General features: G+C 43.4%; 4 protein-coding genes across 14 annotated transcripts; 2 read left to right on the forward strand and 2 right to left on the reverse strand.

The window, feature by feature from the left end:
- Window positions 1–10,985: 10,985 nt before the first annotated feature.
- On the forward strand, window positions 10,986–15,522 carry LOC106574361 (transmembrane protease serine 3). Its single transcript, XM_082962409.1, has 5 exons — window positions 10,986–11,033; window positions 12,405–12,649; window positions 12,804–12,837; window positions 14,550–14,612; window positions 14,914–15,522. Exons 1-5 carry the CDS (start codon window positions 10,986–10,988, stop codon window positions 15,316–15,318), a joined length of 795 nt encoding a protein of 264 aa, XP_082818535.1. The 3' UTR covers window positions 15,319–15,522.
- A 429-nt stretch (window positions 15,523–15,951) lies between these two features.
- pknx1 (Homeobox protein PKNOX1) lies at window positions 15,952–28,453 on the reverse strand. 3 transcript variants are annotated; one of them, XM_014149902.3, is made up of 11 exons: window positions 28,362–28,453; window positions 27,333–27,443; window positions 24,124–24,257; window positions 23,733–23,904; window positions 23,049–23,222; window positions 22,717–22,834; window positions 18,579–18,676; window positions 18,292–18,426; window positions 17,272–17,348; window positions 17,003–17,175; window positions 15,952–16,671 (listed from the first exon to the last, which is right to left on the reverse strand). In XM_014149902.3, the coding sequence occupies exons 2-11, from the start codon at window positions 27,381–27,383 to the stop codon at window positions 16,493–16,495; spliced, it is 1,311 nt and encodes a 436-aa protein (XP_014005377.1). In that variant the 5' UTR covers window positions 27,384–27,443; window positions 28,362–28,453; the 3' UTR covers window positions 15,952–16,492. The 3 variants fall into 3 exon arrangements, with proteins under 3 accessions (XP_014005377.1, XP_014005375.1, NP_001133948.1); XM_014149900.3 differs by lacking the exon at window positions 28,362–28,453 and adding an exon at window positions 27,531–28,257 and having other exon boundaries at window positions 22,687–22,834; NM_001140476.1 differs by having other exon boundaries at window positions 15,955–16,671; window positions 22,687–22,834; window positions 28,362–28,399.
- A 7,927-nt stretch (window positions 28,454–36,380) lies between these two features.
- On the reverse strand, window positions 36,381–100,588 carry LOC106574310 (intersectin-1). 8 transcript variants are annotated; one of them, XM_014150134.3, is made up of 39 exons: window positions 100,420–100,588; window positions 78,155–78,224; window positions 77,293–77,388; window positions 76,560–76,623; window positions 76,065–76,219; window positions 75,231–75,392; window positions 74,923–74,998; window positions 71,797–71,909; window positions 71,638–71,701; window positions 71,149–71,286; window positions 70,673–70,785; window positions 70,004–70,266; window positions 69,464–69,613; window positions 69,213–69,353; window positions 63,694–63,781; window positions 62,748–62,887; window positions 57,567–57,688; window positions 57,198–57,400; window positions 56,671–56,792; window positions 56,447–56,461; window positions 55,135–55,463; window positions 54,789–54,963; window positions 53,914–54,119; window positions 53,229–53,311; window positions 52,557–52,723; window positions 51,978–52,145; window positions 51,441–51,639; window positions 50,578–50,772; window positions 46,911–47,032; window positions 46,658–46,764; window positions 46,171–46,354; window positions 45,667–45,765; window positions 43,323–43,490; window positions 42,880–43,092; window positions 41,448–41,569; window positions 41,253–41,335; window positions 39,896–39,979; window positions 39,185–39,358; window positions 36,381–38,932 (listed from the first exon to the last, which is right to left on the reverse strand). In XM_014150134.3, exons 2-39 carry the CDS (start codon window positions 78,180–78,182, stop codon window positions 38,784–38,786), a joined length of 5,280 nt encoding a protein of 1,759 aa, XP_014005609.1. In that variant the 5' UTR covers window positions 78,183–78,224; window positions 100,420–100,588; the 3' UTR covers window positions 36,381–38,783. The 8 variants fall into 8 exon arrangements, with proteins under 8 accessions (XP_014005609.1, XP_014005613.1, XP_014005610.1 ...); XM_014150138.3 differs by having other exon boundaries at window positions 51,516–51,639; window positions 56,671–56,795; XM_014150135.3 differs by having other exon boundaries at window positions 50,578–50,769; window positions 56,671–56,795.
- A 215-nt stretch (window positions 100,589–100,803) lies between these two features.
- Window positions 100,804–107,521, forward strand: LOC100196748 (ferry endosomal RAB5 effector complex subunit 4). 2 transcript variants are annotated; one of them, XM_014150142.3, is made up of 13 exons: window positions 100,804–101,163; window positions 101,284–101,361; window positions 101,652–101,724; window positions 101,860–101,904; window positions 102,107–102,175; window positions 102,316–102,449; window positions 102,635–102,746; window positions 103,123–103,143; window positions 103,265–103,363; window positions 103,593–103,705; window positions 105,700–105,805; window positions 105,987–106,032; window positions 106,643–107,521. In XM_014150142.3, exons 1-13 carry the CDS (start codon window positions 101,098–101,100, stop codon window positions 106,740–106,742), a joined length of 1,062 nt encoding a protein of 353 aa, XP_014005617.1. In that variant the 5' UTR covers window positions 100,804–101,097; the 3' UTR covers window positions 106,743–107,521. The 2 variants fall into 2 exon arrangements, with proteins under 2 accessions (XP_014005617.1, XP_014005618.1); XM_014150143.3 differs by lacking the exon at window positions 103,123–103,143 and having other exon boundaries at window positions 100,805–101,163.
- Window positions 107,522–120,777: the final 13,256 nt, after the last annotated feature.

Raw genomic sequence — 120,777 nt, forward strand, 5'->3', positions numbered from 1 at the left:
AGTAAAAGGAATGAATAGACCATTTAAGTTTTTACATAGAAATATGTTGCATTTGCAAAGTATTTCAAGAAACTGGAAAACGTATATCAAACAAGTATTATCAGATTAACTGTTTTGTACAAATAATTATGAGACTCAAGTTACAAATGCTGGTAAACACTCAAATACAAATACATTTAGTCAAAAATAAATCACAAAAGTAGTGCAATGGGCCTTTACTAGTCCTGTGTTAGCTGATGTCTGTAGCACGGGCCAAATTATTTTTGCAGCATGCCCACCCCCAAACTACTTACCGCAGCTATGCCCTACCCTAAACCCTAATCCTAACCTTCACCCTAACCTTAACCATAACCCTTACCTAACCCTAACCTTAACCCTTACCATAACCATTGTACATTTCAACTTCAATGGGGTAGGGACGTCCCAAGAATCCTGAATAACACGGATCTATACTTTATTGGCCATTTACATGGAAAGGCATTTCGTGACGTCAGCATACAAATACACAAACACAACACAATATATTACATGCAGCATGGAAAACTGGAAAGTTAGTACGCAAGTCACACATTTAGGCTACATTTTCACATATTCAAAGTCTCTGCGGCTGCATCATCCTATGTCCCACTGTTCAGCAGCCTGATGGCTGATGAAATTAAACTTGCCTCCTTCCTGTTCTTACTGAACAGTGGGACCCTCTTGGAGGGCAGCAGCTCAAAACATTGGGATTGTGTGTGGGGTCCTCTATGATGTGTGCTTGGCCTTGTCCCTTGTCGGTTTATCGTAGAGGCCCTGACACCACCTGCACGGCAGCCTGCAGAGCTTGGATCCCAGGTTATCTTTGTCGCGTTGTGAACATCCTCTATCAGAAATAATAGGGGAGATGGGGAATGGTGCTAATGTATAGGCTCTCTGAATGGTCACGCATACAAAATGATGTGAACATGGACTAGAGGGATTCAATGGAAGATGTATGGATATGAATGTACAGTAGGATATTGACAATGTGACACTGACTGGGTACAGAACAGTATAACCCCATCACTGGGAGATAATGGGACCTGTAGCAGCCTTCAGCTAATACACACACACACACACACACACACACATGCAATAGAGCCCACTGAATCAAGCCAAGCCAGACTCAACTGATGCACTCTTTTCACAGTGTGATAGGATTTTATGTAGGCTAGTCTAGACCACCTATAGACTGTCTAGCTGGAAAGGGATGATATTGAAAGAGAGAGAAAATATTTGACAGTATTTCTTCTCAATTAGACTTGGAATAATGGACAATTTTAACCTTGGGAATATCGAGCAGCAAATTACTTAGAGCACTAACCCAATCTACAGAGAGGAAGGTCAACAAGTTGACCAAGTAAAGACGAGGGTTGTTTCTCAATTTGTCACTCGCGATTCTTCGGCTCGTACTCCTCGCCGCTTTCTCGACCATATTGGAGGACAAGATCCAAGGTCTCTCAAATTCTTTCCAATTTGTTTTGAGGAGGCAAGGCGAGAAGATGTGAACAGACGTCACGATGCTTGCTTAGCCGTACTTCTTTTAAATTTCAGGCTATGGAGCAAGCGTCACAAATCCCCATCTGCAACACACTCACCCCCCAAACTGACTCCATAGCGACCTCAACTATCGCGTTAACCAATCACCATTATAACAGACATCATTATAATGGATGCATTTAAGCCGGATGGTTGTGGTTATTTTAGGTGTTCATTCTGACTGTGCTTGCTACTCAATTCGGGCTGCTGAGTCACACAGTCTTTATCTGCACAGTCGTGACTGAGAGTAGAGAGCTGAGAGGAGGAGGAAGAGGAGGGGATTAAAAGGGGAGCCTAACTTTGGCTTCGTGATATCACTGTACCCAAAACTGTGAAATTGAATCATAGCTGCCAAACTACCCAACACTGATTTAGCTTTTTCCTAGCTTTTAGTTAGCTGTCTTCATGGGAGATTGGGTTGCTCTGTATGAGCATGGTTCCCATAGTTTAACTGGAGCCTGGCTGTGTCACAGGCTGTGTGGACAATTCTACGTCCAGGTCTCTTTCTCAATTAATCTTTCCTCGATTCCTCGCAGCCTCTCTCCACGTCTCCTTCTTCAAAATCCATTGGAGGAGGGATCGTGGACCTTCTCCGTCAATACAGTTGAGAAGGAAGCTAGGAGATAGGATTCAAATGATTTTGACAAAGACACATTTAGATATAGCGAATAGAGAACCTTTAGCTGTAGAATTGAACAAAGAATAAGGTTCTGACATCTGCTGGTAAGATATTGCCATTACATCATAGTCCTCATTTATGAATTCCCTCTCATTCCTACACGTGTATGGCGAGTTGTTGAAAGAGAAAGACCATTCACATACACATGGCCAGTGGCGATCTGTCATTCAGTGCAGATGGGGCAGAGCATGTTATTTTGGCATTAAAACTTGTCACATATCAGTTTGCAAACAATATTAAAAAAATGTATTGAGTTGATAAAGCCACTTACAAACATGGTCTCTTTTTTGCTTTCTTGAGTAAGGCAGCTCCAACATTCAGTTGTTTCAGCCTAGCTCAGTGCTTTCTGTGATGAATTGGCTCATTCATCCCCATCCTCTCCCCTGTAACTATTCCCCAGGTCGTTGCTGTAAATGAAAACGTGTTCTCAGTCAATTTACCTAGTAAAATAAGGGTTAAATTAATTAATTAATTAAATGGAGGGGTAGCCAGTGGAAAATACAGAGCGTAGGGGTTGGTAAGGTTCTCTAGTTGCGCTGTGATTGGCTCAGTGTTCTGTCACTCATGGGGACACTACGTCACCGCAAAATCTACAGGGAACGCGAGAAAGTTCAAGCCCGGTTGGGTGCTGCCATATATTTACATTAGAAGTGCCCATCCAAGAAGGCTCAAGGTCATTGGCCACCGATAAAATGATGTCAAATCACGTTATATCTACCATAGCTTTGATTGGACTGATCAGGTCAACATCATACATTCAAAACCTTAGCTAGCAAGCTAGACAAGCAGTCATCATCATGAATCACGTCGACAATCATTGTCATATGAAGATACATTTTATCTACAGTACAATTTATCTGTGCTCATTGGCCATAAACATTACACAACAAGTTGGAAATCGCAAATTCAACAATGAGTGGTTTGGAAGGAATCAGTAGCTAACTGCAAGCGTTGCAAAGGAATCACTATTTTGCTTCCCCTGCTATTCGGTGGAGAGGATATGTGGTCCAAGTCTTGGTTTAAGGATTTAAAACATCTGTCTGAAAGGGTCTTTTTTCTAAGCTTAAAAGGATAAACATTCATATGTAACACTATGGGCCAAAAAAGGATGAATACATTGGCCATGCTGTCAATCCAGCAAGACTTCTGCCTCGTTCAAAACAACTAGAAACTCGGAACAGGGAAATCTCAGACTTCAGTGAGTTCAAGACAACTGGGAACTCAGAAGAAAACGAGCGCTGACTGGGCAAATACGTTTTCAACTGTCATCCAACTCAAAGTTCCAAGTCGGGAACTCTGACCTCTTTCTAGAGCTCTGACTTGAAGATCACTGACGTCATGATTCGACCAGTTGTCTTGAAAGCACCATAAATCCAGAGAATGCCAGATGACAAAATTTGCCCACAAGAAGGACCTTCGTGCCACCTTCCAGTTCAAGTGAACACAGCACAACGTGAGTCCAAAGATGCTGCTGCATAAATTATGCAATATGCCAGGAGATACAGTGCATTCAGAAAGTATTGAGACCCCTTGACTTTTTCCACATTTTGTTACATTACAGCCTTATTCTAAAATGTATTATATAGTTTTTTTCCCTCATCAATCTACACACAATACCCCATAATGACAAAGCAAAAGCAGGTTTTTAGAAATGTTTGCAAATGTATAAACATTTTTTTTTTTTTAAGTATTCAGACCCTTTACTCAGTACTTTGTTGGAGCACCTTTGGCATCGAGTACAGCCTCGAGTCTTCTTGGGTACACCTGTATTTAGGGAGTTTCTCCCATTCTTCTCTGCAGATCCTCTCGAGCTCTGTCAGGACGGATGGGGAGCGTCGCTGCACAGCTATTTTCAGGTCTCTCCAGAGATGTTTGATCGGGTTCAAGTTCGGGCTTGGCTGGGCCACTCTAGGACATTCAGAGACTTGTCCCGAAGCCACTGTTGCATTGTCTTGGATGTGTGCTTAGGGTTTTTGTCCTGTTGGAAGGTGAACTTTCACCCCAGTCTGAGGTCCTGAGCACTCTGGAGCAGGTTTTCATCAAGGATCTCTCTGTACTTTGCTCTGTTCATCTTTCCTTTGATCCTGACTAGTCTCCCAGTACCTGCCTCTGAAAAACATCCCCACAGCATGATGCTGCCACCTCCATGCTTCACCATAGGTATGGTGCCAGGTTTCCTCCAGACATGACGCTTGGCAATCAGGCCAAAAGAGTTCAATCTTGGTTTCATCAGAACATAGAATTTTGTTTCTCATGGTCTGAGAGTCCTTTAGGTGCCTTTTGACAAACTCCAAGCGGGCTGTCATGTGCCTTTTACTGGGGAGTCGCTGCAGAGATTGTTGTCCTTCTGGAAGGTTCTCCCATCTCCACAGAGGAACTTTGGAGTTCTGTCAGAGTGACCATCAGGTTCTTGGTCACCTCCCTAAAACTTCTAAACCTGTTTTCACTTTGTCATCATGGGATATTGTGTGAAGATTGATGAGAATACATATATATTTAATACATTTTTGAATAAGGCTGTAATGTAACAAAATGTGGAAAAAGTCAAGGGGTCTGAATACTTTCTGAATGTACTGTATGCTTACTGCAGCTAAGAAAGTAATAGTAAGTGTATGTTGTATCGTAAGCTGTTAGTAGCCCATGTGCCTCACCCTAATAATTTGGTCCCTTTCCCCCTCATAACCTAGCCTACTGTTCTGACTTGGGGTTGCACATGTAGCCCATAGTCTGTTTTATAGAAATGTCATCATCAAATATTGAAAGAGCTTTCAGTGTCTGCTTAAATGCCCCCTTTTATTTATCATACGGTTCTGACTTGGTGTACAGGGAGAATACTGTAAGAACGGCCCATGTTCTGAATTCTGTCACTGTACATTTCAAAGTGCTGAACAAATAGTTATTTTGACTACACCAGTATTACCTCGCTCATTAATGTCTTAATCGAAATGATGGATTGCCTCTTATCTGCTCATCGTTCCCTTATGCCATAGCTTGTACATCTCAATTGTCAATTAAAAACCACATTCGTTTAAGCAAGTCAGCCATATCAGCTATGTTTTTTAATAAGACAGTAAATGAGGCTCAATGAACTGTTTCGCTGCCAGACAAGGCTCCGCTGATAGCCAGGTGTAGCGGTGGTAAGGATTCACTCCATTGTGCTGGAAAGAAAGCTCTGCAGTTGGGACAGCTTTATGTAGGCCCTAACAGTTTGTGGGCACCGTTTGTCACCGTTATAGTGCAATTAATGTATTGTTTAATGTGTTGTGCTGTGTAGTGACTTTGCTGGCATGTTTTTTGTTGTTGTTGCCCCACCAAGATTTATATGCTAAAATCGCCACTGCACATGGCCATACACCACCCAAGGAAACTAGACACAGGAAGCAGAGAAAAAGGGTCAAACACTAAAGGGTTCTCCAGTAACCTCACTAGCTAATGACCTGTGATGTAATGGAACTCATCGTCCCTCCACTCCTTGGTGACACAGTACTGCTATTGGTGACGTTAGATCACTAGAAGCTCTGCTCACTACACAATTACTAGCGTATAGTTTTTTATATTAGTCATACACTTAGATTCAGATAAGTACGCATCAAAGATCTTAACTGTTGACAATAGAAAACTTCCTCATATACAGTGTGAGAAGAGAAGAGAAGAGAAGAGAAGAGAGAGAGAGAGAGACCAGTCACTGAGTTTGTCGGGCATTCGGATTACAAAGCTCAATTTGTCAGTTAGGGAATACAGTTTGCTAGGAAACTGGTCTGTGAGCAATATACAGGGAGTATGCTATCAGGTTATCCATTGGTGGTGGTCGGTCAGTCACTCAGCTAGGCAGTAGCATTATATCCTGGATGTTTGTCAGTGCAGTCCTTACTCTCCCATCGCTCCACCAGCGGTGGTCATCTTACTACCATGGGGCCAAGATGATTAGCTGGGTGAGGAGATATGGCCATGCCTGATAGTGACAAGACTGCTGCTGATGGATCAGCCGAAGAGAGGAAGGAGTGTAGTCAGACTGACCTCCCGAGGTCTGCGTGTTTTAACATCAACGCTGTTTAGATGAATGAACAACTGACAAGGAAGACTCATCCCCATCGCTTTTTCTTTCTATCTCTTTCTCTCTCTCCCTCTCTCTCTCACGCCATCCGTCTTCTCTCTCGCACGCACACCCTCCCTCCCTCCATTTCTCTCTGTCTCTCTATTTGTCTCTCTCTGTCGTACACACAGGTGTCTGGGGCAGAGGGAACGGACCGGGCCCGTATTGAGGTTGAGTCTGTGAGTAACGAGGACCTGCCAATCGTGGAGATCCCCACCACCTTCAATGTCAGCTCCCTCAGCAGCCAGACCAGCGGCTTCTTCTCACAGGACCTCCAGGACCCCCATGTACCCACCGCTCCGCCCCAGGAGCCTCCTGCCCCCATCCCAAAGAGCCAGGGCCTGCTCACCCCACCCAGTTACCTCCCTTCCAATGCTCTTCATCAAGGTCCGGCCCTTCATGCACGGTATGGAAGCCCCAGAGGACACAATGACTCCTTCATCTATGCGTCAAGTTTTTCGTGGTCTGGACACAGACTCAGGAAAACCCCCTTGCCCTATCTATGAGTGCCTTATATGTTGTGATGGGGCTAACCGTGGCTCTTCATGGTTTATGGCCTTGCTAGTGCCAGTGTTGCACTGTCCTCCATTGTTTAGATTCTCTCTCATGGTTCATTTCTGGTGCTTCGGATGGAGACTAAGACCCTATGCAACCAGCTCCTGGCACACTGGCTGCTGCTGGTGATTGTTGCATGTGGTCTACTGGCCCTGAGTCTAGTCCAAGGCATTGGGCTTGGAGGTAAGGGAACACTGTTTGTGGCTTTGTTATTACATAGTCATTATCAACCATATTATTGCAGAAAGATAATCTAACTATTGCAGTTATATCGACCCGTGTGTCGTTGAATTGAAATCAAGGACACGTGCACTTGACACTATGCGGCAGGATTATAAAGTGTTATCGATCTATTAGAACAGGCATTGTTGTGTGTTAGAATATAGTATCAAGTACTAGGATTAGGATATACAGTGTCTGAGTGGCTCGTAGTGTTATTGTAACCTGTACACACACTAATGACACACAGTATCTCAGTTGGGAACACCATATAGAAAGTCACTGACATGTCTGTCTCCCTATCTGTCAGTCTGTCTATCCCTCAAGTGCGTCTGAGTGGGAGGAGCCCTGTGCTGCAGATCAACAGTACGGGTGTATGGAAGACCGTGTGCTCCGCCAACTGGGATCACACGCTGGGTTATTCTGCCTGCAAACAGCTGGGATACTCCAGGTACACAGTTTGGAATTGAAATGAATTGAATTAGTTCTCTGTGACAGGGGTAAAAAGATAAGTGGAGGGTCAGAGGTTCACTGGGGCTGGCATGGTGGATGACTAGGGTGAGGGTAAGTGGAGCAATGTCAAGAGATACAGAGAATACAGATCATTCCACCATAGAGACCATTCTCCCACAGGGCCTGAGGAGAAAGAGCCTATTACATCGACATGACTCTGCAGTTTGTGATAAAACTCTCTCCCTCCTCATTGTAATACTCCCACATTTACTCAGCATTCAGAGAGAGGGCTTCCTAATGGGTGTCTGCATCCAAAGGTCCCATTAATTATTGCTAATCCCATTAAAATCAGCCTGGCATTAAATTAAGTGAAAAATCACCAGCCCAAACAGCCAACGCTCTAATTAGGTCAAGATTTTCAGTTATACCATCGGCAGTTTCTCACAACGGATCTGGCCACGTTCCCATTTTGGGGATCATTTTGGTAATGAGTCCTTTTATCTACTTCCCCAGACTCAGATGAACACGTGGTTACCATTTTTATATCTCTGCATGCAGTTTGAAGGAAGTTGCTAACTAGCGCTAGCGCAATTGCTAACTAGCATTAGCGTAATGACTGAAAGTCTATGGGTATCTGCTAGAATAATAGATACCCATAGACTTCCAGTCATTGTGCTAACGCTAGTTAGTATTGGCTCACAAAACTACCACTAACTTCCTTTAAACTGGACACAGAGACATAAAAATGGTATCCACAAGTTCATCAGACTCTGGGGAAGTAGATAAAGATGTAGTGCCAAAATCCCGAAGTATCCCTTTAAGATCTTCCTAGTTAATGTTAGGAGTATGTTTGGATTAATAATGAATTACTTTTATAAAATACAAATAAAGTTGACTCAGCCACATGAAATCAAAGACAAACATTCAAAATTATTGTGGATAAAGCACAATAATGTCACTTTTATACATGTATTGTACATGAATGGGTAGTACTGTCAGTGGATTTAGTTACAGAATGTCAGGATAATACCCTCTGAACATCCCAAACCCACCCACTGCCTCACCTCTCATATGCAGCCAATGAAAATTCACACTATTTGCCCCAATAAACTGTAAATGTCTGTGTGGTTCCTTCTTGTTCGCTCAGCTACGTCAGTGCCAGATCCCTGCCCCTCTCCTCGTCGAGCCGGCCTTCCAGGCTAACCTGGTTTCAGTCAACCTGATCGCCAGCAGACTGTCAAGATCCACAACGCCACCTTCCTCAGGTGAACCATTTGGCCATGACTTTCTGACAGAAAATAAAACTGTGCTCATTACCAGTCTGCCAGTCTTTTGTTAAAGTTCTAATGTACAGTTGCAGCAGCAAGTTCTTCTTCTAGCGTCTGCCCTTACAACCAAAGACCTTTTTACAAGCACTATTGAGTTAAGAACGCAAATTCTTGATTCTGCCATCAACCTACAGTATGCCACCACAAGGATGTAAAGTTGTCAACAGGGCTATGATGGTTGAATGTCTCCCCTTTCCTGCTAAAGGGACTGAAGCCTTTGAACTAACTGTCTGGAGGTATACCCCCAAAGTGGCACATGGTACAGTATTTGTCATGTGAAACAATGGAAAGTGCCAAGATGCCTCAGAAACGCATGTTGCTCGGCGGCACTAACCAAAGCATGTTTCATAAGCGCGTATTGATTGTTTATGTCTTGGCAGCAGGACAATAGGTGGCACAGCAGTGTCCGTTGCTCTGGTTCATAAGTCAAGTTGTGATCTCATGTTTCACTTCAGTCCATGTCATGTTTCTGAATTACATAAGGGCCTGACTGGGTTTGTACATGGTACAAATGAGAGCATACATCAAACTTTCCCATTGGTGTTATACAGAGAAGAACCTAATTTGAACCCGTTTACTGTGTAATTTCATTTTCTGAAGTTATTTCCAGCATGTTATATACAATTGGTTCTGTGCTCAGGTCCACAGACTGTCTGTGTGTGTGTTGGCAGTAAGTATAAGCCTTCATTCTCTGTTTTTCCAGTAAGACCCAGTGCAACTCAGAGAGTGTGACCGTACTCAAGTGCCTAGGTGAGTGAAAGAGGGACAGTGGAGTTAGGAAGTGTGTGTGCGTTGTGAGTGTATACCAGCAACATGATCATATCAATGGTTTTCCCCTGGATGCCACCCGCAGATTGTGGCTCCAGGCCCATGTTCAGGTCTCGTATTGAAAGATGAGTGGAATCTGTGTGGGTAGCTGGACAGGTAGGATGACTGACAGTGAAGTTGAACAGGTGGTCACGGGTCTGGTGACAGAGGAATGGATGAGACTGAGGCAGGAATTCCTTTAACCATAAAGTAGTATATTTACTGGGTAGTCTGTGCTGCATAACAAAGGAAACAGAATAACAGGTATCCAATCAAATTCATAATCACAAAGATCAAATCATAACAATCATTCATTATTAACATAATTTTGGGAATTCAACAATCCAGTTCATGAATAAGTCAATAGGAATCATCGGTGAGTAATTTAGGCTCGTAACTATTTATCATAAATCATGAAAGAATAATACGAACAGTGATCGGTTATTCAATCTATAATTGCCATTAGTTGATATCAGAGCCGATCAGTTCAACAAACAATGACTTTCTTATTTCACCCTTTCAAGTGTCTTCATGTGTACATGTAATTTCATTACATATTAACCATATCGATGGCATAATTGGCCTATTATGATCCGTAGAGCCGTGATCATTGTCCATTCACATTACATAATAGGTTTGAAGCGTGCGCTCTAAGCCGCGCGCCGCAGTAATAACTCTAAACAACAACTGATGGCCCACTATCCCGATCGCAAAAGATAGTTCAGATGAACGGTTCAGATGAAAGGTAACAGAGTCGGTGGATTTACGTGGATTCATGGACGCACAGAACTTCTGGATTAGACGGAGTTAAGGAAGAGAAAGCAGCACGATCAGGGGATGGCGATTTCCTCCTTTTATGGAGTGAAGATCTGTCGGACATTTCCACCTGACCTAATTAAAGCGCCCCTGGCCCAGCTGAGTAAGTGGCAATGAATTAAAGGATTATTCCACCAACTCCATGGGCCTTTTCTACAGCCACCCCGGAAATTTGTTAATTTCCACACTCCTCAAAAAAGGCTCATTGCTCCCCGTCCTCTGTCATCTCAGGGAGAGGAATTAGTCGGGCAACTGGCCGGATATATGTCTGGTTCTTTACCTGGATCTCCACTGATCTAACATGACCATCGGTCCCAGGCATGGTCTTAGTGATACGGCCCACCGGCCAGGAGGCTCGAGGCAGCTGAGGGTCCACCATCATTACGACTTGGCCAGTTTCCAGGCTGGCCATTTCTCTCCGCCATTTCCCTCTGTGCTGTAGACTTGGTAGGTAATCTCGAATGAATCGGGCCCGGAAATGGTCAATCAAGATCTGGCTGTGTCGCCACGGGCACCTGCCAACGAGGTTGGTATCAGCATACATGGCTTGAGGAAGTGACGCATCTCAGCGTCCCATCAAGAGCATATTCGGTGTAACCAGATCGGGGTCAGCGATGTCTGCAGAGAGATATCCCATGGGTTTGGAGTTCAGTATCCCTTCCACCTCTATCAGGACGGTCCGCAAGACAGTTTCCGTGACAGTTTGGTCCCCCAGGACGACTCGTAAGGCCGTCTTTACAGGTTTGATCTCTCACTCCCATGTTCCTCCAAAATGAGGAGCTCCTGGAGGGTTAAATTTGAATGAGATTTGTTGGTCCATCAGCTGATCCTGGAGGCTGGGTTCCATGGCTTGGAAGGCTTCCTCCAACCTGGCTTCTCCTGCCTTGAAGTTTGTGCCTCTGTCAGCCAGGATCTCGTAGGGTTTCCCCCGTCGGGAGATAAACCGCCGTAGGGCCATGAGGAAGGCTTCAGTATCCAAACTCTCCAGTAGGTCCAGGTGGACACATCTAGTGGTCAAACACTTGAATAGAATGCCCCAGTGCTTTTCCACACGACGACCTAGCTTGATCGTCAAGGGGCCAAAGCAATCGACTCCTGTTGACCAGAAGGGTGGTTTGAGGAGGCGCAAGCAAGCAGGGGGTAAATCTGCCATTTTGGGCACAGTGGCTCTGGCCTGCCATCTCTGACATTCCACGCAGGCGTATTGGTGCTCACGAATGGCTCCTCGTCCTCCAAGTATCCAGTACCTCCACCTCATCTCCCCATAGACTCTCTCTGGCCCTGGGTGAAGAAGCCTCTCATCATAACTCTTGATGAGGAGCCTGGTACTAGGGTGTCTGGAGTCAAGGATAATTGGGTGGATAGCATCAGGATCCAAAACTTCTGCTTGGCGCAGCCTCCCTCCGACTCTGATCACTCCAAGGATTTGATCATATTCTGGGGCAAGAGAGAGAAGACGGCTGTCCTTAGCTACCTCCCTACCGGCTTTCAGAGCTTTTAGCTCCTCAGGGAAGCTAACTGCTTGTGCATGCTGGAGGAGTAGTGTCTCTGCCGCGAGGGAGGTGGGTATGGAAGCCACCCCATCTGAGGTCTGGTTTGTGGCGGTGATCAGATCCGGCAGTGTTTGGGATTGTGTCAGGTCAGGGAGAGCTGTTGTTGGTTCCGTAGAGATGCTGTAGCATTGGGCGGACTTCCTTAACTCATGAGCTTCAGTTGGTTGAGGAGGGGCTGCACGCCTGGGGGCTGTCGGCCACTCGTTCTCTGGTTGGGACAAGAATGGTGGCCCCAAACTCCAGCGATGGGGTTGAGCCAGTTCCTTAAGGGTTTTACCACAAGTAACGTCATCAGCCGGATTGTTTACGCTGTCAACATACCTCCAGTCTTGGACTTCTGTTAGGTCTTGGATTTCCGCAATGCGAGTTCCGACGAACACCTTATACCTGCAGGACTCCGACTTGAGCCAGGTCAATACAGTGGTCGAATCACTCCATGGGCCTTTTCTACACGTATTGTGGGAGGAAACATCTCCGAACCAGGCCAGTTTCCCTGGCAGGCCAGCCTGCACGATCAGAACCAACACCTCTGTGGGGGCTCCATCATCTCACCACGCTGGATCGTGACAGCAGCACACTGTGTCTACGGGTGAGCCTCTCTCACAAACACAGGTGCACATGTGGGCACGCATGCACGTACGTACGCACGCAAACATTTATACTGTTCTGACCTTACATGAACACAGCATAACTTTTAAAAGTGATATGATTTTTCATTGGTTGACTGTCCATCCCTTCTCAAGGTTTGCAACAAACCCCATGCTGTGGGCAGTGCATGTGGGATTGACAGATCAGCCAGTCAATGGGGTGCTGTCTCGCTCTTTGGAGATGATGATCTACCATGCCAACTAACCAACCCAAGGGCTTAATCTACGACATCGCTCTATTGAAGCTTAAAAAACAAAAGAGTTCCAAACCTCTCTGCCAATAACAGCTAGTTTTCAGATTTCCCCTCCCACTCAGATCACTCCCAGACAGTCGAAGCAAAATTCTTGCGTGAACAACTGCTCTTTGCTAAGTTATTTCTGACACTTAATTCATAACCATCACAGTAAGGTACATAATTGTTACCCAGAAATGATTTGATATTGATATGGTACCAATATATACAATGAGGTCCAAAAGTATTGGGACTGAGACATTTTTGTTGTTGTTTTGGCTCTGTACTCCAGCACTTTGGATTTGAAATGATACAATATTTGCTTAAAGTGCAGGCTGTCAGGTTTAATTTTAGAGTATTTTCATCCATATTGGGTAAACCGTTAGGAGATGATAGCACTGTACATAGTCTCCCCATTTTAGAGGACCAAAAGTATTGGGACAAATTCCCTTATATCTATATTAAAGTAGTAAAAAGTGAAGTATTTGTTCCCATATTCATAGCATGCAATGAGTACAACACGCTTGTGACTCTACACATTTGTTGGATACATTTCCTGTTTGTTTTTGTTTGTGTTTCAGATAATTTTGTGCCCAATAGAAATTAATGGTAAATAATGTATTGTGTCATTTTGCAGTTGCTTTGATTGTAAATAAGAACATAATATGTTTATAAACACTTTACATTAATAAATCTTCTTATGGATCGGTGTCCCGTCGACGGGACAGTTGTTGCTCAATATGCATAATGTGACTAAAATGTAGTTTTAATGTGGACGCTACCATGATTTTTTTGCACACACTGTATATAGACTTTTTTTCTATTGTATTATTGACTGTATGTTTGTTTATACCATGTATAACTCTGTGTTGTTGTTTGTGTCACACTGCTTTGCTTCATCTTGGCCAGGTCGCAGTTGTAAATGAGAACTTGTTCTCAACTAGCCTACCTAGTTAAATAAAGGTGAAAAAAACCCAACATTTAAATCATTTTAAAAAATGATTATGGATAATCCTTAATAAATCTAGAATATTGATGAGAGGAAAAGTTACAGATGCACAAATATCATTTTTTTTCTAAACGGTTCAGCCGATATGGATGGAAATACCCTCATATTAAAGCTGACAGTCTACACTTTAACTTCATAGTCAAAACAACCCAAAAAATGTGTCACTTTCCCAATTCTGCCTGTGTCTGTCCTACTGACTGATAGGGATTTAGGGCTCTATTCAATATTCAAACTGTATCGCTGAGGCATTACAGACTGCGCAAAATAAATGTAAAGGTCATTTCTGATTGAGCTGACATGCAGTATGCAAGGTTTACCGTGAATGCAGGCTCCGCCAATGCAGGAACATTGCCTTTACATTTCAACTGGACTTTAGTGCTGAACCTCCGCGATACGGATTGAATAGAGCCCTTGGAGTAACTGCTCTTATTCACCTCAAATCTGAAGGAGCACAGACGGTTCATTGGCTAAGTCTTTTCCTCCAGGTCTGGTTGAGCCTATCTGCCTGCCGAACTATGGGGAGAGATTTGAGGAGGGGAAGATGTGCTGGATCTCTGGGTGGGGTGCCACAGTGGATGGAGGTGACCGAAAGTGTACCAGGGTGCCATCTCCCCTTGGATGGTCTGTGCAGGCTACCTAGAGGGGGGCAAAGACTCTTGCCAGGTATCTTTCAGAAGTGGACCTCCAGAGTTCCATGCACCATTTGTCTAAAGGACAAAGTGCAGACAAAAAGCACACAGCGAAGACAAACGGTTAAAAGCAGGGCGTGGCCACTGTGTTTGCGATCACAAAACAGTGGTGATTCAGCAAGTAGAATCTTCAGAAAATGACAACCGATTTCCTGTTCAAAGGACGGTCATCCGCTGCTTTTAACCGTTCGTTAGCACAGTGTGTTTTGTGTTATAAAGCTCACCTATTTGGAGTAAAATGCACTGCTTCTAATCCTGGTGTGTTTGGCGCCCAGGGGGATAGTGGAGGCCCTCTGGCCTGTGAGGACTCGTCAGTGTGGAAGCTGCCGGGGGCCACTAGCTGGGGCTATGGCTGTGCTGAGAGGAACAATCCTGCCGTGTACACTCTCATCCCCCACACTCTGACCTGGATCCACCAGCAGATGGAGGTGAATTCTACTGTTGATACTGTATACTGGTGCACTCATGAACTCTACTGGTGGCAGACAGTAATGCAAAAGGGTTACAGCTGCTATACGAAGGAGAGAGATACATGGTTTAAATGGACAGTTCACCTCAAAATCATAGTTTGTCAGATGTTTTCAGACATCCAAATGAATTTAGCCCTGGATTTACTAAGAGTTTTCACCAGTTGCAGAATGAACTGTTCCTTTAAGAGTGAAGTAGTCTTGGAAGTTTGAGACAGCCAGTGAAATCAATCAATGGAAAACCTTTTTTAGTTTATTAGTCAGCGATGAATGATTGATATATAAAAATCTGTTAGTCTATTTAACATCCAAATGACATACTCCCATTCTATGATATCTACCCCCAGAAAGAAGAGGCACTGAGCCCTTGATCCCCAAAGGATACAGTAGCTGACATAGAGTACTTTACTCAGAGACACTATTTATTTGTTCTTAAGCACCACAGTGAATGGACACAATCTGAGGCTGAGCAATAGCTCTATTTTAAAGGCACAAAAACAAGATGGAGGGAAGACTAGGGAGATGAACTAGGGCCAGGATTCAATTCGGACTGGGGAAATTCCGCGTTGTAGCAAGGTTGACATTAAAGGTTCATTTCCGATTAAGCTGACATCTGCAGCGTTTACTTTGAATAACTTGTGATTGAATAACTTGTGATCATAACTTGTGATCAGATTGAATCTTGTTCTCATTAGAATGTCGACATCTTTTATCTCTACACACACTATGCATGTAGACAAATGGAATAGTTGTAACATGTACTGTGTATAGTATACTTTGACATATCATTACATAGCAGATGTGTTCGTAGAGAAACATGGTACGAAGGACAAGTAAAAACCTGTATCATTTTTAAATACCATAAAAATATGTATTTATTTTTAGGAAAAAGCTTTTTCAAATTATTCCTTTTTGACGTTGCATTCATAAGCATGTGTGAATTTCTTGGTTCAGATGTCTTTGCACAACTATCAATACATCCTCCAACACATCTTTGTTCCTTGGTTCGATAACCTCCCCTTTAAATACTGCGTCTACACTGAAACAAGAAACAAAGATGAGGGAAATCTTTCTTGAACATTTTATTTTTAGAGAAATCCAACAAACCTTGAAAAGCAGGTCAGCCATATTGGACGTTCAATGTTCATACATAAATATTCTTTAAAAAAAGAACTACAAATAAAAACACTAAGCAAAAAAGCCAAATGAAAATAAACAGCCTTCATTCCAAACATTTTACATATAAAAATAGCATTTTTTTTCTCTGTTTCTAGTAGGACCTGAAAGGCCTAGTGTGGGTAGTCTTGGACACAGATGAGTGTTGAGTAATATTGTCAAACACAGGCATGCATGAGGGTGTGACATCACAACCCGCTGTAGTGGTATGTCACTCCAATCCGGCCATGTCACCCCCCTCCTCCTCTTCTTCCTCCTCCTCCTCCTCGCTCTCGCCCTCCTCCTCCTCGCTGTGTCCTCCCATCATCACCTGCTGCATGGCCAGTGTTGCACCGTCTGATGTCAGCGTCTGCAGCTCGTCTACACTCATGCCCATCGTCACCATGGTAACTGAGGGCACAGGGGAAAAAGATCAAGCTTCAGCCACATCCACTAACCAGTACGTAATTGGACAGTGTATATAGTCAATCAGAGTTGACCGGGGTTATTGTGGTAATGGAGACGGCTGGTATGTTAAGGACAAGATCAAGTCATACCAAGGTACAAAAGCTACATCATGACATTCCTCTCAGCCTGTAATAAGGACTGGGGATTTTTATTTTTTTAAATCATGTCTTCAACTCTGATATGTTCCTACTGTGATTTCTCACTTTAATAAATCACAACAGCAATATATCAGACTTGCAGACTTTTCATAAGATTTGTTTTTCTGGGCATTTACCGTCATCGTCCATGGCAGCCTCTTGCCCTACGCCGGCCGAGGCAATGTTGTTGGCCATGGGCCAGAAACGCTGGGTGGGCCGGCTCTGGGGAGTCCTCTTCCTGCTCTTGGGCGTGTCCGACGCACTGCTGTCCATCATGGGCTGGAGGATCCGCCTCCTAGCATTAATGAACCTGCAGAGGGAGAGACGGACAGGGGCTAAGCCAATCATCCAAAGCCACAATTCTACGCTTGGGTTTAGGGTGTGTGTGTGTGAAAGATTGACTCACCAGTTGTTGACCTGCAGCAGGGTCAGGTTGGTCTGTATGGCGAGCTGTTTCTTCTCGTCCTCTGTGGGATAGGGATGCTGAGAGAGAGCGATGCAAAGAGACAAGGGTAAAGAACACAAACAATCATTTACAGCAAATTATTGTTTGTGTTTAGCTCCCTATTAAGCCCAGTAGGTACTGGGAGAGACTGTGGATGGATGATGTAAGACTAAAGGTCAATTTGTATTGGAACAGCACAGGACGTTGATTAAGTAAAGTCGCTTCTATGTGAATACCTTTTTACCCAATTTCTCTGTTACTTGACCTGCTATCATGCAACGTTTGTGGGCACCACGGGGACAATTAATCACACCGGTATAAAATGCTAGTAGGCCATGTGGGGAGAAAATCTGAGGTATCGGGAGGTTGGGCTTTCGTCCCAAACCCGGATGCATTTAGATTCAACTTTAGGATGTACAGAGGCTTGAGGGCCAGAATTGGCAACTCAGGAGCAAGCAGAGAGGAACAAGCTGTAGTGAAGACGCTTCATCTCACAAAGGGCTAGCATTTTCTAACATCCTGCTGTTAGTTAACCGTCTCTTACGCACGCACACACACACACCCGCGCAGGCACACACAAACACACACTGACACCCACACGCGCACAAACACACACAGGGAACAAAGGGTCTCTGTGAGCTACCAGTCTGGTTAGCTTCGCCAGTGGGCCTGTGGGCTGTCCACTGATTAACCTCTGATTAGTATTTAGCCAGCCGACCATGGGCCAGTCATATGAGGGCCTAACACATCCGTCTCTGTCAACACAGCCGCTCCGAGCCATCATGGGACGCGCCATCGTGACGGGGGCCATCATTCTCTCTCAAATGCATGCACGTGCAGACTCACATGCACGCATGCACAGACACCCTTGGAATAACCTAGCAAAGATTTACTCTGGGTTACAATACATTTAGTTATAGTTGAAGTTATTCTAATCTTCTGTTGGTACGAGGTGCAAGGTATTCAGGTGTTTTCACCCACCCCTATGTGCTGGAAGAGCCAGGTACGCATGATGTTGGTGGCTGATTTGGGCAGGACGCCCCTCTTGTTGCTCTTGGATGAGCTGTCCTCCTGGGTGAAAAAACTGCTCAGGTCCTGATTGAGCTGCAACTGGAGCTGTACACACACACACAATTCACAGAACAGCCTGTAGTTTGTGTGACTGTGACCGTACGTCGGTCTTGTCGGGTGTGTGTGTGTGTGTGTGTGTGTGTGTGTGTGTGTGTGTGTGTGTGTGTGTGTGTGTGTGTGTGTGTCGTATTCCTCACCTGTGTGTTGTTGATGCGTATTGTCTGGGGTGAGATAGCTTGTCCAACCACTTGTCCCTGAGGAGTGACTACTGTGATGGGCTGGTAGACTGTACCACCTGCTCAAACACACACACAAATAAACAAGTTATGACACGTTTTTGGTAACACCTTGATCCAAGGACCCTCAGCACCTCACTATAATTTTTTTTGTAAATTTTTATTTCACCTTTATTTAACCAGGTAGGCCAGTTGAGAACAAGTTCTCATTTACAACTGCGACCTGGCCAAGATAAAGCAAAGTAGTGCGACAAAAACAACAACACAGAGTTACACATGGGATAAACAAACGTACAGCCAATAACACAATAGAAAATCTGTATACAATGTGTGCAAATGAAGTAAGGAGGTAAGGCAATAAATAGGTCATAGTGGCGCAGTAATAAAAATTTAGCAATTAACACTGGAGTGATAGATGTCCAGATGAGGATGTGCAAGTATAAATACTGGTGTGCAAAAGAGCAGAAAAAAACAAATATGGGGATGAGGTAGGGAGTTGGTTGGATGGGCTATTTACAGATGGGCTGTGTACAGCTGCAGTGATCGGTAAGCTGCTCTGACAGCCGATGCTTGAAGTTAGTGAGGGAGATATAAGTCTCCAACTTCAGTGATTTTTGCAATTCGTTCCAGTCATTGGCAGCAGAGAACTGGAAGGAAAGGCGGCCAAAGCAGGTGTTGGCTTTGGGGATGACCAGTGAAATATACCTGCTGGAGCGCATGCTACGAGTGGGTGTTGCTATGGTGACCAGTGAGCTGAGATAAGGCGGAGCTTTTCCAAGCAAAGACTTTTATAGACGACCTGGAGCCAGTAGGTTTGGCGACAAATATGTAGCGTGGACCAGCCAACGAGAGCATACAGGTCACAATGGTGGGTAGTATATGGGGCTTTAATCACAAAACGGATAGCACTGTTATAGACTGCATACAATTTGCTGAGTAGAGTGGTGGAGGCTATTTTGTAAATGACATCGCCGAAGTCAAGAATCGGTAGGATAGTCAGTTTTACGAAGGTATGTTTGGCAGCATTAATGAAGGAGGCTTTGTTGCGAAATAGGAAGCTGATTCTAGATTTAACTTTGGATTGGAGATGCTTAATGTGAGTCTGGAAGGAGAGTTTACAGTCTAACCAGACACCTAGGTATTTATAGTTGTCCACATATTCTAAGTCAGAACCGTCCAGAGTAGTGATGCTAGGCGGGCGGGTGCGGGCAGCAATCGGTTGAAGAGCATGAATTTAGTTTTACTAGCGTTTAAGAGCAGTTGGAGGCCACGGAAAAAGTGTTGTATGGCATTGGAGCTCGTTTAAAAGGTTTGTTAACACAGTGTCCAAAGAAGGGCCAGATGTATACAGAATGGAGTCATATGCATAGAGGTGGATCAGAGAATTACCCGCAGCAAGAGCAACATCATTGATATATACAGAGAAAAGAGTCGGCCCGAGAATTGAACCCTGTGGCACCCCCATAGAGCCTGCCAGAGGTCCAGACAACAGGCCCTCCGATTTGACACACAAGTAGTTAGTGAACAAGGCGAGGCAGTCATTAGTGAAACCAAGGCTGTTGAGTCTGCCGATAAGAATACGGTGATTGACAGAGTCGAAAGCCTTGGCCAGGTCGATGAAGACGGCTGCACAGTACTGTTTTTTATCGATGGTAGTTGTATTGTTTAGGACCTTGAGCGTGGCTGAGGTGCAGCTCGGAAACCGGATTGCATAGCGGAGAAGGTACGGTGGGATTCGAGATGGTCGATGATCTGTTTGTTCACTTGGCTTTCGAAGACTTTAGAAAGGCAGGGCAGGATGGATATAGGTCTGTAACAGTTTGGGTCTGGAGTGTCTCCCCCTTTGAAGAGGGGGATCACCGCGGCCGCTTTCGAATCTTTAGGAATCTCAGACGATATGAAAGAGAGGTTGAACCGACTAGTAATAGGGATTGCGACAATGGCGGCGGATAATTTTAGGAAGAGAGGGTCCAGATTGTCTTGCCCAGATGATTTGTAGGGATCCAGATTCTGCAGCTCTTTCAGGACATCAGCGGTCTGGATTTGGATGAAGGAGAAGCGGGGGGGGGGGGCTTGGGCCAGTAGCTGCGGGGGGGTGCAGCGCTGTTGGCCGGGGTTGGGGTAGCCAGGTGGAAAGCGTGGCCAGCCGTAAAGAAATGCTTATTTAAATTCTCGATTAACGTGGATTTATCGATGGTGACAGTGTTTCCTAGCCTAAGTGCAGTGAGCAGCTGAGAGGAGGTGCTCTTATTCTCCATGGACTTTAGTGTCCCAAAACTTTTTGGAGTTAGTGCTGCAGGATGCAAATTTCTGTTTGAAAAAGCTAGACTTTGCTTTCCTAACTGACTGTGTATATTGGTTCCTGACTTCACTGAAAAGTTGCATATCGCGGGGACTATTCGAAGCTAGTGCAGTGCGCCACAGGATGTTTTTGTGCTGGTCAAGGGCAGTCAAGTCTGGAGTGAACCAACTGCTATATCTGTTCTTAGTTCTACATTTTTTGAAAGGGGCATGCTTATTTAAGATGGTGAGGAAGGCACTTTTGAAAAACAACCAGGCATCCTCTACTGATGGGATTAGGTCAATATCATTCCAGGATACCCGGGCCAGGTCGATTAGAAAGGCCTGCTCGCAGAAGTGTTTTAGGGAGCGTTTGACAGTGACAAGGGGTGGTCGTTTGACCGCGGACCCATAACGAACGCAGGCAATGAGGCAGTGATCGCTGAGATCTTGGTTGAAAACAGTAGAGGTGTATTTAGAAGGCAAGTTGGTCAGGATGATATCTATGAGGGTGCCCATGTTTACGGATTTGGGGTTGTACCTGGTAGGTTTCATGATAATTTGTGTGAGATTGAGGGCATCTAGCTTAGATTGTAGGACGACCGGGGTGTTAAGCATATCCCAGTTTAGGTCACCTAACAGTACGAACTCTGAAGATAAATGGGGTGTAATCAATTCACATATGGTTTCCAGGGCACAGCTGGGAGCTGAGGGGGGTCTATAACAAGCGGCAACAGTGAGAGACTTAGTAGTAGGTCGAATTGTTTGGGCATAGACCTGGATAATAGGACAGAACTCTGCAGGCTAACTCTGCCCCCTTTAGGAGTTCTAATTTGATGTAAAATGTAAGTGGGGATGGAAATTTCAGATTTTTTTGTGGCCATCCTAAGCCAGGGTTGGCGGAGTGTGCTAAAGCAGTGAATAAAGCAAACTTAGGGAGGAGGCTTCTGATGTTAAAATGCATGAACCCAAGGCTTTTCCAGTTACAGAAGTCAACAAATGAGAGTGCCTGGGGACACACAGGGTCTGGGTTAACCTCTACATCACCAGAGGAACAGGGGAGGAGTAGGGTAAGGGTACGGCTAAAGGCTATAAGAACTGGCCGTCTCGTGCGTTCGGCACAGAGGGTAAAAGGAGCAGACTTCTGGGCGTGGTAGGACAGATTCAGGGCATAATGCACAGACAAGGGCATGGTAGGGTGCGAGTACAGTGGAGGTAAACCTAGGCATTGAGTGACGATGAGAGAGGCTGCATCTCTGGAAGCGCCAGTTAAACTACGGGCGGTCTCCGCATGTGTGGGGGGTGGGGCAAGGGAGCTAACCGAGGTATGTAGAGCAGGACTAGGGGCTCCGCAGTAAAACAAAACAATGAGAGCTACCCTAAACAACAGTATACAAGGCATATTGACATTAGAGGGAGGTATAAAGCAATCCCAAATGTTGATTGGGAGGGCTAAGACAACAACGGGTAAACAGCTAAGACAACAACAACGGGTAAATGGCGATGAATGGGCAGAGAGGGTCAGTTAGCTACACACAGGGCCTGAGTTCGAGGCTGGGACCGACAGATAAACAAAATGAAGTACCGTGTTATAATCTACTTTGAAATCAACTCTGAAAAAGAGGCAACATTCACGGATTCAAGGAAACTGACTAAAACACAGAGGGACTACCTGAACCTGATAACTAAGAAAATAATGTTTTGCTATGGTGTGCCATAATTTATATGACCCAGTATTGCTAGTAGCTGTCTTAACCGGGACACAGTAAGGCCGGAGCGGAGAGGGTACCTGTAGAGGTGGTATGCCACGGAGACATACCTGCTAACACTTGGCCAGCAGAATTGACTGTTGTCAGGGTAACGTTGCCCTGCTGCAGGGCCGAGGCTGACATCACAATGCCTTGAGGGCTGAGGGTTCCTGTCAGTGGGCTGGAGGTCTGTGGGTGAAACACACACAGAATTAGCCTAACTGCATTCACATTAAATTTGTGTTCATCTTGTATAATGTATACCTATAATGTGTGAATTGTACTATTATGTGCTTATCATTTAATCCCAATACAATAGCCAAAGTTCCCTCTGGGAAAGACACAAATAATATATGATGGGAAAATGTGTGTGTATAACCTGTGTGTGTGTGTGTGTGTGTACCTGTATCTGGACAGGGGAACAGGGGCTGTCAGTTTCTCCTCCACTCAGCAGGGTCTCACTGTTCATCTTGGTGCGCAGGCAGGCGATGTAGCGGCTACAGAAGTCCTTACACAAGTCGCTCACTTTCTCCAGCTCCAGGAGGTGGATACGCAGCACCTGGATGGCTTTCACCATCTGGGGTCAGAGGTCAGGGGTCAAAGGTCAGGTCATTAGAAGGCCATTAGTAGGCATGCTGCCAACCCATAACTCAAACCCTGACCCTAGCCAAGGGTTAAGCTTAACCATTAACAATTAGGTCATTCAACATCCGTTTGCTGATCAGTCATGTCTCTTCAGTTCTTCCCCAATTTATTTCTGTCTTTTTGATAAAACATTTACTATCACACATACACTATTTCAATTGCTCGATGTAAAGTGATGCAATTCAAGAGTGGTTTGTTGAAGGGCACAACAGCCGTGGAACTTCGTTATATTATCTCTTAACATCAAAGACAGACAATGACGTGTAAGAGCTGGGTCATGTTCATTAGGTATCAAAAGGAAGAAACGGACTAAAATAGGAAAGGACCAACTGGACATATCCAATAAGAAACAACTATTTTTGTTTTTCATTGCAGAACATTTCCAAATGTTTCCAGTTGGATGCCCAAATGAACAGGACCCTGGTAGTGCAGAGTTCCTCACCAGGTTGTCCACGTCTGGGTCGTCACAGAAGAAGCCCTTGCCCTCTTTCTTCTGGCTACGGACAAAGTTCTCAATGTCCACATTGAAGCTGGCAGAGCTGACGCAGTCCGAGCTCTGAGTCGACTGCTCACACTTCTCAAAGAGTAGGGCCAGCAGAGGGAACAGGGGGTGCCTACGATGCACAGGCGAACGCAAAGGATTAACGCTACAGTAGGCGCAGTTAATGAAAGTACACAAACACACAGTCATGCACCGATGCTCGCACATCCACAGAAGTTTACAGTCATAAACAGGACAAGGCAAGGAAAATGGAGGAGAAAAAAAAGTGAGGAACAAAGGGAAAGAGCTCTGATGAGGAGGACGGAGTGGAGGAGTACCATGACTCGCCTACCTGTAGATGGCCTGCTTGTCTGTGTCCATGGGCGTCTGGGGCTGCATGGCAGAGGGGCTGCCTGCTCCCCCCTCACTCAGACTCTGCTCTGGATCCCCCTCCACATCCGCTCCCACGCGCATCTGCACCAAGACCTTTACCCAGGAAAGAGACAAAGACGGTAAAAAGAAGATTGGGAAACAAGGCAGAGAAAATAGGAGAGTGGAGAAGAAGGGAGGGGAGAGGAGAGGAGAATGAAATCCAGTCAAGTTAGTCGGTGGTTGGTGAATGACTCCCCTCAGGGTGGTAATGGGGTGAGGAGTACACACACCAGCCCCAGGGAGAGGAGAGAGACTGGTCTGTCTCTTTCCACTCATAACACTGTCTCAATTCAGCAGCTTACAGAGACCGCATTAGCCATTTATCATTCACATTGAACCCTCATGAATACACTGTCTAACTTCTACACTCAGTTATAAGTTACTCATTATCCACTCTAGTCCTTCCCTGTTTCAACAGTTTCTTCCATTTGGTTTCTAGTGAACATGACCCCCTTCCTACAGTGCCTCAGGTCAGGCTCATTCCAACTATGACTAATTTTTCACTAGATCTGACATTGTTTTTTTAAAGTGGTCCTCTGTAGCGCAGTTGTTAGAGCATAGTGCTTGCAACAGCTGGATAGTGGGGTTGATTAATAGGAACACCCATACGTAAAAAATGTAATCAAGTGATTTTATACTGAACAAAAATATAAAATGCAACAATTTCAAAGATTTTACTGAGTTACAGTTTATATAAGGAAATCAGTCAATTGAAATAAATTCCTTAGGCCCTAATCTATGATTTTCACATGGCTGGGAATACTGATATGCATCTGTTGGTCACAGATACCTTTAAAAAAAAGGTAGGGGAGTGGATCAGAAAACCAGTCTGTATCTGGTGTGACCACCTCCTTTCATCAGCTGTCCAGTTGTCTGGTCTCAGATGATCCCGCAGGTGAATAAGCTGGATGTGGAGGTCCTGAGCTGGCGTGGTTACACGTGGTCTGCGGTTGTGAGACGTACTGCCAAATGACGTTGGAAGCGGCTTATGGTAGAGAAATTAACATTCAATTCTCTGGCAACAGCTCTGTTGGACATTCCTGTAGTCAGCATGCCAATTGCAAACTCCCTCAAAACTTGAGACATCCGTGGCATTGTGTTGTGTAACAAAACTGCACATTTAGAGTGGCTTTTTATTGTCCCCAGCACAAGGTGTACCTGTGTAATGATCATGCTGTTTAATCAGCTTCTTGATATGCCACAACTGTCAGGTGGATGGATTATCTTGGCAAAAGAGAAATGCTCACTAACAGGGATGTAAACAAATGAGTGCACACAATGAGAGAAATAAGCTTTTTGTGCATATGGAAAATGTCTGGGATCTTTTATTTCAGCTCATGAAACACGGGACCAAGACTTTATATTTTTGTTCAGTATAGATAAAAGTGTATGCTAAATAGCATATATTATATTAAAATGACATGCATGATGATGAATATTGCCTCTCTCCTACGTGCACACTGTAGATGTGTGGCTGTTACAGCATTTTAAAAACATTTCCCCACTCACGATCTCTGGATATGGATGGTCCTTGCCCTTGTGATTGCACGTGATGGCGCAACAATGACTGATTGAAAGGCAATGTGTTAAAATACACTTGGGTGTATTTTAGAGGATTAATTGACCTTTAAAGTGTGTAATATTCATTTTGACAGCAGCTCATTGTATTTGGGAATTCAGGACAGTAACACCCTTCTTCAGACAGTTATTTATTTACTAGTGAAATGTGGTCACATGTTTGGGGTATACACACAATTGAAGTCAGAAGTTTACATACACTTTAGCCAAATACATTTAGTTTTTCACAATTCTTGACATTTAATCCTAATAAACATTCCCCGTCTTAGGTCAGATAGGATCACCACTTTATTTTAAGAATGTGAAATGTCAGAATAACAGTAGAGAATTATTTATTTCAGCTTTTATTTCTTTCATCACATTCCCAGTGGGTCAAAAGTTTACATACACTCAATTAGTATTTGGTAGCATTGCCTTAAATTGTTTAACTTGGGTCAAACGTTTCAGGTAGCCTTCCACAAGCTTCCCACAATAAGTTGGGTGAATTTTGGCCCATTCCTCCTCACAGAGCTGGTGTAACTGAGTCAGGTTTGTAGGCCTCCTTGCTCGCACACGCTTTTACAGTTCTGCCCACAAATTTTCTATAGGATTTGAGGTCAGGGCTTGTGATGGCCACTCCAATACCTTTGTTGACTTTGTTGTCCTTAAGCCATTTTGCCACAACTTTGGAAGTATGCTTGGGGTCACTGTCCATTTGGAAGACCCATTTGCAACCAAGCTTTAACTTCCTGACTGATGTCTTGAGATGTTGCGTCAATATATCCACCTTTTAGGTTATGTCAATATAGGACTCATTTTACTGTGGATATAGATACATTTGTACCCGTTTCCTCCAGCATCTTCACAAGGTCCTTTGCTGTTGTTCTGGGATTGATTTGCACTTTTCACACCAAAGTACGTTCATCTCTAGGAGACAGAACGTGTCTCCTTCCTGAGGGGTATGACAGCTGCGTGGTCCCATGGTGTTTGTACTGATGAACGTGGTACCTTCAGGCGTTTGGAAATTGCTCCCAAGGATGAACCAGGCTTGTGGAGGTCTATAAATATTATTTTCTGAGGTCTTGGCTGATTTCTTTTGATTTTCCCATGATGTCAAGCAAAGAGGCAGAGTTTGAAGGTAGGCCTTGAAATACATCCACAGGTACACCTCCAATTGACGTCAATTAACCTAACAGAAGCTTCTAAAGCCATGACATCATTTTATGCAATTTTCCAAGCTTTTTAAAGGCACAATCAATTTAGTGTATGTAAACTTCTGACCCACTTGAATTGTGATACAGTGAATTATAAGTGAAATAATCTGTAAACAATTGTTGGAAAAATTACTTGTGTCATGCACAAAGTAGATGTCCTAACCAACTAGCCAAAACTATAGTTTGTTAACAAGAAATTTGTGGAGTGGTTGAAAAACGAGTTTTAATGACTCCAACCTAAGTGTATGTAAACTTCCGACTTCAACTGTATATCACAGCTCATTCATTGGAATATGGCCAGCCACTTTGTCATATGTTCAAACTTCACTCCTCCTCCTCCTCCTCATCAATCTCTTACCTCATCCACCTCCGGGTACTCATCTAGAGATGCCGAATGGGCTTCCATCATGGTCGCTGCCAATGATGCCAATACTCGGGCATTCCAGTCCAAGACCTGTGCCTACCAGTCCTACAGAGACACATGCATCAAACATGATGTTTAGATTAGGTTTTTGTTGTTGTCATAGATTAGATATAACCATTGCATGATACATACATAGCCAATGAAGAACGTAGAGTCAGGGTACTATGTCAACACAGGGCCTTGCATTCTGGGGTATGAGGATTCATGTTTTTTGGAGTGTAAATGCTTGGTCACTGTATGCGTGTATCAGAATGGAATGCTCACAGTGCAGTTATTAATTCACGCGCGCGCAGCTTGGGAGGTATGTTGTATAGTCAGTAGCCCTAACTTCCGGGCACATATTTTGATTAAATAATTCAACGCAGCAGTTGTGCATCTACAGTTCGTAATGTTCACCAAGCATCATCCTAAACTGTGACACTAGGCCCATGAATCTCTCCTTAGCAAGCCGTATTCATGTGCAAAAAATAAATAAGGGAATAAATCAAATGCGTTTCTAATAAACAAACGTGCATTCAATTTCGTGTCAATTTGATTACCGATTTATCCTACCCTCGCTGTCTAAATATCGTATAGCGGCTCAGGCTACATGTATCAGATAATATGGGTGCTTTCAAATGTTGAACAAATAAAACTTTCAACAGCACACATCCCATCGACGTTGCGGTCATCGATGGGTATCTCTCCTAATAACATTCGAATGTCCAGTAGTCTGTAGATTAGTCAACACACGCTTGGCCTTCTCATTCACCCTTTCCAATGCGCCTTTTCCAAATAAGCGGACATCTTTTTTTTCTCGCCACAACAGCTTGCCTTTATGTGTGATCAGTCTTTTGGCTCACTGTTCATTCTGCAAAGTGCACATTGGCTCATTCCATTGCGAGCCATTGCATTCGAGCATGTAGCGTCGATTGTTAGATTGATGGGCGACGAAAAAAAAGAGGAATTTGAGTGACAGCTTACCTTAGTGCCAATCTTCGTCACAGTGACAAGGGGCTGCTGCAATCCGGGCCCGCAGTTTTCGTGTGTCGTCACTACGTATAGGCTCGCAGACTATTTTCTCTCATTAATATTCAACATGTGGGAGGAGAAGCAATTCTGAACATGCCTTGTCCCGCCCATAGAGGCCGATACCCTGCCCCTTATGCTTAAATTATGATTAGGAATAAAAAATACATTTATATTACATCAAATGTATACACATTTCAAATTGTATGTAATGGACTAGGCCTACAAACTACAAAAACATTCATAATTGAAAAGTTATCCCTAATAATTGACATCATGCGTTTTATATTTCTGATGCAATGACTACTTTGTAAACAAAGAAGTGAATGAGACTACCCATACTAAAACATATCATTTATTAAAAATGGTTATTGGTCAGATTTAACAAACAAAAGAGAGTGACAGAGTGAAGATCATTTTGAGGACCAATCATCTAACTTGGGCTTTGAAAAGAGAAATAAAAGTGACACAGTACAATGTGAAATCTATGCTCCTAAATTAAGATATACATTCTGGATCTAAAGTGCATCACAGAGGATCAAAGGATAGTAGAACATGTGTCTAGACTGACCTGACTTTTTAAATGTAATTTAAACTTACAACCAAATTTGACCAAACGAAACAAAGGACTGATAATTATGAACACACAATTGACTCATCAGGGAACTTAAAATTCGGGGAACTCAGTGAGGTCACCGCAACCATACAACCACTGTAGTTTGGCCATCTCCTCAGACAGTGCTTTCTCATACTTAGGGCCTGCATCAACCAAGCCCCCAGAGGTTCTGATATGAGGAATATCAGAGGTTGGAAGATGGAAAGAAGTGATAAAAACATGGTGAGACATGAGTAATCAAAGAGACGGTGTAGAAAATCTACACCCCCTTTCAAAATTGTCACCTTTTGTTGACTTATAGCCTGGAATTAAAATGGCTTGAAATAGTTTATTATTCCATTGATCTATACATCCTACCCCACTTTAAAGTACTACTTAAGTCGTTATTTGGGGTATCTGTACTTTGCTATTTATATTTGACAACTTCTACTTTTACTTCACTACATTCCTAAAGAGAATAATTTACTTTTTACTCCATACATTTTCCCTGACACCCGAAAGTACTTGTTAAAAATGGTGCAATTCATGCACTTATTAAAAGAACATCCCTGGTCATCCCTACTGCCTCTGATCTGGCGGACTCACTAAACACAAATGCTTCATTTGTAAGTGTTGGAGTGTGCCCCTGGCTATCTGTAAATTAAAAAAAACAAGAAGATGGTGCTGTCTGGTTTTCTTAATATAAGGCATTTGAAATCCTTTTACTTTTGATACTTAAGTATATTTTAGCAATTATTTACTTTTGATACTGAAGTATACTTAAAACCAAATACTTTTATACTTTTACTCAAGTAGAATTTTACTTGGTGACTTTCACTTTTACTTGAGTAATTTTTTATTAAGCTATCTTCACTTTTACTCAATAATTGTCACGCGCTGACCTTAGAGAGCCTTTTTATTCTCTATTTTGGTTAGGTCAGGGTGTGACTATGGTGGGTACTCTAGTTTTTTATATTTCTATGTTGGCCTGGTATGGTTCCCAATCAGAGGCAGCTGTCTATCATTGTCTCTGATTGGGGATCATATTTAGGCAGCCTTTTCCCACCTGTTGTTTGTGGGATCTTGATTTTGTGTTGTAGCTTTTAGCCCTACAAAGCTGTATGTTTCATTGGTTACTCTTTATTGTTTTGTTGCCAGTTATCATAAATAAAAAATGATTAACCTACCACACGCTGCATCTTGGTCCGACCATCATTACAACGACGTTCGTTACATTAATGACAATTGGGTACTTTTCCATCTATGGCTATTCCGCCAAACTGGATGACAGAGCAAATAGGAGACTGATCAGAGAGGCTACCAAAAGTCCATTAGCAACTTTGAAAGAGCTACACGCTTTTACGGCCAAGACTGGTCAAAGTGTGCATGTGACAACTACAGTGCACTTGGAAAGTATTCAAACCCCTTGACTTTTTAGACATTTTGTTATGTTACAGCCTTATTCTAAAATGTATTAAATACATGTTTTCCCACATCAATCTACTCACAATACCCCATAACGATAAAGTGAAAATGTTTTTTTTAGAAATGTTTGCAAATGTATTAAAGATAAAAACAAATACCTTAACTTATTTAGATAAGTTTTCAGACCCTTTGCAAGAATTGAGCTCAGGTGCATCCTGTTTCTATTGATCATCATTGAGCTATTTCTACAAATTGATTGGAGTCCACCTGTGGTAAATTCAATTGATTGGACATGATTTGGAAAGGCACACACCTGTCTATATAATGTCCCACAGTTGACAGTGCATGTCAGAGTAAAAATAAAGCCATGAGGTTGAAGGAATTGTCCGTAGAGCTCCGAGACAGGATTGTGTCGAGGCACAGCTCTGGGGAAAGGTACCAAAAATGTCTGCAGCATTGAAGGTCCACAAGAACACGACAGGTAGCCTAGTGGTTAGAGTGTTGGGCCAGTAACTGAAAGGTTTCTAGATTGAATCCCAGAGCTGACAAGGTAAAAATCTGTCGTTCTGCCCTTGAACAAGGCAGTTAACTGTTCCTAGGCCGTCATTGTAAATAAGAATTTGTTCTTAACTGACTTGCCTAGTTAAATAATATACAAATATAGTTTTTTAAATAAATGTGCACATTTATCTAAAATCCTGTTTTTGCTTTGTCATTATGGGGTATTGTGTGTAGATTGATGAGGGGGGAAAAACGATTTAATCCATTTTAGAATAAGGCTGTAACGTAACAAAATATGAAAAAAAGTAAAGGGGTCTGAATACTTTCTGAATGCTCTGTATGTCCCAAGATCTCCACAAATCTGGCATGTAGGGTGGCAAGAAGGAAGCCCACCTTGAATCCCATTTGAAGTATGAAAAAAAAACACTTGGGAGACTGTAGCCATGTGGCAAAACGTTTTGGGGTCTGACGAAACAAAAATGAAACTTTTCGGCCTAAATGCAAAGTGTTACATTTGGCACAAACCCAACATGGCACATCACCCAAAGAACACAAATCCTTACTGGGAAGCTTGGTGGTGGCAGCATCATGTTATGGGGATTTTTCTCATCGTCAGGGACTTATCAGGATAGAAGGGAAAATGTATGGATCAATGTACAGAAAAGTCCTTGAGGAAAACCTGCTGCCCTCTATAAGAAAGACGAAACTTAGATGGGATTTCACCTTTCAGCATGACAATGACTCGAAGCACACAGCCGAAGTTACAGTGGAGTGGCTAAGGAATAAAAAGGTAAACGTCTGTGAGTGCCCCTGTCAGAGCCCTGACCTAAATCCAATTTGTGGCATGACTTGAAGATTGCTGTCCATCAACGCTCCCCAAGGAATGTGACCGAGCTTGAACAGTTTTGCAAAGAAGAATGATCTAGGTGTGCGAAGTTGGTAGAGACCTATCCCTATAGACTAGGGCCGACCCCAATTAGTCAACTGGTCGATTGTTTGGTCGTTAGGCTGTCCTCGTGCTCCTAGATCTTAGTGCTGCTTTTGATACCATCGATCACCACATTCTTTTGGAGAGATTGGAAACCCAAATTGGTCTACATGGACAAGTTCTGGCCTGGTTTAGGTCTTATCTGTCGGAAAGATATCAGTTTGTCTCTGTGAATGGTTTGTCCTCTGACAAATCAACTGTAAATTTTGGTGTTCCTCAAGGTTCCGTTTTAGGTCCACTATTGTTTTCACTATATATTTTACCTCTTGGGGATGTCATTCGAAAACATAATGTTAAATTTCACTGCTATGCGGATGACACACAGCTGTACATTTCAATGAAACATGGTGAAGCCCCAAAATTGCCCTCGCTAGAAGCCTGTGTCTCAGACATAAGGAAGTGGATGGCTGCAAACATTCTACTCTTAAACTCGGACAAAACAGAGATGCTTGTTCTAGGTCCCAAGAAACAAAGAGATCTTCTGTTGAATCTGACAATTAATCTGGATGGTTGTACAGTCGTCTCAAATAAAACTGTGAAGGACCTCGGCGTTACTCTGGACCCTGATCTCTCTTTTGAAGAACATATCAAGACTGTTTCAAGGACAGCTTTTTTCCATCTACGTAACATCGCAAAAATCAGAAACTTTCTGTCCAAAAATGACGCAGAAAAATTAATCCATGCCTTTGTTACTTCTAGGTTGGACTACTGCAATGCTCTACTTTCCGGCTACCCGGATAAAGCCCTAAATAAACTTCAGTTAGTACTAAATACGGCTGCTAGAATCCTGACTAGAACCAAAAAATGTTATCATATTACTCCAGTGCTAGCCTCCCTACACTGGCTTCCGGTTAAGGCAAGGGCTGATTTCAAGGTTTTACTGCTAACCTACAAAGCATTACATGGGCTTGCTCCTACCTATCTTTCCGATTTGGTCCTGCCGTACATACCTACACGTACGCTACGGTCACAAGACGCGGGCCTCCTAATTGTTCCTAGAATTTCTAAGCAAACAGCTGGAGGCAGGGCTTTCTCCTATAGAGCTCCATTTTTATGGAATAGTCTGCCTACCCATGTGAGAGACGCAGACTCAGTCTCAACCTTTAAGTCTTTACTGAAGACACATCTCTTCAGTAGGTCCTATGATTAAGTGTAGTCTGGCCCAGGGGTGTGAAGGTGAACGGAAAGGCTGGAGCAACGAACCGCCCTTGCTGTCTCTGCCTGGCCGGTTTCCCCTCTTTCCACTGGGATTCTCTTCCTCTACCCCTATTACGGGGGCTGAGTCACTGGCTTCTGGTGTTCTTCCATGCCGTCCCTGGGAGGGGTGCGTCACTTGAGTGGGTTGAGTCACTGACGTGGTCTTCCTGTCTGGGTTGGCGCCCCCCCTTGGGCTGTGCCGTGGCGGAGATCTTTGTGGGCTATACTCGGCCTTGTCCCGGGATGGTATGTTGGTGGTTGGAGATATCCCTCCAGTGGGGTGGAGGCTGTGCCTTGGCAAAGTGGGTGGGGTTATATCCTACCTGTTTGGCCCTGTCCGAGGGTTTCATCGGATGGGGCCACAGTGTCTCCTGACCCCTCCTGTCTCAGCCTCCAGTATTTATGCTGCAGTAGTTTATGTGTCGGGGGGCTAGGGTCAGTCTGTCACATCTGGAGTATTTCTCCTGTCTTTTCCGGTGTCCTGTGTGAATTTAAATATGCTCTCTCTAATTCTCTCTTTCTCTTTCTTTCTTTCTCTCTCTCGGGAGCCCTAGGACCATGCCTCAGGACTACCTGGCTTGATGACTCCTTGCTGTCCCCAGTTCACCTGGCCGTGCTGCTGCTCCAGTTCCAACTGCTCTGTCTGCAGCTATGGAACCCTGACCTGTTCGCCGGACGTGCTACCTGTCCCAGACCTGCTGTCCCAGACCTGCTGGAACCCTGACCTATTCACCGGATGTGCTACCTGTCCCAGACCTGCTGTTTTCAACTCTCTAGAGACAGCAGGAGCGGTAGAGATACTCTCAAAATCGGCTATGAAAAAGCCAACTGACACTTACTCTTGTGTTACTGACTTGTTGCACCCTCGACAACTACTATGATTATTATTATTTGACCATGCTGGTCATTTATGAACATTTGAACATCTAGGCCATGTGCTGTTATAATCTCCACCCGGCACAGCCAGAAGAGGACTGGCCACCCCTCATAGCCTGGTTCCTCTCTAGGTTTCTTCCTAGGTTTTGGCCTTTCTAGGGAGTTTTTCCTAGCCACCGTGCTTCTACACCTGCATTGCTTGCTGTTTGGGGTTTTAGGCTGGGTTTCTGTACTGCACTTTGAGATATCAGCTGATGTAAGAAGGGCTATATAAATAAATTTGATTTGATTTGATTTGTATAGCTCCGCATTGACATGATTGGTTGATGGTAGGTGGGGGCAGTACATCCTGTACAAACACAAACTCACTTCCTTGACAACAGCTCTGCACTGCCCTGCAAGAAATATGAATGCCCTGACTTCTGCTGAGGCCATATCGCCGTAAATGCTGAATGGCCAATGCAGACATCGGATTGACCATGCTTCCAGATGCACAATGCACTTCTCTCTCCAGAATCTGCGAAAGACAGCAGGGGCGGGAGGACAATAGTTGGGTCAGGTTAAGTTTTTTTCTTCTTCTGGTTATCTAGATCTGGCGCCCTCTTGAGGCATTTGTCTTATTTCATCAGACAAGCTCAATTCATCAGACAAGCTCAATGCATATAGTTGATTTTATTAAAACACATAAGGTTTGTATATATATAGAAAAATTCACATTTAAAAATGTCTACCAATTGATTGGTAGAAAGAACAGATGACTTTTGGTCGACCAAGATTTTTTTTGGGGTCGGGGACAGGCCTACAACAGACTCACAGCTGTAATTGCTGCCAAAGGTGCTTCTACTGGCTATTAACTCAGGGGGCTGGAGACTTATCCAATTATGATATTTCAGTTTTAAGGGGATTTTTTTTTGTGAGTGGGAAAAATATATACAGTACCAGTCAAAAGTTTGGACGCACCAACTCATGCCAGGGTTTTTCTTTATTTTACTATTTTCTACATTGTAGAATAATAGTGAAGACATCAACTATAAAATAACACATATGGAATCATGTAGTAAACAAAAAAGTGTTAAACAAATCAAAATATATTTTATATTTGACATTCTTCATGGTAGCCACCATTTGTCTTGAAGACAGCTTTGCACACTCTTGGCATTCTCTCAACCAGCTTCATGAAGTAGTCACCTGGAATGCATTTCAATTAACAGGTGTGCCTTGTTAATTTGTGGAATTTCTTTCCTTCTTAATACGTTTGAGCCAATCAGTTGTGTTGTGACAAATACAATTGGTTAAAGAAATATTTACTAAGTAAATTCAAGTTTTAAAAAATCAAGGTACATTTTGCTTTCGTTCAGTGTAGATAGCCAATATCAACAGCAATGTTGCTGCTGCACGATTCTGAATTAAGTGATAATGCCCAAGAAGACGGTATTTGGAGGATATATTGGCATGGGCTTTGTCTTGGAGACAGTAATGATTTGAAGGGACTGGTGTTTCAGCAGGGTGCAATGTTGTTATGCAAGGAATGTTTGGGGCAACAGTACTTCGCTGGATTTGGTGGAGTTTGACGTTTAAATAGCAATGTGTATTGTTTTTGTGTAGAACGAGCATATATTTCACATTGAAACTGAGAATGTCTTGATGTGTGACATTTTGGTCATTTCTTCTGAGTGAATAGGGTGGAACAAAATGTTTCTAATTTGTTTCCGTTAAGATGGCATTCTGTGCGCACAACAATGGAGGCGTCCTTCCTACGAATTGGACGTGATTGCTTATTCAACGTAGTAATGTAAACAAATATAATTGTTTGCTATGTTCTCCGTTTATTACCAAGTACTTCACCATATTTCAGTGTAAATCCGTTTGGCTTGATATCTAGCTTGCTACGGTTGTTAGCCTAGTAGTTTCTTTGGATGGGGCTGATTCTGGAAGCTGATTGGTTAACGTTCCACAAGTTACCACCGCCTAAAGCTATGACGTTGAAATTCCTATTTACTTTATTCCAGCTCACTGCCAATCCACTATCTCATCAGCCTCGCCAGACAATTTATAAACTTGAAATCCATCTGGACATTATCTCCCATTTATTTTAGACTAGCATTTGGGTTTTCTTTAGCGGATACTTTTATTAACCAAATGTCACTGACATTTGCAACATTGTTTCAATATTGAAAATTCGTCTCCGGCTTTAACATGAACGATACTTTCAATGTATAAACGTTTCAGGCACTGACTGAAGTGAACACTATCCATGAGACGCATATCATGGAAAAGTAATATGGTGGTAAATTCCTAATGCATAAAAATATTTTCATAAGTATTTACAATGTACAATTTACAAAGTATTTACAATGTTTGTAAATTAAGGCTACACACCAAACATACAAACTCATTGGTCCAATCGAATTTTATTTTCAACATTTAAGACAACACTTCTCATACATTGATAACAATACATTGTCATCAACATTCTTCTACAGTAGTTGTAATATATTACTTATACTCCTTTCAGATATTTCAACATATTCACATACTGTACTTTATCAGTTAAGACTTTGCTCATTAAAAAGAATAGAGAGCATCACTGGTTTGAGCGTGAACATTAAAAGAGCACTACTGTGGGGTAACCGGGAAGGAGTAGGGGTAGAGAGGTTGCACGCTATAAGGAAATGACTCGTCATAATCTAAGTCCTCCAACTTGAAGAGAGACCCCAGCACAAACCAAAGCACTCGAGAATAGTAAGTTACTGTTACACACTCACTCCTAGACATACACATGATAAGGAACACAGGCTCTGCAAAAGCTGTTTTCCTTGACCGCTCTCACTAACACGGCAGTGGAATTTCACTAGTATTTGTACATTATCTACACGGACACATTGCTGGTAACAACATACATTAAACTAACATTACACAAATGAAGATCTTACCCCTCCACTGTGTTATGCTAACATTGTCAGACTTAACAGACTCTGAAGTCAGTCGTCTGCTGCCTTCGGATATCCTTGTACCTCTCATTACGACAGAACCCAAGATAATGGGAGGGTCATCATAAAGAATAAAATAACAGATAAAAGACAATATGAAAGATTCAAATGGTCTCATACCACCTGGAGGCTGATATTTCCCTTTCATCGGAATTGTCTTTCTGAGCTTCTATAAATATGTAACACAGTGCCACACAACACTCAAAATAATCATTCTTGTTCTCTTACAAAGGAAATCAATTAATTTGAGACCCAAATTGAATGAACCTGAAATACCTCTTCACAAAGTTACAGCATTGGCCGAATATGTCTATCACAACAAAGCTTGACCTCAGTCTCCAAAACAAAACACCTACAAATGGCTTTCCAACACAAATATAGCACTCTATATTAAATGGTGCTTTTTTGGCATACGAAAAAATTTAATTAAAAACAACAAAAATATACATACGAAACATGAAGATATGAATGCGTTGAAAATAACAGAATTTTCCGGAACAAGTACAAAAACATTCCTGACATCACCGTATGATTCTTCTAACCATCGAAAAACAAATGATTTGTAGTACAACGGTACTCATTATCTTGGCCTATGCTGCAAATGTAACTATAAACCTTCACTCATTTATATATCATTTAGAAAACAGGAAATCTGCTCTTCAATTTCCCTCAAACCGTTCAACGATATATTTTGGGCTAAGCCAATTTGATAGACAATATATTAGTTTGTACATTCGTACAGTACTTCTGTAATGTCAAATACACACAAACATTTCTTTGGGTCTTTCATTTGAATTGCCAATCAAAAACACAACATGTGGAACGTATAAAGGACAGTATAAAGATGACTGATTAGCTTCATTTTCATTCTCAGCATACTGTAGTATACTAACATTAACAACAGTTCTTTCCTTTACTAACACATTTTTCCAGTGTCTCACCAAACCTTTGATGGTATATCTCAAAGTATCGCTCTCCTCACATTCACGTACGCACTGTACCTGCTTTTGTACCTTTGTCTCAGACGTACACATAAACTAATAAATAACTTGAAACGCCTGAATTAAAGAAATACAAGCTAAGATGTTCCAGCTAATACAACCAGGGGTTTTGAAATTGTGCGACCTGCAATGACATAATAGCCGTATAGCGGTTTGTTTATAAACATGAACACAGTGTCAAAGGTTATATGGGAGGTTACAGTCTGTTGTCACAGGGATGGCACAACAATAGTGTGGTCATCTGGGTGGTGTTCATTAGGCCACACAACAGAAGGTGTTTTAAAACATTTTGCAAAGGAAAATGAAAATTAACATTTCTTATTGGACAAGGTAGTATCGCCCGGTTTCAGTCTTCTTGCTGCCGCTTGTTAACTAATGAACACGCCCCGGGTGTTAATGCCAAGACATACAGTGCATAAGCAATGATCATATGTGTTGTTCAAACATTTTTCTACATACAGTATATCATGTCTCAAAAGGTTCATTGCGTTATAAGACGGCCTTTGAGATTTTAGATTAGCTGTGGAATGTTTCATAATTTTGTTCAACCAAATAATAGTGGAATCATGATATCATACATACACCATAATGATACAAATCATAAAGAGGAAAAAAAATACATAACTTATTAAGACCCCTTTGCAGAATATTCATTCACAGTCACACGTGCGCACGCACACACGCTGGGCCGTTGGGGATTGTCACTAGAGCTTGGTGAGACTTCGGGCAGGGGTAACGGGGGAGTGTACAGTATGGGTGTTAGGCTGGGTTAGGCTGAGCAGGGCTGGGTTGAACTGGGATTGGCTAGGGCTCCTCGAAGAGCTGCAGGTCCAGTCGTACGACAATCTCTCCTGTGGGCACCTCGTGGAGCAGCAGCCTCTTGGTGATGGGCCCTTTGGAGCCCTGGTCCTTTTTAATGTCCGCCAGACGGATCTCTGTCCTGCCTAGGAAATCTACACACAGTCAGACAGACAGAGGGAAGGATGATGAGTATACAAGTAAAGAGGGTTCAATATAAGGTTGCGTCACACCCTATACTGTGATAGAATATATCGCATGGCAGCACACTGAATCAAAAAGGCCTCTAGTCAATAAAAGGCTGTTTGTGTGTGTATGAGCTTGCGTATGCGCATAGTCTCCTAGTAGCCTTTTTAAACAGAGTGTTATTCTGGTATGTGTGTGTGTGTGTGCGCCCGCAGCCTCACCGTCAGGAGAGAATTGGTCCCTCTCAAACACAGTGACGCACAGCACGTCCTGCTCCAGGTCCTTGATGAAGAACTGACAGTTGGAGTTCCACTTGGGGTTGAGAGTGTCCTGCAGGGTCTTGGTGATGTGGCACTGGGAACCCATCGTCACCTCGCAGTACGGGTTGCTCTTACCTGAGAAGAGATCACAACTTAGGGTTGATCACAACTTTCCCCAAATCCCCTGGTTTGAAAGAAATCACGGTTGAAGAATTCCAAGTTGGGAGGATTCCCTCCATGCTTATTCCCTCCGGATTCCTAAATCCTCAAATTGGGATTTCTGGAACAAACTTTGTCAAGTTACCAGAATTTTACAACCCAATAACAGATTGGCAGTTGTACAGATGTTTAGAATACCAATATGGGTATTCCTCCACAAAAGAGTATTTTAAATCGTTCGCATACTTGTGCTCGATTAAGCTGGCCTGGTGAAATAGAACCAATGGAATAGTCCCAAAAGGGCAAACCCCACCCATCTGGCACTGCAGGCAGGCTCAAAATACTATTTGAACCCCTGCATGTACTGTTAACACTATCATTCTTCTCCTGTGTACTGAACAGCAATCGACACGTATTAAAGGGCTGTCACTCTCTCGTGTCAGTGACACAGAGATCAGTGTTGAGATCAACTTAAGGTCTGGGTGTGGCAGGGGGTCATCTCTAGGGACTTACCGTGGGAGCGGCAGGGCTTCAGCTCGATGCCCTCCACAATGTTCACCATCAGCCGGCCGATGCCCGTGGCCCTCTGTGAGCGAACTGCATCGAGACAGACACAAACGTAAGTGGTCAGAGGCAGACCTAAACAGAGGCAGACCTAAATGTAAGTGGTCAGAGGCAGACCTAAACAGAGGCAGACCTAAATGTAATGGTCAGAGGCAGACCTAAACGTAAATGGTCAGAGGCAGACCTAAACGTAAATGGTCAGAGGCAGACCTAAACGTAAATGGTCAGAGGCAGACCTAAACGTAAATGGTCAGAGGCAGACCTAAACGTAAATGGTCAGAGGCAGACCTAAACGTAAATGGTCAGAGGCAGACCTAAACGTAAATGGTCAGAGGCAGACCTAAACGTAAATGGTCAGAGGCAGACCTAAACGTAAATGGTCAGAGGCAGACCTAAACGTAAATGGTCAGAGGCAGACCTAAACGTAAATGGTCAGAGGCAGACCTAAACGTAAATGGTCAGAGGCAGACCTAAACGTAAATGGTCAGAGGCAGACCTAAACGTAAATGGTCAGAGGCAGACCTAAACGTAAATGGTCAGAGGCAGACCTAAACGTAAATGGTCAGAGGCAGACCTAAATGTAATGGTCAGAGGCAGACCTAAACGTAAATGGTCAGAGGCAGACCTAAACGTAAATGGTCAGAGGCAGACCTAAACGTAAATGGTCAGAGGCAGACCTAAACGTAAATGGTCAGAGGCAGACCTAAACGTAAATGGTCAGAGGCAGACCTAAACGTAAATGGTCAGAGGCAGACCTAAACGTAAATGGTCAGAGGCAGACCTAAACGTAAATGGTTAGAGACAAACACACAGAAAAGTCAGAGGAGACAAAGCCAGTATGAAAACACTCAGTTGTCATGAGAGATAGTTTGGTAACACTTTACATGAAGTTGCTATTATACCTGTGTACTAACACTGTACAGACATTAGAAACCAAATCATTGTTAGCCATTTCCTTGCTTCTTAGTGAAATTAGGCCATTTTTCTTAAAAGTGGAATAGTCACTATTCGTCATGTATAACACATAAATCGCTCAACTCCACAATTCCTACACTACTATGTAGCAACATTTTCATAAAAATGTTACTATCATAATTACATGGTTACAACGATAAGGGGGTAACTTCAAATAATAATACAAAGTACTTACATAGGGCTTTTCTGAAAGCCAAAGATGCTTAAAAAAGACACTCATATAAAGTGTTACCAACAGTGCTTTTAAGACCCTGGTCCGGGAGGGTAGGTGACAAAGCTGTCCCTCCCAGACAGTGGACCTACAGAGGAGCAGAGAGACAGAATGTTATACCCAGGTAGGCCTTCTCCCTCTTCTTCTTCTCTGTCTCGATGAAGAGCTCCGAAGCTGCCTTGATCTTCTGCACCCAAGCAGTCCTGCATGAGTCATCACAACAAGGTCAAAAGAAAGCCTTGGCTATGTATGCGTAAGAGAGAGAGTGTGCGTGTGTGTGTGTGTGTGACTGCATGCATACGTCTGTGTGTGTACCTCTCGTTGATGCTCTCTGCCCGTATGGTGTAGACCCTGTCGATGTGGGAGATGTGGAAGATGGGCTCGTCTCCCGAGGGATCTGTTGGCAGTTTCACCAACACCTCGTTCAGGAAGATGGGCTGTAGTGGGGGTTAAAGGTCAGAGGTCACAACAAGGTCAGAACTCCTGGGGTGCATCGCAATAATATCTTGTCTCATTCTTGAAGTGTGCACTCGTTTATTACATCCCACAAATCTAAAAGCATGGGATTGGTGCAGGTTTGGGGTAGAGGGAATTTCCACAATATTTCTTATACAGGTCATTTCCTTTCAAATCAGTGAAGAGAAGTGAACAAATGTACAGAAATGAGGGATAATTGGGATGTAGCCCTGGTCTTGCCACACTACTGTACGTGGGGATTTGTACGGCATGTCCAAGACCAAATCCCAATTATCTCTCCTTCCTCCCAAAGTGGTCCCATGGGCCCTGGTCAAAGGTAGTGCACTGTATTCCCTATAGCAGTGGTTCTCAAGTGATTTTGCCTTGGAACCCAAATTGAACCAGGTTCTCTCAGTCGCGACACAATAATCCATTGCGAAAATGAATGGAGAAAATACAATATGGAAAACATAATTTTTTTTTATTTTATTACATTTTATGTAATTTTAGCCCCTTTTTCTCCCCAATTTCATGATATCCAATTACGATCTTGTCTCATCGCTGCAACTCCCCAACGGCGCTCGGGAGAGGCGACGTTCGAGTCATGCGCTTCATTGATAGTAAATATAGCAATTACATGACATTCATATAAAGTGTTACCAACAGTGCTTTTGAGACCCTGGTCTCAAACAACCTGACGAAGATCCGTTTCAGATCGAAACGTTGTCAATAAAGTGGTGAATTGGGAGCTTTAACGGTGTGAGTGCCTTCTTGTTCTATACTAGTATACTTTATTAGCCCAGCACCTATGTTTTTAAGGATGTGCGTATGACCACAGACTTTTCTATAAAGGGAACAACATTCCCACCTCTTTCATTGTCAATAATACAATCTTGCCCATATTCTTGATGAAGAATGTTAATAAACTCACTGGCTTGAGACCACAAAATCATCCAAAATAGCGTTGCTAATAATTCTATATTGAAAATACTGTGATTGAAGAAACATTTTTACATTTAATCTCTGAACAATTTAAATTACTTATCCTTTCTACACACTTCCTACCTGGTTTAAGTTGTTTAAGTTCAGACTGGAGTATATATATATATATATATATATATATATTTATTTTTTTATACGTTACATTTTTTTCTACGCAGACACCCATGACCCACTCAAAACCTCACATGATCCAAATTTGGGTCACGACCCACAAGTTGAGAATTGCTTCCCTATAGGGTGCTATTTGGGACGCGTACAATGTGTAGGTTGGTGAGAGGAGAGTACTTACTGTCTTGTACATGCGGTACTGCAGGTGGGACTTGGCACTGAACACCTTGTCGCAGCCCGAGAAGCCCAGGGGCTTGATGATCTGAGTCAGGAGGAGGAAGTCGTTGAATAGGAAGCCATACAGCTCCTTGTTGCTCTTGGCCTTGTAGAGTTTGCCGCTGTGCAGGAACTTGCGCGGGCCCAGGCAGTTGGTCACCGAGTTGAACACGAGTTGCTTAAAGAAAGTCGTTAAAAGAAAAAGGGCCAAGTGAGTGAGTTGGGAGTGAGTCTGTTCACGGTGTGGAAATGTGTCAATTGTGTGTGTAATTTTGTGGAATCAAGTACATGTTCCTGTGCTTTTCATTGTGTTTTATTTTACCTTTATTTAACCAGGCAAGTCAGTTAAGATTTTTAAAATGTATTTTACAATGATTTGTGTTGTGTGTCCGTCTCGGTGTGTATTACCTCAGACAGCCCCTCACACTGGACGTGGGCCTGGATCCACTCCAGCCGGTCAGAGTTCTCCTTCTCCCTGACGCCCTCATTGACCTGGGAACACAGCTCCTCAGCCTTCTCCAGAGCCTGCTTCAGATGGCTATGGTCCGGGTGAGCCTCTGGAGTATTCTCTAGGATCTGCGCCGCATCACACATAGTTACAGATAGTCAATTCCAGGTGTGTGTGTGTGTGTGTGTGTGTGTGTATATGTATGTATCAGTTAAATCTTTTATTTATTCCTTATTTTACCGGGTAGGTTTAGTGAGAACACATTCTCATTTACAGCAACAACCTGGGGAATAGTTACAGGGGAGAGGAGGGGGTATGAATGAGCCAATTGGAAGCTGGGTATGATTACGTGGCCATAACGGTATGAGGGCCAGATTTGGAATTTAGCCAGGACACCGGGATTAACACAGGATTAAGATAAATGCCATGGGATCTTTAGTGACCACAGAGAGAGTCAGGACAGGCGTTTAACATCCTATCCATAAGACAGCACCCTACACAGGGCAATGTCCACAATCACTGCCCTGGGGCATTGGGATATATACACTGCTCAAAAAAATAAAGGGAACACTTAAACAACACAATGTAACTCCAAGTCAATCACACTTATGTGAAATCAAACTGTCCACTTAGGAAGCAACACTGATTGACAATAAATTTCACATGCTGTTGTGCAAATGGAATAGACAACAGGCGGAAATTATAGGCAATTAGCAAGACACCCCCAATAAAGGAGTGGTTCTGCAGGTGGGGACCACAGACCACTTCTCAGTTTCTATGCTTCCTGGCTGATGTTTTGGTCACTTTCGAATGCTGGCGGTGCTTTCACTCTAGTGGTAGCATGAGACGGAGTCTACAACCCACACAAGTGGTTCAGGTAGTGCAGCTCATCCAGGATGGCACATCAATGTGAGCTGTGGCAAGAAGGATTGCTGTGTCTGTCAGCGTAGTGTCCAGAGCATGGAGGCGCTACCAGGAGACAGGCCAGTACATCAGGAGACGTGGAGGAGGCTGTAGGAGAGCAACAACCCAGTAGCAGGACCGCTACCTCCGCTTTTGTGCAAGGAGGAGCAGGAGGAGCACTGCCAGAGCCCTGCAAAATGACCTCCAGCAGGCCACAAATGTGCATGTGTCTGCTCAAACGGTCAGAAACAGACTCCATGAGGGTGGTATGAGGGCCCGACGTCCACAGGTGGGGGTTGTGCTTACAGCCCAACACCGCGCAGGACGTTTGGCATTTGCCAGAGAACACCAAGATTGGCAAATTCGCCACTGGCGCGCTGTGCTCTTCACAGATGAAAGCAGGTTCACACTGAGCACGTGACAGACGTGACAGAGTCTGGAGATGCCGTGGAGAACGTTCTGCTGCCTGCAACATCCTCCAGCATGATCGGTTTGGCGGTGGGTCAGTCATGGTGTGGGGTGGCATTTCTTTGGGGGGCCGCACAGCCCTCCATGTGCTCGCCAGAGGTAGCCTGACTGCCATTAGGTACCGAGATGAGATCCTCAGACCCCTTGTGAGACCATATGCTGGTGCGGTTGGCCCTGGGTTCCTCCTAATGCAAGACAATGCTAGACCTCATGTGGCTGGAGTGTGTCAGCAGTTCCTGCAAGAGGAAGGCATTGATGCTATGGACTGGCCCGCCCGTTCCCCAGACCTGAATCCAATTGAGCACATCTGGGACATCATGTCTCGCTCAATCCACCAACGCCACGTTGCACCACAGACTGTCCAGGAGTTGGCGGATGCTTTAGTCCAGGTCTGGGAGGAGATCCCTCAGGAGACCATCCGCCACCTCATCAGGAGCATGCCCAGGCGTTGTAGGGAGGTCATACAGGCACGTGGAGGCCACACACACTACTGAGCCTCATTTTGACTTGTTTTAAGGACATTACATCAAAGTTGGATCAGCCTGTAGTGTGGTTTTCCACTTTAATTTTGAGTGTGACTCCAAATCCAGACCTCCATGGGTTGATAAATTGGATTTCCATTGATTATTTTTGTGTGATTTTGTTGTCAGCACATTCAACTATGTAAAGAAAAAAGTATTTAATAAGATTATTTATTTCATTCAGATCTAGGATGTGTTGTTTAAGTGTTCCCTTTATTTTTTTGAGCAGTATATATATTTTTAGACCAGAGGAAAGAGTGCCTCCTACTGGCCCTACAACACCATTTCAGCAGCATCTGGTCTAGCATCCACGGACTAACCAGGACCAACCCTGCTTAGCTTTAGGGGCTGTGGTCAGGCTTCTCAATCACATACACTTTATTCGAATGGTGGGAAGTGTGTGTGAACATACATTTTTGATGATGAGGGGGTAGCGCGTCACCCTTTGCATGGGTTTGAGGAGGAAGCTGGAGAGGGGCATTCCCTTACAACCTGGATCCATGGCCAGTCTCTGTAGGGGAGAGGAAATATTATCACTATCAGATATCAGCATAGAACCTAATAACACACACACACGAATCACATTGGATCAGTCCCAACCTAGTGCTGTGGCTCGGCTACCCATCAAATAAGAAAGTATACTGACGCTAGTATCTCAGTCTAGTCTTGCTGTGTCAGACATCACATGAAGAAACCAAGGACGGCTGGGATCAAGGCTATTCACAGCCAACCAAACAAGGTGCATGAACAAACTGAATGAGCACGAGACATTCAGCCACTCTAGAGGCCAATAAGAGTTCAATACAAAATAGTCAAACATAGGGCTCTGGTCAAAGGTTGTGCACTATATAGGGAATATGGTGCCATTTGGGATGGTGACGCATGCAACGCGTTCTTTGCGGCCTTTCTCCATTACCTTGACAAAGTCCTTGAACTCGGGCACCTCATCGGTCTTCTGCTGGATGAGCGTGGCCCCGTTGAGCTGGCAGCTGCAGAAGCGGATGTAGGGCTGCATGTGGGGCAGCTGGGCTGTCAGGATGTCTCCAATCATCTTCACCGGCATCCGCTCGCCTGACATCTTCTTCCTAACCCTCAGAGCCCTGGTGATGGGGGACAAGAGGAAGGGGGCAGAAGAGAATGGGACGATTGAGTCTGGTTCTAGTTTTAACCATGTTCTGAAGCTCTACAGTGTTTGTTTACAAGAATCAATGGCAATATATCATTACTTTAAACGTGTACAAATGGATGTACCTATCCCAGATTGCCCCTTTAAGCCACGAGTCATGAAGACCCACGTTTATTTATTTATTATTATTATTATTTTTTAAATCGGCTGCTATCCACCATACAGCCAGTTAAACTATAGTTAAGACAACAGGACCAGAGGTGGCTAGGGGGCGTACTTGAGCAGCTTGATGTTACACATGATGAGCTCCTTCCAGTTGACGAAGATCATGGCCACCTCTTTCTCTGTCAGCAGCTCCGACTCCAGCAGAGGCTTCTGAAAGACCTGGCGAGGAAGCGTTGATGCAATGTTGACGCAAACGTTCCGGAAACGTTTGCATGTAATGCTGATATGGCAGAGAGAGTGTATGCTTGGACTGCATGTGTGATCAATGTTACCATGGAGTGAATGTATGTATGTAGTGTGGCTACCTCGGTGACGAGCTGCAGGTCATTGACATAGTTCTCTTCGGTGACGATGAGCTCGTGCGTGTAGCCCTGTCTCTTCCTCTCAACGGGGGTCAGCATGTCCAGCAGGTGCAGGTCAGCGCACCCTGTGGAACAGGACAACAGCTTCGATCAGCTCCCCTCTGTCACTCAAATACTAAACAGCCAATCAGAACACAACCTCAATGTCCCATCTCTCAAACAAACTTCCACAGAAAGCCAATGGCTGGCCCTTTGGACTTTCCGTCTTGAGAGTTCTAGGCACGTAGACTGACATCTGAACAAGTCATTGAAATTAACACAATATAGCCTACAAAATACTTCCCTGGAAATGAATAAAAAATATATATTTAGAAGGTGTAGGGTAAAAGGGTCTTCCCCTAAAAAGCCAGCCTAACATCATACATAAAAATAAAACAAGTTGAAAGCGTAATTATTTAGACCCTTGTAATTTACATTTTTCTAGTTATCTACAAAAGGAATAAAAATAAAGCAAACATGCTTTGAAAAAAAAAATGGTGGTAAGTCTCTTGCTCAAGTAAACAAACCTTTTGGTTTTTAAATCAGTAAATAAAAACACAAGTCCACTGTTGCCATTGAGCTTTTTAATCATTATACACGTCATTTTCTATATTAAAGACGGCATGACACTTTTTATTAAAGCTGACTTGTTTGTATACATTTTTCAATTTATACATTCATTTCTGATAAAATGCTTCAGGAACCTAATGCAACGATTACATTTTGGATTTGTTGTTGATTCATAACAGACCAGAAGCAATTCAGTTTATAGTCATAGAGTATTGAATATACTGTATGAGTAGTTCGAATTTTTTTGTGCTTCTCAAACCCGAGTCAGTAACGGAGTACAAACCTCCTTGAAACTGATGGGTCTCAAAAGACACATTGGAAAGTCCAACAAACCAATCATAAAGCAGCAAACACCAATACTGTCACATAGTGGAACCAATAGGAACCAAACGGTTATATATATAAAAAAAAGGCTGCATACAGGAATTCCATCTTTGTGTTTTAGAATAACAATAAAATGACAATACTGTTGTGTGACAAATGCAAACAAGATTGATATGGTACCAGTACAATACTACTGTGTGCGTGTATATTGCTTTGAATGGATGATGCCATGCCTTTTCTTTTGTTTGAGAAGAATAATAGTTTAAGGCCATAGCTATATAGCCCTAGAACTTGGAATTCCACTGTAACATTGACTACAAAAAATACCATAGTCTTAGTTTTTCTTAGTTTTCATATGTAAACATTGTTAAAAAGGTATTATCAGGAGGGTATTATTTTCATATTTAGTATGTTCATATTCAGCTGAATCACAGTTCTTTTCAATGGGATTATCTTGACAAAATAACGGAGTAAAAGGTCAAACTAAATGGACATGTTGCTTCAGATTTTTACAAATGGCAACTGCATAAACTGGTAAAAACAACTTCAGGAGGGAAGGGAAAAAAATAATACAATACTACATAACCATATATATTTAAAACACTATGCATTATAATTGCATTCATTTATAAAAAATAGACTGTCGTGGTATAGTGACTGGGGACATAGACTTCAATTGACATACATCTAGGAGAAAACATGTAAACAAACTGAGGAAACTCATGAATACAAAACACCCCATTTACTCTGTGACTAATACATAGTTCTGAGGAGACAAGAATTTACTTGTTGAGGATATAACATCCTTACTTACTTTGTGTGTCCATTCAGATCACACAATTCCAAGTCTGTGCATACTGTGTGTGTGTGTGTGTGTGTGTGTGTGTGTACCTTCCCCTCTCCATTTGTGGCGGCTGTGCAATATTTGGTTTGCATCGATCATAACCTCGTTTCACAAAATGCTACAGCACAAAGTAAACACCCCAGCACCTCCAAACAACAAGATTCATCCAAAGAATGTTTGGAATGAACATAAAAAAACACAGCTAGATGTGAATGGCTAAATGGAGAGGTTCAGTCCCACCCATAGGTTTGACAGACAGCTTCTCTGTCCACTGTATGAGCTGGCTTTGGGGCAGAGGTGGTCTGGATGTACACTATAGTAAATGTAATTCTCTCTCCCTCCATCCTATAACGTGACCTTTGAACCCCTAGACTAGTCCATTAGACAGGTTGCTCATGATGAACCAATCCCAGGCCCAGTCGGACAACCAACCAGCCACCCATTCCCCTAACCCTCCAGTTTGTCCAGATCTGTAAGATGTAAGCAATATGGTTACACCTATCCCGTTTCCTTCACATCTGCAAACTGAAGGGGTACGGGGAAGGGGCTTGGGGTTGTCTTTCGGGCCAGGCCCCGGTTGTTTTGGCGGCCCGTCTGATGCGGTGTGTCATGAATAGTGGGTCTTTCTGTGGAGCTGTGGGTCGGATGGGGGAGGGGTTAGTAAGGGAGGGGAGGGAGAAGCTTAACGTCAAATGGAAGCCATTTGACTCATTAGTAAAAAAAAAAAAAACATAAAACTGTCCGACCAAATCCGTGGTGCTGTGATAAAAAAAAGCTGAATGACTAAATCTACAAAAAAAGTTGACAGAAAGCCACAAAAGGACCCACTATCCAGTCTCCCATTCATATGACCACTTCAAGTAGTTGTTTTTTTCAATTTCCAAAAAAACTAAAAAAACATTGAAATGTTTTGATTATTAATAAATGTTTAATTTGTTTAAGTAAATTGTTAAAAAAAAAATAAGCGGTGTAGGATAAGGAAGCTGCTTGGCAATTTTGGCGAGTGCGTCTAACAGTTCGAATATAAGGAGGTAACGGCCTGCTCTCTGCAGCTTGACTCTTCTAGCCCACAAGGCCAGGTGGTAATCATGTGGCAGTCACATGATCGGGGTGGCTGCATCTCCCATCATCCCGCGGGGGCAGTGTTTAGGGGATAGTGGGTCTCTTTGAGGACTTTCAAGGCTGAGTGGGAATGGGCAACATATGAGTCCTAGAAAGAGGAGGAGAACACAGCACATAAGCAAAAAACGCAAACCAAAAAAACAAACCAACAAGACAACAACAACAAAAGAAAGAAAAATATGCAAATACACGAGCGTGCAGAACTAAATGGACGTCGGTGGCGGACGAGTTCACGAGACGACACACAGCGTGCAGCATAACAAATGAAGGTGGAGTCTAACCATGGTATGCATGAGGGATGTGGAGGGGAGGGGGCGACTACAGGACATTGAGGGAGATGTTAGTGAGGAGGGACTGTACACACACACACACGCACACCTCTATTCAACCGAGGATGATACATGATCTGAAAGGTCTTCAAAGAGGGGGCCCATAGGTATCAGTATGATCAGTTGCCTACAGATTGTACCCTTGTCAAACACGGTCTCATTTGATTAGATTCCAGAGGTTTCCGAGGGTTTTAGTCTAAATGAATTAGGTATCGAAGAGAGTGAGAGGATACAAGAAGATCACGTCTATACAAAGCAGGAGTCCACATCGGTGTGTGTGTGGAAGAGAGGAAGGAATGTAATCACAGTACTCCTTATGACCCATGTTGGTATGTGAGTGTGTGTGTGTGTGTGTGTGTGTGAGAGAGAAGGGTGCAGTATATACTCAAACTGCTGGGTGTGACTGTGAGAGGGAGACTTTAGTAGTAGTGTGTCCACTCACATTGTTGGCTGGGGTCTGTGTCGGTGGTCAGTTTGACGTAGTTGGAGGGGAAGAGGCCCACGGAACCGTTCAGCTCGCCTTTCCACCAATCAGGGTCCTCCCTGCTCAGCACGTTGATGATCTGGCCCTTCCCAAAGGGCAGCTCATCATCATTCTGCGCCATGTAGTCGTACATGCCAATCACCTGACACACTGCTGGAGACACACACATACAAGTGAAGGGTTAGTCAGACGGCCATACAATAAATAGACTTAGGCCCCGTCCACAAAAAAAAGGGACTAAACGCAGTGTTTGATCAAATCTGTGATGCATTGTGGGTAAATTGTTACTGACCGATTTATCTAATAAATATTCAACATTAATGATGCAAACAAGGCGATTTGTAGATCAAATCAGTCGGCAATGTCGAACAAACCCCAAAAGTCTTGTTTAGGATCTGAGAGGATTGGACGGGTATTATATAGGCTACTATGGAGAGAATTCTACATATAGCTTATCAGAGAACAAGGTAGAGCTACTACCAAATTAATTATACCTATCCAATCCCCTCAGATCTACACAGGAAACTAGGGGTGTAGGGGCTAGGGCTTACTCCTGGTACTAATAGGCCTACTTCACAACACAGTCCTCTGTTACTGATAATGACAGAATGTTATTGTAAAGAAAGTTATTATAACACAAAATAATGTAATTACAAGGATGTTATTATTTCAACAGAAAATAATGTTATTATAAAGAATGTTATTGTAAAGAATGGTACTATAACATGAAATAATATTATGACAGGAAATAATGGTATAATCAAGGATGCTAATATAACATGAAAGTACACAGAGAATGTCTGCACAAACAGTGTTAGTACCCGTCATATGTTGAGTCAAAGAGGGGCCCCAAGGCCCCGGAGGGCCCCCGTCAGGTCCCTGCTCCTGGCCCCTACCTGCACTGGGCATTGGCAGCTTGGGGGGTGTGGGTTCTGTGGGCGTGGTCTTATTGGTGCTAGGGCTCAGGAGCTTCACGTAGTTGGCCGGGAACCAGCCAATCTGCCGCTTCTTTCCCCGGGCCTGGACCAATGAGAGGACTTGTGAGTATGGGAGAGGCCACAGGGGCAGAGCAAGATAATTTTAACAGTAAGAAACATAGTCCCTTTCACTAGTGTTTAAAGCAAATGAATGGATGACAATTAATCTACATTACTGTATTGTAATTTCTACATCACTGTCTATGTATAAATGACCATATCACCTTGTATATTAGTATTATATATTAAGACAATTATTGGCACATCTATGTCTACATATGAACACAACTTAGCATTTAAAACATCTGCTATGACATTTCAAGTAAGTGTTGTGTGGGGTTTGTTTGTGGTGAGTAGTGTTGAGAGAGATGGTCCTCCAACCTGCAGCTCCCCTTCCCACCAGCCCCCTGGGTTCTTCTTCCTGATGAGAATGAGCTGGCCGGGCGCCAGGGTGAGCTGCTCGGCCCCCGTGGCCGTGTATGGGGCGATGACCTGGGCTATCTCGGGCTTCTTCCCCAGGCTTCCCGTCTTCCCTGCGGGTCCCAGTCCCTAGAGGGAAGACAGAGAGCTCTGGTTTTACTGGGAGCACAGAGGTGTGTTAAACAAGGCACACAGTTCGTGAAACGTTAGCTAATGTTGGCCAACTAGCATACTCTTATTTGTTTTATGTTCACCGTGAACGTTCGCTAATGTTAGGAGAGAGCTTTGGAACGCGTAAAGTATATTTTTCTATGTGTATGTATTAACACATGCGGCAAAATCATTTATTGTCCTACTGTTGTTTTGTCTGTCTGAAACCTAAAAAAGAAAACTCTAATATTTGTATTGATTTTTAAAGGAGAGCCCTTTGGTTTTACTGGGAGAGCTGATCAGACAAACAGGACTGCATAGCAGAGTTTATGAATCGCCACACAAAGATTTGACAAAGCGTGTGAGCGAGGAGTGTTTTCTAGGAGTTACCTCAGAGTCCTTGGGTTTGACGTAGTTGGAAGGGAATACCCCCGTCTTGCCCGAGACCACGCCCGTCCACCAGTCGCCCTCCTTCTTGGTGACCACGATGACGTCGCCCTGCTGGAAGGTCAGGTCGCCCTGCTCGTTGCTCTCGTAGGTGTACATGGCTATGTATTCTGGGAAACACAACATGTCTGAGCTACAGGGTCTGTTCATACACTTTTTTTGTTTTCCACAGGATTTAATCTAAATGGGTAGAGTAACAGGAACATGCTGTGTTCCATGATAAACTCTGGTGTGAGTGTTCCGTTTTATTTTGTATGTATGGTGTGGAATATAGTCTGAGAGAAAGAGTATTTTAAAGCCGAGATCCGCGATAAGTGAAACGGTGCCACTGGTTGCCCCAAGCGCATTTGTTATTGTTTTTGTTAAGTTTAGCTTATCAAAAAGGACATGAGCATCCAGCATCATGGTAAAAAAAACTATCGTAGTACATACTCTACTGTTATATCGCACGTGCAATGAAATGCAATGTCGTCAGAGAAAAAAACAACAGTGCTCATTGTTTGAAGTAATTCATTTGTTTTTGTAATATTGCAAACGGACGGGGCAGTTTCACCGCAAGGGATTCCAACTCTATACTGGGCTGTGTATGTGTGTGTGTCTAGGGCCATCACCCACCTTCTCCTGGGTCCATGGTCTTGGTAGGGGACGGGGTGGGTCTCGTCATGGTGGGGGGGCTGTCGGAGGAGCCAGACTCAATGCTGCACCAGAGAGAGGGCAAACATTCACTCAGAGAGCCAAGCCGGTGGCTAATATAACAATACACTCTAGATGGGGAGGGACTAAAGCCATACACAACAGAGAACTTAGTCATTGAAGTTTCAATAAAAAAGCATAATGATGTCACATCATTCCATGGCAGCCATGTTGCTCCCTCCTAGACAATATCAAGTTGGGATTTACTCTAAAGTTGGCTGAAGTCTGTAGTCTAGGGCTGCCCAACCCTCTTCCTGGAGATCTACCATCTTGTAGTCCAACCCTAATTTAATATACCTGATTCTACTTATTAGTTGCTCAACAAGACCTTAACTAGCGGAATCAGGAATGCTAGTTTAGGGTTGGACTGAAAACCTACAGGGCGCTAGATGTCGAGGAAGATTGTTGAGCAGCCCTGCTGCATTTATCCTGCTCAACAGGTCACCCTCGCAAAAAGCATCTTTCCTAGTTGATAAGGGTTGAATTAAAACACGACTACAAATAATTGTTTGGGTTAATAATAATACTCCAATAATAGTTATATAAAAATATATTATTGATAAATGTGACTATGGGGAGGGGACAGTTCCATCCTCATTCTCCTCACCTCATGGACTTGCGTACTGGGCCAGAGATGAGCTTGACGTAGGACTTGGGGAACCAGCCCCGCTGGCCCTGCACCTCACCGAACCACCACATGTCCTGCTGCTCCAGCACTGTGATCACGTCGCTCTTGTTGAAATTGAGGTGGTTGTCCTTCTTGGCCCGCCACGGGTACAGAGCCTGGGCCTGCAAACCCTCCACCTTCTCCCCCTGAGAGAGGGAGGGGGAAACAGAGAGAAAGAAATGGGGAGTGGGAGAGGAAGAGTGTGAGAAAGAGGAAGAGAAGGAAGAGATGTATTATAGAATCTCTATGTGCTGTTTATAAGTCCTGCTCTTCATTCATCTGACAGTACAACCACACTGCTTCAGGTAGAGTCAATATCATTCTCCTGCTAGGCCTAGGTGACATGTTCCTGTGCTCCTCAGTGTGGTCTAAACTGAGATTGTTACAATCAAATGTATTATTATTACTATTATTTGACTGATATGTGTACTTTGTATTTAATGTGCATTTTTGTATGTTGCAGGGCTCATTTGTAAAAGAGACCTGGGTCTCATTGTGACTCCCTTCATAAATATAAATAAATAAAATAAAAATAAAATAAATATATATATATATATATATCGTTATATATATAGTCGTTATATATATATATATATATATATATATATATATTTTTTACATTTACATTTTAGTCATTTAGCAGACGGTCTTATCCAGAGCGACTTACAGTAGTGAATGCATACATTTCATTTCATACATTTTTTTTTTTCCTGTGCTGGCCCCCCGTGGGAATCGAACCCACAACCCTGGCGTTGCAAACACCATGCTCTACCAACTGAGCTACAGGGAAGGCTATATATATATAATGACTGTACCTGTCCCAGGACGGGAGATGGAGAGGAACCAGTGAGGGTGGCGGGGGTGAAGGCAGAGCGCTGGCGCAGCTGGCCCCCGGGCCCGGCACTGGGCACAGAGAGAGACGGCTGGGTGGGCCAAGCGTCCCAGCCCTCCCCAGTCTCAGTCTTCTCCACAGAGCTGGTGGACGGCCATCTGAGCAGAGAGAGGAACACACAGTTTACCAACTCAAACTCAGATTTCTCTTCAATGAATAACTTGGTGTATGTAAGACTATGACTGAAAAACACTTGTATTGCATTGTATTATATTGCATTACATTGTATTGAGTGCTGTGTGAGAGGAAGGGTTGGAGCTGTCACTCACGTGGTGCTGAAATCTGCCCAGTTACTTGATGCCGAGGAGGAGGAAGAGGCGGGACCAGGGCCAGGGCAGGGACCGGGGGCAGGGGGAGCGGTCGCCGGGGGAGGGGTTGCCATTGGCTGGCTAGGTGGCGTGGGTGTGTTTGAGGCGGCGGTGGGTGTGAGCCGTGAGGCCAGTTTGGGCGCGGTGCCCGTGGTGGCGGCACTGGCCCGCAGGCTCATGGGAACCTCGGATTCTGGGATCTTCTCAGCGTAGTTGGCAGGGAACCAGCCTGTCTTCCCCTTCAGCTCGCCGCCCAGCCAGCCTGGCTCACCTGTCTGGGACTCGTCCACCTGGGGGTTGGAGGTCAAAGGTCAGCTCACCATCATACCACTACAGAGCCACCGAAGACTATAGAAATGACTAGAACGGATATTCTCATTCAAGTCATGCTGTGATGAGTGGACCGGGTGGGCGATAGAGTGTACCTTCTAGTAATTATATTTCGATGCCAAGAACAACACCAGTCCTCAGGGATCACACTATCCGTTGGACCTTTTCCTTTAACCAGCTACAGGCTCATAGCTGACAGCAGGGTTAGGATCAATTCTATTTCAAATTAGGAACATGTACTGAAAAGCTTTGCTGAAAAGCAATGAGGAGATTCCTGAATTGACAGTTGAAATTGAATGGATCGCCAACTCTGACTGACAGACAAGGCGAGTAGTCTGGACCAAGATACTGTCGAGCCAATACAGGATTAGATTGATAAATCGTGGGAAAAATTAATTAAGAGCGGTTACAATAAATCCTGTGGACTGGGGTTGCCCAGCCATGTGTGGTTATTCCTTATTTCAAACATACGACAGAGTGGTTGGACCACTTTTGGAATGGACGTTCGCGATTCAAAAGACAAGTCGAACATCACAGCTTCCTTTCCAAGCATGCGGATGGTCATGACGATAAGCTGAGAGGATAGAAATGACAGTGGATGTCTTTGGGACTGCTTTGTTGAAGGAGTACTCACTCGGTGAAATGGGATCAAATGTGTCTGTATAAACGTCTCACTCTCTGCAGCTTACAAGATGCTTTATCCAGTATACAACGTAGAGGCACGCTTGTATAGATGTATATGCCATTTGAGAACAAGTGTGTATCCTCCGAGTATACTGACCATATAATGGATATACAACCACAAACATGCAACCAACAGTTCAATTCTTTAAGTGCTTATGAAGAGATGACAGCAGATGAGATGGACACATGAGATGGACCAATGAGAGCAGGTGTTGGGATCACACGTGAGCAGCTGATTGGACAGTGGACCTGCACTTACCCACTCCCCTTTCACCTTCAGGTAGAGTGAGCAAAGTTGGGAGAGAGTCAGGAGGCAAAAGTTAATACTCACACGCACACGCACGCACGCACGCACACACACACACTCACACACACACACACACCCCTTCGTTCATATAGATGAATCACTTTACATAAACATCCATAACACACACACACACACAAATGGTGCTTGGCAGAAGTGATTGACAGCTTGCCTCTCACCATCACAATGTCTCCGGGGGTGATGGTGATCTCATCGTGACTGCGGGCATCAAAGGGGTACAGCGCCCGGTAGAAGACCACCTTGACTTTGTCCTGGTTGAACCCAGTCACCGGGATCTTGTCTGCTGGGAGGAGACGAGGAAGGGGGAGAGGAACACAGGACAGGGTCACATCTTTCTCTCTCACACACGGAACCAAGCACATCCAAACGTTCTTAGAACTCCTACAGTAGGACCTCTGAGATTTGAAGATGTTTGGAATGGATGTCATTCGGAAACACTGAAATACTCGCGACTACTTAAAAACTGCATCAAACTTGACAGAAAATATTAAATTGTGTGAATTGAATCTACATGCATGTTCTAATCATTTATTCAGATACCTACAGTACACATTTTTGTTGTATGATTTAATTGTCCCAGTTCGATATTGCTGGTCAGTCCAGAAATCAGAGGTTTTGTAAATGTTCTATTGTATGCATGCTCTTTCAAGGCTTCTTTGTAATACATTTTATTTTTGACACGTACCGCCCGTGGGCCATTGGCTCTGGTTCATGAGTTTCCCTGGTTCAGGCTGCTGCATGAAGAGCTGGTTGAGTTTGTCCTGCATGTCCTTCTTAGTGCGCCCTTCCTCCTCACTCACGCGCTTCATCCAAGGCTGGGGGGGCGGGGTGGGGGCCTCCACCGTGCCCTCATCCTGCCACGCCAGGCCCTCGTCAGTGGCAGACAACCTGAGGAGAGGAAAGGGGGTGTTAGAGGTAACCTCTGTAAACTGACTGGATCACAGTGATGGGGCTGCATCCACGTAACCCATGCAGAATGAGAGCACATAGGAGCAGCTCGCTCACAGATATGGTGTCCACCACACACACGACAGACAGACAGACAGACAGACACCTTCCGTCTGTGAGCTCGGCGGACTTGGCCCTCTCCTGGGCGATGGCGTGGATGTTGATTTCTCCCTCCAGGTGATCCTTCTGCTTCTGCCTCTGCTGCTTGCTGTGGATCTCTCGGAGCTCCTGCAAGGCAGCATGGGATAGAGGAGGACCGGTGAGGGGAATTGTGGGCGGGATCGCCGGGACTCAACACAACACTCACATCACAGTGAGGCGTCTGCCATTTTGTGCCCTGTAAGCGCCATTATTACCTGATGGAAAGTCTGTGTTTAGTCTACTGCTTCCCTCCATTTAATCTCATCTCTGTTTTTTCTCCAATTAATGCTGGGCTACTACTACTGAAATGTAGATTTGGTTGGATTTTTGGGGCGGACACACTTGCACAAAACATGGCCACCGCCACAGTGCGTTCATTGGACAGCTCCCGGAGTCGCTGCACATGAACCACTGAGGGAGGGTTAAACGAGCCCTGGGTTACTATGGAAACACGGACACCACTGTAACTGGAAGATTGTAGTGTTTCAGTGCTCCGGGGTAAAGTTTCCCTTAGGTACAGATCTAGGATCAGCTTATCTCCCCCAATCCTAATCTTAACCTAGGTTAAAAGTTAACCAGTTAAAACTGACCTAAAATCACCGTCTAGTGGCAACTTCGCTCTGCTCCGGTTTGAGCACCAAATGGAAACACTACTGGTTAAAGCCAAGTGGTACCAACCAATCACAGAGATCATTCATGGTTCTGGGAGAAATCTGAGCCAAACTATGATTCTCAAAAGCACAGACTGATATGGGGTTCGGTCAAAAGAGTTGAAAGGGAAATTCACAAGGATCATAGGTACCGGTAGACGTAATTCAAACCCATCTTCTCTAAAGGGTTAAGAAAGTCTTAATATACAGTCTGAGCAGGGAATTAAGTTCTGAGGACTTGATTTTCCTGAAGGAATTACTATCAATATCAATCAGTCTTAGAATTTAAATTGGATTTTCATCTAATCTATCTTCATTGAGCAGAGGAATAATCTCATGTCCATATCTGATACGAGGAATAGATATCCAACATATATTCAGATCACACATTAAGTTCAAACGAGCTTGAGAACTTTTGGTCCTGACCACTACTATGGCCCATTTGGACAGAGTGACTGCTGGGTAATGTAGTCCGGGTGTTAGAGAGCACACTGCACACACACACCATAGCCCTCAGTTAACTAGGCTCATAGGTTAAGATTGTGATGAACCATGCATTGTGAAACACCATGCAACCAAAGGCTTCACCCCCATATGTTTAGTTGGCGTGTCATCAACACATGGGGCTGGAGAGAGTGAGGTACGTTCAAGAAAGCTCGATTCGTTTAGTACTCGGTTAAAATGGTGAGACGCACGACGGACTGAGAACCTGTGAAGATTTCTTGAAATAGTCTCACAATAACAACTTGATGATAATTTTCATATTGCCTCAATCTATTGATAAATGACATTAGCCTGTTCATTACCTTGAACATTACCTTGTTCTATACTTCTTTACTGTACCAAGTCTTCAATTAGCCTATGTCTGTATGGATTTGATCACCCAAAATAGTAGGCCTTACACCTCAGTTCACTATTAAGTAAATACATCACTAACGCTAGTGGTCACTCACCCAGTAGAAGGACTGTACAGCCGCAAAGCGTCGGTCGAGTGTGCTGTTTTTAATCTTGTCCTCCTGCCATGTAATTAAACAAAGGCATTTCATTTCTTTCCAATAAGACAGAGCCTTAGGAGTCTTTTGGGAAGTGTTTTTGTGCTTTCTACAGATGCTTACCAACGCAACAAAAGTCGGTCTTAAAAGTTTTTGGGGATACCAGAGGTAAATGTTGTCCTCTCACCGTAACCAAAACTACAAAGCCTGACAACTTAAAGCTCAAGGAGCTGAAAAATATAAAATTGTAATTGATTCGATTTAATAAAATGAAATAGCCAAACAACCAGGTTTATGCACATGGTGGCTAACAACATTGACCGGAGCTGTGTCCCAGTATACACTTGCATACTACCTAGTGTGACCCAATTGACTTTGGTCTTGGTAATGCATACTAAATAGTATGCTAGTGTTTTTATTGGGCCCTAGTCTAGAGGGTTTAGGAGGCAATGACAGAGATATACTCCAGCATCACCCAGAGGACAGATAAAGGAGGGAAGCTGCTGGCTTTTATTAACTTGCTGCAGGGCTACCGAGGCTAAAGCTAAAGACGCTTAAGCGGAAGGGCAGCATGGCTTGCTTTGACCAGCCCTTCAAAGGATGCGGAGGAGTGGTAAAGGGGTTGGGGCGGGGGAGCGCTGGGAGAAGGGCGTGGAGGAAGAGGGGGAGGCAGTAGGGACACCTGCAGGTAGACGTCTATATGCTGCAAACAGGCCAGGACGGCCGACAGACAGTCCAGCAGCGTCTGGTCCACCGAGCCCCCTTCGGACTGAAAAGAGACACATAGGGACCCCAAGGTCAAGGGTCAGATGGAACAGCAGCAGTGCCACCGAAGTCAACAACAAGGTCGTGTTCATTAGGCACCAAACAGAAAGAAACAGACTGAAAAAGGGAGAGACTACCTGCCCAATAAGAAAAGCACATTTTTGTTTTCCATTGCGTTGTGCTTAATGAACACGACCCAGGTACACATCCAGATCAGACTCAACCCCTAGCCCTGACCTGGCGCCTTGAGTTAGGTGGCCCAACAGCCCCATGTGGTTGTGTCCGACGTCAAACCATAGCAACCCACATACAGCTTAACCATATATTGATTCCCCAGGTTGAGCCCCCAGGATGTTGTGGGGAAGAGGGCCACACTGGCCGGAAGCAGCACAGCCTACCACAGACACAGACACGGGGTGAGCCTAATATACCCATCACACTACTGAGCCCAGCTGAGCCGACCCATACTGCACTAGGCCTGGTTACGCATCCACCATAGCTGCTGGAACCCTGCTTTGAAAGGACCATGTGAAATTGAGCCAGTCTAGTACAGTTCCGGTTCGCCCTGTAGTGTGACATGGGTCTAATTTTCTTCATCAGTTAGTAAAGCAGCTTCCTTCTTTAGCATTGGGTTTCAAATCTGCTTAGTAACAACAACAGCACACGGAGTTATTCTGATTGGCTATTATTCTCCAGAAGGGTGCACTACGATAGAGTGTCCTGCGGGGGGCAGCAGTGCTGGTGAGTGGACTACCTGTCGCCCCCTCTGCTCCTCCAGCAGTAGCTCCAGACGGAGGCCCTCTATCCGGGCAGTGTGGCCCTGATAGAACGCAGCCAGAGACTGGATGGAGAGGCGAGGGCGTGGGCAGAGGACACGGGGCAAAGGTCAGCCATACAGACCAGACGGGGACGGCAGGGTGGATGGCGGGCGGGGCGACAGAGTGAGCAACAGTCAGATACAGTGAGAGAACAACAGTGTAAACCCCCACGTTTTCCCCTAGATACAGACCTAGGATCAGCTCCCCTTCCCCCAATCCAAAACTGACCCAAGATCAGTGTCTAAAGGCAATTTCACTCTACTCCACTACAGTGCACTCGGCATGTAGTGATCACATTCACACATGGCAATTGGATCACTATAACATTTCTATGACCGCATTCACTATAAGCGGAATGCACTGTACTGTATATATCTGAAATTCTGGGGCCCGGATGTGGTATGTGGAGCAATTAAAAAGGTTTTGGTTGAAGAGAAAGGACTGAAGTATTGAGATCACAATGAAATTAAAAAGTGGGATCATCAGACACACAAATCATCAAGCCCTCTGACAGTCTTGGCGCCCCAACACACAAACACAACACGAAGAGATGCAAAGGTATCGTTAGGCAGAAAGAAAGTACTGGAAGTCAGTGTTTTATAAATTGTCCAATGTCAACTGTTAAACTGAGCATATGTGGCAAATCCTAACTTCCATTTATTAAGTCCGATTTTCATTTTGTCTCTTATTGAAATCAATGCATGGTGAAAATTTGACTTATGTGGTAGTTAGGATTCCCCCCTATGAGAAGAACTGTAATCTGTTGTTGGTCACTTGTCTGTGCTCTGTGGGATAGGTCTATCCACTGGGAACAGGAGATAGGGACAGGGCACTCTAACCCTGTTCCTGGAGAGCTACCATCCTGTAGGTTTTAACTCCAACCCTAATCTAAGAGCACCAGATTCTAATAATTAGCTGGTTGATAAACTGAATCAGGCTAGTCACAACTGGGGTTGGAGCGAACACCTTCAGGAGGGTAGCTCCTCAGGAACAGGGTTGGAGAGCCCTGGGCCGGGTTTCCCGATAGCGATGGAACTTAAGCTTCCAAGTGTTTTAACGAGGCATTGTTCCTATAACGGCCTAAGATGTCACATGCTTTTCCCAAAACACCACGTAGAGAATGTTCATAAGTGTGTCGTTGGTACTGATACTGCTCTCGGATCAGCTTTCGCCTTTCAAATCTTATTTTAGCATTAGAATTATTCCACAATACTGACAACAGACCTGCACCTAGAGCGATATCATCACCTATAAGGCTGCAAATATTGAGACGGTTTATTCTAATGCCAACCCTATAATAACGCATTAATCACAGATTTGGTACATCATTGCGCACATGTTGTTACACAGTATGAAATACATTGAGACAAAAATTAGACAGTAGCATTGCAAAATAGAACTCGTTGATTGAACATGAAATTTATTTCAACAGCTTATGATTGAACTACAGGCTATAGGCCCACCTAGCCTATAACTGTGTCTTCTTTTAATGCAGTCATCTCGGTGTTCATTCAAAGCATTTTTATCCTTCACTTGTTTGTAACAATAGCAAAAACGCTGACAACTTTCTATTTGTAGTCAACTTCCCTCTGAAGTTCGCTGCGGCCACAGAGACACAGATCAACATCTTGATTCCATGTGTACTGGAGATATTGTGTGTATAAAGTGACGTAGAAGGGTTAAATCTTTTTCATTTTAAAAAGCATCTAATGACGCACTGTGCTGTTCTATGAGTGGTCTGGGGCAGTCGGTAAATAACGAGCGTTTTCAAGTGAAACTTTACTAACAACGGTTTTGAGAAACAGCTCAGAGATTTAACGATGCTCCTACGAAGGTTCTAACGATGAACTTAGCCTTAAAAAAAAAAAATGGGCCCTCGTCTTTAACCTAGTAAGATGAGTTGGTTAGGGAGTAGTTGTACCGTGAGCTGGGTGTTGAAGGCGTCTATCTCCAGCAGCTTGGAGCGGGTCTCTCTCTCCACGGTGTCTAGCTGTTCTCTCAGCTGCTGCCGACTAGACTCCTTGATCTCCACCGCCTTCTGCAGCGACGACAGGGAGTCTCCTGGACAAGGACGGGGTTGTCTTTATTAGTGCCCAGCGTAGCAAATTTTTTTTGCAGCAGAAAACTAAAACAAGCATTTCCTATTGGAGCCAAGTGAATATGACCCAGAGAGCAAGCGCCGTATCGGTTATCATAAACCGGGTGGTTCGAGCCCTGAAATCTGACTGGCTGGAAGCTGTGGTATATCAGACCGTTCTAATTACGTTGGTAACCAGTTTAAAATAGCAATATGGCACCAAGGGGGTTTGTGGTATGTGGCCTATATACCACGGCTAATGACTGTATCCAGCCACTCCACGCTGCGTTGTACTTACGGACTTAGCTGTGGTATATTGGCCATATACCACACCTCCTCGGGCCTTATTGCTTAAGTATAGTATGGCAGTCAGTCTTTCCCTTAGTTTTGTTTGCAGGTGGGGTACAAAGGCCCCCAGGCAACAGATTGTCAATTAAAACTAATTGGCCAGATTATTTTATATGGCGCTAGGTGGGGGGCAGTTCCACACCTGTACTACAGCAGGGGAAACACTGTAGTACAAGTTATAAGTCAGTCCAATGTAGCCTACCTATGTACAGTATGATAGCATAGCTAGGACTAACTAGCAATCAAGCTAAAGCTAACTACTCATTTATGACAAGTACATGGGGGAATGAAACAATGCATTTACGGGGGAATTATTGTACGGACTTAGCAGAGAATTCACAAGTCATCTATAATAGCAAAGCATATAGTACACAGTCTGAGTCCCAAATGGCAACCTATTCCCTAAAGATGTGCGGAGCTGAGGTAATGAAGCAGTACTTACTGTGCAGGCTGTTCTGTTGAACCTGTTTGAGTTGTTCGTTTAGACACTGTTTGTCAGGGATCAGCCTGCCGAGCCACTGCTGAGAGTCCTGGGGACGACACACAAAGCAACGGCAAGTCTTAGGTAAACTGCAACTGTGAATGTTTAAACGTTAAAACGAATTTGGGATCTTTAACGTTAAGAAAAATCCCTAACCGAAAAACGGAATGTTTTTTGGTCCCCACCCACTTAATTAAAATCTCAGTGCAATTATCACAAAACGTACTATTTTGTGTGTTAAAGCCAATAGGCTATAAAGGCCTGGGAAAGTTGTGTAATTCAAATAAAACCAGAGAGGAAGAGGCAAACTTTAGGCTACTTTGGTGAATTTGCAAGGCAAGACATTGCAAGATGCAGATGACAAAAACATATGAGCAGGTTTCTGCCTCTCCCTCTGTCTCGCTCTACCTCGTGCTGGCCTGCCTGCTCTGTCTCTTTGCTAATGATGCAAGTGTGTGTTCAGTCTTCGGTCTGTTGCATATAGAATATCCTAGCCTATTCTCCCATTGCCTCATAATATGAAATTATAGTAGGCTACCGGTAGCCTTTATCGATTACCCTTTTCAGACATAATGGAATGTGGGCCCTTGAAAGCGCCTCAGCTACGGCATGTCTGTCTGTCTGTCCGTGTAGGCTACACTACAGATTTTTAAATGCAGACGCTAAACCTTCTCCGGAGATATTAACGGTTATTTTAGTTGTGTGTAAATGAATGAGGCTACCAGAAATGTTGATCTGCAGCTCAAGATGATTTGATCCACCTATCCTAAAAAAGTGACCTACCAAGACATTTAGTAGAAATTAAACATCTAGCTACCATACCATAAAAAAAACAACACAGCGGCACATCAATCAGCAACATTTATCGTTGGGGGGGGGGGGGGGGAATGCAGAAAATTTCATGCCGAAGCAGAATTTAGATTTCTTTTATCGTCCGCTATCGATATGTTACTGTAGCTGCGTTCTGTCTGTAAAGGGTTGTGGTAGATATAACTTCATTGCCCAGCCCTAGCGGTCATACATGCGTAACAGGACCATTATTCTGCATTGTAAACTGACGTGGAATCTTATGATTTTTTTTTGTTATCGTTTTAACGTGCTCAATATGTACAGAAATCACATTTAGATTATGGTAATTCATATTAAGAGAACATGCAACGGCGTGCATCACTTTTACAGACAAAGTCCAATGCGAACTTAGAATGACTGCCACATTTACTTTTCCTGAGCCAACAAGACGAGCAACGAACAGCAAATCACTAGCCTTGGCAAATCCAATATCCCCCATAGTAGAAATGTTTACCTCTTTCTATTGGTCAGCTTGTTGTTTTGTGTGAGAAAGAAAAAGCCTTTCCAAAAGAGACTCTGGGACAGATGTGGGATGATCGATCCCAAATTCATACCATCAGTAGGCCTAGGCTACATATACAGAGCCTTCAGAAAGTATTCAGACCCCTTGACTTTTCAACATGTTACGTCACAGCCGTAATCTAAAATTGATTTTAAAAGTTTCAATTTTTGCCAATATATTACAAATAAAAAATACAAATACAACATTTACATAAGTATTCAGACCCTTCACTCAGTACTTTGTTGAAGCACCTTTGGCAGCGATTACAGCATTGAGTCTTCTTGGGTATGACACGACAAGCTAGGCACACCTGTATTTGGGGAGTTTCTCCCATTCTTCTCTGCAGATCCTCTCAAGATCTGTCAGGTTGGATGGGGAGCGTCGCTGCTATTTTCAGGTCTCTCTAGAGATGTTCGATAGGGTTCAACTCCGGGATCTGGCTGGGGAACTCAAGGACATTCAAAGACTTGTCCCGAAGCCACTCCTGCATTGTCTTGGCTGTGTGCTTAGGGTCATTGTCCTGTCAGGCGAACCTTCGCCCCAGTCTGACATCCTGAGCGGTCTGGAGCAGATTTTCATCAAGGATCTCTCTGTACTTTACTAGTCTCCCAGTCCCAGCCGCTGAAAAACATTCCCACAGCATGGCGCTGCCAACACCATGCTTCACCCTATGAATGGTGCCAGGTTTCGTCCAGATGTGACGCTTGGCATTCAGGCCAAAGAGTTCAATTTTCGTTTCATAAGGCCAGAGAATCTTGTTTCTCGCGATCTGAGAGTCTTTAGGTGTCATTTGACAAACTCCAAGCGAATGGCTTCCGTTTGGCTGCTCAACCATAAAAAGGCCTGATTGGTGGAGTGATGCAGAGATGGTTGTCCTTCTGGAAGCTTCTCCCATCTATACAGAGTGACCATTGGGTTCTTGGTCACCTCCCTGACCAAGGCCCTTCTCCCCTGATTGCTCAGTTTGGCTGGGCGGCCTGCTCTAGGACGAGTCTTGATGGTTCCAAACTTATTCCATTTAAGAATGGAGGCCACTGAGTTCTTGGGGATCTTTTTTTGCTACCCTTCCCCAGATCTGTGCCTCGACACAATCCTGTCTCGGAGCTCTATGGACAATTCCTTGGACCTCATGGCTTGGATTTTGCTCTGACATTCATTGTCAACTGTTGAACCTTATATAGATAGGTGCATGTCTCTCCAAATCAACTGAATTTACCACAGGTGGACTCCAATGAAGTTGTAGAAACATCAAGGATGATCAATTGAAACAGGATGCACCTGAGCTCAATTTCGAGTCTCATGGGAAAGGGTCTGAATACTTATTTAAAGAAAGTATTTCTGTTTTTGATTTTTTATAAATTTACTAACATTTCTAAAAATCAGTTTTTGCCTCGTCATTATGGGGTATTGTGTGGAGATTTCTGAGGATTTTTTTTATTTCATCCATTTTAGAATAAGGCTGTAACGTAACAAAATGTGGAAAACGTCAAGGGGCCTGAATACTTTCCGAAGGCACTGTATATACAGTACCAGTCAAAAGTTTGGACACACCTACTCATTCAAGGGTTTTTCTTTATTTTTTATTATTTTCTACATTGTAGAATAATAGTGAAGACATCAAAACTATGAAATAACACACATGGAATCATGTAGTAACCAACAACAAAAAAAGTTTAACAAATCAAAATATATTTTAGATTCTTCAAAGCCTTTGCCTTTATGACAGCTTTGCACACTTATTGGGACAGTGAAGCATTTTCTCTTGTTTTGGCTCTATAATAATGTACGGTGTCATTTTGGAAAAACTTTATTTTCAAATAAGAACAGAATATGTTTCAAAACACTTTTACATTAATATGGATGCTACCATGACTACGGATAATCCTGAATGAGTCGTGAATAATGATGAGTGAAAAAGTTAAACGCCTAAATATTATACCCCACCAAAAATGCTAACCGCCCCTGTTATTGTAATGGTGAGGGTTAGCATGTCTTGGGGGTATGATATTTGTGCGTCTGTAACTTTCTTGCTTAACATTACTCATGATTATCTGTAATCATGGTAGCATCCACATTAAATGTAAAAGTGTTTAGAAACATATTCTGTTCTTAAATACAATAAAAGTGACTCCAAATTTACACAACACATTATTTACAATACATTTCTATTGGGCACAAAATAATCTGAAATGCAACCAAAACAAACAGAAAATACATGCAACAAATTTGTTGAGTCACAAGCTTGATGTAGTCATTGCGTGCTATGAATATGGGACCAAATACTTACATTTCGACTACTTTAATATACAGTTGAAGTCGGAAGTTTACATACACCTTAGCCAAATACATTTAAACTCAGTTTTTCACAATTCCTGACATTTAATCCTAGTAAAAATTCCCTGTCTTTGGTCAGTTAGGATCACCACTTTATTTTAAGAAAGTGAAATGTCAGAATAATAGTAGAGAGAATGATTTATTTAATATTTTATTTCTTTCATCACATTCCCAGTGGGTCAGAAGTTTACATACACTCAATTAGTATTTGGTAGCATTGCCTTTAAATTGTTTAACTTGGGTCAAACGTTTCAGGTAGCCTTCCACAAGGTTCCCACAATAAGTTGGATACATTTTGGCCCATTCCTCCTGACAGAGCTGGTGTAGCTGAGTCAGGTTTGTAGGCCTCCTTGATCGCACACGCTTTTTCAGTTCTGCCCACACATTTTCTATAGGTTTGAGGTGAGGGCTTTCTGATGGCCACTCCAATACCTTGACTTTGTTGTCCTTAAGCCATTTTTCCACAACTTTGGAAGTATGCTTGGGGTCATTGTCCATTTGGAAGACCCATTTGCGACCAAGCTTTAATTTCCTGACTGATGTCTTGATGTTGCTTCAATATATCCACATAATTTTCCATCCTCATGATGCCATCTATTTTGTGAAGTGCACCAGTTCCTCCTGCAGCAAAGCACCCCCACAACATGATGCTGCCACCCCCGTGCTTCACGGTTGAGATGGTGTTCTTCGGATTGCAAGCCTCCCCCTTTTCCCTCCAAACATAATGATGGTCATTATGGCCAAACAGTTCTATTTTTGTTTCATCAGACCAGAGGACATTTCTCCAAAAAGTACAATCTTTGCCCCCATGTGCAGTTGCAAACCGTAGTCTGGCTTTTTTATGGTGTTTTTGGAGCAGTGGCTTCTTCCTTGCTGAGCGGCCTTTCAGGTTATGTCGATATAGGACTCGTTTTACTGTGGTTATAGATACTTTCGTACCTGTTCCCTCCAGCATCTTCCCAAGATCCTTTGCTGTTGTTCTGGGATTGATTTGCACTTTTCGCACCAAAGTACTTTCATCTCTAGAGACAGGACGCGTCTCCTTCCTGAGCGGTATGACGGCTGCACGGTCCAATGGTGGTTATACTTGCGTGCTATTGTTTGTACAGATGAACGTGGTACCTTCAGGCGTTTGGAAATTTCTCCCAAGGATGAACCAGACTTGTGGAGGTCTACAATTTTTTTTCTGAGGTCTTGGCTGATTTCTTTTGATTTTCCCATGATGTCAAGCAAAGACGCACTGCGTTTGAATGTAGGCCTTGAAATACATCCACAGGTACACCCCCAATTGACTCAAATCAGAAGCTTCTAAAGCCATGACATTATTTCCTGGAATTTTCCAAGCTGTTTAAAGGCACAGTCAACTAAGTGTATGTAAACTTCTGACCCACTGGAATTATGATACAGTGAATTATAAGTGAAATAATCTGTCTGTAAACAATTGTTGGAAAAATGACTTGTGTCATGCACAAAGTAGATGTCCTAACCAACTTGAAATTTGTGGAGTGGTTGAAAAACGAGTTTTAATGACTCCAACGTAAGTGTTTGCAAACTTCCAACTTCAACTGTACATACAAGTGAATTTGTCCCCAAAATGGGGATGTACAAAATGTGTGTACAAAAGGTGCTGTAATTTAGAAACGGTTTGCCTGATGAGGATGAAAACACTCAAATTAAAGCTAACAGTCTGCACTTTAACCTCATAGTCATTGTTTGATTTCAAATCCAAGAAACAATGCTTCGCTGTCCCAATAATTATAGAGGGGACTATGTGTTACACAGGGTGTGTACGTACCTGCAGCTGCTGTTGGAGGTGGGTGATCTCAGCGATGCGGATCTCGCGGGTCTTGTTGGTGCTCTCTATCTCATGCCGCTGGGCAGACAGGCGGAAGCGGATGTCCTGCAGCTTGCCCTCCAGCTGGCTCTTCTTGTCGTTCTGGGGAGGGAGGGAGAAACTAATTATCATACCTTTTGTCTTTTCTTCAAAATAACAAAGTAAAGACATCCTGGGACTACAGTTATGATGTTGTGTGTCCTTGTCTTTACCAGTGCCTCCAGCTCAAACTCCAGGGTCTTCTTGCGGGCTTTGAGCAGGACAATGTTCTCCTGCTCTCGGTTCCTCTGGGTCAGCAGCTCCTGCCGGCGGTTCCTCTCCCACTCCAACTGACGCTGGCGCTCCAGCTCCCGCTTCGCCGCCTAGCCAGAGGGAATGTTATACTGTATACGCAGAAATAGTGTAGAGCCAGCCGTGGTCGAGTGGTAACACTTCCAGATCTATGCACATATTCAAGTTCCTGCCGGAGACCTGGGTTCAATTCCCGTTTCTCTACACTTGTCTCCCCCTCTGTCAATAAAGCAATACAATAAGAAATGAGAGTGAATTTATCATCTTAAAAATACAACATAGTAGTAGAATGGTTAATATACACACACACTGCATTGGTTCCTGTGTTCTTCACTTTCCCCTTACATCTCCCCCCTCCTCCTCCTCTCCAGCTCCCTCTCTTTATATATCCTCACTGTCTTCCTTAACCCTCTTTTCCTTCTCTATCCTCCTTACCCCTCTTTTCCACCTCCTCTCCTCACCTCTCTCCTCTCGATCTCCTTGCGTCTCTCCTCCTCGCGCTGCCTCTCCATCTCTCTCTGCTTCTCCAACTGCTTCTCTAGCTCCTGCTGCCGCCGCCTCTCCTGCTCGAGCCGCTCGCGCTCCTTCCTCTCCTGCTCCTCACGCTCCAGCGCTGCCAGACGCTCTTGCTCCTTGCGCTGCAGCTCAAGCAGGGCCTGTCGACGCTTCTCCAGCTCCAGGTTGCCCCGCTCAAAGTTCTCCCGCTTCCTGTCCTCGAAAGTCACTTTGGGGAGGGAGACAGAGATAGAGGGGTCAGAGAGAGAAATGGGGGACATATTTTGCCCTGTTGCCTAATTTTCAGTGGCATTTCTTGGAAAACTGGGGCCATTTCTATATACGTTTATATTTATAAAGGAGCTTTTTGCTGTGTGTTTAAAGGGATTGGTACATACATTTTTGGACTTTAAAATTGATGATACATAGCCATAGATTCTAGAAGAATATAACTAAAATGCTTGTGAGCTTAGTTCAACTGCACCCGAACCCAAAATAGGAGCTCGTTTTTCTCCATTGTTCGTTAACAACGTAACTGTAAACAAACACCGTATAGCTTCAGATCTATCATTTCGATCCCACGGATGGTTAGTCATTGCATCCATAGCTCTGTCTATGAATTTAAGAGTGGTTACATTTCTCCAGCTTCTGTTTCTCGCTCTCCTGCTCCTCTTCGGCCTCCTCTTGGACCCGCTGGTCAGTGGAGTGCAGGCTGGTGACAGACACCCCGCTACCACTACGCACCCTCCTGGAGATGGACAACATCAGACCAGTCAGTCAGAGCAGCTCACTAACCTACAGCACCTCACATGGGGCATGGATGGGCAAGACCAGGAGTTTTTCCTGACCATGTGACTTGACCAGGAAAAACTCCTAATGGGATCAATATAGACTGATTGATTGATAGCTAAAACTTTGACCCAGATATAAAAACAGGACTCCTGGTAGTTTTTCCTGGTCAGGTCACGGAAAAACCCCTGGGCGAGGTGTGGGGCAATAAGATCAATAAAGACAAGACTTCCTAAGGTAAATGCCAGTATCAATGCATACTCTGCAGACAGAGGTAGAGCTAAGGGGCATTGACAGACACAGAGGGAGCAGTGGATTGTACCTAAAAGTGGGGGGGATGAAGTCTGGGGGCAGGATAGGGGGCAGGGGCAGGCCGGACATGGCCATGTCAATCAGGTGCATGGCCAGGATGAACTCCTCGGCCGTCAGCTTGCCGTCCTGGTCGATGTCCGACAGGTTCCTATAGAGAAACAGAGAGAGGGGGAGAGAGAAAGACGTGACGTGTTACTGCCAGCCATGCACTTCCTGTCCTGTGACTAGCAGAGTGGAGGAAGGTGAAACAAGTGTCGTTTAGGAGCACCCTAACAACTGATCCGAAACCAATTTTGCTTTTCACCCTCCTAAACACCAACTGATATGATTAGTTTTGCCATCTGATGGTTAAGCTGATCCTAGATCTGTGCCTAAAGGTAACTTCTACCCAGAGTCAGCGGAGAGAAGCAATAGTCAGAGAACAGAGAGCAGCAATGTGTGAACATATAGGAATTAGTGGCCAAGTATCCTAAGAATTGGCTCCGCTCCCATCTCTTACCATATGGACGCCAGCGAGGTCTGGGGCAAGCTGGACTGCATCAGGATGGTTCTTGCTTGGGGTCCTGAAAGACAAGGATAAAAACATGAGCTCTTTTGAGAAACCGCTGATGTGGATTGGATAAACCGCAATGAGTATTGTTGACAGACAAGGTCTTACCGGTGAGGTGGCCGCTCATCATCTTGTCGTGGCTGTTGAAGAGCTGCCGGTACTTTAGCCGGGACGAGCTGGGAACAGCCCAGTCAATGGGGGGCTGGGGGGGCACAGGGGCGCTAAAATGGAGAGGGGGGAGACTTATCTTATTAAAAGCGTCTTTTGTATGTATCTATTCTTTGTTTTTTTATAGTACTGTTGTGTTACATGTTGTGTGTTTTTGCTGTGCTGTCTATGCATGAGCCAGTTGGAAAATGCCTTTAAGACAAAGACAAATTTCAATTTTAAACCTTTACACTCGTACCCGTATACGGGTTGAAAATGGCAGATTTGGACACTGATAAGCAGCTAAATTGGAACGCAGTGGCAGTACAGTAACATGCTATAAATAACATCAGAGCTCAGGCTCTACGCTTCACAGCGTTGGATGGGTTTTGACTGACAGACATTCTGAACTTGAGCCGCACAGGATAAGAAGTGGCCTCACATCCCTCCCACTAATTGGGCAACTTTTGCAAATGTTTTGTTGTCAGAGTCAAGGAAATGCTGTAAATGAAGAAGACTTGATGTATTTAGAAAGATGCGACGTCGAGGATAAGAAATACAGCTTTGATGTCATACAAGCAAGCCAAACACCTGTGAGTCCAAATGTGCACTTCACATTTCATCATAAAACTCATGTTATATACAGTGTCAACGTTTATGATCACAATGTTTGATGTACAGTTACAAGATGACATGGCATCATACCCTGGGTTGTTCTGAACAGAATGTCTATTGTGAAAACAAATTGCAACGGAACACACACCTGAATACCCTCATGACTCCTATGTGTACCAAAATTACACAATCTGTTTCTCTGAATTGCCTTGTGAAAGCCTAACACTGTAAGATCATATTTTATAACTTAGTTAGTCATGTCGGCAATAGAACAAGCTTCCAGAGATGCCCTCCTGATCCAGATTGCAATTTATAAATTGTTTGTTTTTGGATTGCTTAAACAACTAATTGTTTATTTGTAGGGACGCAGGGCTGTTCCAAACAAGTGTGCTTGCTCTAGGTCCTCAACAGCACAGCTAGGAGAGCTCAAAAAGCACCTTATAGTTGAAGACTCTTCTTTGAGTCATAAAAGTGTATTGAAATAACTTAGGAACTGTGCACACTTCAGAGAGGTGTGTAGCCACTTGGAGACGCCACTTAGTCCTCTCACTCAAACCCTTCAAAATGTCTTGTCTTATGTTGCACCTACCCCACATTTAACAAGAATATTCTTATGTTACTGAATGTATCCAGAGTATTTTCACATTTCATTATCAACAAATACAGCTAAAAGTACAGTAGATGTAAAATGCACAGAAAATCAGTGTAATGTTTGGACTGAGTCTCGTGTGTGTCCTCAACTTCAGTCTAATAATTTACCCATAATCTCCAAACGGTTCCCTTTCAATTGCTACCATGCTTATGTATATGACTTTCACATTTCTTCTCTAAGAAACATTTAAACTTATCCCTATAGGCATATCTCTTCAGTAGGTCCTATGATTAAGTGTAGTCTGGCCCAGGGGTGTGAAGGTGAACGGAAAGGCTGGAGCAACGAACCGTCCTTGCTGTCTCTGCCTAGCCGGTTCCCCCTCTTTCCACTGGGATTCTCTGCCTCTACCCCTATTACGGGGGCTGAGTCACTGGCTTACTGGTGTTCTTCCATGCCGTCCCTGAGAGGGGTGCATCACTTGAGTGGGTTGAGTCACTGACGTGGTCTTCCTGTCTGGGTTGGCGCCCCCCCTTGGGCTGTGCCGTGGCGGAGATCTTTGTGGGCTATACTCGGCCTTGTCCCGGGATGGTATGTTGGTGGTTGGAGATATCCCTCCAGTGGTGTGGAGGCTGTGCTTTGGCAAAGTGGGTGGGGTTATATCCTACCTGTTTGGCCCTGTCCGGGGGTTTCATCGGATGGGGCCACAGTGTCTCCTGACCCCTCCTGTCTCAGCCTCCAGTATTTATGCTGCAGTAGTTTATGTGTCGGGGGGCTAGGGTCAGTCTGTCACATCTGGAGTATTTCTCGTCTTTTCCGGTGTCCTATGTGAATTTAAATATGCTCTCTTTCTCTCTTTCTCTCTCTCGGAGGACCTGAGCCCTAGGGCCATGCCTCAGGACTACCTGGCTTGATGACTCCTTGCTGTCCCCAGGTCACCTGGTCGTGCTGCTGCTCCAGTTCCAACTGTTCTGCCTGCAGCTATGGAACCCTGACCTGTTCACCGGACGTGCTACCTGTCCCAAACCTGTTGTCCCAGACCTGCTGGAACCCTGACCTATTCACCGGACGTGCTACCTGTCCCAGACCTGCTGTTTTCAACTCTCTAGAGACAGCAGGAGCGGTAGAGATACTCTCAAAGATCGGCTATGAAAAAGCCAACTAACACTTACTCTTGTGTTACTGACTTGTTGCACCCTCGACAACTACTATGATTATTATTATTTGACAATGCTGGTCATTTATGAACATTTGAACATCTTGGCCATGTTCTGTTATAATCTCCACCCGGCACAGCCAGAAGAGGACTGGCCACCCCTCATAGCCTGGTTCCTCTCTAGGTTTCTTCCTAGGTTTTGGCCTTTCTAGGGAGTTTTTCCTAGCCACCGTGCTTCTACACCTGCATTGCTTGCTGTTTGGGGTTTTAGGCTGGGTTTCTGTACAGCACTTTGTGATATCAGCTGATGTAAGAAGGGCTATATAAATAAATTTGATTTGATTTGATATAGGCCAACTCCCACAAGTGTAAAGGGTTAACTTCTGAAAAATGTACAATAGACTTTGAAACTTGAACATTAAGTTATTTTTAAGTCATGTTAGAAAGCAAAGCAGTCTGGACAGAATAATTGCTCTTCTCCAACTGACGACACGGGACGTAGCCTGTGCATCTCTCGTTTTAACAGAGGGATCTCATCGCTAAGTGATGTGATGGCTTTTTAATGAGCTAGCCTGTTGTGTGTTCAACATTTTTTTTTTTAAGATTCATTGTCTTGATAAAATTAGAGGATGCAGCAGTCTAAGCACAAACACAGCTACATTTGTCCCTTTGCGTTTGGGCCCAGCGAGCAGGGGCCATTCTTCCAAGTGGGTGACATGTGACTCACCTAGAAGTCTCAAAAGACTGGCCCTGCAGCTTGGCACCGGGGCGGTTGAAAGAAGAGCTTTTGTTGAGCGTGGTGGCTGAGAGACAGACAGAGAGAAAGAGACAGATAAAAAAAAAAAATATATATATATATATAAATAAAAAGGGGGGGAATCACAAAAAAAAAAAGGAATTTATTAGTGAGGTTAAGGATTAAATCAACAAAGTGAGATGCTCTGAAATGTTGCCAGAGGGCTTCACTGTCATTCACTAGAACTCTGCTTTCAATATTCAGTGGCGTGTCTAACAACAATGCTGATTGGGCCATACCTTGGTGGGAGAAGCCCGTCATTGGCACGCCGTTGGCCATGGGGGGTACAGACGGGGGCACCGACGACACCAGAGGGGGGGACATACCCACCCCTGGCATAGGGGGCATGGGTAATGGAGGGACTGCTGGGAGGCCTGGCATTACCCCTAAACCATGCATTCCTGCAGGGTAGAATGAAGTAAAGTATGTCAGACAAACATAAGACAACAGAGGATCATTCATTTTCTATTGACAAGCCTATGATTTTAACACAGTGTTTATTATTATTTTCCCCACTCATTCAAAGCCGAGGAGCCTACAAGCGCTGAGTTCTGACTGATTCACTTGAAAATTAACAACATTAGTCTGGTCAAACAGGCAGCTCACAGCAATATGCCTTGGTTGTCAGGGGGAGCAACAGTATATTGACCCAGAGCGTTGCCTGTTCAAATACCAGAAACGGCACATTATGGTTGTGCTTTGAGATAACAGGTAGTCAGGTAGTTAAAGGTTTTAAATTGCCCCAGTGAAACATTTAGCTATGTACATAGATGGGGCAGATGATATGGCAGAGTTGGCTTCGAGCACTCTAAAGTCCATTTAGTTAATGGTGGCCATGGGGACTGTAACATGGGCGTATCTCATAGTCTAGTGGCACAATCTCCAAGTCTCTTGTACGTCACCTGCACTGATCTGAAAGAACAAGTGGACAGGTTAAAGCAAACATGTACTTTCTTTGTTGTTGCATCCACAACACTGCTTTTACCTATCCTGCTGTACAGATCACTACAGATGGAGGAAAATAAGCCCCTTTAGACTATTGAGACACACCCTGCCCCTGTCTAGTCCCTTACCGAAGGGTGCGGTGGGTGGCGGGGGCGGCTGCTTCATGGAGGGGGGCAGAGAGGGGGGCAGGGGGTGACCCTGCAGCTTGAGCTTGATCAGCTTCATGGCGATGGAGAACTCGTGCATGTCCATCTTCCCATCATTGTTCATATCGGCCAGGGCCCTGAGAGAGGGAGAGAAAGTAAAGAAAGTAAAGATACGATTACAGTACGCTGATTACTCTCATTGTTGCTGTGAATCTCTGCTTTACCAATATGTCCGTGTGGATGGCATGCCAATGAAGCATGAATGAAGAGCGAGAGAGAGAGAGGTGAGAGAAAGAGGGGGAGAGATAAAGGAGAGAGATAGAGAGAGAAAAAAAGAGTGAGTGAAAGTGGAGTGGAAGACAGAGGGAGGAGATTGACAAAAACAAGAGAAAGGCAAAGAGAAAGAGACAACAGTGGTTGACATTAACGGTGGATTGAGTTGAGAATGGGAGAGATGGAGTGAGAGGAGACACTCACCATATCTGTGCCAGGATGGGAGGGGGCAGGCCTGACTGCAGGAAGAAATTCCTGGCCTGGTCACCTACGGACAATGAGAAGGGAAAATAATATTATAATAGTGTTGAGTCTGTTGTACACCATTATGGATTTATCTATTCAAACACACAGAGAGAAAGAGGCCAGTTGGTTCCTCTTTCAAGAGGAATCAAATGCAAATTATTTCAATTTGAACACAATCATACATTGAGAATTATGAAATGACTGCGGCTTGCGAAAGACTTGTTGCGGAAGTAGCCGAGTGAAACAAGCACTTACACTTCTCTAAAAGGGTGTGTCGGGGGTTGTGCAAGGTTATGTTGAAAATCAAAATACCAAGGCAATGATATCAGATGATCATATGAGTGAGTGTGAGTGACTGAAATGTCCTTTCTGATAGTGAGAGTGGAGAATGAAGTTGCTTGCTACTGTGTGGGAAGTAGGGAATTAAACACTTCAAGGCCCGCCCTAGCCTCAGTCCACCAGGCTTCATTACCCCTTCACCTTTGACCTGGTACTGTGTGTGTGTGTGTGTGTGTGTGTGTGTGTGTGTGTGTGTGTATAATATAAGAGAAAGTCCTTATGAAGAAGTGATCTTCTGCCATCTTCAAGTAACTTCTGCCTGGCATGATGCTGTACTGCAAAGACTGTCCTCCACGGCTCTTTCCCTTCGTTTGTCCATCCCCTCCCCTCCCCCGCTGTGAGTGACGCTGACCTGTGATGTAGCCAGCTGGTGAGGGGGCCAGGCTGACAAACTGCTGGTCATGTTTGGCTCGCTCGTCCAGAGAGATCACCCAGGCGTCCAGACCTCCTGAGAGAGAAAGATCAGTTGAAGCTCTCGCCTGGCCTGTGTGAGTGTGTGTGTGTGTGTGTTGTGTGTGTGTGTGTGTGTGTGGGGGGGGGGGGGGGGGGGCTCAGTTAGGTCTCCGTATAGTCATGGAACACAGCATTAAGGTGAGTCAGGGGAGGGGGAGAGAGAGAGAGTAAATTAAGTGGTGGTTGGTGATCTGAGTTTACACCATACACCATGGCTGCATCCCAAATGCTACCCCAATTTTCTATATAGTGCACAATGTAGGGCAGGGGTATACGACTCTTACCCAACGAGGTACGGAGCCTGCTGGTTTTCTGTTCTACCTGATAATTAATTGCACCCATCTCAGTCTAAATCAGTCCCTGATTAAAGGGGAACAGTGATAAAATGCAGTGGAAGTGGCTTTGCGATTCAGAGTTGATTTTGAGGAATGTGGCATTAGGGATGCACGGGTGGGAAACGGGTGGCATTAGGCATGCACCCCACGCAGTCCAGCAGGCAGGCTTCCACCTCCTGGGAGTAATAACTTGATAGTGACCCTTCCTTTGTGCCGAAGTTACAGTACAACTCTCATTAATCCATGTGTAGAGGGAGATCAGGACACACACACAAACACCTGCACGCAGTTGCACGGGCATACATTTCGCTCATACATACACGCTTGTGACACAAACAAACACACAGATGCGCACACACACACACACGCACACACACACACAGTGTGCCAGGCAGACGGCTGTCAATCTGGTTGGGTGGCACTCACCTCCGAAGGGCGTGGGAAACTGAGCCATTGTTCAGTCGGTCAGTCAACTGCAGCCGCAAGCTGCAAACACCTGAAAGACAAGACAGGAAGGGCCACAACAGTCAGTCTACAGCGTCTATATCCTCGCTCTTCTCCTCCAACTCCCAAAAGACAGAAGCTCCCCTCAAAAGGAAATCAAAGCCGTTTCATGTTCTATGCCTTTTTCTATTCCTTTCATCAGGGGGAGGGCAGGCCAGGCAGCAAGCTGTTAACAAGACAGGTAAACATTTAGCAATAGAGACTTGTAACAACCTGTTTGGTAATAGGTAGATAGGCCTAAATGCATCACTTGACTGTAAAGTACAGTGAGTTAGTCAGTAGTGTTGCACTGGCTGACAAATGATTGTCATGGGTGCATCCCAAAAGGCACCCTATTCCCTTTATAGTGCATTGATACTGGTCAAAGGTAGTGCACTATAAAAGGGAATATGGTGCCATTTGAGACGCAACCATTATGGACAGGTGGATTGGTTCATCTGGTTAACAACACTGAACCATGCACCAGCTGCTCCGGACGACTGTGTGATCACGCTCTCTGTAGCCCTTTTAACAGGTCAACATTCACAACCTCTACCTGACCCATTCTGTAATGTTTCATGCAGAACTCTTAAGGTAACCCGTCTAAATGACTATCGCCCCTTAGCACTCACATCTGTAGCTATGAAATGATTTGAAAGGCATGTCATGGCTCACATCAACGCCATCATCCCAGACACCGTGGACCAACTCTAATTTGCATACCACCCCAATACATCCACAGGTGACGCAATTGCTATTGCATTCCACACTGCCATTTCCCATCTGGACAAAAGGAACACCTTTGTGAGAATGCTGTTCATTGACTACAGCTCAGCATCTAATACCATAGAAGCCCTCCAAGCTCATCACGAAGCTAAGGACCCTGGGATTAAACACCTCCCTCATCAACTGGACCCTGGACACACACACACACACGACTCCAACAACATCATTAAGTTTGCCGACGACACAGTGGTAGGACAGATCACTGACAATGATACAGGGCTGCAGATAGCCTAGCAGTTAAGAGTGTTCGGCCAGTAACCGAAAGGTTGTTGGTTGAAATCCCAGAGCCGACTAGGTGAAAAATCTGCCGATGTGCCCTTGAGCAAGGCACTTAAACCTAATTGCTCTTGTAAGTTGCTCTGGCTAAGTGTCTGCTACATAACTAAAATAAAAATATAGCCTACGGGGAGGTGGTAAGAGACCTGGAAGTGTGGTGCCAGGACAACAATCTCAACGTAAGCAAAACAAAAGGAACTGATCACGGACAACAGAAAACGGAGGGCCGAGCACACCCCCATTCACATCTCCGGGGCTGTAGTGGAGCAGGTTGAGAGCATCAAGTTCCTCAGTGTCCAGGATGCATCACCGCTTGGTATGGAACTGCTTGGCATCTGGCTATAAGGCACAACAAAGGGTAGTGCGTATGGCCCAGTACATCACTGGGGATGAGCTCCCTGCCATCCGAGACCTCTATACCAGGCGGTGTATCTGCTACCGCACAGCAAGTGGTAGCGATGCACCAAATCAACTTTTATTTGTCACATGCGCCCGAATACAACAGGTGTAGACCTTACCGTGAAATGTTTACTTAGAAGCCCTTAACCAACAATACAGTTCAAGAAAGAGTTAAGAAAATATTTACAAAATAAAATAAAAATACATAACAATAACGAGGCTATATACAGGGGGTACCGGTACCAAGTCAATGTGCGGGGGTACAGGTTAGTCGAGATAATTTGTAAAGTGACTATGCATTGATAATTGACAGCGAGTAGCAGCAGTGTAAAAACAAACGTGGGGGGGGGGGGGGGGGGGGTCAATTTAAATATGCTGGGTGGCCATTTGACTAATTGTTCAGCAGTATTATGGCAGAAACTGACTGATAAGGTATAGGGTACAGTATTAAGATGGCTGGATGAAAAGCGTGCCCAGAGTAAACTGCCTAATACTCGGACACAGAGTCGAATATTAGCATATTATTAGTAGATTTGGATAGAAAACACTCTGAAGTTTCTAAAACTGTTTGAATGATGTCTGTGAGTATAACAGAACTCATATGGCAGGCAAAAACCTGAGAAAAATCCAACCAGGAAGTGGGAGATCTGACACTTGTAGTCTTTCAAACCATTGCCTATTGAAACTACAGTGTCTGTGGGGTCATTGTGCACTTCCTAAGGCTTCCACTGGATGTCAACAGTCTTTAGAAAGTTGTTTGAGGCTTCTATGGTGAATTTGGAGGGAATAACAGCCGGTTCAAGCAGTGGACTGTCTGAGGTCATGTAGTTACTTCATGCGCGTTCATGCATGGCTAGCATTTTTATTTTTCTTCTGTAATGAATAAGCTATTGTCCGGTTGGAATATTATCAACTTTTTATGTTTAAAAACACTCTAAGGATTGATTGTAAACATAGTTTAACATGTTTCTACAAACGGTAATGGAACTTTTGAGCTTTTCGTCTATTGAATTGCGCTCCCGCATCGTGCCTTTGGAATAGTGTTCTGGACGCGCCAACAAAACAGAGGTATTTGGACATAAATGATGGACTTTATCGAACAAATGAACATTTCTTGTGGAAGAACTGCGAGTGCATTCCGCCGAAGATCAGCAAAGGTAAGGAAAGATTTATAACACTAATTTAGAGTTTTATTGATGCCATGACTTGACGGGGAGCTGTATAGCTTGCATTGATGGCTGAGTTCTGTACTCAGAATATTGAACAATGTGCTTTCGCCAAAAAGCTATTTTAAAATCTGACACAGCGGTTGCATTAAGGAGTAGTATATCTATAATTCTTTAAATCATTGTTATATATTTTGTCAATGTTTATGATGAGTATTTCTGTAAATTAATGTGCACATTCACCGTAAGTTTTGGGAGGCAAACATTTTCTGAACATCACGCACCAATGTAAAATTATGTTTTTGGATATAAATATGAACTTGATCGAACAAAGCATACATGTATTGTGTAACATGATGTCCTATGAGTGTCATCTGATGAAGATCGTCAAAGGTTAGTGCTTAATTTTAGCTGTATTTCTGGTTTTTGTGACGCCTCTCCTTGCTAGGAAAATGGCTGTGTGGCTTTTCTTGTTTAGGTGGTGTGCTAACATAATCTAATGTTTTGCTTTCGCTGTAAAGCCTTTTTGAATTCGGACAATGTGGTTGCATTAAGGAGAAGTGTATCTTTAAAATGGTGTAAAATAGTCGTATGTTTGAGAAAATTGAATTATGAGCTTTTTGATGTTTTGTATTTCGCGCCCATTGGCTGTTGGCTAGGTGTCCCGCTGGCGGAACGTCTGTCCTCAACAGGCTTTAGGAGCCTTTTGCTCCAAGTCTGGAACCAATAGGACCATGAACAGCTTCTATCCCCGAGCCATAAAACTGCTAAATAGATAACCAATAGCTACCCTGAATATCTGCATTGACCCTTTTTGCACTAACTCTTTTGACTCGTCACATGCGCTGCTGTTACTGTTTATTATCTATCCTGTTGCCTAGTCACTTTATTCCTATATCTGCATGTATACCGCAATTACCTCGTACCCCGGCACATTGACTCGGTAATGGTACCCAGTCTATGTAACCAAGTTATTATTTTTATGTTTCTATTATTTCTCTTTTTTGTCCCCTCACTGCATTGTTGGGAAGGGCCCATATGTATGCATTTCACTGTTAGTCTACACCTGTTGTTTTCGAAGCATTTGACAAATAACATTTGATTTGACTGTGATTAGGCAGAACTCTAGCCTTAAATGGCTAGCTACATCCTGGGGTGGGTGTCACATGAGGGGAGGAAAGGCCCCTCTTCATGTTTCTATAAAAAGTGGATGAATGACATACAAAGAGGGGAGAAGATGAAGGGAGAGGGAACGGAGGAGAGGCAATGTTATCTCCCAGCTGTGTAAACGTCATGGTGAGAGAGGACGGAGTATCAGTAAAACAAAGACATGGGGGAAGGGAGCAGCACCCCCCAAGGCATTTTAATCAGAGCCAGACCACCCCTCCCGTACAGCCCTCACAGTGGGAGCCCCAAGCAGCATGAAACATTTCAACGACACAGAGACACAACACTGTATATTTCTCTCTGTACATAAAAAAATAAGTAATTTCCTACAACATTCCCATACTAGGCAGTTTCTGTTTGGTAAAAAAAAGCTTGTTCGTGTGCGTTAATTACAGGAGTGACTGTTTCCGGCTCTTTGAAGGGTTCTGTTTCGTAAGTGCAAAGCCAGGCCAGCAGTGCACTGACGCTGCTGCCAGCTTCCCTCTCTGTCCTCCAGGCAGAAAGACTTGAGTCAACACAAAGAGCAGAGACAGAGCAGAGCAGATTACCATGCTGTTCCACAGCGATTCATATCACATCTCCCTGGAGAGGCACACAAGAGCCTCATCACACACTGCGCTAGCCTTACACTTACTGACTCACAGACACGCACGCCTCACACATACCAAGCAAATGAGGGGGGGGGGGGGGGTAGGCAAGGCTGTTTGTCCCTCTGACCTAGTTTCTCCCTCTAACTTGTCTAACTCGGATTGTCGTTTGTGGTGATGTTTCCTTGTGACCCAGGGTCTTGAAAAGGACAGTTCAGAGAGGCATAGGACAGGCGGAATCGCAAATGGCACCCTATTCCCTTTATAGTGCACAACTTTTGACCAGGGCCCATAAGGCTATGGTCAAGGTAGTGCACTACATTAGGAATAGGGCACTATTTGGGATGCATCCACACAGACAGGGAAGGTTAGAGAAGGATTCTATGGAATTATCAGTTTGCTTGTTGTTATTCCAGTAAGCCAGGACCGGGGCTCTGATGTCACTGGTCTGGGACTGGAAGGTGGATTTATCTGCATAATCTGATCACTTAGCAAGCTCCTGCTGTGGTGGAACGCCCCTTATAAGACAGGCTAGATGCCTAGGGCTGGGGCTAGTAGACAAGCTCCTGCTGTGGTGGAACGCCCCTTATAAGACAGGCTAGATGCCTAGGGCTGGGGCTAGTAGACAAGCTCCTGCTGTGGTGGAACGCCCCTTATAAGACAGGCTAGATGCCTAGGGCTGGGGCTAGTAGACAAGCTCCTGCTGTGGTGGAACGCCCCTTATAAGACAGGCTAGATGCCTAGGGCTGGGGCTAGTAGACAAGCTCCTGCTGTGGTGGAACGCCCCTTATAAGACAGGCTAGATGCCTAGGGCTGGGGCTAGTAGACAAGCTCCTGCTGTGGTGGAACGCCCCTTATAAGACAGGCTAGATGCCTAGGGCTGGGGCTAGTAGACAAGTGCAACGCCGCACATGATGTCATAGCAGAGGTATGCCGTCTGTGGGAGGGCATGGCCCAATGCAGGGTCAGATGTTGAACTCCTGTGACAGACAGCAAGCAGACAGACAGATACACAAAGATGGCACACAGATGATTGGGAGAATTGTTCTTGGAAACACGTGGGCACTAATCAACTGGCTACGTAGCCTATTCCGCAGAAGACAAGATAGGCCTATATTTACATTTTAGTCGTTTAGCAGACGCTCTTATCCAGAGCGACTTACAGTAGTGAATGCATACATTTCATTTCAATTCATGCATTTTTTTTTTGTACTGGCCCCCCGTGGGAATCGAACTCACAACCCTGGCGTTGCACACACCATGCTGGCTTTGCAAACACCATGCTCTACCAACTGAGCCACAGGGAATATAATGCATTTTTGAAGGACATCACATGGAGTTGGATATTTGCAAAGGCCTACCTGTGATTTGGCTGGAGGAATGGGAGGAAGGAATATACATGCATAATGATCTACATTGTCATTGTGCCAGTAAGGGGAAAACACTGCATGAAAAATTCACTCTTTAGTTAACACAGACACTCTCCCTCCCTTCCCTCTCATTAACACACACACACACCATTATCACTCTCCCACAAACACACATACTGCTCCCAACTTTTAAAACGTTTGGCACCAAACAGAATTTAAGGAGCACCAGAAAGAAATAGATGTTTTATATAGTTTAGGCTTACATTAGGCCTATATTAGCATAAACCTACTTTCAAGTTACCAGGTTGTTAGCTAGCTAAGTAACATGACGGAACAACGTTTGTTATCAAACCAATAATTAGTGACCAGGCATTAGTTTAAAACGGCCAGCGACATGATTTGTGAAATTATATAAAAAGCGTGCGAATCACAACACAAAGAAAAAAAGGCATCGGTAAAACGGGTCTTTTTTTTGTTTTTTTTCCGTTTAGGCTACAGACAAGCCGTTTTATTTGCTGTAAAGCTGCAAGCATGCCTGTCACGAAGCAGGTGCTCAATTTCCCCTCTCTGGCACTCAGAGGCTGTATGACAGAACTTGCAAAGTCTACTCAGACTGGTCTGTGTTCTTGGTTATAACAGGCAATTAAATTATACAATGTATCAACATTGCTCGTTTTGCGTACTGCTCCAATTCAACAAATGTACAAATCTAACAGAAGATTCATCAGGGACTGCATCTCTGCTCGACATCACGGCTAAATTAAATAAACTGACAGCGGAATAGACGCGTTTGAAGAGCAGGCAGAGAAAAGCCGGGGAGTGAGGGTTGGTAGGGGATGCTGCTGGCTGATTACAGCCTTCACGTGATATGAGCAGGAAAGTGAAGTGGATATTACTGGACCTGTGCAAACTTAACTGAATTTATAAACATTTTAGAAAGGCGCCAGTGGGTTCTTTAGATTGATACTACCAACTTTTCCAGCTCTACCAAACGAAACAGTGCTAAGGTATTCTGAAATGTTGGTATCATAAGTATCCTGATGTTTTGGTACCAGTATACCGTGCAACACTACTGCAGTGTCACTCACAGCTCAGGGGGCAGGACAGGACAACCGTGCAGAACAACATTCTGCCTGCTCATAGGACAACATGGACTGTCTCAGTTTCGCTGCCTCTGCACATTTCCACAGCTCAAACTAGTATAAAGGCCAAGGGGAAACGGTTAGAGAACAGTGAGTGTGAAAAAAAATAGGCCCTATACATAATTTCTTTGTAAATTGTCAATGCTCCCTGACTGTCTTGCTTTCATTTCGATTATTTTTTGCGAGCTGGACACTAACTGTATGAATGTAGATCCATTATCATTTCCACACTGTTACGATTGGCTTTGTCATTTTGCAGTTATTCCAGCTACACGGTTTGACGTGTCTGTTAGCCGTAGTTGGCTAGCTAGCAAACAACGGATAAGAGTGTTGCCAGCCAGAATGGAAACGGCACATTTAGAACCAACGACTGGGTTGTGTCCATAGATATAGAACAAAAATACTTAACGATTGTGTCTGGCAACATAACTGATAGAATGAACGGCCAGCTGGTATAACAGTGTAGGTTCCGTCCCTCTCTTCGCCCCAACCTGGGCTTGAACCAGGTACCCTTGCACACATCAACAACTGACACCCACGAAGCATCGCAAGGGGAACATCTACTTAGGTCGCAGAGCGAGTGACGTCACCGATTGAACCGCTATTAGTGCGCACCACCGCTAACGAACTAGCCATTTCACATCGGTTACACTGGCTTGGTTAGAAACAACGTGTTGGGACTTGGCTTATATTTTAATTGAGGGATGAAATAGTAGCATATGAATACATTTATCAAAATAACGTTTTTATTTAATTGGTAACCCATTGTAGAAAAGCAATTGTACACTCGAGTTTGTGGAAAACTACCTTTTTAGCACGGCTGTGGTGCAGTAATAAGTACGAGGTGGAGCCGAGTACCTAACACCTAACCATTTCCTTGGCTCTCTTGTAGAGTGTATCCATTGTTTTCAGTGCCATGATGTCCTTGAGGAGCAGATTCAATGCATGAGCAGCACAGCCAATGGGTGTGATGTGAGGGTAGGACTCCTCCACTTTAGACCAAGCAGCCTTCATGTTCGCAGCATTGTCTGTCACCAGTGCAAATACCTTCTGTGGTTCAAGGTCATTGATGACTGCCTTCAGCTCATCTGCATTGTAGAGACCGGTGTGTCTGTTGTCCCTTGTGTCTGCTCTTTTAGAATACTGGCTGAGTAGGTGGAGATGATGTAGTTCATTATTCCTTGCCCACGAACATTGGACCACTCATCAGAGATGATTGCAATACAGTCTGCTTTCTCTATGATTTGCTTGACCTACACTTGAACTCCGTTTAACTCTGCATCCAGCAAATGAGTAGATAAAGCATGTCTGGTTGGAGGGGTGTATGCTGGGCAAAGAACATTCAGAAATCTCTTCCAATACACATTGCCTGTGAGCATCAGAGGTGAACCAGTTGCATACACAGCTCGAGCAAGACATTCATCAGCATTTCTCTGACTACGTTCCGCCATTGAGTCAAAAAAAACATCTGATTCCAGGAGGAACATGAGCTGTTGCTATCGATAAGGTGTCCGAGTCATCATTTTCACATCAAATAGAAGTAGAGGGACTTTTGTCAGAGGTTGCTTGGTGAGAGCGCTGAGGGAACTTTATGCACTTGGCCAGATGATTCTGCATCGTGTTGCATTCTTCACATATGATTTGGCACAGTATTTGCAAATGTACACAGCTTTTCCTTCTACATCAGCTGCAGTGAAATGTCTCCACACATCAGATAGTGCCCGTGGCATTTTCCTGTAAAGATCAGAAAAAAAAATGAGTAAAAATAAATAAATACAATTCCATGTACAGATAAATAGTTAAGCAGTTAGATGTCACGACTCCTTTGTATGATAAATGTTTTAAAATGAAACATGTATGGAAACAGGTGAATTAACACTCCTCAAGCAAGCTAAAACCCACATGGTAGCAAAAACTAACTAGCAGAAATTGTTCACAAGTTTGAAATGATTTAAAGCAAACTTTGCTGTAGGCTACTATTTACTAGTTAACAAAAACTCATGTATGTCATTAAATAATTCACCCCACCCAGTATTGTAATCAAAACTTACCAGAAAGCATGTAGTCCTTGGCTCAGACAGTGTAGTAGTGTGGGCTCAATAGCATCTCATTTGTATGCAAGATCTTGAGAATCAGCTGTACATGTAATGGAAAAGTGCACTGTGCATGCAGAGGATTGCAATTCCATTTAATTGGGGATAGTTTAACCAAAATATTCCACAAGACCTAGAATTGCCTTATGTGTATCCCACGAAAAAGGTTCACTTTTATAAACTAATTTAAGCAAAATTAACTTCCCATGGAAAATTTTCAGAAAAAAATTCGGAAATTTCCCGTAAAGTTTCCTACCCTTTGCAACCCTATGTGGAACTGGAAGTCGATGTGTTTTTGTTCTCTGTCTTAAGTGGGGCATGGGGTGACGGGAAAGTGTGAGGGGTAATAATAGACCCCACTTCACGTCCCTCTCACCCTCACCATCCACGCCTAGACACACTCTGGTGTGAAAGTCCTGTGCCGCTACTGTTATCACATTCTTGCCTGTAATGTTGACGTTAAAAGCAGTGCCACACTGGAGGACAAAAGTGGCTAAGTAGAGGGACTGTCATCCTATTAGGGCTAGGCCCTGAAAATTGTCAAAGAATCAAGCCACCCAAGTCATAGAACATTCTATCTGCTCCTGCACGGTAAGAGGTACCGGAGCAGCATGCCTGGGACCAAAAGGCTTCTTAACAGCTTCTACCTCAAAGCCATAAGACTGCTGAACAGTTAATCAAATAGCTAACTAGACTATTTGCATTGACCGCCTTATTTTATTCTCATCTATTATAGGTTTTTGCACTGACTCTCTTGCACAGGCTCCATGTATACTCACTGGACTAACCACATACACTACACTGACACACACATGCATATTGACTCCACACCAAACACACACATATTGACACTACACACATACATACATTCGCTGCTGCTGCATACTCACTTAACCCCTACCTACATGTACATATTACCTCAATTACCCCATACCCCTGCACATTAACTGGGTACCGGTACCCCTTTAATATAGCCTTGTTATTGATATTATTTTAATTGTTTTAAATTTTTCCATTAGTTTGACATTTTTCAAACTTTTTCTTTACTCCGAATTGTTGGTTAGGGGCTTGTAAGTAAGCATTTTGCTCTAAGGTCTACACTTGTATTTGGCGCATGTGACAAAATCTGATTTGATATGGCCTAAATATTAGAGCCGAGACCCTACCAGTAATGCAATCCTCATTAATATCATGGCAACAAAACAAACCAGATTTACCTTATTTAGAAAAACAGCCCTAATATTGGAAGCAAACATCATTATGTTGTCATTCAGTCACATTTATTTATTTTCCAAGCTATAGCCCACAATATTTGACATACAACAGGTTTTTAAAGGAACAAATAGGTGGCCAACTTTGTGTTTTCATTTTCTCCATGGAAAAAATACTGCTAGTCACAACCCTACTAGTTAAAGTGAACAGCACCAAGTGGGGCTGACAATGGCACAGGAGTGTTTTTTTCTGGATCAAAAAGAGGCTTAGGTGGTGGGCGTGGCAGGGGACGTGGCGATGCCAAATTGTAGTGGAGTTTAAAACATATTTTATTAAACTGCTACAGAACTTAAGAAATATGGTACCTGATGAGAAGAATTGATTTTGATGTATGTATAAATTGCAAGACTGTCTTTCACTGTGTTTTTGATACTCAAATGGATGACAATACTAAAGATCTATGGTGGACTGCATTGTGAACAATAAGATTTGGAAGATAAAATGTATTATGACTATAAAAACAACTTGTCCCCTCAAACATAATTTTTAAACAAATCAAAACGGAATTAAAAATAATTCAAACGCTGGACTCCAAAAAACAAGTTGACCTACAAAAACTTCCATGGACACTTAAATTATGTAAATCATGTTAAGTAGCCTAATAATGAAGCCATTTATTGACGTGAAAACAGATTTGTAATCATATGAATTAAATCTAGTGTTTGTCAAATTAGATTTTATTTTTTTTAAATAAAGATTATTTTACACAAAAAAAACTATTGGCGCTGTCGGCACGGATTAATTTGAGAAAACGATAAAAGCCCCCCATCTTTATTTATTTAGCAATTTTAGCATTCAAGCAAATTTATTGCAGTTCTGCGAATTTTCCCATGGAGCCGAGATACAATTTTGCAGTTTTATAAAGTACATTTCCTGCAATTCTACACATTTCGGTCATGGAACTGAGAGAAAATGTTGCAGTTTTAAAGCAAATTTCCATGGATTCTACATATTCTGCCATGGAGCTGAGAAAACTTTGCAGTTTTAAAGATAATGCATATAATTGCAGGAAATTATGCCATGGCTAATGCTGTGTTCTTGTGCTCAAACTTAACAAAATCAATACTTCATAGTTTGGAAATGTTCCGTTTGGACTTAGAAACCCTTGGGCGTGCTGCCTATGTCAGAAAAATCCCTGCACAGGTGGGGAAGCTGTTCAAGTCATCAAGTGACTTTTATGGTGTCCTTGAGCTGCTCAGAAGAATACTAATAGCAGCAAAAAAAGCATTGTGAGAAATCCAAACAAACAAAGTGTAGGAGAAAAAGCTATCAAAACACACAGACATATGAAGTGATCCAAGTCGCACAGACACAGGCCGATTTGGATCGACTGAAGAAAGGAATAAAAATAAGTGTCACTCTTCCTAGAGCTGGCCGCCGGGCCAAACTGAGCAATCGGGGGAGAAGGGCCTTGGTCCGGGAGGTGACCAAGAACCCGATGGCCACTTTGACAGAGCTCTGGAGTTCCTCTGTGGAGATGGGAGAACCTTTGAGAAGGCCAACCATCTCTGCAGCACTCCACCAATCAGGCCTTTATGATGCTAGAGCGGCCAGATGGAAGTCACTCCTCAGTAAAAGGTACGACAGCCCACTTTGAGTTTGCCAAAAGGCACCTAAAGGACTCTCCGACTATGAAAAACAAAATTCTCTGGTCTGATGAAACCAAGATTGAACTCTTTGGTCTGAATGCCAAGCGTCATGTCTGGAGGAGACCTGGCACCATCCCTACGGTGAAGAATGGTGGTGGCAGCATCATGCTGTGAGGATGTTTTTCAGCAGCAGAGACTGGGAGACTAGTCAGGATCGAGGCAAAGATGAACAGAGCAAAGTACAGAAAGATCCTTGATGAAAACCTTCTCCAGAGCACTCAGGACCTAGACTGGGGTGAAGGTTCACCTTCCAACAGAACAACAACCCTAAGCACACAGCCAACACAACATGGGAGTGGCTTCGGGACAAGTATCTGAATGTCCTTGAGTGACCCAGTCAGAGCCCAGACTTGAACCCCATCAAATATCGCTGGAGAGCCTTAAATAGCTGTGCAGCGACGAACCCCATCCAACACTGACAGAGCTTGGGAGAAACTCCCCAAATACAGGGGTCCCAAGCTTGTAGCGTCATTCCCAAGACGACTCGAGGCTGTAATTGCTGATAAAAGGTGCTTCAACAAAGTACTGAGTAAAGGGTCTGAATACTTATTTAAAACAGTGATATTTCAGTCCAAAAAATATAAATTAGCAAAAATGTAAAAAAAACTGTTTTTGCTTTGTCATTATGGGGTATAGTGTGTAGATGGGGGGATCGATTGAATACATTTTAGAATAAGGCTGTAACGTCACAAAATGTGGCAAAAGTCAAGGGGTCTGAAAACTTTACGAATGCACTGTACAACAGAGGTGAAAACTGTGCAACACACACAGTTATTTCCTCATCTCCAAGAGAGATCCAAACTGCATGCAGATAGTATTTGAGGGAATCCTACTCCCAACTGCAGCACCAACATCAGAATTATCGCTCATCAAACTAATATGACCTTGGATAAAAGGGAGTTGGTGTTTAAGAACTATTAAACTATCAGATGGCTTGTCAATCTTGGGTCCACAGATCCTGCAGTGAATGCTGAGCAACCAATTGGCAGTCTGGTGACCAAAGGGCAGCTCTGGTTCACTGGTCAAGGGTCAAAAGGTTGAGGTGGGGAACGGGGCACTGGGGTAGCAACTAGAGGTCGACCGATTAATTAGGGCCGATTTCAAGTTTTCATAACAATCGGTAATCGGTATTTTTAGGCACCGATTGTGGCCGATTTTCTTTTACACCTTTATTTAACTAGGCAAGTCAGTTAAGAACACATTCTTATTTTCAATGACGGCCTAGGAACAGTGGGTTAACTGCCTTGTTCAGGGGCACAACGCCAGATTTTTACCTTGTCAGCTCGGGGATTCGATCTTGCAACCTTCCGGTTACTAGTCCAATGCTCTAACCACCTGCCTTACATTGCACTCCACGAGGAGCCTGCATGGCAGGCTGACTACCTGTTACGCGAGGGCAGCAAGAAGCCAAGGTAAGTTGCTAGCTAGCATTAAACTTATCTTAGAAAAAACTATCAATCTTAACATAATCACTAGTTAACTACACATGGTTGATGATATTACTAGTTTATCTAGCGTGTCCTGCGTTGCATATAAATGGATGCGGTGCCTGTTAATTTATCATCGAATCACAGCCTACTTCACCAAACGGGTGATGATTTAACAAGCGCATTCGCAAAAAAAAGCACTGTCGTTGCGCCAATGTGTACCTAACCATAAGCATCAATGCCTTTCTTTAAAATCAATACACAAGTATATATTTTCAAACCTGCATATTTAGTTAATATTGCCTGCTAACATGAATTTCTTTTAACTAGGGAAATTGTGTCACTTCTCTTGCGTTCCGTGCAAGCAGTCAGGGTATATGCAGCAGTTTGGGCCACCTGGCTCATTGCGAACTGTGTGAAGACCATTTATTCCTAACAAAGACCGTAATTAATTTGCCAGAATTGTACATAATTATGACATAACATTGAAGGTTGTACAATGTAACAGGAATATTTAGACTTAGGGATGCCACCCGTTAGATAAAATACGGAACGGTTCCGTATTTCACTGAAAGAATAAACGTTTTGTTTTCGAAATGATAGTTTCCGGATTCGACCATATTAATGACCAAAGGCTTGTATTTCTGTGTGTTATGTTATAATTAAGTCTATGATTTGATATTTAATAGAGCAGTCTGACTGAGCGATGGTAGGCAGCAGCAAGCTCGTAAGCATTCATTCAAGCAGCACTTTTGTGCATTTGCCAGCAGCTCTTCGCTGTGCTTCAAGCATTGAGCTGTTTATGACTTCAAGCCTATCAACTCCCGAGATTAGGCTGGTGTAACCGATGTGAAATGGCTAGCTAGTTAGCGGGGTGCTCGCTAATAGCCTTTCAAATCGGTGACGTCACTCGCTCTGAGACCTTGAAGTAGTTGTTCTCCTTGCTTTGCAAGGGCTGCGGCTTTTGTGGAGCGATGGGTAACGATGCTTCGAGGGTGGCTGTTGTCGATGTGTTCCTGGTTCGAGCCCAGGTAGGGGCGAGGAGAGGGACGGAAGCTATACTGTAACACTGGCAATACTAAAGTCCCTATAAGAACATCCAATAGTCAAAGGTATATGAAATACAAATGGTATAGAGAGAAATAGTCCTATAATTCCTATAATAACTACAACCTAAAACTTCTTACCTGGGAATATTGAAGACTCATGTTAAAAGGAACCACCAGCTTTCATATGTTCTCATGTTCTGAGCAAGGAACTTAAACGTTAGCTTTTTTACATGGCACATATTGCACTTTTACTTTCTTCTCCAACACTTTGTTTTTGCATTATTTAAACCAAATTGAACGTTTCATTATTTATTTGAGGCTAAATTGATTTTATTGATGTATTATATTAAGTTAAAATAAGTGTTCATTCAGTATTGTTGTAATAGTCATTATTACAAATAAATAAATACAAATCGGCCGATTAATCAGTATCCGCTTTTTTTGGCCCTCCAATAATAGGTATCGGCGTTGAAAAATCATAATCGGTCGACCTCAACTAGCAACAGCCTCTATGGTGCACGCCAGGACACCTGCTTCTTTGAAACATATCTAGCTGTAACCTATATCATGTTGTTTTGGCAGTATAATTAAATATGCTGAAAATGAATGCACTGCAGTTGACTGTGTGGATTGCTGGTGGGTAGATTTAATGTGACAGTTTCCTATCGAGGACCTGAAATGCCATACTCCAGCCAATGTCAAGTCAAGGTTGCCTTGTAGCTGAGCAACCCAGGGGCGATAGATAGGAGCGCTGCAGTATCTGCAACTGTGCAGCCAAAGCTCTCTCCTCACATGCATGCGCACACACACACACACACACAACACAAGCCCGCTGCCTATCAGTCAGCACATAAGCCCCGATGCAGATCAGCTCAGTCAAAGGTTAATGTAAAAACGCAGAAACGATTAGGAGGTTTGGTGGGCCGTTTTCCCTGCGCTATGAAAAGTCTGGAATTCCCTCTGCAATAACCACACCATGTTCAGGCCTTAGGGGAAAATTCCCAATTCAAAAGCCAAGCCTTATACTGTGTGTATTGTGAATCTACCTACCATCAACAAGACTGCATTTCTTAACAGCCAGCGCAATTTTCTGTTTTCTTGCCATGACTCTATAGTAGGGCACGGCGATATGGCCAAATTATCATATCAGTTTTTTCTCTCTCGGTATGACAGTATTTTATGTTTAGAAATGTGTTTTATGAGTAGTACGTGCCCCTCGGGTGGCAGCATACATTCTAAGTGATTTCAATGGGTCTCTCCATTCTGAATGTTTTATACTATTCAATTCAACCAAAATATGTACTGCACTTTAATCATTTTCTGCATTTCCACACATGGCTGCACAATATGGGCAAAAAAATCTAGAACTTATTTTTCACCAAATGTTGCAATTGTGTTTTGACTTGCGATTTAGATCCAACACACTTGGGTGAACATTTGGAATCATGGAAACAGAATGTTTATTCTATATTTAGAATATAACAGTGGAGGCTGCTGAGGGGAAGACAACTCATAATAATGGCTGCAATGGAGTAAATAGAATGATATCAAACATGTTTGATACCACGCCATTCCAGCCATTATATTCCATCCCAGACATTATTATGAGCCGTCCTCCCGTGGAATATAAATTTTAGTGGGCACTTTAAATACAGCGTTGTTTGATATGACAACAAATGAAAATGTCAGGGAGGAGTTATTGTGACAGGGTAGGAACCAAAGTGTTGGTCAGTGTTTCCTAGGAGACCCTATAATCTTTGGCTACATTAAATGTTTCTTTATGTTGGCAACATATTCATGCTTCTCCTATTCCTCTTTCATTTAGAAGATACTGTTGCACAAACAACATGCTGATTTAGGCCTACACCATCACTGGTATCAGGCTGTATAGCTAGCTACGTTTGCTCTGACTCAGTACATTTAATAGCTAGCTAGCCAGCCAGCTAACTAGTGATTAGCATTAGCGGCTAACAAGATTTAGCTAAACATGCTAAGGAAAAACAAACTAGGTGTTTGCAGATGTAAGAAAAAGAAACTAATAGTGTCATTTTATAACGCTTGTGGATTTATATTAAGGAAAGTGAAAACAACATCGGGTGGGGATAGGTCTGTGTGGAAAGCAGAATGGAGAGTGCGGAGAGGGATGACCCAAGTTTTTTATTTTTATTTTATTTAACTAGGCAAGTCAGTTAAGAACAAATTCTTATTTACAATGACGGCCTACCGTCGTAATGGTTTAAACTACAAAAATGGATGTTGCACAAGGCATATCCCATTTAACAAATCAAACATTCAAATACCGTTATAGAAGGTAAAGTAAAAACCCCAAATGGTCCATGCATCAATACCGGTATATAGTAAAATACAGTATACCGCCCAGCCGTACTCTATGATATTGAATAAAGCTGATAAACAGAGAAAAATCCAAAGCCCCATTTGAGAGGGAGATGCAAGTCCAGCAAAGCAGTTCCCCCAGCCTTTGCTGCTAAGACGCCAAACCAGAAAACCAAATAACTGAATTAGCATGCTAACACTGATCATTGGCGCCAGAGCAGCACAGTGGGTCTCCTACAAGTCAGCCAAAACTCAGCAGGCTATAGCACTGGAAAGTGAAACTGTGGAGGCAAAAGGCACTCTATGCTATGGCCTTGTGACCAAAATCATATTACAAAATCAAAGCATGTCACTTCCTTCATGCCCCTCAAATCAAGATAACTTGGGGTAGGGTGTCATTGACAGCAATAAAGTTCAATGCACATTAATAATTTATATGATCTTTCTTGACAGCCAAGCTGGCATTGCTTCTAGAGTCAGACAGTGGAGCTTGGTTTAGGTTGGGCTACTGGGTGTGTGTGTGTGAGGCAATGCCAAACATGGCTGTTAAAAACCACTCGCTCTCTCTTTCTCTGCAGGTCTCCCTCTGACAAAAACACACACACAAATGCATGCTAGTGGCATGGCGAGATGTCAGACAGAAATATCCTAGAGTAGACACGTTTTTTGAGGGATATTAATTTTATTAGCTAAACAAAAGATGCAAAATAATCCAACCTGTGCAAGACTAATGATGTCAGGGCAAGGGCACAACCCAGCTTTTGGCAATAGCTAACTAGCAAGTTAGATATGGCTAGGTCCAAAGCCGCCTTTTCTATTGCAAATAGAAAGCTATGGCCATGACATTCCTATTGAAGCGAAGCAAAATATTAAAATTAAAGCATACCTAGGTAGCAAGCTAACTGGCCAGTTAACCTGTTTGGGATAGGGGGCAGTATTTTCACGGCCGGATAAAAAACGTACCCGATTTAATCTTTTTACTACTCCTGCCCAGAAACTAGAATATGCATATAATTAGTAGATTTGGATAGAAAACACTCTAAAGTTTCTAAAACTGTTTGAATGGTGTCTGTGAGTAACTGATATGGCAGGCCAAAACCTGAGAAGATTCTATACAGGAAGTGCCCTGTCTGACAATTTGTTCTCCTTCTAGGGCATCTCTATCAAAAATACAGCATCTCTGCTGAAACGTGACATTTTCTAAGGCTTTCATTGGCTCTCAGAAGGCACCAGAAAGTGGAATGAGAGCTCTCCAATCTCTGTGCGAAAAACAGCAGGAGTTTTTGTGAGTGGTCCTGCTGAGAACAATGACACTGGAGTCCGCGTGCACGAGACGACTACATGTTTTTCTTTCAGTGTTTGAATGAATACAACGTCGCCCGGTTGGAATATTATCGCAATTGTACGAGAAAATTAGCATAAAAATGTATTTTAAACAGCGTTTGACATGCTTCGAAGTACGGTAATGGAATATTTTGACATTTTTTGTCACGAAATGCGCCCGCGCGTCACCCTTCGGATAGTGACCTCAACGCACGAACAAAACGGAGCTATTTCAATATAACTATGGATTATTTCGAACCAAAGCAACATTTGTTGTTGAAGTAGAAGTCCTGGGAGTGCATTCTGACGAAGAACAGCAAAGGTAATCCAATTTTTCTTATAGTAAATCTGAGTTTGGTGAGGGCCAAACTTGGTGGGTGTCAAATTAGCTAGCCATGATGGCCGGGCTATGTACTCAGAATATTGCAAAATGTGCTTTCACCGAAAAGCTATTTTAAAATCTGACACCGCGATTGCATAAAGGAGTTCTGTATCTATAATTCTTAAAATAATTGTTATGTTTTTTGTCAACGTTTATCGTGAGTAATTTAGTAAATTCACCGGAAGTTTGCGGTGGGTATGCTAGTTCTGAACATCACATGCTAATGTAAAAAGATGGTTTTTGATATAAATATGAACTTGATTGAACAAAACATAAATGTATTGTATGACATAATGTCATAGGAGTGTCATCTGATGAAGATCATCAAAGGTTAGTGCTGCATTTAGCTGTGGTTTTGGTGACATATATGCTTGCTTTGAAAATGGCTGTGTGATTATTTTTGGGAGGGTACTCTCCTGACATAATCTAATCTTTTGCTTTCGCTGTAAAGCCTTTTTGAAATCGGACAATGTGGTTAGATAAAGGAGAGTCTTGTCTTTAAAATGGTGTAAAATAGTCATATGTTTGAGAAATTGAAGTTATAGCATTTTTGAGGTATTTGTATTTCGCGCCACGCTATACCATTGGATATTGGTGAGGCGTTCCGCCCTAACAGGTTAACTGTCAATGGACCGTCGTTAGCAAGCTAGTCAGTCTGCTAGCCGTTGGCTTACATGATTGGTTGCTAGCTAGTCTGATTAGTCAGGCTGTAATACATAATTAATGGGTATATACAGCCTGGCACATTTGTGTGAAAAATCTTGTAAATGTTCCTTACAAGCCAGAATGTTGCAAATAAATTGCGTTGAAACTTACTCTGTGCAGTTTGTCCTTCAGATGCTCAAAATTTGACACACAATATCCAAAGGAAAGTATTGTTTATCCTACTTTTTAGCAGCAGGTAGGTATATGGTTCAGTTAGGCACCTAGATAAAATTAGTTTTACATTAGATATTCAGTTCTCTCTCATCAATAGCTATTGAGCCATGCATGCCACAACAATGAAAATGTTATATTCTGAATGCTTGGTTCAATATCTATTGACGAGATAATATCCAATAAAACTACCTTTATTACCTCGGTGCCGAACCCAACAATATAATAACATATGTAACTACCTACCTGCTCTCTAGTCGGGTAAACAATACTTTCTTGTGGATATTTTGTCTCAAATTAAGAGCAGCTGAAGTGAAAGACAAACCACACAGACAACCGGTAGAGTAAGTTGAAATATTCAACATTCTGTCTTGTAAGGAACACTTACCCGATTTTGCACACAAACGTTTCAGCCTGTAGATAATTTAACGTAAGCAATTAATTGTGCATTACAGTCTGATTAATCCGACTAACGTTAGTTGCTAATGTTAGGGTTGAACTGGCTATTTGTATGCATAACCTTTATAATATTCCGGGGAAGCTATGCTACAATATTAAGTACATCAACAGGTGATCTACCCGTAGTTTAAGACAAGAAGAACTACAACCGGCAACAGGAAGTGCGTCACGACGCTGGGATCAGCCTGCACGCCGACGTTAGGAGGAGCAAGTTTAAACCACGCTCCTCCTCCCTCTGACAGGCCAGCATTGAGCGGGAACTATCTCTGTCAGTATAAAAGAGAACAATAGGATGTGTCGCTCTCTTCTCTGTTTTGCCCTGCGAGGTAAAACAGCGAGACCGTATATATACGAACCACACATATACCACACACGCGTTTGCATTAATTAAAGTACAGCTAAATCAGAAGTTACTATGTGCTGACTATTTTGTTCTGTTACCAGAAACGAACTGTCGTAACTTTAACACTAACTAACGTTAATGTGACCCAAACTGCTACAGACCTATATCTATCCTACCTTGCCTTTCTAAGGTCTTCGAAAGCCAAGTTAACAAACAGATTACCGACCATTTCGAATCCCACCGTACCTTCTCCGCTATGCAATCTGGTCCTAAACGCTCAAGGTCCTAAACGATATCTTAACCGCCATCGATAAGAAACAATACTGTGCAGCCGTATTCATTGACCTGGCCAAGGATTTCGACTCCGTCAATCACCACATCCTCATCAGCAGACTCAACAGCCTTGGTTTCTCAAATGATTGCATCACCTGGTTCACCAACTACTTCTCTGATAGAGTTCAGTGTGTCAAATCGGAGGGCCTGTTGTCCGGGCCTCTGGCAGTCTCTATGGGGGTGCCACAGGGTTCAATTCTTGGGCCGACTCTCTTCTCTGTATACATCAATGATGTCGCTCTTGCTGCTGGTGATTCTCTGATCTCTACGCAGACGACACTATTCTGTATACTGCTGGCCCTTCTTTGGACACTGTGTTAACAACCCTCCAGACGAGTTTCAATGCCATACAACTCTCCTTCCGTGGCCTCCAACTGCTCTTAAATACAAGTAAAACTAAATGCATGCTCTTCAACCGATCGCTGCCTGCACCTGCCCGCCCGTCCAGTATCACCACTCTGGACGGTTCTGACTTAGAATATGTGGACAACTACAAATACCTAGGTGTCTGGCTGGACTGTAAGCTCTCCTTCCAGACTCAGATCAAACATCTCCAATCCAAAGTTAAATCTAGAATTGGCTTCCTATTTCGCAACAAAGCATCCTTCACTCATGCTGCCAAACATACCCTCGTAAAACTGACCATCCTACCGAACCTCGACTTCGGCGATGTCATTTACAAAATAGCCTCCAATACCCTACTCAATAAATTGGATGCAGTCTATCACAGTGCCATCCATTTTGTCACCAAAGCCCCATATACTACCCACCACTGCGACCTGTACTCTCTCATTGGCTGGCCCTCTCTTCATACTCGTCACCAAACCCACTGGCTCCAGGTCATCTACAAGACCCTACTAGGTAAAGTCCCCCCTTATCTCAGCTCGCTGGTCACCATAGCAGCACCCACCCGTAGCACGCGCTCCAGCATGTATATCTCACTGGTCACCCCCAAAGCCAATTCCTCCTTTGGCCACCTCTCCTTCCAGTTCTCTGCTGCCAATGACTGGAACGATGTACAAAAATCTCTGAAACTGGAAACACTTATCTCCCTCTCTAGCTTTAAGCACCAACTGTCAGAGCAGCTCACAGATTACTGCACCTGTACATAGTCCATCTACAATTAGCCAAAAACAACTACCTCTTCCCCTACTGTATTTATTCATTTATTTATTTTGCTCCTCTGCGCCCCAGTATTTCTACTTTGCACATTCATCCACTGCAAATCTACCATTCCAGTGTTTTACTTGCTATATTGTATTTACTATTTATTGCCTTTACCTCCCTTCTCACCTCATTTGCTCACATTGTATATAGACTTATTTTTCTACTGTATTATTGACGTGTTTGTTTTACTCCATGTGTAACTCTGTGTTGTTGTATGTGTCGAACTGCTTTGCTTTAGCTTGGCCAGGTCGCAGTTGTAAATGAGAACTTGTTCTCAATTTGCCTACCTGGTTAAATAAAGGTGAAATAAAAAAAATGTCAATAATTGCTAACTAACGTTAGATAGCTTACTTAACATCACATTCAACACAAATTAACTTGGTTGGCTAAAATAATGAACCTTGGAAATATCATCCACTAAAATGCATACAATGGCATATGACTGGTTAGCTAGCTAATAACACGAAATGGGCTGATAAGTGCAGTGCAGCGATTTCCTACCGACCGTCTTGTCTGCCCCCTACCAGCCACTGTTACCAGCTTGCGCGAGCTAGGCTAGCCAGCAATTCTTCCACATTTTTACTGATTGATTAACATATTTTTCTTACCTCATCGTTCGTTTTCCATTCTTAAATAATTGATATGCTAAGGAACTGTGTGTTACTTATAAGATAAAATTGAATGAATTCCCCTGCAATGATCGATTTAGCGAGATATTTCCCCTGTAATTGCAAATTCCCTTCCACCAAGGGCCCGCCGTAAGGCTACGCAAATTGGAAAATGGGGTACTACCGCGAGATGTTGAGTTTTCTGAGCATCTGCAATATCGAGCCAATCAGCCATCGAGATAATATGATCGACGTAAAATTGTACTAATCACATATAGGAAAAATTTGATGGAAGTGGCCCATTGGACTATAATCATTGATTGACAATGAATTCTGTGAATCCGATAAAACAAAAATCGAAAGGGCATCCTAAACCAATCTCGCGGTATCAACATTTTTGGGCGTATGGAGGATTTAAAGGAAACCATACAAATATTTGTTGATGCACGTAGTTAGCCGACGTTAGCTATTTTTCTGCCCATTTTCTTTAAACCGAAGACCGTTAGTTAATATCATATGTCCAATATGACATGTATTTGTTTTGTAAGATATCTGCATACTCATTGACATGACTTAACAGTTTTTACTTTCAATGCACAGTTAAACAAAGCATTGCCAACTGACGTCAGTTGCTCTAATTGCACGTGAATTGCACCTGCATATTGACAGTTTTTCACCATGAAAGGGCTTTACTGTAAAGTGGGTGAAACCGCTGCAGAGGCGAAATTTGTCATCCAGGAAACGGTGAGTGTCCAGCATAATAATGTAGCTATCGCTTTAGTCTAGCATGCCAACGCTTTTAGCAGGAATGCTCATAGTTGGCTGTCTGACAAACTCACTGATTGTCTTTTCAACTTGTCACAGAATGTACCCAGTGCCCTCGGTAGCAACCAGGTCAAAGTGCAAGTGAAGGCATGTGCCCTTAGTCCACTGGATTTAAAAGTAAGTGTAAATGTGTGTTATACTCATTGTATTGTCAATGTTGACTATAAAGACCTAGGAATAGCTCTACTGTCTCAGTCATAATGGACAAGACTTACTGTTGTCACTTTCAATATGCTGCTTAAAATAAGTATCAGACCAGTTTTATTAGTATAAATAATTTGGGGACCAAAGTATGTGTTGCTTTTGGTCAGGGTTGCTGTAGGACAGGCCTACCTTACATGGCCACACATCATGTATGGCTGTATGGGCTACTTGTCACATTTCCTTACCCTCTCTCCTCTGGTTAGCTCCATGAGGATCTAAAGTTCCAAAAGGACCTGGTGCCAGTAGGGAGGGAGATTGTTGGGATTGTCCTCCAAGGTAAACAGGATATCCACTTCATGGATTGTAATTGACCTTGTTTATCACGTTGATGTTTAGTACATTCATTTCACAATGTACTATATTTTTGGAACAAACCTTTAATCGTTTGCAACATTTTTGTTCTGTCTTCAGTTGGGCCTAAGGTGACCTTTTTCCAACCTGATGATGAAGTTGTAGGTAAATGTTACAGGTGGGATCTGAACCCGCTACATAAGGATAAATCCTAGACCTTCAAAACATCCCCTTATTTTGATGATTTTGACATTGTCAACGGCAATGTTCCCGATAATCTATTGAAAGACCCTTCCCATTTATAATTTTTGGATATGACCATGGTGTATTTATCTGGGCTTTGCTTTTCCCTTCTTGCGCATGACAGGAATTCTGCCCTTGGATACAGCGATGTCTGGTTTGTGCGATACCGTCATCATCAACGAGAATCATCTTGGTATGTTGCACACATCCAAAATCCAAATGTTACGCAAGAGTGCATCTATTAGCACTTGTTGGTATAAAGTGATTTCTTGGTACAAATTAAGTAATTGTTTCTTATGCAATAAATTAGTGACTTTTGTGTTCGTTCACCAGTTCAGAAGCCAGAGAAGTTGAGATGGGTGGAGGTGGCAGGGGCCATTCGGGATGGACTCCGGGCCTATACAGCCCTCCATACCCTAGCCCGTATGGCATCCGGGAACACACTGCTGGTGCTGGATGGAGCCAGTGTAGGTATTTCCCCATAGTGGCCACTGATTAGTGGCCCCTCATCTGAGCATTCAATGGCACTGTAGAAATCCATAATTGGACATCACAAGAAGATGGTAGCAAAGAATCTTAATAGTAGCACACAATTTCTCTTTAAGAGAACAAGACTACTAACTGCTATTTTGGCTGTGTTTATGCCTTTCAGCCCTTTGGAGTTCTGGCCATCCAGCTAGCCCACTCCCATGGGGTTAAAGTACTGGCGTCAGCTCTGTCCTCCGAGGACCAGAAGTTCCTGGAGCAGCTTCGGCCCAGCGTCGGTGAGAACAGGGAGGGGGCCAACGTGTGTGTAAATATAGTAGTGGTGTCACAGTAGAGAAGGTGTTGGAAGTTGAGGATTGTAAATTGATGCAGCCGGGTAATAATGGCTGTGAAGAGACAGCGTTATTATCAGTTGCCTAAACCACTCTCATCATGAAAAATACAGTAGTAAAGTTCTGACAGCAACACACAGGACCAGTTCCTCAGACACAGGTTAAGCAGAGTCCCGGACTGAAAAGCATGCTAGATTTAAATTCTCTGGGAAACTGGCCCGTAGTATTTAATCCTAGTCTATGCTCTCTGTTTCCTCTGTCTCATTCTCCGCTCTTACCACTCTTACCCCTGTCACTCTTTGACTCAAATCACGCATTCTAGGGGTGCGAGAGTCTCTTGTAGGTAAGTTTTGTGGGTGTCCCCTTGGAGGTCAATGGAAATGGAGTACCAAAAATGCTTCTTTATTGTTGGAACACTGTTTGGCTTGTGGCCTTCATAAGGGTTTTCCCTGTCCTGTGTCTAGCCAGAGTGATAGGTGTGTGGGATGCCAAGGTGGACCTGGTGGATTCCTGTTTGGAAGAGACGGGCGGTCTAGGGGTGGACATTGTCATTGACTCTGGAGGTAAGAAGCCAGTAGGTGGTTGTTATCCATTATGCTAGCTAGCTTTCTCAAACATGAATTGTAGTGCTGTGAGTGTGTGCTTCTGTGATTTTGTATTTTAACACAACGGTAAAGGTTTGTAACAGGAATAGAAGGAAAATGGAGTCAGTGTTGTGCCCGTGTTTTTATACCCCTGACACAAGCTTAAGAGGTGTCCTTCAAAGTTATTGTGGTGATGTTGTTCCTCCAGTGAGATTGCATGAGGAGGAGCCAGAGGCCAGGTGTCTTCTGCCCTACAAGCATGACATCATCACCCTGCTCGGGGTCGGAGGTCACTGGGTTACAACTGAGCAAAACCTGCAGGTAGACTGCAGTCAAGTATTCCATCCATTCGTGTTGGATTAGAGCAGCCATTTGGCAGTTCAGTTCCACTAGTCGTCATATAAGATTTATTCATCACTACTTGTCACACTCATACATACAATGGGTGATTGAAATATTGTTTGTTTGTTACAAGCTTATTAATGTGTGCTTTTTGAGAAGTTAAACATACTGCAAAAAACAGACCATGAACACTGCCAATGTTATGTTGGGAGGAGTGAAGAGATCTGGGTTAATGGTGTTTCCTGTAATAATGTGTACAGTTGAAGTCGGAAGTTTACATACATACACACCTTAGCCAAATACATTTAAACTCAGTTTTTCACAATTCCTGACATTTAATCCTAGTAAAAATTCCCTGTCTTAGGTCAGTTAGGATCACCACTTTATTTTAAGATTGTGAAATGTCAGAATAATAGTAGAGAGAATTATTTATTTCAGCTTTTATTTCTTTCATCACATTCTCAGTGGGTCAGAAGTTTACATGCATTCAATTAGTATTTGGTAGCATTGCCTTTAAATTGTTTAACTTGGGTCAAATATTTCGGGTAGCCTTCCACAAGCTTCCCACAATAAGTGAATTTTGGCCCTTTCCTCCTGACAGAGCTGGTGTAACTGAGTCAGGTTTGTAGGCCTCTTGCTCGCACACGTTTTTTGTAGTTCTGCCCACAAATGTTCTATAGGATTGATGTCAGGGCTTTGTGATGGCCACTCCAATACCTTGACTTTCTTGTCCTTAAGTCATTTTGCCACAACTTTGGAAGTATGCTTGGGGTCATTGTCCATTTGGAAGACCCATTTGCGACCAAGCTTTAACTTCCTGACTGATGTTTTGATGTTGCTTCAATATATCCACATAATTTTTCTTCCTCCATGATGCCATCTATTTTGTGAAGTGCACCAGTCCCTCCTACAGCAAAGCACCCCCACAACATGATGCTGCCACCCCCGTGCTTCACGGTTGGGATGGTGTTCTTCGGCTTGCAAGCCTCCCCCTTTTTCCTCCAAACATAATGGTCATTATGGCCAAACAGTTCTATTTTTGTTTCATTAGACCAGAGGACATTTCTCCAAAAAGTACAATCTTTGTCCCCATGTGCAGTTTCAAACCGTAGTCTGGCTTTTTTTATGGCAGTTTTGGAGCAGTGGCTTCTTCCTTGCTGAGCGGCCTTTCAGGTTATGTCGATATAGGGCTCGTTTTACTGTGGATATAGATACTTTCGTACCTGCTTCTTCCAGCATCTTCACAAGGTCCTTTGCTGTCGTTCTGGGATTGATTTGCACTTTTTGCACCAAAGTACGTTAATCTCCAGGAGACAGGACACGTCTCCTTCCTGAGCGGTATGACGGCTGCGTGGTCCAATGGTGTTTATACTTGCGTATTATTGTTTGTACAGATGAACGTGGTACCTTCAAGCATTTGGAGATTGCTCCCAAGGATGAACCAGACTTGTGGAGGTCTACACATTTTTTTTCTGAGGTCTTGGTTGTTTCTTTTGAGATTCCCATGATGTCGAGCAAAGACGCGCTGAGTTTGAATGTAGGCCTTGAAAAACATCCACAGGTACACCTCCAAATGACTCAAATGATGTCAATTAGCCTATTAAAAGCTTCTAAAGCCATGACATCATTTTCTGGAATTTTCCAAGCTGTTTAAAGGCACAGTCAACTTAGTGTATGTAAACTTCTGACCCACTGGAATTGTGATACAGTGAATTATAAGTTAAATAATCTGTCTGTAAACAATTGTTGGAAAAATTACTTGTCATTTACAAAGTAGATGTCCTTAGCCGACTTGCCAAAACTTTAGTTTGTTAACAAGACATTTTTTTTAATGACTCCAACCTAAGTGTATGTAAACTTCAACTGAATTAACGCAGTCTTCCCATTGACCTTCAAGTGGATTTGCTCAAGTTTTGTACACAACGTCTTTTGTTTGGAGTTTAATCTGAGCTCGTCTCTCTTCTGTTTCTCAGCTGGACCCTCCAGATAGCCGCAGCCTCTTCCTGAAGGCCGCCTCCCTGTCCTTCCTCAACGAGGAGGTGTGGGGGGCATCCAGTGCCCGCCAGGGGAGGTACCTCCGTATCCTTTAGCTTACCCAGCCCCTCTGGGTCAGCCTCTGGAGGGGGCAGGAATTTAAAATCTAACTATAATTCATTGAGATGAAGCAAACATATTAAAATGAAAATCTGATATAAAGGGTTGAGCATGGATAATATAATTGCTATTGTGTTATATGTTAACCTTACATGCTCCTTTTCAGACATCATGAAGGATATAGTGGAGAAGCTTTCCACTGGGACCTTAAGGTACAGCAGAACTGCAATAATGAGTGTGCATGTGCAGTGCAAGTGTGAATAAGCAAAGGCCTCCCGAGTGGCACAGCGGTCTAAGGCACTGCATCGCAGTGCTTGAGGCGTCACTACAGACCGGGTTCGATCCCAGGCTGTGTCGCAGCCGGCCGCGACCGGGAGACCCACGAGGCGGCGCACAATTGGCCCAGCGTCGTCCGGGTTAAGGGAAGGTTTGGCCGGCCGGGATGTCCTTGACCCATCGCGCTCTATCTACTCCTTATGGTGGGCTTGGCTCATGCATGCTGGCTTCGGTGTTTTCTCCGACACATTGATGCAGCTGGCTTCCAGGTTAAGCGAGCAGTGTGTCAAGAAGCAGTGCGGCTTGGCAGGGTCGTGTTTCGGAGGACACATGGCTCTCGACCTTCGCCTCTCCCGAGTCTGTATGAGTTGCAGCAATGGGACAAGACTGTCACTATCAATTTGGATATCACGAAAGAGGGGTGAAAAGAAAGTTTTCCAAAATATGTTTGAATAAGCATGGTTATACTGTACATTTGATATTGGTATGTTTATGAGTTTGTTTATCCTGGTGGACAGTGCTCACTTTGTCCTCTGTCTTGTGCAGGCCCCAGCTAGAGGACCCGGTGCCTTTGTATGATGCCACAGTTTCCATGGAGATGGTGCAAAAGAATCAAGTCCGGAAGAGGTTGGTTATTCAACTCTGAGGCGGACAGACACTGGTCCAGCATTCCCCTTGTCAAAGACAGGCTCCCAAATTCTGCCTCTCATATTTTCTATGTATTTGTGGCCAGCAGTGGTGGAAAAAGTACCCAATTGTCATACTTGAGTAATAGTATAGATACCTTAATAGAAAGTTACTCATGTAAAAGTCACCCAGTAAAATTCTACTTGAGTAAAAATCTAAAAGTATTTGGGTTTTAAATGTATTTAATTATCAAAAGTAAATGTAATTGCTAAAATATACTTAAGTATCAAAAGTAAAAGTATAAATAATTTCAAATTCCTAAGGATAGCCAGGGGGACACTCCAACACCCAGACATTATTTACAAAAGATACATGTGTTTAGTGAGTCCGCCAGAGCATAGGCAGTAGGGATGACCACGTGTTCTCTTGATAAGTGTGTGAATTTCACTTTTTTTCTCCTGTCCTGCTCAGCGTTCAAAATGTAATGAGTTTTTTTGGTTGGAAGGGGAAATGTATGGAATAAAAAGTACAATATTTTCTATAGGAATGTAGTGAAGTAATTGTAAAATACAGATACCCTAAAAAACGACTTATGTAAGAATACTTTAAAGTACAACTTCATTGGTGGTGTAAAGTACTTGCCAGTCATCCCAATACAATGTAAATATGTGCCAGTTTCTGAGTTGATCAAAACATATCAAATTAGATGGATATCTAATGTTTGCTCTGCTTAGTGTAATTACATTCAGCACATTGAGGCTTGTCTTTTTATTAAAAACCTTTGTGGTTAATCCTCAATCATTGTCATTTTTTACAGCCTCCAACAGAGCAACACATCAGTGGCATGTTTAGTAGGACACACCGTAGCAAATCATTTCGCCACAGACATCTGTAGAACCTTCTGTTTGAAAAAAGTTTTCAGTTTGGTGCCTTACTGAACATGACCCAGCTTGAATTCTACATAAACTGCAACTGTGCTTTTCATGTGTCATTTGTGACCAGAGAAATTCTCACTAAATGATTAATCTAAGGTGGGGAAACAGCAATGTCCTGTTAGTGGAGGCTTTCCGGGATTGGAGAGATACCATTGTCCACCTGTACCGCTCTCTGAGGGCATATCAGAAGTGTTGAGAGACGAGTCGCTTCCAAATAGTTTGTCCTTCCGGTCACACTGTCCTCAGGTAACCCTCACTGTGATTGACCAGAGTTAACAGGGCTACGTTCAGTACATAATGTAACTGAACAGAAACCGTGCTGTACTGAACGACCAGTTGGAAAAAAACATGGAGGGATTTGGTTGTGGGTTCAAAATGCACCGCTGTCCTTTAAATACGTCACTCATTGCTTCAACCCACACCATGGCAAATCCACTTCAAAGTGTTCAAGAACATACAGAAAAGCTTTGGGAAAATGTAATTCAGTACAAACTGTTCCGCAATGTAGCAAACGTTCAAGTGAACTTAGCGCACCCCTGTTGTCGTTGATCTATCAATACATGTTTCCATTGCTTTTGTTGAATAAACCTGGGTCAATGTCGCAAAAAAATCATTGCGAATTGTAATGAAAACGACACATTTTCTAAAGATGGACAAAAAAAAATCGAACTTTCTTTGTTGCGACAAATTGACATTAACTGTTTTTCAAATAACATTGCCGAATACTTTTGAAGGTACGTGGGGCATGTGATGTCAACTATAAGCGCCACTCTACATTTAATATTAAATGTTTACTGCTTACAAAAGAACAATTTTCCAACTCTAAAAATAGCACAAGAATTGTCCAGACTTTCAAGAATGCTTCCCCTTGCTTTTCTGGTTGGCTGGATGCAAGTTTCACCTTCCAATTTCTTCAGATCTACAGGTGTGAGTGCAAGATTCAACATGGCACAGACTAGCTTAGGCAGCTGATGGATCTAGCGCCCATGGGCATGCACTGTAGCTATATGTTGGCACATGATAATTATTAGAATATGGAAAATATTAGTCAATTGTTGCCAGGGGCGCAATTTGCATTTTTGTCCACCCGTTTTATAATTGGAATGTGATGCAAAGGTGTGCTTTAGGACCATGCGGATGCCTCCGAGCGGTAGGCTGTTTATCCAACTGGATAAAAAGCAAAAACATTGTGCCCCCTGATTATTACGTTCTATCCATGCAGGCTACCTGAGACAAACAGAAAGGTGGGAGGGCATATAGGCTGTTGCCAATTTATTAGTGCGCAGTTTGCCTAAATGGGTAATGGAAACACTTGAACCATTACGTTTTTATTCTACACTAGGTTTGTGATTATTTTTGTTGTTGTAAATAGTTTTTTAGATGTGATGTCATTACATCCAGCTGTCTTTAATTGACAAAATAGGTAAATGGAAACACACCCTAGCAGGCAATTGTCGCATCTATTTTCTATGCAAAATGTTGACAACAAAAAAATTCAATCACTGGACAAGTTAATGGAAACATAACTAGTGACAGTGTCATTTTGATGGGCCACGTCCATTGCACTGATAATGAAACACATGGTTGTCTCCTGATAGAAGCATAGCCTGTGATAGATAAAGTGACTGGTTCTAGATCATCATACTAAGTTCTGTGCTGTTCTGTCTGCTTGGCAACAATTGTTTCTGAAGACTCTGCAACATTTCCTGGTTAAGACCCAGAATTCCTTGCTCCTTTCGTCGTAGACATTCCACCACAGCTAGCTGCTCCTAGAGAGACATGTCTGCCCTCTCGGTTAGTTGTGATATCTGGGAAAACAAGGAGGATAAAGCCTCAACGCACAATTTCAAAACAAACTCATTGTCAGATCCTAGAATCGGCTCATCAGCAAAAACCTACATAACCTTGCTCCACTCTACATCTGTAGGTGCAAGCATCAGTTAAAGTGGCCAATGGAGAATAACTGAACCCAATTAACCCAATTATAGCCATGGGTATCAAGTGCAACTCACAACTACGGTACTTTGTCTCCATGACTTTCTTAGCTTTTCTGCTTCGCTCTTTGTGCTTTTGTCTCTTTCCTGCTCTCGATTTGTCTGTGTTCATTCATTTCTTTGTCCTTCTCTGCTCCTGAATTCTGTTTTTTGCTTGTCTCTGACTTTCCTATATCTCACCTCTGTCTTCATGAGTTTTTGTCCTTCTCTAGTCTTGTATACTTTCAGACTTTCAGGTGATCGGCACTATACATAGTGCCTTTTTGTTAAGGCTGACAGAGTTTCCAACTGTTCCTTCCATTATATATGACCTCAAGTTCTTGGTAATCCTATCACCCTGAGGACCATTTTTCCTGCCATTAGAGACTGACATCTCTTGGCTTAAGTCACACCCCCATACTTTTTCATTACATGTTTTGAGCGTCTATGGATTTGCTTTTGGCTTTTTCTATTTTGGATTTAAAGTTCAGGTCTCTTTCCTACAGTACCTTGTCCAGAGCTTTAGTGTTGTCAACCATCAAGTAGTGACAAAGCCTAAGGGCTGCATCAACAATCCACTCCTCTCGGTCCTGGCTCACCACTGCCCCCAAGAGGACACTCTTACAGAAAGGGCTGAAAGACATTCACACACGTCAAAATCATTCCAATTTTAAGCAATCTTGATCTGCGATTGGTACGCACATTTTGGGACTTACATTTAAATACACTACATCTCCAAATTAGTGGATTCGGCCATTTCAGCCACACCTGTTGCTGACAAGTGTATAAAAGTTAGCACACAGCCATACAATCACCATAGACAAACATTGTCAGTAGAATGGCCCATACTGAAGAGCTCAGTGACTTACAATGTGGCACCGTCATAGGATGCCACCTTTCCAACAAGTTAGTTCGTCAAATTTCTGCCCTGTTAGAGCTGCCCCCGGTCAACTGTAAGTGCTGGTATTGTGAAGCTCGCCACCATTGGATTCTGGACAGTGGAAACATGGTCTGGAGTGATGAATCACGCTTCACCATCTGGCAGTCCAACAGACAAATCTGGATTTGGCAGATGCCAAGAGAACGCTACCTGCCCGAATGCATAGTGCCAATTGGGGCTGTTTTCATGGTTCGGGCTAAGCCCCTTAGTTCCAGTAAAGGAAACTATTAACAATGACCTTCTAAACGATTCTGTGATTCCAACTTTGTCTCAACAGTTTTTGGGGAAGGCCCTTTTCTGTTTCAGCATGACAATGCCCCCATGCACAAAGCGAGGTCCATACAGAAATGGTGTGTCGAGATTGGTGTGGAAGAACTTGACTGGCCTGCACAGAGTCCTGAGCTCAACCCCATCGAACACCTTTGGGATGATTAATAATTCTAACTGCGAGCCAGGCCTAATCGCCCAACATCAGTGCCCGACCTCACTAATGCTCGTGGCTGAATGGAAGCCAGTCCTCGCAGCAATGTTCCAACATCTAGTGGAAAGCCTTCCCAGAAGAGTGGAGGCTGTTATAGCAGCAAAGGGGGGACCAACTCCATATTAACGCATGTGATTTTGGAATGAGATGTTCGACGAGCAGGTGTCCACATGCTGTGTATACCCATTGATTCTAAAATAATAGAATTTATAAATGCCTCATGGGCTTAATTCAATGGTCGTAACCTATCAGAACTAAATATGAGCTTGTTTTCTTAATCCACTGTTTGTAAACAATGTAATTGTAAAACACTATAGCCTCAAAACATGATTTTAATATCATGGATGGTCAATTCTTGGATCATATTTGAGAGTGGATAGATTTCTCCAGCTACACCCCTCAGCTGTTTACCTAAACAGTGGTGGGGGCGTGACCACTTTGTTATTATTTGAACTGCAGATTTCCCCTTCAAGAATGTTTTGCAGCTGCTGTTGATTGTGTTATAAAACTGAAAGATAATATTTCTTACTATTGTTCTGTCTTAAGTGACAGCAGTCTGAGGGCGGTCATCAGTCTCCAGGAGGGCCCATCCAAACTAAGGGTCAAGTTTCTGTTTTAGAGAGAGAGAGAGAGAGAGAGAGAGAGAGAGAGAGAAAGCGCAAGTGAACTCATGGTAGTGTAAATACTGGCATCTGTCCGAGAGAGCAGTAAGTTATGATGCTGCTAACACTTATGCTAAAATGTCATTTTTCTTCAGGAAGAGTAGCTTCTGTGCCAGCTGATTTATGTCTGTTATACAGATGCACTGTTGAAGGATACCTGAAACACATGAACAACCCAAAAAACTAAGTCAATTGGCTCTATTGGTTGGAAATTGGGATAGGGACAGCGTAATAAATGCATACTAAATATTAAAGAAAACATAAGGCCAAACTAAATTGAGGTGCGAGCTCTAACTTTTACATACATCATGCATTGATGTCAATGAAGTGCAGAAATCATTAGGATTGAGACCATGAACTTGTAATCGTTGCTGAAAAGAACTGAGGTTAGTGTACTGTTTTATTCCACTAAGCTAGCCCTCCTTACCGTGGTCCACATACACCACACTGAGGGTTTCCAGGAGCAACAAACCCATACTCTAACAGGAGACGTTGGTTGTCATGGGGACCATAACAGATAAAAGCCTGATGGAATCTCTTGCAGCCTTAGATGCTACGGATCTCATAGCACCTGCTCACATGGCTGAAGCTCGACTTTACCTGAGGACATAGTACATTTTGATACTTCACTCTGATACTTTCAATTTGAACTGTCACCAGACAGATAGTTCTGACCTGTGAAGGTAGCGTCCGGTAACTATAGTGAACAAAAATATAAAAAACTATTTTTTTTGACCGAGTTACAGTTCATAAACTCAGCAAAAAAAAAGAACCGTCCCTTTTTCAGGACCCTGTCTTTCAAAGATAATTCGTAAAAATCAAAATAACTTCACAGATCTGCACTGTAAAGGGTTTAAATACTGTTTCCCATGCTTATTCAATGAACCATAAACAATTAATGAACATGCACCTGTGGAACGGTCGTTAAGACACTAACAGCTTACAGACGGTAGGCAATTAAGGTCACAGTTATGAAAACTTAGGACACTAAAGAGGCCTTTCTACTGACTCTGAAAAACACCAAAAGAAAGATGCCCAGGGTCCCTGCTCATCTGTGTGAACGTGCCTTAGGCATACTGCAAGGAGGCATGAGGATTGCAGATGTGGCCAGGGCAATAAATTGCAATGTCCGTACTGTGAGACGCCTAAGACAGCGCTACAGGGAGACAGGACGGACAGCTGACCGTCTTCGGAGTGGCAGACCACGTGTAACAACACCTGCACAGGATTGGTACATCCAAACATCACACCTGCGGGACAGGTACAGGATGGCAACAACAACTGCCAGAGTTACACCAGGAACGCACAATCCCTCCATCAGTGCTCAGACTGTACGCAATAGGCTGAGAGAGGTTGGACTGAGGGCTTGTAGGCCTGTTGTAAGGCAGGTCCTCACCAGACATCACCGGCAACAACGTCACCTATGGGCACAAACCCACCGTCGCTGGACCAGACAGGACTGGCAAAAAGTGCTCTTCACTGACGTATCGCGGTTTTGTCTCACCAGGGGTGATGGTTGGATTCGCGTTTATCGTCGAAGGAATGAGCGTTACACTGAGGCCTGTACTCTGAAGCGGGTGAAGGGTCCGTCATGGTCTGGGGCGGTGTGTCACAGCATCATCGGACTGAGCTTGTTGTCATTGCAGGCAATCTCAATGCTGTGCGTTACAGGGAAGACATCCTCCTCCCTCATGTGGTACCCTTCCCGTAGGCTCATCCTGACTTGACCTTCCAGCATGACAATGCCACTAGCCATACTGCTCGTTCTGTGCGTGATTTCCTGCAAGACAGGAATGTCAGTGTTCTGCCATGGCCAGCGAAGAGCTTGGATTCCAATCCCATTGAGCACGTCTGGGACCTGTTGGATCGGAGGGTGACGGCTAGGGCCATTCCCCCCAGAAATGTCCGGGAATTTGCAGGTGCCTTGGTGGAAGAATGGGGTAACATCTCACAGCAAGAACTGTCAAATCTGGTGCAGTCCATGAGGAGGAGATGCACTGCAGTACTTAATGCAGCTGTTCAGGGACACATTATTCAATTTCTGTTAGTCACATGTCTGAGATACTTTTTCAGTTTATGTCTCAGTTGTTGAATCTTATGTTCATACAAATATTTACACATGTTAAGTTTTCTGAAAATAAAATTCAGTTGACTGTGAGAGGACGTTTCTTTTTTTGCTGAGTTTATAAGGAAATCAATCAATTGAAATAAATTAATTAGGCCCTAATCTATGGATTTCACATGACTGGGAATCTGTTGGTCACATACCTTAAAAAAAATAGGTAGGGGCGTGGATCAGAAAACCAATCAGTATCTGGTGTGACCACCATTTGCCTCATGCAGCGCGACATCTCCTTCGCATAGAGTTGATCAGGCTGTTGATTGTCGCCTGTGGAATTGTGACCCACTCCTCTTCAATGGCTGTGCGAAGTTGCTGGGTATTGGCGGGAACTGGAACACGCTGTCGTATACGTCGACCCAGAGCATCCCAAACAAGCTCAATGGGGTGACATGTCTGAATATGCAGGCCATGGAAGAACGGACCTTTTCAGCTTCCAGCAATTGTGTACAGATCCTTGCGACATGGGGCTGTGCATTATCATGCTGAAACATGAGGTGATGGCAGAGGATGAATGGCACGACAATGGGCCTCAGGTTCTCGTCACAGTATCTCTGTGAATTCAAATTGCCATTGAGAAAATGCAATAGTGTTCGATGTCCCTAGCTTATGCTTGCCCATACCATAACCTAACTGCCACCATGGGGCACTCTGTTCACAACGCTGACATCAGCTAACCACTCGCCCACACGACGCCATACACTTGGTCTGCGGTTGTGAGGCCAGTTGGACATACTGCCAAATTCTCTAAAACGACAGAGGCTGCTTATGGTAGAGAATTCAATTCAATTCTCTAACAGCTCCGGCGGACATTCCTGCAGTCAGCATGCCAATTGCATGCTCCCTCAAAACTTGAGACATCTGTAGCATTATGTTATGTGACAAAACTGCACATTTTAGAGTGGCCTTTTATTGTCCCCGGCACAAGGAACACCTGTGTAATGATCATGCTGTTTAATCAGCTTCTTGATATGCCACACCTGTCAGTTGGATGGATTATCTTGGCAAATGAGAAATGCTCACTAACAGGGATGTAAACATATTTGTGCACAAGGTTTGAGAGAAATAGCCTTTTTGTGCATCTGAAAAATGTTGGGATTTTCTTGTTCAGTGTAGTAGTTTTGAGCCTTGAATAAAAGGAGAAAATGACAGAAACGCCCAAAGATGATGGCAATGGTAGGTCTACGTATATTCATTCATATGGTGCTCTGGTCAACTCATCTAGTAATCTCACACAGACGGACTCCAACAGTGGAGGCTTCTGAGGGGAGGAAGGCTCAAAGTAATGGATGGACCTGAATGAATGGAATGGTATGGTGGCTTCCGTGTGTTTGATAACATTCCATGCACTCCATTCCAGCCATTATAATGAGCTGTCCTCCCCTCAGCAGCCTCCACTGGACTCCACTGATAATTGTTGTTATGGAAATGTCGATGAATACCTTGGAAGTAGACAAACAAGAACTGGGTTATTGTCTACGGTTTAAAATTGTATAAGATGATTTGGACATGACATTTAATAGGCTACAGTGCATTTCATAAGTATCACCCCCTTGGATTTCTTCACATTTGATTGTGTTACACAGTGAGATTGAAATGGATTTGATTTACCATTTTTTGTCAATCTACACAAAATACTAATGTCAAAGTGGAAGAATAAAACATATAAACAATGACATTAATTAATTAACCACTAACAACACATCTACATTAGATAAGTATTCTCCCACCTAAGTCAGTCAGTACATGTTAGAAACACCTTTGGCAGCAATTACAGCTGTGAGTCATTTTGGGTAAGGCTCAGATTCCCGACCCGGGTTATGCACTTTTTTCTCTATGCTATTCTGACATTGATTTTAAGCGTTTTGGGATGGAGTTCAAATGAATGAAGGCGTAGCGGAGGTGTGTCTACAGATAGACTGTGACCGATGATCCCTGGAGACGAATGTGAAACCAGCCATATGGAAGCAAACTGAAAATCATATCAACATGACATGTATTGCGGCCCCTTTTCCACAGTGAAATAGGATATAAATAGCTGTGCCATTATTCCGATTTCTAATTGTGTGCCCTCCTAATTTGCTTGGATGAAATTAGCTATAGGCTTCTGTAGGGCTGAACCTGACAACTTGATGTATGCGCTTTAGAATATTTTGATTAAATACCCGGGCTTTTCTCCGTTTTATTTTAAAATGTGTATCATGTTAATAAATATTATCCACTGTCGGGAGCCACCGTCAGTAATACCCAGATGCATTTATTTTCGCATCATTCCATTCCGTTTACCTTTCTTTCCCCTGTCACTTCCTTGTAAATGTTCCTGAGTGTCGCTAGAATTAGTGGATTATATAAATCTAACGTTGTGCAATAATTTAGGGCATGTAGCCTATTTGAATCATTATGGAACTCACGTAGCAGGTTAAACCGGGAGCCTGATGCACGGTTCAAGGCGACTGGACTATTGTCGTACATGATCAGTGAGAATTAAGGTAGATTTGTGGGATTATTGTTCAACCCCTATTGTACACTTTTTTCCACCTTCCAATATTTAATGGATTTAACTTTAATATAAACATTTTCCGGATTAATCAAACCACTGTATTTTTTATTTATTATCGTAACGACCCTGGGTTTATAAGCGCGGATATCAACTCTGTCGTACGAGCATGCGTTTGCGGCACAGTCGATAGCGTGCTGGACTTCGGGCCAGAACGTCGACGGCTCGAGACCTGCTCCCTGCTGTTTCATTACATTGATGTCAAAAGTGATCGGACCTTGCATCCACGACAGTGCGCGTGCTTGGCCGGTGAGCGCGTTCATATAGGACGTTGAGTCGCAAGCTATCGCAAGGACGCGCTCTTTGAAAGGAGGAAGTGGTGTAATGACCCTGAGCATGGTTTAGCGGCACTGTCGATAGCGCGCTGGACTTCGGCCAAGAAGGTAGAGAGTTCGAAACCTGCTTCCAGCATGTTTCATTCATTACATTATTAATGCTTCATACATACTTTCCTAACCTTAAAATGTCCCTAAATATTCTACAAGATCAGAGTATTTTTACATTTACCAGTTGGTGCTGAAACAGATGAAAATGCATAGATTGGTTTCTTTCTTAGAGTACCACAGTATGAGTCATAATACCCATAAAACCTAGAGGTCAAACAGGGAAATGGTTCCATTCGAGGTGACTTTTATCAAAATATTCACCTGTATTTAACCCCCCCGAAAATGAAATGCTGATTAGCTCCTAATGTGGGTATCATAAAGGACTACAAATGCCATGATCTGGACGAGATGGCTGAATCGAGGCAAAGATAAGAATCTCTGGATTAACTATCTAATGTTAGCTAAATGTAGGAATTAATAAATTGGTTACATTTCTTTAAATGGAAAATTCTGTGAACTGTCTTGTGTACGTTTTAAATTGACACAATACCTGTTAGCAAAGGTGTCAGCTAGAGATGACATGCAGGGATTTGTAGTTTTGCATGATGTCTACTTTGATGCAAATAAGCATTTTTGAATCTGAGAGTAAATAGAGCCGAATATATTGATAAAAGTCACCTTGTCCGAGAGATTTACATGGTTATCAAAACGTCCCCAATGGGAAAAATGAATGGTGGAACAATTATTTGAGCCATTTCCCTGTTTGACCGCTAGGTTTTATTGGTATTATGACACCGCCACTGTGGGGCTCTATTGATTCCCATATTCTGAACCCGTTCTTGCAATGTATTCTATTGAGTCTGTCGACAAATTATCATTAAAAGTGCACCGTATTTAAAGGGATGGCTTCAGATAAATGTACTGAAAACCCCAATGAATGAAAACTCAACAGGAAAATCTGTTTTCCAGAAAGTGGGAGGGTTTTCAGTGGTTGAATGAAATGTATTCAGAGTGCGCAAGGTAGCCACACCTGTAGAGCGCATTACATGACTGAATAAGGCAAGTCTGAATACCAAATACCGAGAAGTGTGTAGGAAAGGCATAAATTCCTAAATCGGGATCGGCTCCTAAGAGCTTTGCACACTTGGAATGTGCAATATTTGCCCATTAACCTTTTCAAAATTATTCAAGCTCTGACAGTTTGGTTGTTGATCATTGCTAGACTGCCATTTTCAAGTCCCGCCATAGATTTTCAAGCAGAGTTAAGTCAAAACTGAAACTAGGCCACTCAGGAGCTTTCACTGTCTTCTTGGTAAGCAACAGCAGTGTAGATTCTGTCTTGTGTTAAGGTCATTGTCTTGCTGAAATGTGAATTAGTTTTCCAGTCTCTGGACTGACTGAACCAGGTTTTTCCTCTAGGATTTTGCCTGTGCTGAGCTCCATTCTGTTTATTTTATCCTGAAAAACTCCTCAGTTCTTGTGGTATGGCCATTTCTCCAGACAATGCCATGAATTGTGATTGATCACAAGCTGTGCTCTGGCACCAGGAGGTCACTGACATTACAAATGTGTCCATATATTGGTCTTTAGTGCCACCTATAGGTTCAAATTGTGGATGGCTACATCAAATTGTTTCTCGATTTCAGTTAATAGCGCATGTCAGGGTTTCCCAAACTCAGTCCTGCTCCAACCCCCCATCCCCCCCACCTGGGTGCACATTTGGTTTTTGCCCTAGCACTACACAGCAGATTCAAATAACCAACTCATCATCAAGCTTTGAATATTTGAAATCAGCTGTATAGTGCTAGGACAAAAAAACTACATGTGCACCCAGAGGGGGGCCCCAGGACCGAGTTTCACAAACCCTGGCCTATGTCACCCTGGTTGTTGAAGCTACAGTATCTGTTGTATTGTGAACTTGGCCTTCATCAAGGTTAATTTGTGCTTTGATAATAGCCAGTGCCTACCCAGCCACTGACCTCACCACGTGTCACTGCAGGCCATGCCTATCATGAGATACTCAAACCTAACCCACTAAACGGATTACTGTCAGAGTCCTACACAAGACAGAAGTATCAAAGACTCACACAAACACAGCTCACTAAAAAGATTAAGCTACTGACAAACCGGTGTGTGTGTGTGTGTGCGCGCGTGCGTGCATTTGAGTTTCTGTGTACAAACACTACCGTTCAAAAGTTTGGGGTCACTTATAAATGTCTTGTTTTCCATGAAAACATACATGAAATTATTTGCAAAATGAAGAGGAAATATATTCAAGGCATTGACAAGGTTATAAATAATGATTTTTAATTGAAATAATAATTGTGTCCTTCAAACTTTGGTTTTGTCAAATAATCTTCCATTTGCAGCAATTACAGCCTTGCAGACCTTTGGCATTCTAGTTGTCAATTTGTTGAGGTTATCTGAAGGGATTCCACCCCATGCTTCCTAAAGCACCTCAAACACGATGGATTGGTTTGATGGGCACTTCTTGCGTAACCTTTATTTAACTACGCAAGTCAGTTAAGAACACATTCTTATTTACAATGACGGCCTACCGGGGAACAGTGGCTTAACTGCCTTGTTCAGGGGCAGAATGACAGATTTTTTTTACCTTGTCAGCTCAGGGATTCAATTCATCAACCTTTCGATTATTGGCCCAATGCTCTAACCACTAGGCTACCTGCCACCCTTCTTATGTACCATACGGTCAAGCTGCTCCCACAACAGCTCAATAGGGTTGAGATCTGGTGACTGTGCTGGCCACTCCATTATAGATAGAATACCAGCTGACTGCTTCTTCTCTATATAGGTCTTGCATAGTTTGGAGCTGTGCTTTGGGTCATTGTCCTATTGTAAGAGGAAATTGGCTCCAATTAAGCGCTATCCACAGGGTATGGCATGGCGTTGCAAAAGGGAGTGATAGCCTTCCTTCTTCGAGATCCCTTTTACCCTGTACAAATCTCCCACTTTACCACCACCAAAGCACCCCCAGACCATCACATTGCCTCCACCATGCTTGACAGATGGCGTCAAGCACTCCTCCAGCATCTTTTCATTTTCACGAATGTTCTTCTTTGTGATGCGAACACCTCAAATTTAGATTTGTCTGTCCATAACACTTTTTTCCAATCTTCCTCTGTCCAGTGTCTGTGTTCTTTTGCCCATTTTAATCTTTTCTTTTTATTGGCCAATCTGAGATATGGCTTTTTACTTGCAACTCTGCCTAGAAGGCCAGCATCCCGGAGTTGCCTCTTCACTGTTGACGTTGAGACTGGTGTTTTGTGGGTACTATTTAATGAAGCTGCCAGTTGAGGACTTGTGAGGCATCTGTTTCTTAAACTAGACACTCTAATATACCTGTCCTCTTGCTCAGTTGTGCACCGGGGCCTCCCACTCCTCTTTCTATTCTGCTTAGAGCCAGTTTAAGCTGTTCTGGGAAGGGAGTAGTACACAGCGTTGAACGAGATTTTCAGTTTCTTGGCAATTTCTTGCATGGAATAGCCTTAATTTCTCAGAACAAGAATAGATTGACGAGTTTCAGAAGAAAGTTCTTTGTTTCTGGCCATTTTGAGCCTGTAATCGAAACCCACAAATGCTGATGCCCCAGATACTCAACTAGTCTAAAGAAGGCCAGTTTTATTGCTTCTTTAATCAGAACAACAGTTTTTAGCTGTGCTAACATAATTGCAAAAGGGTTTTCTAATGATCAATTAGCCTTTTAAAATGATAAACTTTCAAAAACAAGGACATTTCTAAGTGACTCCAAACTTTTGAACGGTAGTGTATATCCTTTGCATTTACTTATAGAGGCCCAGAGATAACACCCTTGATAGGCGCCCTGCTTCAAAGATCCACACACAACACATTCCAATCCGACATCTTCTTGAGGCGCAAAGCACGCTCCTTCTGTTCCATAGAAACACAAAGAAACTAAATAAGCCCACTTCTCGTTATTCTCATTGACACCACCTCATCCAATGGATCCACAATTTTAATAGATACATCAAACGAATCTCCCAGGTAACAACATCAATCCAAAACCCTTATTCCAACCAAAA

This window comes from Salmo salar, chromosome 16 (genome assembly GCF_965601325.2).
Source record: "Salmo salar chromosome 16, fSalSal1, whole genome shotgun sequence".
Lineage (NCBI taxonomy): Eukaryota > Metazoa > Chordata > Actinopteri > Salmoniformes > Salmonidae > Salmo > Salmo salar.

What these genes read in the sequence shown, in the direction of transcription:
- LOC106574361 (XM_082962409.1), top strand. Translation starts at nt 10,986, where the DNA reads ATGGTCAATCAAGATCTGGCTGTGTCGCCACGGGCACCTGCCAACGAG. An exon ending in GCAGCACACTGTGTCTACGG is followed by an intron (nt 12,650 to 12,803) that starts GTGAGCCTCTCT and finishes TCCCTTCTCAAG; the next exon opens with GTTTGCAACAAACCCCATGC. An exon ending in CCATGCTGTGGGCAGTGCAT is followed by an intron (nt 12,838 to 14,549) that starts GTGGGATTGACA and finishes AAAGTGTACCAG; the next exon opens with GGTGCCATCTCCCCTTGGAT.
- pknx1 (XM_014149900.3), bottom strand. Translation starts at nt 27,383, where the DNA reads ATGATGGAAGCCCATTCGGCATCTCTAGATGAGTACCCGGAGGTGGAT. An exon ending in GTGGCATACCACCTCTACAG is followed by an intron (nt 18,677 to 22,686) that starts GTACCCTCTCCG and finishes GTGTTTGAGCAG; the next exon opens with GTGGTACAGTCTACCAGCCC. An exon ending in CTGCTGCAGGTCAACAACTG is followed by an intron (nt 17,176 to 17,271) that starts GTGAGTCAATCT and finishes CTCCCTCTGCAG; the next exon opens with GTTCATTAATGCTAGGAGGC.
- LOC106574310 (XM_014150130.3), bottom strand. Translation starts at nt 78,182, where the DNA reads ATGGCTCAGTTTCCCACGCCCTTCGGAG. An exon ending in CCCATCCTGGCACAGATATG is followed by an intron (nt 76,220 to 76,559) that starts GTGAGTGTCTCC and finishes TCCCTCTCTCAG; the next exon opens with GGCCCTGGCCGATATGAACA. An exon ending in TTCATCCCCCCCACTTTTAG is followed by an intron (nt 70,786 to 71,148) that starts GTACAATCCACT and finishes GTCCATCTCCAG; the next exon opens with GAGGGTGCGTAGTGGTAGCG.
- LOC100196748 (XM_014150142.3), top strand. Translation starts at nt 101,098, where the DNA reads ATGAAAGGGCTTTACTGTAAAGTGGGTGAAACCGCTGCAGAGGCGAAA. An exon ending in TTAGTCCACTGGATTTAAAA is followed by an intron (nt 101,362 to 101,651) that starts GTAAGTGTAAAT and finishes TCCTCTGGTTAG; the next exon opens with CTCCATGAGGATCTAAAGTT. An exon ending in ACCTGATGATGAAGTTGTAG is followed by an intron (nt 101,905 to 102,106) that starts GTAAATGTTACA and finishes TGCGCATGACAG; the next exon opens with GAATTCTGCCCTTGGATACA.